General features: G+C 45.8%; 1 protein-coding gene across 1 annotated transcript; it reads left to right on the top strand.

The window, feature by feature from the left end:
• Positions 1–11,633: 11,633 nt before the first annotated feature.
• Zip48C (Zinc/iron regulated transporter-related protein 48C) lies at positions 11,634–56,362 on the top strand. Its single transcript, XM_037431377.2, has 9 exons — positions 11,634–11,823; positions 16,684–16,722; positions 18,236–18,394; positions 21,925–22,039; positions 22,650–22,796; positions 25,753–25,822; positions 34,705–34,803; positions 40,844–41,002; positions 51,474–56,362. Exons 1-9 carry the CDS (start codon positions 11,716–11,718, stop codon positions 51,550–51,552), a joined length of 975 nt encoding a protein of 324 aa, XP_037287274.1. The 5' UTR covers positions 11,634–11,715; the 3' UTR covers positions 51,553–56,362.
• Positions 56,363–144,179: the final 87,817 nt, after the last annotated feature.

A 144,179-nucleotide genomic window follows, 5' to 3' on the forward strand; every position in this document is an offset into this window, starting at 1 on the left:
AGAAAGAAAGGAATGAAGGAAGGAAGGAAGAATGAAAGGAAGGAAGGAAGAAAGGAAGAAAGTTATAGGAAGGAAGGAAGGAAGAAAGGAAGGAAGGAAGGAAAGAAGGAGGAAGGAATGAAGGAAAGAAGGAAGGAAGGAAGAAAAGGAGAAAGGAAGCATGCGGAAAGAAGCTGACCGTGTTGCAATTTTTTCATTGTGTGACACGTCATTATATGACGCTAAATATATGTACAAACATCGCACGCACAGGTATATGTTGAAGAGTTGCAGATATTTATATAACCAGTTATTTCCACTTGAGCAACGATGCCAACTGGAACATACGTATTAGCAACACCAGAAGCTGATATGAAGTGCTGATGCTCGCGAGGATGCTGGCCCTGAACACTGCCACATAAATGAACTTCAGCGAATGGCAACTAACCGCAATTAACGTTGACCCGACGTCATGGATGTATGAAAGGAGGACATGGGTAATGTTTATAAAATTGGGTAGGCAGTACTGCAACCACTATTGACGCTTGATGAAGATTAACGTCCATTTGAAAAGTAGTTTTGAGACCTGGCGTAGCTCTGTGGTAAAATGCTTCACTGCCACACAGTATGCTTGGCTTCGATTCCAGCAGTGATCCTGACATTTATTCTTTGCATTCGTCGGGTTGACGCTACCGATTTCGGCTATTTCTTAACGCTCGCACGGTAAACTTGCCCATGTGTGTTCTCGTCGTTCCTGAGTAGATACTAAGTGTCAATCACCTGTGGCACATACCCGCCAGACAGTGGCACATACATGCCCGCGGTATGCGCCACTGTCTGGCGGGACGTGTTTGACGACGTACGTGGCGGGATTGTGGCATTATTGAGATCTTGAGCAGCGCGTCATATTCGTCAAACCATCTTACCCTCCAGTGCTAATTTTGGTTCACGCCAAGTTAAGGGCGTGCCCACGAGAGCATCCAAACGTAAGTGGCTAGATAGATAGATAGATAGATAGATAGATAGATAGATAGATAGATAGATAGATAGATAGATAGATAGATAGATAGATAGATAGATAGATAGATAGATAGATAGATAGATAGATAGATAGATAGATAGATAGATAGATAGATAGATAGATAGATAGATAGATAGATAGATAGATAGATAGATAGATAGATACGCTCAAATTCACCGAAGTTCGCTAAGAAATGCTTCGCATTTAAAAGGAGAGACTGACAGTAATTTCACTGCAGCGTGTGGAACTCCACGGCATGTCAGAGGCGTTCACACAAACCCGTCTTTCTCAAGAAACATAGCAGGGCTTTCATTGCCTTGTGGGCTATCGAGGGATGTGGACGTTGCTGTAATAGCACCTGCACAGAAAGAGGCCGATCATCCAGTCGCCGCATTGCGTTGGCAAGTAATTGTCTGTCTGAGGCAAATCGAGGACAGTAGCACAGCAGGTGTTCGATATTTTCATCGGTGCCGCAAACATAGCATGCCGCACGGTCAATCATTCCGATTAGCGTGGTATAAGCTTTAGTGAAAGCAACTCCCAGCCAAAGGCGATAGAAAAGCGAAGCTTCACGTCGATGTAGGTTGGGTGGAGGCCGGAGTGGTAGTGAATGGTCAAGCTCGTGCAGTCTTGCACGTCGTATGCTTGGTGTGTTCCACTCAGTCAGTGTGAGACTGCGGGCCAGTTGACGAATTTGCCTCGCCGCGTCCGCTCTTGAAAGCGGAATTGGAACGCTGTTTGTTTCTTCATGTGACGTGCGAGCAGCACGATCTGCAGAATCATTTCCGCTTATACCACAATGCCCAGGTAACCACTGAAAGACGATGTCGTGGCCTTTTTGTATTAAGAGGTGGTGAAGTTTCACGGTTTGGTAGGTTAACTGGTCGTGACATCCCCGTCGGAGAACTGATAGCAGACACTGTAACGCTGGTTTTGAGTCAGAAAACGCGGCCCATTTACCTGGTCTTTCTTCGGAATTGATGAGTTCCAGTGCACTACGCAGAGCCTCAAGTTCTGCCGTCGGGGACGTTGTCGCATGTGAAGTCGTAAAAAGCCGAGTTACCCCTTGTGATGGTATATATAAGCACTGCTCCACCTGAACTAGACGGCGTAGTCGAGCTATCCGTATAAATGTGCACGTGGTTGCTGTAGTTTTGTTCCAGTAGGAATAGACTCAATTGTTTCAGGGCATGTGTCGGTAAGCCCGATTTTCTCCGCCTTCCTGGAATCATTAGGTAAACTCGCTGCCGGCTCAAGCTCCAATGAGAAAGTAGTGGCTTTGATGCAGGTGCGTGCACCTCAGTAAACGATGAATGATGCTTGCAGACAGTGGCACCATATGCCGTGCGGGGCCTTTCAGCAGCGAGGCTCGCCAGGTGGTAGGAAGTGGTCCTGGTATAATGCCTGAGGTGCATGCGCATTGTCTCGGTAATAATATGCGTCTTGATTGAGTGATCTTGAGCGATGGCAATGGTGTCAGCCGTTGAAGCACTGCGGGGTAATCAAAGGCATATCTTATAGGGTTGAATGCTCTGAATTGTGCGCAGGTTGGTTTCGCCGGTGTTAGATATTACAGGTAAGCTGTACCATCATAATCCGATAAACAGCACTCTGTACAGAGTTAGCATGGATGGTATCGGCACTCCCCAATACTTTCCTGCGAGGAATTTGAACATGTGACATGTTGCGATCAGCCGCTTCTTCACAGTGTGGAGTCCACTTCACGTGTGGAGTACACGACAGATTTCTGTCTATTATGACTCCCAAGAAACTGTGGGATCTGCTGAACGATATGTGTTCTTCATTAGACGATATGCTGTAAGCAGACATTGGTTTCCGCGTGAACGCTACTACTTCACATTTTCCGCAGGACACCTCGAGACCTTGTTTACGAAGGTAGCATGACGTCGTTGTAGCAGCCTTCTGAAGGCGTGCGCGAAGCTGAGGCCTTGTCACACCTGATGTCCAAATGCAGATGTCATCAGCGTAGATAGAAAGTTCTACAGTATTAGGTAGGACTCGAGTAGTCCAATGAGAGTTAGATCGAAAAGTGTGAGCTTAGCACTCCTCCCTGAGGAACTCCTCGGCTGCTGTAATAATCAGGTGTTGGGCCATTCGCTGTCATCACGTAGAATGATCTCAGCTGTAAGTAGCTGCACACCCATATATATATCTTGCCACCAAGACCTACTGTTTCCAAAGCACTAAGGATGGCTTCATGGGTGACATTGCCGTAAGCCCCCTTAACGTCTAGAAACGGGGTGGTGCTCAGTCTCTTACATGCTTTCTGGTGTTCAGCATATGTCATCAGATCAACAACGTTGTCGATTGACGAATAGCCGCGCCTGAATCCGGTCATGGATACTGGATAGATATCGTAGTGCTCTAAATACCACTTCATTCGTGTTAGAATCATTTGTTTCATTAATGTTTTCCCGACACAACTGGCAAGCGCGATAGGACGGTACGAGGCAATATCCAAAGATTTACCAGCCTTTCGAAGTGGAAAGAGGCGACTTGACTTCCATGCTTGGGGAATCGTACCCGTCTGCCAGGAGTCGTTGTATAGGTGTAAGAGTGCCTTCCGAGCTTCTTCTCCAAGATTACTAAGGGCACGATAGGTAATGCCGTCAGGTCCGGGTGCTGACAAACGTCCGCACAGTGCCAGTGCCGCCTCCAGCTCATCCATAGAAAAATGGCATTCCATACGGGGATCACGGGAGGGCGATGGGTTATCGAGTGTTTCCATTCTTGATTCTGTGAAATTGGAATCACCAGCAATTCTTCTACAGAAGAATTCTTAGACATCAATCTCTCTGCATTGTAGGTGAAGTGCCAGAGATGTAAACAGGCGTCGGTGACCAAAGGTATTGCTAAGACCCCGGACAGTTCGCCATGTCAGTGATAGGGGATTTCGCGGAGCCAACGACTCGTAGAAGGATGTCCAATGTCGCCTAGCCAGTTTATCAATGTGCCGCTGCATTTTCTTTTGAATGCGTCTAGCCAGCCTCAAATCATCCATGCATTTTGTCCGTCGGTACCTTCGTTCTGCACGACGGCGTATTGCGCAAAGTTTCTCAAGCTCAATGTCGAAATCGGTGCGCTTGTGACTAGTCAAAAGTGAATGCGTGGTATTCTGCAGAACATCCTTTATCGAGCCCTCTAGGTTATACGATGAACCGTTGGTACAGCAGTCTTACATTAACATTTTGAATTTCGGCCATTCGGTGTATTTGAGGGCTCTTGAGGACTTGGAGCTGGTGAAACCTTCTATCCGCAGGTAAGTTGGTATATGGTCGCTGCCCCACGTTTCCAGATCCGAAAACCGGTGCAATTTCCTGGTGAGCGAGAAACGAATGTAAGGTCCAGGCAGCTGCTATAGGCTGATCCGCGTAAATATGTAGGGCTTCCATAATTCCAAATGCAGAGTTCATACCCTGAGGCTAAGGACACCAATTTTAATCCCCTAGAGTTGACCCTGGAGTTTCCCCATTATAGGAAATTGTGGGCATTAAAGTCACCGCAGTGATCACCTATGGGCTTGGAGTCGATGTCAGAATACCACGTAAGCGCTCACGGTCAAGGCGACTTGACGGAGATAAGTAAGCTCCGATAATCGTGAAAGTAACCGTATCCTTCTTCACAGTAAGGCACACGTATTGATTCTCTTCATCAGGCGAGACTGTGTGGTGAACGTAAGTGAGGTCACGGCGCATGAATACAATAACCTTGCTGCAGTCTCCGTGAGTGGAGGACATAAAGCACTCATATCCTGACAGTTTGATTGAAGCAGACAGGTTGGGTTCACTAATCACAATAATGGGGAAACGGTTGGCAAATACAAACTGTCTAAAGTCAGACATGCGTGACTTAGGTCCTCTGGCGTTCCACTGAAAGGCAGATGCATTCTTGACTTCCACTCGAAACGACGGTGGTTCGCTGGCCGTGGTTTTGCCTCGAGCTTCAAGCACCGGACTCAGGGTGTCCAACACTTGCAGGGTGGCCTGCGCTGACGAAGTCTTCGTATTGCTCAATAGGACACGCATGGCAGTCATCATGCGTGTCCGGAGTGGCAAAACAAAAGAGAAAAATAGAGAGAGAGAGAGCAATTCCATTCCATCTATACGGCTTTCATTTTAGCAGGTTTCGGACTTCTTTATCATGTCATGTTGTGATCGCAACAATCTTTGTGGAATCCTGTTTGGATTGCTCGAATGTCCTAACAAATGGGGACTAGAAAAAACGTAAAATCGGTAAAGAAAGAAACCCATTTTGAAGGGGAGGGTACAGGCAGTAGAATAAATGAGACCACTTTCTTTCTCCGTTATCGCATTTCGCCCCTCCACCACCCCACATGTTTAGCGCTAAAGTCTATTTGCCACGCACCCGCGGGTTCTCTTGCATGAATAAAAATCAGGGCTGTTCAACGCGTGCTTTTCAAAACTTCATTCTCAAGTATGAGCTGCTATCAAAATTAACTGCCGCGCGAAGATAGATTTAATTCTTAATTCGCATGTGTGCGTACTCATTGCGTGTGTGTTCGCGCGTGCCTTGGGTTTTTTCTTATGGTTGCGCATTTTAAAGGTAGTGAGACTTTCGATTAACGGAGTTACGTGGCCTCACTACGGGGCTACGAACAGATCAAACTCCTTCGTGGACCTCCACTCCGAGAACAGCACTATCGCGTTAAATGCTGCAGTGTAGAGTAAAAACTTCATTAGGCATACGTCTAAATCGCTCTAGCACTAATGAGGAATTTCATAGTTTGAAACAGCTCGACCAATGTTTGTACACATGAACGTGAAGCTATACACACTGCGAACTGAGGCTGATGTTAAAAATAGATGCTGCATATGGCGGTCCCATGGGCTTCGAACCAGATTGAAACATAGGTCCCACTCATGTCGGCACGCGGCCAAGGCATACCTACATCTTCTGGGTTTGAGCACCGCATGCGTTATTTTATTGTTTGCAGCTAAACGCAAGAAACAAGTCACCCTATAGTGTCTGTATCGAACACGAACGAGGAATAATGGTTCCATAAAAGTGTACTCCGAACGAATAAAAGAAGTTAGCACAAACGTCAATCCTCACAGCGGTGCGTCGTATGTGCTGTGTTCAGGTGTTCCTGCCTGCGTATGAAATTGCGAAGAAGTTTTGATGCAGCAAAAACAGGTGACAACGAGCCTGATCTTCCGCATTCGTTTAGCCAGCTATAAAGACAACTGGCGGTCAACCATAGAGCGGAACATTCTCGAGCCCTTCCTCTATCGGGAAAAAGAGGGGCGTGAGCGTGCCAGACGCGCAAGTTTTCTTTCTTTCCTTCCTTGCTTTTTCATTTTTCTTTCTTTCTTTGCTTCATTCTTTGCTTCATTCTTTGTTTCTGTCTTTCGTTCTTTCTGTAGCTCTCTCCTTTTACCTCTTCCTTCATTTCGTTCTTTCTCTCTTTTTCTCGTTCTGTGGCATTGCGAAACGCTATGGTATTTCTTCCTTCGCCGATGTGGGTGATTGAATCTCCACACACGTGCTTAGAAGAACAACACGTGCTTCTGTTGCTCTATGAAACAACGACGGTCACGTGTGCTTATTTGTGTGACAATAAAATGTGTCAAAGCGAAATGACGAGTCACCTTGGCAAAATATAAGATTTATATATGAGCAACGGCCGATCGGTGAAAAGTCCATTAACGAGAGGAAATCTTTATGCAAAAATCCCTTGCCGGCGCCGGGCGTATTACCCATGTCGCCAGCCACAGAAATTTATGACTTACGAAAGCTTCACTTCGAAACGGGTACCAAGGCAACCAAGCTATACGGCAAATGCAGCGGAGGACAGCATGCAGCGATCGAGTCAGGTAGACCCATACAAGTTCCCACTGGATACGAGGCGTAAATCCGGAAAAATCACTAAGGGGGACACAAATCAGACCATGGCGGTAATTTTTTTCTAATGTGGCTTGTATTGTTTTACACACATAAGGTTTAAACCACGATTTGAAATAAAATTCATAGAACGAGCAGGGTGCCCGAGCTCGAGTATTGTTCTATTCAGCTTTACTTAAACCGGTCGAGTGGCTTGCATTGTAATGTAAATGCGAAGAAAAGAAAAGTGGACGGAAAGATAACGTACCACCGGCAGGGACCCAGCCTGAGACCTTCGATTCGCAGGTTTGGTGCCTTTCCATTCACTTTTCTTTCTTCGCAAATTTACATTATATACAGTTAAAACTACTACCATTGCTTGTACTTTCCTTGGCATCATTGTCTGTTAGTTCTCATTAATATTGTGTCTAACAAGAAAAACGAGCTTTTAAATTTCCACTTCTTTCCTTCATTCATAGCTTGCTTTAAGGGTGTCAGTAAGAGCGACGGAGAGGGCCCCGCCGCGGTGGTCTAGTGGCTAAGGTACTCGGCTGCTGACCCGCAGGGCGCGGGTTCGAATCCCGGCTGCGGCGGCTGCATTTCCGATGGAGGCGGAAATGTTGTAGGCACGTGTGCTCAGATTTGGGTGCACGTTAAAGAACCCCAGGTGGTCTAAATTTCCGGAGCCCTCCACTACGGCGTCTCTCATAATCATATAGTGGTTTTGGGACGTTAAACCCCACATATCAATCAATCAATCAATCAATCAATCAATCAATCAAGAGCGACGGAGAGCGGTGGCGGTCGCCAAAAAGTGAGAAGCGCGGCCAACGATGGCGGGCAGATAAGTTGAACGATGAAACCGCAAGTTTGCTGTCATAAGAAAATTAGTCACAGGATAAGGGGAACTTCATGAAAGGCATTCGTACTGCTTAGGTAAAATTATGTGTTTTTTTTTCGGTTGACGATGTATATATTTATATACTTGCGCTGCGTGAATACTCGGAAAACTTTGGAATCTTTTTATATAGAACAGAATAAAACAAATATCAACACAGAATATAGTTTGATCATGAGATCATCGTTACAGTAAATGACAAAAACCATCAATACCATGGTAATTTGTTGTAATTAAAACACAAGTAGTCGATTATGCCACATCTACGTATGCATATCACGTAATGCAATGCTTTTGTTCCAATTGCATGAAAATACCGTGTCATTCATGCTTTTATTGTTTAGTAACAGTGACAATTTGCTATCACACCATGTTCTGTTTTATTATGTTTTAATTGTGTTTGTGATGAAAGTATTCTTTTTCCGTGCTGTTCTCATTTCGATCTTTTGATCTTATAAGGCCGTCAGGGACCCATCAACCATTTTTTGACTCCCTAAAAGTGTATATACACGAATTATAAAAAATACTCCACTAAACTTTAAACAAAAATACTAAATTAAAATTCAGAATACGAAGGCACCGCTCGTTTCATGGCCAGTCCCCCATGGTGGGATGGCGATGCGCCAGGTTAAGAGGACCAATTAATTGATAAATCAATCAAGTTCGTGGCAGATATCAGGCACGAGGCGTGCAAATGCACAAGTCATAACAACGCCTCCTAGAAAAACTATGCCTGGAACGTGGCTCTCTCTTCAATTCAGATCTTGCTGCCAGCACAGAAAATCTTGGAGGCCATGCTTTCTACCGCGTGTTGCCACCGTCCGCCGCGTGGAACCGCCTGCCTCCGTACCACTCTGTCACGCGACATTACCGTACTGCTCTGTCACGTGACATCACAGCTGCTCGGAGGTAACTGTGCTTTGTTTGCAGGGGGCGACTGCCACAGGCGTTCGCCTCCGTACCGGAGGGGGAGGGTAAAATCCGAGGGTAGGGTGGCACGTTCGCGGCTCACGTTCCAGGCATAAGTTTTCTAGGAGGCGTTGGTCACCCAGAAAACACACGTGAAAGTATCGAATTCTCGGTTTACCCCCCAGAGCGGGTATGTGCCCATATATTTTTGAGGAGCCAAACCGAACCGAACAATGCATTGGTCAATCACCCAGAGCATGCACGTTCGTTGGTGATGAGGCAACAAACAAACACATATAGACTTTCAATATTGGCGCTCCCTATAGGCTGATGGTGAAGCAACAACGAGATTCTTTCAGCGAAGTACAACTTCCGTTGTCGGACTCCTCGCAAGAGTCTTATCAAGCCCACTCGAAGTCATTGTAGGGAGATGTATCTGCAAGGGGCAACAGATAAGCCGGCCATTATTTGCGCGGTCTCTCTGTTGAAGGAAGTCATTGTCGACGATTGAGTTTGAACATAGATAAAGAAACGCGCACACAAAATAATTTCATGTGTTCGTAGCCGGAGGAATAGAGTGCTATTATCGATTTAAAAGTCTGTAAGGTTTGAGTGGCACATGCGCTGGTGACGTCACGCAGAAATGCATCCCGGTGATCCCGGGTGAAACAGATACCACACACCACTTATCATGTATTACGGACACATCATGCCGACCTTTCATACATGCGAAAAAAAGTTTGCTCGCGCCAGAATGCGCAGCTTATGCATTCAATGATCACTGACCCTTGCAAGAGAAAACATAGTTCTTGAGAAAGGAGATGCAACCGAGATGACAAGCAAGTATTATTCTATGGAAGAAAGCGCACAGTGAACATGAAAAATATTGTATATCGTTGTTGGAAAATGACCACCATCATGAACAGACACTCCCTAAATCACCTTCCAAGCACTCGGCGCAGATAGTTGGCTGAACAAGCTCTAAAGTACGGCCCCTGTATGGTGTTCACTTCTCTTATTATTTTAGTGGACCAGTGAATAAATTCAAACGGACCCCAGGAAAAAGGTCGTTAAAGTGAAAGTTCACTTAGCTAAAACAGCTATGTTGTTCAAGCTTGTTATCATAAGCTGAAGGAAACGTCAGGTGTTAAAATGAAATGTCAACACAAATATATGTCATGCTGCTCATTGACATGAGAATGTATGCTTATTGAGAATCTAGTAAAGAATTGGTCTTTTGCGCCACCTGTTTGCTTAAGACAGCAACGGGCCACGGATTAAGTTACTGTGTCCAATCCAAGCGCTCACCGTACAACACTTAGCGGGGCAGAAAAGGAGAATTATGGCACTAAGAAAGCTCAGCCCGCCAGCCTTAAGTGTGTTCATAGTTACCGATTCGTTATCTTTGTGTTAGGCGCTTGCCTCCAATAGTGACTCGTATTTATCACGCACGTTTCCTTTTCTGGTCCCATTTCTTACAACTTTAATCCGATTGATCTGCGTTCCGGGACACAGAGGAATAAACATGAATGAAATGGCAGACGGCCTGGCGAAAGCCGCTCTCAATGGTCCGGTACTTTCAAATATTCCCACATCAGCACTCATAATACGTGACATATGTCGAAGGCGTGCCATATTTGAAGACTCTGGTAAAACATTAATCACTCACCTAAACGAACATCGACACCTTTTGTTTTCTTGGCGTATACGTAGTTCTGGTCAACACCCTAAGAAGTTATTTTTACGAAATTACCTTGTAGAGGTCCAAAACTAAGTTACTGCATGCATAGAGCTGGTCTGACTCCTTCCCCTCTTTGCTTATTCTGTAACAAAGATGAAACAATCGAGCATTATTTTTTATCGTGTAGTCGCTTCAAGTCACTGAGAAAAAACATTCTTAAAGCGGCTTTTAATCGAATCAGATTGGATTTCATTATTTCTATTATTCTCCCTTTGGGAGCCTCCTTATTAGGTCATTGTCACCGGGACATTCGTTCTGCTTAATCTTAATCGGATCAAGGTGGTTTTGATTGCAAATACCTCAATTAGTAAAATTTGATTTCATCTAACCGTTTTAAAGTTCATTAGATTTAAGAGTAATATGTGATCCACTGTATAAGTAATCGTTTTTTGGCCAATCTTTCAAAATGGGTGTGAGCAATGCCTTTAGGCCACCATCATCATCATCAGTGCTTCTGCGCGAAACATCCAGCTTTTCGCCCAGTGACATGCGCTTTCATTCGACACTCACGATAACAAGCACGTAATTGTAAGATGAACGGTGTAGCTGCTCCGGCTGGCCTCGAGAATATGTAGGCAGTCGCCGTCAACGTCAGTTGGGGGCCTGCATTTCGTCACGCGGTAATCAAGCGTCATTATCGAACGTAAAATTGTGGCCTCCGCGATTAGCTCCGGTGGCGCACGGCTGGCGAAGCTTAGTGCGCAAGCCACGGTGAAGCTGTGCCATGAGAAGAGCGGTTGTACTTGTTGGAGTTATCACCATGACTTAATATAATACCTGGACTTTTACGTCGCAAAAAGACGACATGCTTACAGGAGGTGTCGTAGCTGAGGGCTCCGGAAATTTTGACTCTCTGGTGATTCTTTTCATGCATTGACATCGCAAAATACAATGACCTCTACCATTACGCCTCAATTGAAGTGCGACCGCCATGGCTGGAATCGAACCCGCGACCTTCTAGTTGTCAGCCAAACACCATATCCACAGTTCCGCTGAGGTGGACGATCAAGCGTGAAGTACAATCTCGCGCCTTCCTTATAAACAATGTTCCCTTGCCCTCTTTAAGCTTTCTTCATGATTAACTACAGCACTACGAAACATGACAGATTTTACACGCGTTTGTAGCAATTTGAAATGGTTCGAAATCACCATTTCGCGATACATTCAGTTCCACGTGCCGCCGCACCACAAACCGGCGCTGTCAGTCGCTCCCTTATCACATGGCGGCGTCGCAGAATGCGGGCATGCATGTGCTCCCGTACGTGATCCAGGACGCTTCGCTTTGGTAACCTCGCGCGCCCAACTATGATTCAGGGACTGTCTCCGCTCAACCAGGCTATCCTGGGAACGCTATTCACCTGGGGACTGACCGCTTCCGGTGCCGCACTTGTATTCGTGTTGAATTCGACCAAGGTGAGAGTTTAAAAACGGGCGACAGTTTCACCGGAACGGCGGCGGGCCATCTCAAAAACAGCTGTTTCCTCCGTTCGTTGCCGCTGTCGTGTGCGCGTGTGCATTCACTAGTGCAGATCGCACCACCTGCACTTGATTGCATCTCGTGCATTCTTACAGCGGTTGTGTGCGAGAAAAAGCGCTCAACTGGTGTCTATATTGTGCACCACCATATCGTGTCTTACTATCAGCTGGTGTATGTCTGTGTATTGGAGATAGGCACTGCTGCCGATAGTTCAAGCTGGCGGCCTCATGACCTGTAATCTTTTAATCTACACGTTACAATTACAATAAAAAAATAACCGAATGAGGGAAACTTACGAGCACGTTTCGACCACTTTCGTATGATTGACGCGTTTTCACTGTGCACGTATGTTCCGACAGCGAGTGGAAGTAAAACTTTCGGCGTACACTTCTGTAGACGGGGCCAATCGCGATAGCCTCATTGCCGTGACACCGCGACGTCATACGATGCACGTTCAATCGCAATCCAGGCCGATCCGCGCAGAATTGGTCAATTGCGATTGGCTCATTTCCACGGCTTGCAAAAGATGAGCCAATCACGACTTCGAAGTTTGATCACGATTGCGAGTTCGTCGCGTGTATCTTCGTAATGATGGATTCTCTGTAGTTTACTCATTGGAAACGCGTGTCAAGTTCGAATTCCATCACAGATTGACGGAATCATCCTCGCAAACGACTTTTGGTGACTGGAATTGACTTTCCCAAACGTTTTTCTCGTAGCCAAAGCTGTGCAGTTTTTAGAATTGTTTACAGCCCATCTAGCGGTACAGCTTGGTCACTGCTCGTGTGATTGGATTCACTTGCATAAAGTTTGCTTGTTCATAAAAATTTCTCTTATCCCGTATTTTCAAAGTATATGGGCCCTTTGTCTAAAACATTTTTGCACAGTCTCTGCAGACACTTGCGTACTTGCCCATATCACACACTTTGAATTCTGGTTACGTCCCTCATCTCGTGGTTGCTGTTTGACTCCCGATGCCTTTTCTCATTCAATCCTAATTTCCTGTGTCACTTTAGTTATTCTGTAAATAACCACTACGCTCGATTACTGGTCCGTTAATGTTATTACGAGCTGTTGTAGCAATATGTTCCATTACCGTGCTTCTCTCAGGGATCTGACTGCACATTTGCACAAATTTGGGCCGGTTGGTCGTACTTCATAATGAAATGGCAGCGCAACGACACACCGACTGGTTTCGTGTGCCTGTTTTTTCTGTAGAGGTGTTGCTGTGCTGCTGTTCGTTACGCATATTTGCTAATCGTGCACTTTGCTGCATTTGATTCCATGTGCTGGAAATCTGGCATTATTAAAAAGCAGAAGGTTACCATCTCCTTTGCAAGCATGCATATTGCATTGCTGGTATTTTCGACTGTATGAGACAGTTTTATCACACTGGTAAGCTATTTTAGCGGCAGCAGCATCGAAGTATGTCTGTTTATGCACTGTGACCTTCTTACTTTGTGTTATCCATTGTAAGTACTTCAGGCTTCCTGCTCTTGCCTAGTAATTATCCGGTAGCATTCTGCATTAGCAGTATGTACCATGTGCTACCGGTCTGTTATTGCACTGTCCGTCAGTGCTATATTGTTAATTGAACCTTCATGGTGTGCTTGCGTTCCATTTACTGTACACGTCCTGCGGTGTCTTATCTTGTCAGGATCGCAGTATATGCTAGCAAGTGGTTTGTTAAGGACTGTAGTGGCTTTAGCAAGTGGCTATTATGAACTACAACAGCTGCTGTCAAAGATGCTACGATGGTCATAATCCAGTGCACTTTGCTCCATTGCCTGTTATATCCCATCAGTCATCTTGTGACTTTCATTTCCTGTCAGTCATCCATTCCACCTGTCAATCAAGGAAAGCACGTGTGTGTAGAACTAAAGAAAAGAAGGTATTTTTCATGGCTAGAAGTACACCTGTGAAATTATGAATGTGTGTGTTTGTTTTTATGATTTGCAAGCTTGGTCTTGCAGTCGTGTGAACTTGGTCTTTTCATTGTCTGAAGGTCTATGTGTTGCTGTCAGAGACATCAGGCATTGTTCGTTAGGAATGCTCTTGTGACTTTGACGTTCATTGTTGCGGGCTTCAAGTCATTGACAGCAGCAGCCTTTATACTTAACGAGGAAAGTGCATAATCCTGTTATACTGGTACAATAAAAACTATTTAGAATGTGTCACAAGTTCACAACTTGCAAAAGGATTCCGGGCGGTCCAGGAAGCTTGTGAAGCGATCGGGAACCTTTGGTCCTCGACCCCGTTGCAGGTGCAGCCCTCGGTGGGTTCTTAGGAACCTTTTTCCCAGAACACAAATAAAGTTCATCTGTCTGCCTGTCTGTCTGTCTATGTGTGTGTGTTAAACTGGTATGACCCTACACATAATGATATTGGAAGATAGAATGGAATGTCAAGAAAAAAAGACGGCTCAACAAATAAAAGAACAAGTGCATGGAACTTGATGGGCTCGGGCTGTCATGTGCTGTTGTCACTGGGCGTAATGCAGGCAAAAAATAAACATATAAAAATAGAAAGAAAAAAGAAAGCAGGTGAGAAATAAAAAAGAAACAAAGGGGGAAATAATAAGAAGAAATAAATAAATAAAAACAGTAAAACACAGAAAAGAGTGCAAAAGAGAAAACCAGAAGGAAAGAAAGGAAGACAGCAGAGCTCCGCACTTCTTTCGACTTTGGCATCACTAGGGCAAAGCTCCTTTCACTTTTATGTTCAGTGTTTCGAAACTCTGACTTGTGTTTGTAGATGAGTGAAATGTCGACAAGAAATCACTAAGTGGAACACGTTCCATAAGTACTACTGGGAAAGCACAATCTCACATCAGTGATATAATTCAGTTGAGAAGCATGGTTTGTGCCTCGCAACATTTCAAGAAACTGAAATTGCTCTGACAACATGGATTTTAACTAAATGAAATGAAAGAATACGTTCTGATTAGTAAAATTTTTTGAATTTTGGCTGCCCATGACTGCACATATTTAAAAAAATGTTATGATGTATGCTTGAGTGAGGCTGCGCTCCTGGTCAGAGAAGTGACGTCGGTGACACCAGGTTTGACATTTCGAGACAAGCTCTATCATTGACTTTATATGGAAGCCCTTGGCCATGCCAAATGTCATTTGTGTGCTAGGAGTACAGTGACAGACTTTACAACTTCCATGCCGTGTGCGTCTTTGAAAGAGCTGTGATTCATGTCAAAGGGCAGTGAAACGAAATAAAAGGCACGTTTGTAACTTTCACTGACTGGGGGCTCCTGTCTTTGCAATGAGATCATTGTTTTTTTTTACACCTATTTTAAGCATTAGTAGCAAGGCTGCCGTAACAGCTTGAATGTTGAATCGCTGCTGAAAAGCATTGATATCCGCCGTAAACTATGTCAGACTTGCTCATGTTTGTATGGCGATTATTTTCTTAATTCATCATATTACATCGGTGATGACGATAGCATTTTTTAACGGACATTAAGGCAGTAATTATGACAGATGCGCCAATCTTTCTTACTTAAAGTAGCCTTTCAGAAACAGCGATGGTCTCGACAAATGTTGTACCATTTGACGACATTCTTAGGGTGACTTTCCAACATCACTTGGGGCTGGTCCTGTACGTTTCTTCGTTCGTATAATCTATCTTGCACTGTTTTTATCTTTTATGACTTGATTGATTTGTGGAGAAGCGGTAGTTAGGTCGTGAAACTTTCTCTTCTTTGTCCAAGATTGAGTGATGACATTTCACAACATGTCGAATCTGGCTTGAGCGTCACAGCGCCGCCATCTATTCGGCTGTGGTGAAGAGAGAAGTGAGAGAGAATACTTCTCAATCTTTCAGTTGACAAAGCATGTACAACATCACGATTTTCTGTTTTGGCCTCTTTGTATTCCAAGGAATAATTTCTTGAATTTTTTTTCAGCGGCTGCAAAGTTTTATTGCAGGATCTTACTGTGTCATCTTCCTCCAAGTGGCTAATCTTAGTACAGTCTAAACTACGGATATTTGACTGGCTTTTGAAAGGTCATGAAAACATACTTCCTTCTTGCTTGTGACCTAATCACTGCTAGCATATTTATTTCATTGCATACATTGCTTTATTTCTGTGATGTATGCATAAATATTTATTGAGGCAGTGTTATTGCCGTCTTGTTAGTTTATTACTGTGCTTGAAATATTTATCTATTTTATTATTCTTTTTTGTGGTTTGGACCTAGTTGTTAATGCCTTGAAGTTTTATTATGTTATTTATTTTTCATCAGTTTTCAAGCAATAACTTATGCTGTTCATTGTTGTGCTGAAAAAGTTTTGTGTATGCCTTTGAACTCTGCTCCGTCACTGTAGAGCAGTGAATGGGTGAGAAGGCCAGACAGACAGTGTTCTGCTTTTAGTGTTACCATACAAAATCCCAAATGTCTGAAACATCGTAAAATAAGGTAAAAGTAAAAGAATCGGTTTTTTCATTTGAATTTCTCGCTGCATACTTTGGCATTCTCACTTTTTCTTTGCACCTTCATCAAGAAACCATGTTCTTTTTTTAACTTTTTATTTTCAAAATTTTTAGTTGTTATGCAACTTATAAGCAACTGTGTTAAGGTGGCATTGTTGTGAGGCATTCATACCTTGTCATAGCTGATTAGGAAGGCTTCTCTACCTTCAATTGTTGTCATGAGAAAGTATTTTTTTAACATAACAGTAGGCACACATCATGTCTGTTAGTGTTCATTGGAGGCACACTTATTTCTGCTCAAAGATTGACGTGAACATTTGACTCTTTTCTCTTTTGTTTTCTGTCCTTGCAGCGAAAAATTCTAGATGGAAGCCTTGGATTTGCTGCTGGCGTAAGTTTGAAGTTTTACATCAGGATTTCGTTGCCCAGTCGGCTATGGTGCCTGGTGAATTGAAGTTATTGATGTTTTTCGCTCATTAGTTTCTGTGACGACCTGATGACAATATGAGTACTTTCAAGGTTTTTGTTTAATTGAGCTCTTTTAATACTAACAGCTGTAATCAATTTTCTGAAATGACAACTAAAAGGGAAAATAGCAACTTGAGACAGTGTTAGTGGATTATTGTTTCACTGTATATATTTAGAAAAAATATGCTTCTACCATGAAAAGGTGTTTGATGAGCCAATAAAGGATTCAAAAACAAAGGATGGGTGAGGACATTACTACCAACTTCTCACACACAGGCGCGAAATTTTTTAACAGCAAAATTGCTCCGAGTCAAGGTTTTCATGTTTGGGATTGTGGTAGCACTGATAACGTACGTGTACTCGTATTGTGGAGAGAATCAGCCTCAGTAAGAAAGGGAAGGCTACATGTGCTGCGAGAGGTGAAGGTGGAAGATGCTTAGGTCGGGCTGTGAGAGGTGAGGCCACGTGATGTCAAAGGGGGAACCTTCGAGAAACGCATCGGGAAGGGTGACAGTGAGACACAGTTGAGTGTAAAATAGCGTGTTAATGTCTGTGCTGAGGAATTCGTGCTTTCAAGAAGGCGAACATTTCTCATTTTCCCGATGAAGAAGCTGCCCGACACAAGTTGCAGCGGGAGTCGGAGCAAGAATGGGCACGTCGTCGTCGAGCCAACCGCGATGTTTGCGCAAAAGACACCGAAGCTAAGCGCTAATGAACGAAAGACTTGAAAACTATAAAAGTATAATAAAGCCTAACGATGGAGGAGCATGAGCTTCACTGTTTCAACAGTGTTCGCGATGTTGAGCTGGCTGGATTTTTTTTTTGCTGTGGTTATATGTATATCTTGTGTATACATTTGTGACTTGCCCTGATTTGTCGATACTAGTGGTACTATCGATAGAGCTGCTTTGTTTTCAGAAGAAACAGGTAATGTACATGAGCTTCCACTTAAGGATAAAGTTTTTTCGCTATATTAATGTTAATTCTGGGGCAATTCCAAAATAAGAAATCGCTCCCCATGAAAGTAACGTATCCGGATGAGTATAGATGACTATCTCCGATAAAATTTACCAAGGCTTTGTTGTTTCGCAAGGAAGCCAGTAGCACAAGACACACTCAGCCGCATTTGGCTAACAGAATTTCCCATGTTAGACTTTTTAGGATGTGGGAGGAAAATGCTTGCTTTACTTTGCTGTATGCCAACACTTTATCTGGCCCCTGCTAAGATGGCGGCTGTGGCCGCCATCTTAGTAAGGGTTACATAAAATATAGAAGGGCCAGATTTCTATAAGTCGTTTAATTCTTCATAAAGATGTAATGGAACATTGTATTCTTCAGTGAGCACAGAATTAGGATGAGAATTAATGTCGATAAGATGTCCTGGAAAACAAACATTTGTTTTATTTCTATTTCTTTCATGCTTTTCACATGCACAGGTTATGCTGGCAGCTTCGTTCTGGTCCCTGCTTGCCCCAGCCATTGAAATCGCAGAGTCAACGGGTGGCTACGGCCGAATGGCGTTTGTGCCCGTCAGCATTGGCTTCTTCCTGGGGGCACTGTTCGTCTATGCTATGGACAAGCTCATCCCGTCCTATGTGAGTTGCCCTGGCCACAACCGCCGAGATTAGACGGGAGCGCGCCGTTGCTCTGGCCATCTCATTCGGCGCGTTTCCCCTGCGAAGAAGTGTAATTTTGTCACCTCCTGAAGGCGCCGCGAGATGGCGATCTTTCCCCGTGAGTCTAGTTGCCCTCGTCTGCCTGGCACAACGTACGATTTCAGTCATTTCAGTGAAAGCATCCACTGTGTTGGCACGTTGTTACCTATTTGAGACACGTTATAAGCACGTGGTCGACGTGCATCGTGTTGCTATAGCTACAAAGAAACCCAGGTTCGTTATCAATACGTTACTTCTTGCTCTTTCATGCTACTTTAGTGGTTATTCAAAAGAGGACTTGGGCAACTAGGCGGCTAGTGCGGAATATTTCATGTGGGTTGCGTGAAAGCTTGCAGAGCAGTGTTTTTCAAGTCACAAAATATTACAACGCGTAGGTATGCTTCTTTTTTATCACCTCCACCCAACTACGAAAGTACTGAAGCAGCTACACAACAGCGTAGCTCTCTTTGGCTCAAACATCATAAGTTCTAGTATGTGGTATCGCGCTGGAAAGCATAGCGTTGTCTCTCGCACTTCAAGCGAAATTCTCACACCGTATCTGTTATGGTATATAGGCTATTTTTTCCATTTTTTCTGTTTGTGTAACACAGAAGGACCGTTGTTTGTTTGCTTGTTTTTTTTTTCTGGTCAGCCAGAGGTTTGTGTAAATATATTTAGGTGCTCGTGAAAGAAGTTCACCTACTCTCCTCCTTCTTTCTCTCTTTCTTTTCGTTTCCTTTCTTTTTTGTTTCATGGCTGCATTTGCATAGAGGCGACAGCTAAATGGTTGTGTAGCTACTTTTTGGTGCACGTTGAAGAACCCCATGCGGTATTGTTTCGTGTGTCGTTGCAGTTTGATGGAGGTCACATGCTTTTTTTTTAATGGGAGGCAAAATTATCGAGAATCAAGGCTGTGGCTCTTCATAAATATTAAAGTTTCATGTCATGTATCCTCAAGAGATTTTGTCTGCCCCCTCTCCCCCATATCGGAACTGTGGCTTTGGTGCATCAAACCGCTTTCTTTCTTGTCCTGCACCTCAACTAAAGATGTTACTACGTTCACCTCGATTCCATACATGATATAAAAAACTTTACGCACTACAGGTCGTTTCCCACAGCTGTACCTAAACACCGTATTAAGGTTGCCTTATATCTTTCATAGTTTTATGTTGAAGCGGAAAAGTAAATGCCAGATACCAGTGATACACAAGAATACCGGCAGTACTATTTGATTTTCATATAAAAAAAAAACAAAATTTCAGATTGAAAACATGCTTAGGATAATAGCAAAATGAAAATATGCCACTGTGCAAACCTAATAACGAAAAGCTCATTCTTTTTTTTTTTATGAATGCACGACTGCACAGATAAATAAAATAGAAATTGTAGTGAATCTGGGACAGTTTTTAGAGAGAAAAATGCAGGAAGAATGGACACGAGCTCTGAATTGTATGTAGAAGAAAAAAAGCACTAAAGAGAGAAAGAAACAGCCACAGTAAAACGTGCGAGGCAAAATTATCAGCATTCGTGTCTATTTCATCCGTTGTTTTTCGCTACGAACTGTCCCCGAGAGAAAATTACCAGTGTGTAGGAAAATGTAACGTATGACGTCAGCGAACGCTCTTGTGGCGATAGCCCAATTGCACCAGTGAGCGACATTTTGCTTTCATACGGCACATATCGCAGAGTTGTTGTTTCGCAAGGAAGTTTTCTACTGTTGCCAACCTTTCACCTTCCACGCACACGCACGTCGGGAGAAGTGAGCCACGGGAGGTGCGCGCTGCATTGCGGTGATAAGAGTAATTATCCTGCTTTCTTTCGATTACGTGCTCTGCGTGCATTCGAATGGGATGGCTGGAGGAACGGCGCGCCACCTGCTCATCTCAAAGGCCATGCTCTAGCTCTCGTCTTAATTTTTGGCCAGCCGGCAACGGCAAGGCTGCCAATGTTGGGGTTTGAGGTACTTAGTTGCTGTCACTGCGCTTCCACCTACTCATGTTATCTCCTTGTGTGACAACAATAGAGATTCTTGGGAGCAGAATTCACCCTTGAATCGAAACTATAGATAGCTTGAACTGATAAATTGTTCTCTGAAGACTTTAATGTCTTTAATTTCACCACCTACGGTGGTGAAATAAAGGCTAAAAGCTAAAGTTTTAAATTTACTGGTAAAATCTCCACTGTTGACCTCACAGATTTCAAAGTGTATGGTATTTCGTACACTCCTAGGATTATACGAAACGTAAATATCACATAAAGTGGATGGGCTAGTGGTCACACTAGCCCATCCACTTATACCTCAATCGAAAGAGCATTGGATGCTTTATCCAAAGGTTGTAGGTTCAGTCCTTTAGTTGAGGCACATTGATTTTTCACCCACTTTTATTTCTTTCTGACTTTGTTGTAATTTTCACACCGCAGCTAAAAACTACAAATTAATTTTTGTACTCCTCCCTTAACCTTATTATTTATGATATTCAATTGTGCTTTGTAGATGTATTTATATTGTACCCTGCCCCTCCTGCATGGGCCACATGGCCTGCAGTATTTTTTAAAATAAAATAAAATAAAATAAAATTTGTTGGTTGTATATGATCATGTTTAACAAAAGAACAAGCCTCTCATTTCTTTTGTCTATTCATTACTCGAACTATTTCGCAGCCAGTGATGACTGTACTCAACATCAACACAAATTGGTTCCGTGTGGAACGAATGACAACTAGGTATATTTGCCGTTTATGATACCAGGTGGCCCCACTTGTGCATACTTTGGCAATCCAGTTCAATCTTCCTCCTCCTTTCATGTCTTGCCTTTCATTCCATTGTCGCCTGTTGCACCGCGCGTGCGGCATCTTTGTATGCAATTAAAAAAATGGAAGAAAGGTCATTACAAGGAAATAATCGTACTGTTTCATTCAGAAAGGGAGGTTCTTCAAAGTGAGCAGACGAAATTTTTCGGTCATGTTGGCGTTTACGTTTCCTTTTCTTTCAGTTACGGAAGAGTTAAGACTCTTTATACATGTGACACTGTGTTCGAAACGCTACCTAGACTTTAATAATAAGATTATAATATTGATAATCATGAAGGAAAGGAAGGAGTGTTTATTGTGGTAGAAAAATGGAGAGATCGGCCTGAATCTATATTTTTGGCCTGCTACTCAGCGGTATACCGGAATCGTATAGCACTGTTGCTTTCACCAGATTGTAGTCAGTGCCGGAAGCAGAGTCAAGTCAACTAATGATCGATAAAGCGTCTCTCATCAGGCATAAACTGAGTTATCAAGCTCAATAGCTCAGAGGCCACACCTGGGACACTGCGATGGGCTTAAAACGCTGCAGATATGCATCGAGTTTGTCTCGCATCTTGTTGAACGGTAGCAATGACTTCTGTTAGCTACAGCTATTCTTTAGAGCTGGTTCATGACGAATGGGTTCATGGTGTTCACGGTAAATGGCCTGACCTTCTGCAGGATGGCCACAAGGCAGATCTGGCCCTGGCCATGCAGCTGGAGAAGAAGTCCACGCTCAAGCGTCACATTCAGACGGGCGAGGAGTCGGCGATCGGCTATCGGAATGGCTATTCCGGTGAGTTAAAAATGAACGGGATCTTCTGCCCAGTTGTGGCTAGATGGTGCCCCTTGATGAATTGATTCGATTTTATTTAGTTTTTTTTACCCTTATTCGCACGAAGCTTTACAGAGGGAAGCTAATTACGCCGTTGAGCCAAAGTACACGCGCCATTGCAGTCTGTGCCGTCTAGTGGCGAGCAGTCTCTTGTCAAGAAAATTTCTCTGACAAAGTTTTTCGGAGTAATGCTTTTGACAGCTATTCAGTCAGAGAAATGCCCTTGACAGGGGGAGAGTTCCTTTGCACGGATGAAGATGTTGCCATGCACCAAGAAATGACCGATGAAGCCATCATCGGTAGTGTGTGCGAGATGGGCGATTCCAATAATCGAAGACGAGAATACCTGAAGAAAAGAACGACCCCGCAGGATATGTTCAATGCCCAAGTATAGAATGTTGTGTTTGTAGATTCAAATGCATGTTTAAAAACCCCAGGTGGTTGAAATTTTCGGGACCCTCCACTACGGCGTCTTCTCGCCATCACACCATTGTTTTAGGACTTAAAAACCTGACAAACATTATTATTAGCCAAGCACAAAATGAGCACCCGCATATCTTTTTCCACCCAGATCCCAACGTACAGCTGCGCAAGAAGCCGCACACAACCACGCAAGTCAGCATTCCAACCGTCAACGATGCTGAGACGGCTGAGAACTTGAAGCGGTGGAAACGCATCTTCTTGCTTGTCATTGCAGTCACCGTGCACAACATTCCTGGTAAGCCTTCATCAATGATGTCACGTAACCACGCTCATAGGCAACTATGGGTGCACAGTTAAAGCTTGTTAATTTGGATTTTGCGAGACTGGAATAATGTACAAATTAACAGAATTCCACATTTCTGAAAGTGTCAAGAAAACACTGGATAATGTACAATATGTCAATATGCTTTTATTTTTATGATGAAAGCATAAATTTTGTGTTTTTTTTTGCATATGAGCAGTTTGAAATCCGCAATTTTTGCCACTCACCAATTTTGTTCACTGTGTGGCTGCGTCTCGGGCCTTTTGTCTGAACTAAACTGTAATGTGCTCACTGGAAATTAACCAGAAACCTCGTTATTATCGTTGCCGTGTGGTTCACGCTGATGGCAATGTGCAATGCAGATTGCGCCGCCTTGTTTCTGTTCACTGCAAATGCCGTTCTGGCTTCATTGCGTCACACATTTGTAGTTAATCACACTTGACATGCTCAGGTAATCCTCCGAATCAAGTGGTTTGAGGCCACAAATGATCGTATTAATCAGAATTTGTGCCAATAAACTGCACATATGCTTGCTGGAACTAGAGAGTGTGTTCAAATGATGCGATGTTTTGGTTGGTGAATGAATGAGGTTTTATTGTATTTGTGCGATGTTGTATTTTAAGGATGATGAATCGTAATGAAAAATAACGAGCTATTGCTTTGTCGCTGCACCAAAGAGCATTTGCGCAAACTTCAGAGATTGTGGGTTTTCTATGCGATGATAGTCCCGGCTGCAACGGCTGCATTTCCGATGGAGGCGGAAATGTTGTAGGCCCGTGTGCTCAGATTTGGGTGCACGTTAAAGAACCCCAGGTGGTCTAAATTTCTGGAACCCTCCACTACGGCATAGTCAGTTTTGGGACGTTAAACCCCACATATCAATCAATTCTATGCGATATGTATAACTATGAGCTTAATAGAACCTGAAGGGTGATGGAATTTCCTGCCATTTAAACTGAACTCTAATGACAGTACAGAGTTTAAACTTATGAGTCGTAGCGCCTGTGCAGCTTCATGTAGTAAACAGTATGCGCGTACAAATGCTGAATAGTTGCTTTTGAAAATCTCAGATGGAACTTTGAAAGAAAGCCTCAACATCGAAGGAAATATTGCATGTTTAAAGCGTTATTTTCATTGGGCTAAATCTTTACAAGTACTCTTGCAAAATAAATCTGCATTCCGATATGCTGCTGCTAGTGTGGTTTCTTTCGTTGGTTTTTCTTCTTGACATTTGACGTTGGAGGGATGGCTATAATTGGGTAAAATGCTGTAATATGTGGTTGTTCGAGGTCATGACTGTGCGTCCACTTGAAAAAAATGGGAGCCTCAGCACCAGCTTCCTTGAAGTATTGTTGAACAGTAGTTCTGCAAAGCGGTTCAAATGGTCGAAGTTGCAAGTGGCAGTCATTTATGAAATTGAATCGTAGTAGTACTGTGAAATCCCGATCCAGTGAAGGGAATGAGCAAGTGTCGTGTAACATTATTGCGTTTGCATTTTCTTGATGAATATGTAAATCCATTATTTATATTCCATAAAAGCAGTGTAAAAGTAACAAGGCCTGTTGCTGAGATACTCGGTTTATACTTAAGGAAAAAAAACATACATGGCACGGAGAGTACATCAACATAGCGAGGAAACGAACTGACAGACATGGGTGCCAGTTCGTTTCTTCACTTCGTCCCCGTACTATGTGCACTGTGTCTGTTCTTTCGTTAAAAGTGGTAACTTTTGTTATTCGCATTGTTGTTCACATAGTGACTATGGCAGAAGACCCCTGGGTCTGAAGCTGAAACATCCTCTTAACCTCTCCATAGCTCACTGCCACCACTGTCACTGAGCGCTCCTTATGAGGAACTTTCTTGCCAAGAGAAATGGCCGGCAATTAACTGTTCATTCGTGTATCATAATGTAGCAAACGAGTGTTATGCCAGCATGCTGACCACAACTAAAGCTCTTCATTTTCAAGTGCTTCCAACACATTTGAGTTTTGTGATATTGCATGCACAGCACTTGAAGTTGAAATGAAGCTACTGAGTGCCGCATGCGCGTTGGATGGAGCAGTGGTTGCTAAAGACATGATTGTAGTTACGTGCATTTCTGAAGGCACGTGCGTTGCTATCTACAAGAGTTGCAATGGCTGAGCGCTGCATCTGCTGTTGAATGAACATGGCTCGCTAATGCAGTCACGAAAGGTGACCATGCTCTTTTGAAGGCCTGTGCCCTTTTCGATTGATCTCAAAAGCAGTTTTCGCTCTTGCGCATCGGGCATTTGCAATTCTTTGTGCTTGTCGCTCTCCGAGGATCATCTAAATTAATGAGGTTGCAGTCAAGTATGACTGAAGTAACAAGAATTTGATGCCATTATACAACACATATGCTTGCAGGGCCAGGAAAGTGTTCGATTTATGCAATTTTATTAATTAATGGAGGTTGAAGTAATGTGCTTTTGCCTTATTTGTGAAAATTTTCGGATTTGCTGCGGTCTACAGGCAACTGTGGTGCCCGACGCAACTTGACACCCAAAGTTTCATTACATCATAGGTGACTCCAGAGTTAACAGAAATTCATGCTACTAGCACAGTGAATTCCTGACAAGTGTGTCTCAAAAACCAAACTGAAGCTGCGCAGGAGTGCTCTGTCGTGACGTCATCAAATTTTTCTTTTGTTTTGTCAGAGCATTTGACGGCATGCCTACGCGCATTTCGCCCATCTTCTCAATCGCTTGCGTCAGGATAATCCCTCTTGTTAACAGATTTCAGTTTCTGTCGACAATTATGCGTGTGTCCAGCAACAGCACATAGCCACACTTCTTACGATGCGTTGCTAAAGAATTGCCTCATGGGTATTGTTGTAATGCTAACAATGCAGAAAACACGGTGCTCCCTCAAGTGTGCTGACCTTGCTAGTTCTCTTCTTTTTATTGCGCAGAGGGGCTCGCTGTGGGCGTGGGCTTCGGTGCGGCCGGGAGCTCGGAGCATTCCACGTTTGAAAGTGCCAGGTCAGTTGCCATGGTTCTGTGAAGCGTGGCTAAGTTGCTAATTGTTTGGACTTTGGTGTTGCTTTTTTGAGAAGTGATATGTAGCGGGCACAAATATTTCCACGCTCATTTTTCATTTTGCTTAGATGTGTTAGGTTGCACCAATAAAGACTGTTAGTAGCTCTCGGCGCCGCACGTGCTGCAGTGTTTTTCAAGCTTCAAGATTGTTTGAGGAGTACCAGCACGATTTTCAGACATTGTAAAAGGGACGTTTTTCATTTCCTTAGAAAGCAGTGTTAGCACTCCTGACACGCCGGAGTCAGACAATGCATAGAAAATATTTTTTAGCTTTGATAATAAAGTTTTCGTCACTGAGCATCAGCAAGCCAGCCCCATCGTAATAGGCTTTATTCTGATGAGTCGGCACAGTTTCAATAAGTTTGTGAACTCTGCGTCCTTCACACTTCCTAAATCGCATAAATTGCTGTCGGAATCACTCTATGATAATTCAACTCATCGTTGTTTACATGCACCACGAGTACGTGACAGCTCTGCTGCTGGCGTGTCACTGTTTGCTGTCCCTTTGTGATCTCACAGTGCAATGACTTATAATTAAGATGTTGCTCTCTCAATTATCAAAAACGAAAGTGTTTTTTTGAGGTAGTGGTGTTAAGGGTATGCAGTCGAGCCCACTTATAATGAACCTGAGTGTGACGCGGCATTCGTTCACTGTATCCCAAAGCTCGTAGCAAATGAAACACAGCTTTAAACAATGTTACGAGTGAAAACACAAATTTTTTCCCCAAAGAGTATGTGATGTGTTTCGAAGAGCAGGAGCGATAAAGGCAGTCTTGAATTTATTGAAAGCGGCAGCATAAAGAACTCGGCCATAATGAAATCATCCCAGTAGATGTCCCGCACATTCTCCCATGTCGGATTCGATGACGCACTGCCACAAATTGCCGCCAGAGTGATCCCTTTTGGAAGCTTCAGGCTTGGCATCGGGTCCTACGTCGATGAAGTCAGCCTCCCCAAAACAGCTTCGCACACATGTAGCCGTCACCGCTGCCGAAGAAGCCTTCACCCTCTCCACAGCAGAATACAGGGACACCCGAAGCGGCAGGTCAGCTGCTGGGTAGTCAACAGATATGAGCATGCGCTCTACAAAATGTCGCACCCATAATAGGTCCTAAACGCACAGATTACGGCCAACATAGATCGTCACACTTTTGACGTTTTGTTGAGCAGCAGGAAAAAGTGCGGGATACCTCTCCTCCGCCATCCTGACCACACACGCACACCAACGTGAGCAAGACGCGCATGCACGACATGGAAGTCAGCACGTTTGAACTTACTCTGGGCCCATTTCTAGTCCGAAAACGGTACTTCTGAATTCAGCCAGCATGGCTCGTGGCATTGCGGAGCAGCGGTGACGGGCGGAAGAGTTGTGATAAAAAGAGGAGGAAAGACTTGCGAGAGACATGCGAAGGAGTTGCAGTAGAGTGAAGAGAGGAAAGCGTACGGCGGAAAAGCGATGACGTTGAAAACCAAAACATGCGGGAAGAAACGGGTACTTTGCCTGCAGGGTCCACGAAACGCAGAACTCGCGCATAGGGAAACTTGGGAGAGTGGTCTGCACGCGAAAATATCAAAGAATCGCATTGTGGTGCCGGCCAAGTTGCGCGGCCCCGCGGACTTCCATAATTTGCGATTAGCTCAGTGTAAAAGCAGTTTTTACACTTCCGAACGCGTGTGAAGGGCATGCTGAGCCATGTGAGAAGTGAGCGAGAACTGATTCTAAATACGGAACGAATCGTGGTTTATCGATGTCGGTGTGGTAATGCAACTGGAACGATATGACACCGATGCAGACAACACACAGACGCAAACGATTGGGTACAGTCGATGGCCGACGATGTTGGCAAATGGTCTGTTCACTCCAGGCCGACAATGCCAACGATAGTGTAACAAAACCAGGGATCAAAAAATGAGGGGAGAATACTTGCTAACCTGTCCTGGAAAGATGGGTGGCAGTGTAAAAACACGGACCTCGTCTGGCGATGTTGCGTGCTCAGAGTAGCAGGGGACACAGGATGGAGGGGGTGCGTAACTATAAACGATCGAGGAAAGCGACAACTTGAGGACTGCGGAGGCAGGGTCGGCATTCACCTACAGTTAAAGCTCGTTACATTCGAGCCCACATATAACGGCCCCACTTAAAACGAGCTTTCGCTTAAAACGAACAATATCCTCATGACCATGAAAATATACATTGGTTCAATGGCACAAAATTGCAGTTACAACGAACGTCTCTGAGCGCCGCTGATTGGATACTGCGAACGGAGCCGGCGCTCTGCTGACTTCCCGAAAAACCTCTTTCAGCCACCGATCAGGCATCGGCGAAGGGCCCATACACTCTTATTGTTAAACACCGACCCTGCCTCTGCGTCCCTCTAGTTGCCGCTCTCCCCGACCGCTTTTTGTTGAAAAAGGACGCACCCTTCCGTCCTTTTTCCCCCACGCTACTCTGACTACCCCGCATCGCCAGACGAAGCCCATTTTTTCACATTGTAACCGATCTTTCGAAGACCGATTGGCCATCTACCTTGTTTCTCATCGCTGGTACTGTGGTTGGCGTCACCGGCCTGGAGTGACCAGACCATTTGCCAACATCGTCGGCCACCGACTGTATCTGATCGTCTGCGTCTAGTGTACATGCGTACGGTACCCCACCAACTCTGATAATTTGCGATTCGTTTCGTGTTTAGGACCTGTTCTCGCTCACTTCACACTCGGCTCAGCATGCCCTCCGCACGCGTGCAGAAGCGCGAAAATGGCTGTTAATTTGTGCGGAATGAATTACGAAATATCAAAGTTGCTGAGGCCACGGATACCCGCCAGCGCAACAAAACGATTTTTTAACCACGGCCGCCGATTCGTTGAACACCGCCGCACACATTGATCCAGGTGGCCGTGCTTTGACTTCTGCGGGCACAGGCACTCTTTCAAGTTTTTCTACGTGTGAATTGTGCGTTTCGCGGACCTTTCAAGCAAGCTACCAAACCTGCCTCCTTCCAGTGTGTTTTGATTTTCAAGGTCGCTCTCCTGCCGCATTATCCCCTCTCTTCACTCTATCGCAACTCCTTGCCCTTCTTCTTTCGCAAGTCTGCTCTCCTATCTTGATCACAAAGCCTTCGTCCATCTCCACCGCTGGCTCGAATTAGTTTCATTTTCTGACTAGAAACGGGCCCAGAGCTGTTCCATGCGTTCTGGTATGTGTGTCGTGTGTGCGCGTCTTGCTCGCTCTTGGTGTGCATGTTGTGGTCTGGATTGCAGACGGGAGGACTTGCACGTTTTTGTCCTGCTGCTCAACAAAATGTCGAAAGTGTGACCACTTGGTTTGAGCATAATCCGTGCGTTAGATGCCGCATTGCGGAACGCTTGCCTGTAGCTGTTGACCACCTGGCAGCCAACTTGCCGCTTCGGGAATTTTTGTATTCAGCTGTGGAGATGGTGAATATTTCGTGGGCGGCAGTGATGGCTACATGCGGGCGAAACTGTTTTTGCAAGGCTGGCTTCTTCCACGTCTGGCCCAATGTCGAGCTTGAAGCTTCTGAACAGGATCACTCCAGCAGCGATTTGTAGCAGTGCGTCGTCGACTCCGACATGAGAGAGCGGGTGGGACATCTGTTGCGATGAATTCATTACGGCTGATGATGATGCCGACACTAGAGAACTGTGCACGGATTAGGGCATTGTGAATGAAGTACATGGCGAGAGCGATTTGGAAGAATCTGATTGCGACAACGACAAAACTTTGGAGCCAGTGCTTCATGCAGCTTATGCCACGGGCCTCGGTGAAGGAGCACCCTGCCGTTTTGAATGAACTCGAGACCACCCTTATCGCTTCTGCTCTTCTAAACATGTGCATCACAAACTTTTTTGGGCAAAAATGTTTGTGTTTTCACTCCCAACTTTTTGAAAAGCTGTGTTTCATTTACTACGAACCTCGGGATACAGCGAACGGATGCCGCGTCAGGCTCAGGTTCGTTATAAGTGGGCTCAACTGTATAACAAAATTGGAGGGCTGCCGCAATGTGCTCGTTATAACCAATATTTTGTTATAGCCCCAGGGGGCATTTACTGCAAATAATATGCACTGTAGTTCCCCGAAACAAATAACGGGCGAAATAGCATCTCGCCTCACGGTGGTATGCAACAAAATAACCGTATTCCGCAAATAAAAAGGAAGTCTCACGCACTTCTTTTATTGCACTTCAAACAGACTTAGCTGCAAAGAAGTCTGTAATCGGACGCTGGTGTATCTTCCTAATGCAAATGATGGCTCTCTGCTGCAGTCGTAATGTTTAAGCCATCTTCTCCGCCCTCAGGAGCGCCGAAGTAGCAATGCAGTACATCCACCGCTTCTAATTCCTCCTATGTCTGGCATGTTGGTCTCCTTCACGGTGGCCTCCAGTTAATCGACAGAGTCATCGTCGCTGGTGTCATCCAGATCATTGACAGCGTGCAAAAGGTTGTCATCTAGGAGCTGTTCTGTTGCTACAACTTTCGAGTGTACACTCACATACTCGCAGAACGACTTTGTTGGGCACGACACCGGCTTCATGAAGTGCCGTCCATGACGCTGAGACACTTCGTCCGATGTGGCCAAACCGTCCGGCACAGCGGGCTCGTCTAATGAAGACTCATCGCTGGCGTCTGGTGTGACGGCAAATGAAGTGTGTCGAAAGTAATTTGCAATCGTGGTCACCGTCACAATCATTCATGCCGCTCGAAGCATTTTGAGAGCAGCGTACAAGTCAACATTGGTGTCCTGCTTCCACTTCATGTTGAGCCTGTCAATCACGCACTTGCGGTAACCTGCCTTCAGCGACATAATCAGGCCTTGGTCAAGCAGCTGCAATTTTGCTGTGCAGATGGCAGGGAGGAACAGCAGCTCGATGTTATGAAGCGCGGAAGCGGTGTGGTGGGTGGTGCAGTCATCTAAAACAAGGCACACCTTGCGGTTCGTCTTTGCCAGCTTTTCGTCCCATTCCAAAAGCCATTTTGCAATAATCTCCCTGGTTATTCAGGCTTTGCGATTGGCCGTGTACTTGACTGGGAGCTGCTTCTTGCCCTTCAAGCAGCGAGGGGATGTACTTTTGCTAATTACGAAAATTGGCAGCTTCTCAGAACCAGTCATGTTGGCACAAAGTAGGGCAATGATCCGCAGCTTACTTTGTTTGCTGCCATGCTCGGCTCACTTTTGAGGGCTAGTATGGCAGTATCTTGAAAAAGAGAGTGGTTTCGTCCGCATTAAAGATGTCCTCCCTACTCTATTTTTTTAGCAGCCGCGCAATGTTATCCTATTCCTACTTCGTAGCCTCTGCTTCGTCGACAGATTGTGATTTGCCGCAGACCACTTTCCTGACGATGTCGTGGGGCTCTTTGAAACGTTGGAGCCAACCCGAACTTGCAACAAAGTTGTTATAGCCCATAATGCAGGTGAAGTCCCTTGCTTTTGTTTGTAGCATGGCACCGCTCACCGGCAGATTCACAGACCGCGTGTGCAAAAACCACTTAAAAATGGCCCTTTCGACCGCATCAAAGGCAGCAGTCCTCATCCTCATTACGTTTCCTTTCACGCTTCGTGCAACAGCGTCGATGAGAGACTCCTGCTTTCTCAAGATCGTGGACAGTGGACCAGTTGACACGTCAAAGTCTCTTGCCACTTTGCTTTTCTTTGTTCCCGCTTTAATGGCTTTTATCACTGCCACGTTCTGATCTAGCGTTATGTGCTTTCGCTTCCCGCCTGGTGCATTCGTGTTGTTGGAATCACGAGCACAGCACGATAAAAATGGGGCAGAAGCATTAAAAAAAAAAAAACGCGGCTAACATCGGCGAGTGACAACACTTGCAGTGGTTGCAGGCAAGCGCACCGCAGCCATGCTTACTGAGGGGAAGTGGGGAAGCTGTGAGTGGACTCATGGGCGCAGAGAGAGAGAAAAAGAGAGGTTAGAGTTGAAAGAATGCTCTTCACTGCAGCCTGTTAGGGGGCACAACTCAGCACCGTGAAGAAGCGAAGAGGAAGAATATAAAGAAGACACAAAAGAAACTGAAAGGGCGAAGCGTTCGCGGAGTTGTGGAGTCCTTGGCTGTCGGTGGTAGCCAAGTGGTGCACGTGCAATGCCTGTGCAACACCCTCTCCTCCAGAAACAGCATGCGCTTGGCGCACCTCATCTTTGCGTGCGTTGCTGAAGGATATATGGTGGGAGTTTTGAACTGCTGTAGTTGTCGCGTTGCGCAACATCTCAAATTCGTGTTGTGCACTGATGTGGCGTCGGCTCCAAATTTTATTTCGTAACAACATTTGTTCGTTAAGTCATAACCGACAAATTTTACCTCGTTAAAATGAGGTTTTTAATACATTGGTTTCTATGGAGACTTTCAAGGGGATTAACGATTTGCTTGTTATATGCAATATTTTGTTATAACTCATCTCGTTATAACGAGGTTTAACTGTATAAGAACCTATGAGCACCTCAGCTATGGCTTATCAGTGGTTTTATGGGGGGATGCGGCCTTTGAAAATGGAAAATTGCAAAAAGTCGATTTTTGGGAAACCAGATATTCGGGCAGTACGTGTTATAAACTACCTTTTCTGTAAATATCAACGTTTAACTCATCGCAAAACTGTTTGAAATAAAGTTTACAACATGCCGCTGCAGCCCTCGAACGACAAGGGAGTGCTCGAAATAGCCCAACTTGGCACAGGACTTTCTCAACTGCTTGACGGAGCTCCCCCATTTTGGTGTTGTTTTGTTTGTAAATTCTCGCACTTTTTTTCCTGCCACCCGCGGCGATGGCAGCAGTGCAGGAGAGGAGCAAGCTGCTCATGATTGGGGGGCCCACGAGAGCTTTAAAGTTTCCCGCGGCAAAGACGCCCCGCCGGGATTGGGCGATGCGCGCGCTTCTCAAGGACGAGAGGGACCCTGCAACTGCGATTTACTGCTGCGCGCAATGACGTAGTACCCTTGCACATAATGCGGCTCTCCGTCACCTGCTGCTCCTCCGTCCCCGACGTTTTCTTAGTGTTCCGTTTGCTATCGTCTATCGTTTCAACCGTTCACATACTCTTTGCGTTTCAGCTGTTCTTACGAAACAATCTTCAAATGTCTTCACGACACGATTTTCAGTTGTCTTTACGAGACCGTTGCATTCACTCGCTATGCATCCAAGGAAAAGAAAAACGCAACAATTGTTCGGTGCAAAGAAGATATCTATGAAGGTTGTCCGCATGGCAAGGCTCTCCACTCACACGTGCGCCGACAGTGATCACGCCAACAGTACATGTGGAGCAGCTTCTTCATCTACGCAAGAGTGTGGTTGCACGATGTGCCTAGACACGGGAATCCTGCTCCACCGGTGCAAAAATTTGACGTTGCAAGTGCACCTGGTGTCTCGTGCTCATTGGCAGGGGCTTCCACATCCTCTCTTTTGTAGGCTTCAAAGAGTGCGATTGAATCGTCAACTGTGCAATGGTGAACACGTTTTTTGAGGTGTGAAGAGAAAGAAGCAGCGGATCAACAACGCGCTGCTGTTAAAAGAGAACTCGATGCTGTGCCAGCAACCGAGCAGAAATTTCAGGCAATGGAGCGCGATCAATGAGCGCGACCTGGCCATTCAACGAACAGCTGAGAAAGATTCACTGCGCTTGAAAAATGCTAAGAAGAGATCCTTGGAGAAGACGGAAAGGCGGTGAAGAAAGAGAGTGCCAAAGGACACCTCCAGCTATGCTGCAGGGTTGTTTCAGATTTGCATATGTGCCCAAAACTTTCAAATGTCATTTTCTCAAAATGACTTTTTTGGATAGTGAGGCCACTTGTTCCAGGCATATCTGAGGAAGCACTCATCCTACTTTCATAAGTCTTTTTTTATGATGTACGTGAATAAATTTCTGAGGGGGAAACAAACCCATTTGTTCAATATATTGGCCTGTTATTTATGATGCCTAATCAAAACTTGATTTATAATATCCCAATCATGAGCACTAAATTTGATGGTCTGCTAAAGCTTTTCAGTAAGGAAATTAAAAAAGGAGAGCTCTGTTGCCCCTTGAGATGTCAATCTGAGGATAATCATTTTTGATTTTACAGTTACAGCATCTTTCGAAAGTTCTTCAGGCCTGAAATAAGAGAAAAATGTGCACTATTCTGACATACTGCAGTAACTGGAGAACTAAAGAGCGTAACATCATGAAATTTTGTAGTAGTTCTAATGCTTTTGCTATTAGTTTATCCTAAAAATTTAATTGAGATTTCTCAATAAACAAAATGTTGGTATCTGATGGTAGCCTCAGTTCCCGTGATGTGGTCCTAACGCTGCAGCCCCTTGGCGATGCTCATTTTGTTTCGTTCACTGCAAAGTTCTGCCCGGCTTGAAGGTTGGACGATAAATCCACGACTAGGACAACTTCCTTTTTATAAGTGGCACTATAATGACACTGCATGTTTGGCGCCATTGAGCTACGCCACACATAGACCACTCAAAGTGCGACTCAAAATGACAAACGGCTCGCCTCAACACTCGCTACAAGGATAAAAATGGCGGCCTCATGTTTGTGCTTAAGCCAGGTATTGGCTTGGCTACTAACAGCTACAGTACAGTCTACTCGGTGTTAGTTGTGTGCAACCTTCTTGAATAAAAAATGGTGCGTTTTTTGAAATCATCAAATCTAAGCCGAGTCTAGAGTTTGATACAAAGAAATTTGAAAAAAGAAAAAAGAACTGTTGGCCAGATTTGAATAAGTATGGTACTTGTAGTTTTTTTATGCCTTGCTATCACCATCGGTGCCTTGTTGCTTGAATAAAACTCCAACACATTTTGCACGTTTTGCAAAACAGGAACCTGGCTCTTGGCATAGGCATTCAGAACTTCCCTGAGGGACTGGCGGTAAGCTTGCCACTCCGTGGCGCCGGCTTCTCCAAGTGGAAGTCATTTTGGTGAGTTCTCTTTCCTTCTTTTTTAACACTTGGGTATACTTAAACGTAGGGCATCATTAAAGAACCCCACATGGTCAGAGTGTGATGTTCCTCATGATGGTGGGTTTAATAATATCATTATACGATATGACTAGGCATTCATATGAATGCAGTATATTTGTTCTGCTATGTTCCACTGCTTCACCATGTTCTTTACAGCGAAAGCTGTGATGTGATTATAATAAGAGCTGGTTTTGGTGCTGTAGTTCTCCGCCGCCACCAGGGTCTGTAACCACAGCCTCCTAAAATATGAAAAACTGAATAAATAAAAAATACCGATAACAGATTTTAAACCAGAGTCATCTGCGTGGAAGGCCAGTATTCTGCCTCCGAGTTATGCCGGTGCTTGAAGCTCTGTTCAAAACTGACCCGTGGCAAGCTTCATGTACGATATGGGATGGAGTTAATATGTGTAATGAAGCATGTGAAAGAGCATAGTAACAGCCAGCCATTACTCAATGCAAATTACATAACGAGTGAGTGTTCGAATGCTGCAATACATTACAAAAGCCTTGAGCATGATTCTTCGTCGTCGTAGCCACTATGCACTTAATAGTAATTACACTCAAACCTTGTTATAAGGTAACAGGATATAACGAAATAATGGATGTAATGAAGTAAATGAACTTCCCCTTGAAAGCTCCATTGAGAACCATGAATTTTAAACCTCGTTGTAACGAAGTAATATTGACCGGTAAATGAATATAAAGAACTAAATTAGTCTATCAAATAGTCTATAAAAAAAAAAAAAAAACGACCGTAGTGTGTTGAGTATATTGTTTTCTGCGGAGTTTGACGCTCGTTCGGCACGGCTCTTTCAAAACTATCGCGCCATCCTTACAGCCACGTCACACGCAGCAGAGAGAGCCGTTCTCCTCACACAGCCAGCGGAGAGGACTGAGGAAGCTCTCAGCGGGTCACATGACCGAGAGGCGGCGCCGTGGTGCAAAGCGATTTCCCTCTCCGCGCCTTAAAGACGACGGCGACGACTGCGTCTCCGCTGCTACCCTCTGCACTAGGCACTGTTCTGTGCTCTCCACCGGGCTGAACAAATTAGGTGCCTTCTTCATCTTCTAACCACTACCACCACCACCCTCTGCACCGAGAAAGGAGGACTCTTCGCAACAGCTTCTTTTTTTTCTCTCTCTCTTTCTTCGTGCGGACTTGAAAGGAGAAGGGTCTCTACGTGCAGAGACGGAAAAGGGAGAAGCGTGGCACAGGTGCGATGCAGATCGGCATTTGAGAGAGAGCAAACAATCTGCCACAGTTTTTTCTTTCCTTTTCTTATTTTCCTTCTTCGCATGCAGCGTTGAGAGATGCCGTCGCGGGATTGGGCATGGTGCTTAGAGCATTTTCAGAGCGCGATATGTTTGAATTACCGTATTTACTCGATTCTACCGCGCCCTCGATTGTAACGTGCACCCGATTTCCACCGCGAAAAACAAAAAAAAACAAAAGACATCGATTGCAACGCGCACCCATTTTTCTCCCTGGCCCGCACGATCACACCACTCGAAAAAACGACTGCTTTCGTGAGCGTCTGCCATTTAAATATGAGGTACGGGCGAAGCTTGTGCTCATCTGACATGTAACAGAGCATTGCCGTCACTGTAGTTTTACCGTGGACCGATGTCAGCACATGAACTTGCTTCGCCCCCTTCTTCTCGACGGTTGTGGTGCCAGGCATGTCGAAGTAAAGAGGTGTCTGATCGGCATTCCCGATTTGCCCAAGCAGGTAGAAGTTTAGGACGAACCTCTGAAAACTGTGAAGCTTTTCATCGTATTCTTCCGCAAAACTTTTCGCATATGCATGTTCCCCTTCGGACGGAAAAGCCTTTCCTCTTCATAAAGTTAGTTAGCCAGCACCTGCTCGCTTTAAACTGGCTCCACATTAGACCTTTTTCTAAGACTAATTGCATAGCCCGCACTTGGAGCAGTTCTGTCGTGACGGGCCGCTGTGCCGCTCGCTGCTCAAGCACATACTCGCCGAGCAGCTCTTTAATTTGCAGAAACCGGCCCTGCTGTGGTCCACTGAAGCCTTTGCGTGAAGCTTTGCTGTCGGCAATCTTTTGCTTTTGTTTCCGCCGGTCCCGCACGAACGTTTCGGGAACTCCGAACAACCGCGATGCGGCCCGATTTCCGTCCGTTTCTGCACACGCGATGACTTTTCTTTTAAAAGCGGCATCGTGGTGCACTCGAGTTTTCGGAGTCAGCCCTTTCACGCTGTCGATGCTAATGCACTACTAGATGACGAACTCCTCAGCACACGTACGAAGTGCCGCACATGGGAAACACATAGGCAGAAATGGCCGACGCGCCATGCCGACGCACGTAGGGGGCGGCCATTTTGGATTTGCCGATGGCAATAGATTGACCGTAATTTTTTTTTCGAACTCGATTCTAACGCGCATGCGATTTATTAACTCGCTTAACCGGAAAAAAGGTGCGCGTTAGATTCGAGTAATTACGGTAATTGTCACAAATGTTTGTGCGTTTGAATCACCGGGCATTTTTGCCCATTAAAATACTCATAGCTTTGACGGAACCTCAGTGTGAGTCCGAATTAACTGGAAGTACGAATTAAGCATGTTCGAAATAATGAGGTTCGACTGTGTTTATTTTCCATCGCACGCGTGGTTGCGTAGCGGTACATCAGGCCGCGAGGTGGTTTCCTTCTTTGCATGCTTATATGTTTGTGCCCATCTAAGCATACATTGGCACAAACTGTTGTAATGGATATAACGAAATAATGGATATAACGAAATAATTGTGGCTCCTCTTCAACTTGGTTATAATGATGTTTGAGTGTAGTGTGTAGCAATTGCGTCCCGGGAGTAATGTAAACATGTTGCTATGTGACGGCAACATGCAAAAAAGAAAGTTCCGCACTCGTCGTAACGGCACCAGGTGGCGCTGACTCATGCTCCTCTGTTTAAGGGCACATATGTACCCTATAAAGTGGACAGAGGGATGACTGCCACCATAGCTCAGTGTTTGAGCATCGGACACATTATTTACAGGTCGCAGGTTCAGTCTCTCCTGGTGCCTAGTTATCTTTTCATCCACATTTTTTATCTCGCCTATACATTACAACTACTTCCAACAGCATCATAGCATCTCCTACACTTTTTTTGGTATCACCGTCTGTTATTCGTATTAATATGGTATTTAGTTCACTATTGGTCTTAAGGGAAGTCAATTCTCTGCTTTTCGGACACAACAGGACATGGCGATACACGGCTGCTAAACCAGTCTTGGAAAAATAATTTCTGCAGGGAAGCTTATGCAACAGTTTTGCAGTGTGATGTGGCGGAAATGTGTCAGTAACAATCTCTTTGTTTGGTTCGCGAAGATCAATGCTAATTCTTTTCTTGACATTTTTATTGTCACTACAGTAGAATCTCGATTATACAAATTTCGTATCATCCGGAATTTGTATGAACCAAACACGATTCAATGCTGTTGTTGAAGACGTACAAGAACTATGATGCTCTTTTGTCTATGATGCTCTCTTGAACTTTCCCGCCTTCATCGTCTCTCAATAAAGGGTCGCGGTTTCCTCACTCATGATACTGGCGCTGCGTGTTCACACTTGACATGAAAGGGAGCGAAAGTGGCCAAACTCATTGAAAATTTTCTCTCATTGCCACTTAAGCAGCCAGAAAACTGCACCATGAAGTGGACACAAAAAAAGCCAGTCCTGGAAAATTCACACTAAAAAATTCAAGTGAAAACGCCAGAGTAGCCGGAAAATCGTGTGCTCGTCCACGCCCTTCGAAAATGTTCACATTCGTTCTGCCCCTCATACATGCCATTGTATCCATCGTTGCTTGAAAATTCATTCCGTTTTGCTCGTACTCTGAGCAAAAAAGTTTGTACCGAAATCTGGTTATGCATGCAAAGCACAAAAAAAAAAAAAACTGTTTACACCTTTACAAATGTTGTTTTCGAAGATAGGCCAGCAGAAACGACACAAGTGGACGCAGTGGCTGCCACTGATTCAGCTGGCAGTGCAAAAGCGAGACAAGTTTGGGCATGCGGTCTCATCACTGCTGCACCTTCTTCTACTTCTGGTGGTCTCAGCGATCATAACTCAAACCAGGCTCTCGATGAACACGTCCTTGTCAAGGCTGTGAGCTTTGACGTGCTTCACGGGGAGTTCCCGATAGCGCCAAAGTGATCCACCGCCAACGCCTTTGCTGTCATGTTGAATTAGTGGCTGGTTGTTTACATCACGTGGTTCGAGAGCTGGAGCAGCCGTTATAGCCAATGCCGTGAAGCAAAAAGGCGATCTGCTATTGGGCAGTGGGAAAATCGCTATGGGACCGTTTGTTTTCTCGTCGGCCTTGCAGCAAGTTTTTGCAGCCACTAAAACGAGAAAAATTTCGGTGAGTTCGGCCGTATTCACTTCCTTCGAGGCCAAGAGTGAAGAAGCTTTCCTCCCACATACGAGCCGTGTTGCGCCATTGGCGTTCACCGGTCAATCGCACATTCGTATCATCCGCGGTGGCTGGAGAAGCCGTTCGTATAACACTGAAGCACGGCGAAAGTTACATAATGTAGTCCATCCAAAACAACCTTAATATTTGTATTATTGCAAAATTTGCATCAACCATAATCGTATAATCGAGACTCTACTCTACTATGTTTGGCAATACCCATTCGATGCATCAGCTTTTTGTATGAGGGATCGAATCCCAGCTGCAGCGACTGCATTTTTGAGGAAGGCGAAAAGGCTGTAGGCCCGTGTGCTCAGGTTCTGGCACCCGTTATCAATCAATCAACATTTTCTATGACACCATCAAGCCCAAGACACTGTAGCTCTTTGGGCCCTGTGTCTGGCACTGAAAAGGGCAAGTGGTGTAACTTACCAGCGATGCGTGTGATCCCTTCTCTTATTTGACCTTATGAATGAAATTCGCTGCCAGTGCTAACTTTCGATGGAACAAGTGCAAATATTAGTAATACAATTCAGGATCATAGCACTTCAACCTTGAATATGTGATGGCTGACAGAATCGAGGCAGCTGAGCCCGTGTCTACGAGAAAACGTGCGGGATACACCTTGCACGAAGATGTCCGTATTTATTCCCACTTCTTTCTGGTGGTCGGAAAGCAACTCACATGGGTTTCCGGGTCTACTGCAGGCATGTACTCTTCACACAGCAAGTGCCTGCTCGTCTCGCGTGCCCTTTCAACACACACGCTTAATATGTCCTCGTCTGCCGCATTTGCTGCGTGTTTTATCCCACGCCTACGTAAGCACTTGTAGGCGTGGGATAAATTCAGACGCCTTCAAAAGCTAAGACGTTCAGGGTGATTTCTGCAGGAAGTTTAACCCTTTCAGACGCTACGTTCACAATTTTGTGCGCCACTCGTTTTTGCTGTTTGTGCCAAGTAGAGGATGGGAAAGAGTAAGATATATCGTACTGTGGGTGAATTGAAGCTGCTGAATAATTGATTTTTCTTCATTTAACATAATTTTGCAGTGTACTGTTGCATATGATCATTTTTCTGAAAGCGCTACCACGTGTGACTAGTCGTGTGACGTGCCGCTTCCTGCGAGCCATATGAAAAGCAGAATTTTTCTTTGCTTAGTATGGACATAACGAAAAATCAATTGTCACTATATTCCTACCCTGAGATTTCATTCTGTTTGTGCCGAAGGTATGTGTCAATCCCTGAAAGGTAAAGATATTTTTAATTACAAGCTAATTAGTTTGAGCTACTATCACACACATACCATTATCTCATTATTCTTGTTTCAATAGAATATTGAGCGCCCTTAAGTAATGTTGCAGTTATCTGACACATTTACAGACAGTTCTTTATAGGTGGCGTGTGAAAGGGTCAAGGTGGCATTGTCACTTGCATTTTAGTGTTTCGCGTTTTGTCGCTTACCAAGCATCTCATCGTGGCAAGCGTGGTGATTTTGGCATTGCGAAAGAGCAACTTACTGATACGAATGAAATGTTTTTTTTTTTAACTTTGTTCTAACGCAGGTATGGTCAGCTTAGCGGAGTCGTGGAACCCGCGGCCGGCGTCTTGGGCTGCCTGGCGGTGACCATGGCCCAGCCACTGCTGCCTTATGCCCTTGCCTTTGCAGCTGGGGCGATGGTTTACGTTGTCGTCGATGACATCATACCCGAGGCACAGGCTTGGTAAGAGAGCCTAGCGTCTGTATCGGTAACCATTTGCAAATGACCATCTTCTGTAAACAAGCAAGACTTCGAAGATGAGATTGTTGGACAAGTTGGTATTCTATTACCAAGGAAACTGTGCAAAAAAGATGCACAAGAGAAAAGAACAGGGCAAATGCTTGTGCTGCTATTTCCTCTCATCATCCACATTTTTTCGCACAGTTTTCTTAGTGATGATATTAGAAAAACATAGTGATGATACCAGAAAAACATAGAATCGAAGTTGGCGGTCGCGTCTGCACAGTTGCTGCCATGTTGGCTTCTGAAAACTGGTGCTTACAGCCACGGCCGCTTTACTGACCCAATGTGTTCACTTGATTGATTGATTTGTGGGGTTTAACGTCCCAAAACCATGATATGATTATGAGAGACGCCGTCGTGATGGGCTCCGGAAATTTTGATCACCTGGGGTTCTTTAATGTGCACCCAAATCTGAGCACACGGGCCTACAACCTTTTCGCCTCCATCGGAAATGCAGCCGCCGCAGCCAGGATTCGAACCCGCGACCTGCTGGTCAGCAGCCGAGTACCTTAGCCACTAGACCACCGCCGCAGGGCCCAATGTGTTTACTTGGGCAGCTGGCTGGGAGAAGGCCAGTTTACGGTCCATGGTAGCATGCAGGCGCAGCTGCTTAGAATCGTCTATAACGGCCCCACTTTGAATGAACTTTTGCTTAAAATGAATGATACCGGTATGATGGTGAAAATATACATTTTATCAATGGCATGAAATCACACTTAAAACGAACGTCTCTGAGCGTTGCTGATCGGTTACAGCGGACGGAGTCGGTGCTCCGGCAACTTCCCGGGACACCACTTGAGACCACCGATAAGCCATCGGCGATGTGTGCATACATTCTTATTGTTAAACACCGAGCCTGTGTCGGCATCCCTCTAGTTGTCGCTGTTCCCGACCGTTTTTGTTACACACCCTCTCCGTCCTGTGTCTCCCCCCTCCCCCCCCCGCTTCTCTGAGCACCCCGCATCGCCCGACGATGCATGTGTTTTCACGCTGATCTTTCAAAGACTGGTTGGCCAACTAGTCTATTCTAAGTATTTCACACTGGTTGTGTCCCACTATCGTAGGCATCACAGGCCTGCTGGAGTGACCAGACCTTTTGCCAACACGATCGGTCATAGACTGTACCCGATCGTCTGTGTCTTGTAGGGATCAATGTAGTACCGGTCCAGTGCACGCACTTGCACTACCCACCAGCTTCGATAATTTTTCGTTAAGTTGCGATTCGTTCTGTGTTTAGAACCTTTTCTCGCTCACTTTGTACTCAGCTCCCCATCCCCTCCACACGCTTTCGGAAACTTAAAAATGGCTAGTACATGGAATGAATTGCGCATTATCAAAGTTGCAGGGCTGAGCAAGTCCGCTGGTGCCACAATGCGATTCTTTGACTCTTGCGCGCGCAGACCGCTGTCCCAAGTTTTTCTAGGCATGAGCTGTGCGTTTCATGGACCCTGCAAGCAAGCTACCCGACCTGCCTTCTGTCGGCGTTTTTTGGTTTTGAAGGTCGCTTTCACTCTATGGCGACTCCTTTGCATCTCTCTCGCATCTGCTCTCCTCTCCTTATTGCAACTTCTCCGCCCATCTCCACCACTTCGCAACGCCAGTCACACTGGCTCGAATTCATGTTTCGTTTTCTGACTAGAAATGGGCCTAGATCATTTCCTTGTGTACTGGCTTCTATGTCATGCATGCGTGTCTTGCTCGCTGTTGGTGTATATGGGTCGTCAAGATGACAGACACTAGGCCTTTGCATTTTTTCCTGCCCCTTAACACAACGTTTAAAGTGTGACTGCTTGGCTTGGGGATATTCCGCGCATTTAAGAGTTAATACAGGTGCCGCGTTGTGGAGCGCTTGCTCGTAGCTGTTAGCTGTTTGGCAGCCAACTTGCTTATTCGGGTGTCCTTGTATTCAGCTGTGGAGAGATGGTGAAACCTTTGTGGGCGGCGTCGATGGCTACATGTGTGCAAAAATATTCTCGCGAGGCCGACTTTGTCGACGTCGGACCTGATGCCGAGCCTGAAGCTTCTGAATAGGTTCACTCCACTGACGATTTTTCGCAGCGCGTCGCCAACTCCGAGATCGGATGGCCTGCTGGACATCTGTTGTGATTATTTGATTACCGCCGATAACGATGCTGACACTATGGAATCGTGCATGGATGAAGGCATTGTGAATAAGGTATTCTGAATAAAGCAATTTGAAGGAATCGGATGGCGAGGACGACGAAATTTCGGAGCCAATGCCCACAAGCGTGCTTGTAGCAATTGGCTACATTAATAGCCTCAGGAAGCTTGTATGCGCCACGGGCATTGGCAAAGAGCACCCTGCAGCTATTAATACACTTGAGACCATTCTTATCGCTCCTGTTCTTGAAACACGTGCATCACAGACTTTTTTGGGGAAAAAAGATTTGCGTTTTTACTCGCAGCTTTTTTTAAAGCTGTTTCATTTACTATGAACTTCGGGTTACAGCAATATAGTGTATTTAGTCGCGTAATGAACCCACCTTTTTTTTTTTTTTTTCAGAAAAGTTCACGGCAGTTTGGTGGGAGGTATCATTACGCGGGAAAAAAAAACTCGTGGGAGTTACAGCAGCGAAAACTTCGCGCGACGGCTTTGCTTGTTTGGGCCCGTGAAATGGGCGAAAAATTTTTTTTGTAGCCTGAATGTCTTCTTGTTTTTCTCGTAACAAAAGCGCACAGATCAACGCCGAAGTTTCCTTTGTCCAGCCGCTTGGTTCAAATGCTCTAGCGCTTGCTGTTTGTAACCAGCCGTGTAGCTAGCATAGCGGCCCAACGTGCCCTGCGCAGCAGGTGTCCAAACAAAGTTCACAACGACAAACCTGACAACAAAAAAGTGGCAGTTTCGCCGCAAGGGCAAAGCAATAAATACGATAGCAACAGCTAAGAATGTAACGCTGAGAACGGCTAGAATATCGAGACGTGCAGCACGCTATTCATGCACACATCACGCACGAAACAACACACACAGGATGAGAGCGAACTAACAACATTTACCGCTCGACACGTAGCGCACTGTTTAAAGAAAAACGATGCACTAATTGTAATCACAGGTACAGATATGAGCGCGAAATAACAAGTAAAAGTGCCCCAGTTGTTACGTCACTGTGTTTGAAAAGCGCACTTTTTTCACAAATGGTGCCTGTCCAGTGAGCGAAAGGATCTTTGTGCACCTGGTAACTAAACGGAATAGTTCCGGTAAAAGTGAAAGGCCCGCGATTCTTCCCACCGAAACATAAGCATGCGCGCACAAGCATCTATAGCCCCCCCCTTTCATTTTAAGTCAAATCTTGAGTCAAATGGTTTGGATAGGTTATAAATAGCATATTATAGAGAAAAATGAGTGTGTTTATCATGACCCAATTTATATTGCCATATTCCTTCCTCCAGTTTTGTTAACGTACCATATTTTCGCGCGTAGAACCCGCACCAAAAACCCAAAAATTCCAGTGGCAAAGTGGAGGTGCGGATAATACGCGAGCTTTTTCCTATAGTGCTGCTTCGCAGCAATGCGTGCTGTGCTGTGAAGCTCCTTAACAATGTAGCGAAGGCTACGGAGGCGGTTTCCGCAAATTCGTGTTGCTCCGCAAGTAGCACAGCAGCTTGCGGCCGATTTCGGTTTCGCTTGCTTGCATTGTTGAGGCGTTTAGAAAAACATTTGGGAAGAGACAATTCGATTGTTCAGTGTAAAATCTCACTGTCACACCACAAGTATATTTTTTGGACGTTCGCGGCCGCTCAGTGACCCTCCACATGTCCCTACGTCACGGACGCCATGTTTACTTTTGGAAAGGGCTTGCCGAAAAGGTGGGGCTGTCTAAGAAAGTTCCATAATAAATAAAGTAAGTTCCATAATAAATAAAGCAGTATGTATTTCAGCAAGGCAAATGAGATATTATAGTGTCTATAGAGATATTATCAGTAAATTGTTGTACTACTTCTTGACGCGGTAGCAGGCATGCATTTCGGTTCTGTTGTTTCCAGGGTGCTGTTACAGTGTACTAGAAGGGGTAGTGCTGTCAAGTTGTCGCCGAGTGTGAGCGCTCTTTACCTCGCTGATACCGCTAGTTCTCCACATCTCGACCCGTTTGCCAAGCCTAAGTCGATCTGTTCTGTCACCATGAATAGCGTACGGCGGCAGGCCTTCACGGCACAGCAAAAGCTTAAGATCATCGCCGTTGCCGAGGAATTCGGAAATAGCGAAGCGGGAAGACGGCACGATGTAGACGAGTCCTGCGTGCGACTGTGGAGAAAGAAGAAAGAGAGCCTACAAGCCGCGCACTGCGACCGTAGGTCATTTCGTGGCCCCGTGACCGGTGCCTACCCTGAGCTGGAGGCGGAGCTAGTAAAGTTCATCGAAGATGTGAGAAGCAGGGTTCACGCCGTATCGACCGAGATGGCCCAAGTGCTCCTCCACTGTATCTCGCTCCTCCACTGTATCTCGCGGCCGCTGGGTTGGTGAGGGCTCTATCTTAGGATCTTCTCCTAAACATTCTGGATCATTCGGCCCTCGCGCCCCGTCGATGTTTCCGATGACAAGGTCGTACAGGTGGTTCGTCATGCATAAAGCAGTAGCCTTCCCGCTGAAGTACGGGGTTTCAACCTCAATTTCTGCTTCGGGAAGCATCCGAACCGTACGGTCAATTAGGCAAACCGGTTTCGTTATGCCTGTTAACTCACTTTCCCGTACCAAATTTCTCCGCACGATAACCATGGAGCTACCGGTGTCTCTTAACACCGTAACCTTTTTGCCCGCAACTACTCCAGGCAGCGTTGGCATTCCCTTCGTAACACCGGTTGGCTGTTTTGCCATTACAGCACCCACATAGGGATTTTCTCCCCATTTTTCAACTCTACAAATCCGTCGGTGACGGCATTATCATCGGATTTCGGTGCTGCTAGCATACAGGACACCTTGTGAGTTTGACTCGCTCCGTTTCGACATGCGTCTGCTTTGTGCCCAGTCTGACCACACTTGAAACATTTTACGACCGTGGGATTCGTAAAGTTAGTTCGACAGTTGCTAGCACGATGACCCACTCGGTTACACAGAAAATATTGCGGAATGCTCTCCGGTGCACGCTTCTTTTCTTCGGGAGCCGATTTCTTCGAATCTTCGGGACAATCCTTCTTGACCTTGGCCAAATTAGTGCCACCTTGCGCTTCCTAGAATTGATCAGCTAATTCAAGCATGTCCTCAAGTGACTTAGCTTTCCTCTCTTTCAAGTACAGCGACAGGCTTGGGTGGCAACTAGTAAGAAATTGTTCTCTAATTAGGAGCTCTCTAAGTTCATCGTACTCCTGCGCTGTCCCTCAAAGTTCAATCCATCTGTCGAAATAATGGCAATGTCGGGCGGCATACTGCGTAGCCGTCTCACCATCAGCTGGCTTTCCTGTACGAAATCGGTCCCAGAATCCTTCCACAGTAAATCTAAATCGCTTCAGCAAAGCAGTTTTCACCTTTGCATAGTTGGCTGCATCGGTCGGCGTCAGCCTACCGTACACACTGAGCGCTTCACCACTCAAGCAAGTACTCAAAACAGTTGCCCATTGATGTTCCGGCCAATTCTGGCTCCTCGCAATCGTCTCAAATCTGTGAAGGTACGCGTCAAGGTCGTCCTTCCTTTCATCAAACGCCACGAGCAGCTTGCTTGGGTTCAAGCGGAAGCCGTGGTCCTCCCGTTCGCTGCTTTCAACTCTAGCTTGGACCGGAGTTTCACTTCGCTGTTGCAAACGGAGCCGCTCGAGTTCTATCTCGTGCTGTCGCTGCCGTTCTCTTTCCTCTCTTTCTTCTTTCGCCCTCTCAGCTACCAGTCTTTCTCCCTCCAGCTCAAACTTCAATTGCTGCTCTCTTTCTTCTCTCGCCCTTTCGGCTGCCAACTTTTCTCTCTCCAGCTCCAACTTCAATTGCTGCTCTCTTTCTTCTTTCAGCTGTCGCTCCTTTGCCTCTCTTTCTTCTTTCGCCCTTTCAGCTGCCAGCTTTTCTCTCTCCAACTTCAATTGTTGCTCTCTTTCTTCCTTCGCCCTTTTAGCGGCCAGCCTTTCTCTCTCCAACTCAGCCGCTTTTTCTTCCTTGGCCCTCTCAGCTGCCAACCTTTCTCGTTCCAACTCAGCTGCCTTTTCTTTTTTGGCTCTCTCAGCTGCCAACCTCTCTCTCTCCAACTCAGCTGCTTTTTCTTCCTTGGCCCTCTCAGCTGCCAACCTCTCTCGTTCTAACTCAGCGGCTTTTTCTTCCTTGGCTCTCTCAGCTGCCAACCTCTCTCTCTACACCGCCTCTTTCTCCTTCCAGCTTACCCATTTCCGTAGTTCGGCGCCAGAAAGACCCATCTTCTCACCAAGAGCAACTAACTTTTCGAGATCCATGGTGTCTCGCAAATAAAGTCTTGCCGCGTGTAAAAAGTATCTGCCTAAATCAGTCTATCGGAACACTCCCCTGCACTCGTTAATGAGAACACAGAGCAACACACAAAATCGTTCCGATAGCACTATCAACAACTCGAGGCTCTTTCTCACTACTTTGGACACATTGTGCACCAAAATGTCCTGTCGTGGACGCCAGATTAATTGTCACGGGTCCCGTTAATTAGGGACGGTGATCGCCGGGCTAATTCCAAGGGCCGAAGTATCGGCCCCCCGAACCGCACCACGAAAGCGTGGACAATTTAGAAGTGGTCCTTTTTGGCGCGCCAGCGGACGCCGGCTGTGGCCCAAAGAACAAGTCAGAGCCGAGAGTTGATAAACAAAACAGAATTCTATTCTCAGTAATGGCAGATCAAAAACAATACACAAGTATGCACACTCCTCAATAGTTGAATACAATATGTCTCCCACCAAACAACGTACTACACAGTACATTCAGCCACACTCGAAACAACGGACACTGAGAACGATAGGCAATGCAGTCGCACGCATTCAACAACCAAGACACTTAAAGACTAAAGAGATAGAAAACCTATCCAGTCCAAAGTGCTTGGAACAAAAGTCTGGATGATACTCTTCCGAGAATCACTCACTCAAAGTCCAGCGTTGTTGTCCTTCCACTGCCCCCGAAGTTTCTCTTCCAGGAAACCTCACGCCTTCATTAGGCCACTCTCCGAACTTCAAACTTCTTCGCCGGAAACACGTCAGCTTCACACACGCAGCTGTTGCCACGCGTCTTCGCTCGATAGCGGTAGACACACGCTCTTGCCTGTAGCTCGAGCCTTCACCCCTCAGGTGGAAATCCTCTTCTTCTCCTGCTTTGTCGCCCCGCCGCGGTGGTCTAGTGGCTAAGGTACTCGGCTGCTGACCCGCAGGTCGCGGGTTCAAATCCCGGCTGCGGCGGCTGCATTTCCGATGGAGGCGGAAATGTTGTAGGCCCGTGTACTCAGATTTGGGTGCACGTTAAAGAACCCCAGGTGGTCGAAATTTCCGGAGCCCTCCACTACGGCGTCTCTCATAATCATATGGTGGTTTTGGGACGTTAAACCCCACAAATCTAATCTAATCCTGCTTTGTCCCTACGGACAAAACCTTCGCCGGCTACACGGTGGAATCCCTACGCGCTCTGGCGCTAACTTCTTTCTTCTCCTGATCTCTCACCTCGGCTGCTCGATTAAATACCTTCCACGTGAGATTCCAGAAGGTTCTCGTCATTTCGTCGGCACGATACGCAGCGAAGGCTGGGGAGAGGGCAAGACGGTTGGGATGCCCTCCGCGGCGAATGACTCAACTCGGTATGACCACGCCCCTTTCCTTCTAGAAAAATCGAGTGCTTGCTCGGCCGCCGATGTGGGGTGAGGAGGTTCGTCGGCGAAGCCATAGCTGAGCGGCTTAGCCAAGCCAAACCTCACTGTGTTCGTTCACGTGTTGTTTTGTCAGCTCTGTGGTCGTGCCTGCGGTTGATCGTTTGCTGCTGCGTGCTATCTCCAGTGATCACGTTTCCCGACCTTTAGCATCCACCGAGTTCCTAGCTGTTTCGTGCTGCACTTTTCGTCGAGCGGTTTCGCCGTTTACAGCGATGGCACCGACTGCTCTTTCGTCTTTGGCCGCGCCTTCGAAGTGCACAAAGGCCCCTCGTAGCCTTACGATGGGAAAAGCTACTCTGTTGACCTCAGGTCTGCCGTCGGCATGCTAGCGGAATCGTGGAAGGTGGTTACGCAAGAGACTCTGTGGAACTGTTCTCCCCACGTGGGCTCCACACTCGACGCCGAGACTGCCGTCTTGCCCCAAGTGGACAGTGTGTGTGACGAACTGCAATCCGCGGGTGTTGCCTTTGACGGTTTGCGCGCTGCCGGCGTGTCGATTCCAGCCGGGATAACCTTTGGGGGCTTCGCTGACGCTGACAAAGACCTCGAGCTATGTGTGTGTGGAGTTGACCAATCACGAAATCATTCGTCAAGTTACGGAGGATTCCGAGGACTTGGACACCAGAACTGAGAGCCATCTCCTACACAGCCAACGAGCTCGGAGTTGACGCAAGCACTGATGACACTGTCATCAGTGTGCAGTGGCAACGACTGAAATTGAGGCAGGCATGATCGCAGGCAAGCGGAACACCGTGCAAAAAAAAAAAAAAAAGCGACTTCTTTGCACCCAAATGCTTACTTATGAAGTGGCGCCGGCCACGTCTAATCTTTTTTTTTTTTTTGTAAATGGCTCTTTTCAGAGCCACCTAAACGATCGATGCATTGGCTGAATTGCAATGAGAATCTTGTACTTCGGCCATTACCCTCTACGTCAGCCAAAAATACCTACAAAAAAGATTCGTCTTCACGTGCATTCGTTTTTTTGGACTGACCAATTGCTCGGACATTTTCGCGGTCCCTTGAGAGTCCGGGAAATCGGACGTCGACTGTAGATGGTTTTGTTAAAATTATGCCCACTTCGCGAACATTACAGATTATTCTGAAACCTACGCGGCCGCTAGCGAAAAGGCCAGAATATTTGACGGCACGTATATAAATGGCAACGTGCTTCACTGATTGTCAGTTGGTCGACAGCTGATGCTATCAGTGCCAGTGTCTTGCTGTAATCTGACTTTCCTTTCTCGTGGCCGCAAGTTTGCCCCAGTAAACAGTTTCATCTGACCATCCCATCTGCTCCCTTCGTTCACGTCATGACCCCGTGACAATATGTACGATATTGAAAGAACGAGATTTAGGCTTGTATTAAGGCCACTTTTTCTGTTCAGAGCAAGTGGAAGCAACTTTGAATACAAGCAGTATTTAACTCGAAGTAAGCTGCAAGTTACAAGCAGTGAAATACGTCACATATTAAAATTTGCCCTACATAGTGTGTATGAGTCAATGCAACACACTTTTCAAGAGAAAAAATAATAATTAAAGTGCAGGTAGTATATACCTATCTATTCTTGAATTCCAACTTTGTAGCAGTGCGAATTTCTTTTGTGCAGGTGATCTTGTGGCATAGCAGTTTCATGCTGCAGATAAGGCACCTTTTTAGGGGTTTAACATGCGATAAACAAGAAATATACATATATATTCATTAACTTCAAATACTTCATAATTCCAGAAATTACATGGTCATGTCGAAAGGAATCGAAATAGCATAATATGCAGCAACCACCCGAAGCACTCCAATATTTGACCTTCCCTACTTCCAATTATCATTCTTTAGCTGGCCATGGTTTGCTAAAATTCACTGCAGATCTAAGAAGATGTACATTAGCAAGTGCACAGGCTGTAGGGAGCACTCATAATAGCGCACCGTATTGCACTGTCTGTAGTCCAGTTGATCTTCAGTAGGAGGAATACGATCCGCGTTGACGAACTTAGATCATCTTCAGTCGGGGAGGGTTTAAGGAACACCAGATGTTTAAAATTTACAGAGCACTCCATTATGGCATGCTTCATAATCATATCATGGTTTTAGCGGGTGAAAGCCGAGATATTATTTTCGAGTTTAAGCCTGCTTGTCCCTTGTTATGATGTGACACACACACACTGATGCATGCTTCTTGCCAGAAAGTTTAGTATTGAAGCATCATGCATTTAAGAAGATTCAGAGTTTTCTCTCAACATCATGTTCAGAAGATGCGTGCTTGGTTTCTGAAATCGCACTTCTGTCCCTTCACAATGTTGTGTGCATGGCATGGTGCTTTCGTGTATCTGATACTTCAGGACACTTTTCCGTGGATTTATTCGTCAATGAAAGCTAAGAAAACGCACATTTCTGCACCTATATAGGTGGCATGATAAGTGTTCCTTCAGGGCGGTGTGCAAATCAACAGAGAAATCACTTCATCTGCAAAATGGTTGTCTTATGTTTTGTTATTCTTTATTGTGGAGTAAAGCGAGTGACCAAAATGTAAAAGTGTGAGTTCCCCTGGCTTTCGGAAAATATACTTTTTTCACATATCTGATGCCACGTTCCTAACCTTTTTCGCGTACAGCTCCAATGGCCAGCTGGCGTCCTGGACGACCGTGGTTGGTTTTATCGTTATGATGGCCCTGGACGTCGGCCTCAGCTGAAGCGTACCACGACCTCGAGTACATTTCGAGAAATATCTGTTCGTGCTTTTGGGACCAACGAACTAGAGCTCCGCTTGTAAAAAATAAGAACCAGCTGTTTGTGATTTGCCAGCTCGTACCACGCTGCAACCGACACTGCAACGGTTCGATCAACCAGCGAGCGAATTGCAAGCTGCACTTATCTCAAAGGACTTTTTGTTAAATGACATAGTGCGCCATGTTTGGCTTATCGAAATGGGGTAGTGTGTAATGGTGTGTGACAGCACGTGTTAATTTCGAGTGCTGTGACACGAATGTACTGTGGCCTGGACATGCGATGAGACAAATTCGTGTTAAAGTCTTTAGGTGCTTCGACTGCATTGCTTATCGTGTTGATACATGTGAGCGATTTTTTGCTGAATGCTTTGATCCTCGTCTGGTTGTGCAGTATATGTACAGACGGCATATTCGTGCTCGCTCTATATGTAAATATTTTATTGCTTTCACAAGCAATTGTGGGCACATGATGTGGTGATGTAATGATAGTATTAGATATTGGCATTCAGTATTGTAACAGCAGTGAATTGGTTTTACATTACGTCGATACGAAATGTTGATTCATTTTGTTTTAAGCCTCGGGTGATTGTGTGCACTAGCTCGAATAACCCATTTTTGAATCGCGCAGAAGTTGCGAGGCCTGTTTGTGATGTTTGAACTGCTCATTGTTGCTCATTGAACCAAGCTAGTCGGTTAGGCTCAAATGCTACTGCTGTGTCAGGTTTGTTATCTGTTTTTGCACAGTGTTTACCTTTAGTAACTGATTCATGATAGCAATGTAAGCAAGAACAAATTCTTCGACTTATTTCTTTTCATAGAGTTATAACGCAGAACACTTACGTAGAATTATTTGTACTTGATGCTCCTTAGTGTATTTCTTAATTTCTTTCTTGCTTCAAAGGTAATCGTTCAAATATTCGAGCTGAAAGGCTTCTTCGCTTTCGGACATTTATTAAACCTATTCATACGCAATTCAGAATTGCAGAAAATAATGTCAATCTAGGTATACATTTCAAGTAAGTTAGTTACTATTTGCACCGAATTGTAGGATAACAGGGATGTGTTTTCAAAGTGACCTTTCCCATGTTAACCTAATTTTATTCTGACGTATGACATTCTAAATTATCTATAATCTTGTGAGAAGCACTTGTTTAGGTGTGTATGCAATGTCTTATATTTTACTTCGTTAAAGAAATGAAATTACATGCTCAGTGTTTGAGTAGTAGCACACATTTTAATGGCCTGTTGTACTTGCTAAGGCACCTGTAGTATGCAAAAGATACTGCTGCTACAATCTTTTAGGCTTTGAAGCCAGTTGCAACAAAGCTTTCACTCTAGCTTTGCTGGTTATAAATTAGTGCTCGATGACTACTGGAGGGATCTTGCTAAAGTAACATGAATTTTATCAGTACAGTGGAACACTGCTGTCACGTTCCCCCCCTGCTGCATTTTCCCGGCTGTTACGTTGTATTTCATCGGTCCCAGCAAAAGTCCCATAGAATCCTATGTATTGGGAACCTCGCTGTACCCTCATAGTTGTGGGCCCATTCCCGTATGATGCGTCGCAACTGCGCACCCCGAACCCGTGAACCCACTCTGGGCACCGCCATTTTGATTTGACTTTTCAGTCTTGGTTTCGCTTGGCTACTGTGTGGAAGAAGCCACAGGTGAATTAAAGAGGCCGCCACTAGGTGGTCGTCAAGTCAGAAAGCTATTAGCTATAGCGCTATCACGATCATGATCGTTGTCGTCTGCGTGCTACCGGCTTCACTGCACGACTCCTACTGGCTCTGCACACAAAGGAAGGCCGGCTGGGCTTCGCATGGCGAGTGCACTGCTGTTACCATCGTGTTCTGATCAGCCCTGATGGCGTCGCGCAAGCGGAAAGTGCTTTCTCTTAAAGAGAAGCTCGACGTGCTTCACACAGTCGACGAGCAGCCAGCGCACAAAAAGGCCGACATTGCTAAAGATCTTGGTCTGTCGCCATCGACGCTTAACAGCATCATCATGAAGCATGCCAAAATTGAGGAGAACGTGGCACTCTTTGGCCGAAAGGCCAAGTAGGCTCATGGCGTCAAATACGGGACGCTCAACGAGACTCTTCTCACTTTATTCAGGCAAGCCTGCGCCGCTGGTATTAACTTCGACGGCAGCATTTTGCGCGAGAAGACAATAGAGGTAGCTGACAGACTGGGCATCTCCGACTTTGCTGCGTCGAATGGATGGATCGACCGTTTCCGGAAGAGGCACGGTATCGCTTACAAGACTGTAAGTGGAGAAGCGGCAAGTGTCAGTATCAAGACAGTGGACGATTGGAAATCAACACTGTCATCTGTTATTGAGGGTCATGAGTCTCGTAACATTTATAACGCTGATGAAACAGGCCCTTTTTTTTTTCGAGTGAAGCCATCCAAGTTGTTAAGCTTAAAGAGCTAAGCCTGCCACGGAGGCAAATGGAGCAAAGACCGACTGACAATACTACTGTGCTGCAACATGGATGGCTTGGATAAACTGAAGCCGTGGGTGATAGACAAGTAGAATCCACGGTGCTTGAAGAACATTTGCCTACTGTCATGCCACTACAGGAGCAACCGTCGTGCTTGAATAACCTGTGCTCTGTTTGAGGAGTTTCTGTGCTATTTTGATAACAAGATGGGTGTGCAGAACAGGAGTTTTATCCTTTTCCTGGACAACTGTGCTGCCCACCCGAGGGATCCTCCGTTTCTAAGGAACGTCAAGCTTGTGTTTTTCCCCAGAACACCACAAGCCACTTACAGCCGCTGGAGGCTGGTGACATCAAAAGCCTCAAGAATTTCTACAGAAAGAGCATCGTGAGGCACTGTCTTGCGCGTATTGATCACGACAGCAGCCTACGGCAATTTCCGTTCTAAACGCCATGCCCTACGTCGCTTCGGTGTGGACTGTAGTGCACGCGTCAACGGCGCAGCACTGCTACGCGAGGTGTGGCTTCCGTACGAACGGCAGACTGGACGAAGCTGACGTACCAGAAGCAGCCTCTTGTAAACAGGAACTCACCGAGGCTGTGAATGCACTGGGTGCCTCAGGAGTGACCTACGACGACGTCACCTCTATGGATGCTGCCCTCGTGATGTCAGAGTGCCAGAGCATCACAGAGACCATTGCGGACTCGGTCGCAAGTGAAGCCGGCGACTCCGGTGACGATGACGAGCCACAAGAGTCTGGGGAGTTGGCCGATCAAAGTTTTTTATAATCCGTCGCAGTCCTGGCCCTCCTCCGCAGGTACATCGCACCTCAAAACGACGCTGAGAGTAACTCAGCCTTTCGAAAAGTGTGTGGTACTCTCCATTGAATCTAAGAAGCAGCAGCCAAGCATGCTCGATTTTTTCAAAGCTTGTTGAAATAAGTTGTTTGAATTCAATGCGGACTTGTTTTTATTCAATTTCGAAGCTTTCCTCATTCTAGCATTTTCCTAGCGGTTTCGTTTTTTTTTTCCCGGTCCGCTGAAAAACGTATGAACCAGGTTCCACTGTACCTTTTTTTTTGCTGAGTAGGTTGTACCACTGCAGACCCCTACAGGAGACATGACAGATACATAACTTGAGCGTATGTGTTCTCTCTCTTGTAGTGTTTGTTCTCTCTGGTACTCCATTATTTCTAACCAACACGACTGATAAATGTTTTATTTTCTAATCTGTGCCCTTTGAATTGCACCGAGACAGACGATGTGCACTATGTGGTTAGCATACATGAAAAAGAAAAGGTACTATCACCTTCGATATTTATAACCGCGCTGAATTCTGCACACGAATCTCGGGAGGTCATGCCGGCAAGCCGCTCGTCTCTTCTGACAACCAGTGATTCGTGTCCCTTGTGTTGAATCTAAGCAGGGCACACACATACTTCGCAGTTAGTGGGCGTGAAAGATATACTAGCACACTGCCTTCGAGATCACTTTCCATCCCACAGTATGCACTCAGATCTTGGAGGTCATTTTGTGGAGCCACTCGTCCTTTCTGACAATTAGTAATAGCGTCTTTCTTTTTTTAAGTGTCAGTACAAAATAAATGACTGCCTTCAGCGGGCATTCAGGGACATGTTCACTGGTGTTCTGAACAAAATTTCATGCTAAGGCTCCTCCGTACACTTGTCATGCAAAACTAGGCTCCTTACACGAATGAAAATTTCGAACTGTATTAAAATGCCGTTCTTGTGTTTCTTTTTTTCTTTTTCTTGATTTTGGGTAGTGTGCGTTTAGTGCAGAGTGGCTAACTCATTGCTAAAATCTGGTTAGGCTCTGAGCCTTCCTTTCATCTGTTTCTCTCATGTTGCAGTTTTTGTAGAAAGCAAGGAAATTGTGTTTCTTTTTACTTCCATTTGTTTGCAGGAGCCCTGCTTGGAAGTTCGGGCAGTTCTATTTAAAAATTATTCTATGTTAATGTTGCACATGCTTTCTTTGTGCAGGTCAAGGTGCTTTTGCAAAACTTGCAAAAAGTGGCAATGCTTATTCGTTGTACTTGTGCTTGGGATACCAGCTGAGAAACATTTAACACTGATGAAATTTTTATTGCAGTTTCTTTTTAAAGTTTCTTGTTTTTTTGTGAAAGTCAAACTGATAGCTTTCACGGTGATGTTATGGAAAAAGGACCTCCTGTTTTGTATCGTAAGTGCTTACCACGGTCAGGTTAAGCTGCTTTTGTGAAGTCATAGGAAGGAGGTGAGCTTTGTCTGTTTGACTTTTTTATTGTGTATGGCACACATGAGGATCCGAAAAATAAATGAGGGGTAAATGCTATCATCAATTTCACTTTCTCTTGAAATTTCATAGCCTCATGCTAAATAAAATGTCTGCTTTACATAGCTGTTGCTGCGAAGTCGGCGATTTGTAGCACTTAAGACGGCACTGATGAGAGATGCTGTCACAGTTGCTGCACATTTTGTGAGATGCTGGCCACCTATCTCTAAAGCAAAAGTATCCGGCTTTGTTCACATCACCTTCTAATTAGTTTGTCACGCTTTGCTTTTCTGTGGACACCCGCCCTGTGGTCTAGTGGTCCCTATGCTCGACTGCTACCCTAAAGGTTGCAAGATCGAAACCCTATCGTGGCGGCTGCATTTTAGATGGAGGCGGTGTGCTAGTAGCCCGCGTATACTTCGATTGAAGTGCACGGTAAATAAGCCTAATAATCCTAATAATCCTGCTGCTGTTATTGGACGTAAAACCCTGCCACTTGTATTCTCGATGAACATCTCAATCGTGCTCGTTTGAAGCCCTGTTAAAGTGGGCACATGACGTTAGTCGTTGAAAATGCTACTAGGGCTAATAGTTCAATTACACTTTCTATGCACCCACGGCTCCGTAATTCACTATTTTGTGAAGTATAGCTATATAACCAGCACTCGTCTGCAGGCATTGCACGCACATGCACGTAGCTGCTCGTTTGTTTATGTGCCTTCTGATGATGGCCACGATGAACTATAGCTGAGCCATTTCTAATGTGTGGGCAGCTTTAAACCAAGGATTCTTTGTGTAGTTTGCATAGGGTAACACCTGTTGCAATTATACGCTTCAGGTATGATATTACGTCTTTTAACTCGACACCCCACCCTGCGTGACGCCTCTATAGGGCCTTTTTGGTAAGTAGTTTCAAACACCGGCATGGCTCGGTGGTAGAACACTGGACTTCCAGCTGGAATGTTCAAGTAAGACTCCGGTTTGAATCGATAGCATTGAAGAGATCATTTTGCGAAAATTGCACCTTTGGGTTTGTCGGTTGTTATATAAGGATTATCATCCTATCAGTGAATGAAGAATTGGGAAAGATGGAAATAAGTAATAGAAATCATCGGTTTTAGTGAGAATCGAATACAGGCCATTTGCATGGCAAGCAGATGTTTTATACCGAGCGAAACTGTTGCTTGAAAATGCTTTGGAAATAGACACTATAATAATGTCAGAAGGAGGTTCCTTAATGCATGTAATATTGTGTGGCAAAAGTGTAGAACCGTGCCAGGCCTCAAAAGATGTGGATTGCTTAACAAGTCGTTGCTTTAAATGTTCACTCATTAAAGCGATCATACATATTTAATCTGCAAAAACAGCTGCAAAAACACCAATAAAGTCAACTGCTGCGTAGGTTCGCGCGTTGCCTTACAGACGCGTAGTGGAGCCTTCGCTTCGGCATTTATACATTTGCCGGCGAATATTACAGCGTTATTGCTGGCGGCCATGTGAACTCTAGAATAATCTGTAATGCTCGCCTAGTGCTGGTAATTTTAACAAAATGATCTATTACAGTCCTGAAGCCTTTCGAACACTGTAGGCGTGGTTTGCTCTGAGAATTACTGACAGTGTAAAGAGGCGATAACAAAACTTGAAGAAGGAATGTGGCATTGCCCCCCTCTGAAAAAGTTCACCAGATCCCATGTTCTTCGGGAAACAACATCATGTGAAGCATGCGAATGGAAGGTGACTGTGTTGTAACTTCTTTATCAGTGAAACGTTACAAAGTGACGCTACACATATGTACAAATGTTGTAGTCGCAGACATATGTTGAACTATCACACGTGATTTATATAGCCAGTTGTTTACAGTTCCGTAATGGTGCCAGCAGCAACATGGATATTTGTAACAGCAGGCCAAGCCGCTATGTAGTGCTTGTGCTAGCGAGGATGGTAGCCCTGGACACTGCTGCATAAATCAGCTACAGCAGATGACTGTTAACTACTATTGGCGTTAACCCGCGTTGCAGCTGTATCAAAGGAGTACATACTTTCACGTGGTCGCCACGATGACTAAGGCATTAGTCATCGTGGTCATTAAGGCAGTCATTAGGCAGTAGTCTGTATGTTCCAAACGAAACTGTTTGTTTGGTTGAGCCTGTGGGCGGGACAACAGAACCCTTACTGATGTAACGGGTTGATAAAAAACAACTTGAGAAAGGAGTGTGACAATTTGTAATGTTTATAAATTTCCATAGCCAGCATTGCAAGAACATTTGGTGTTTCATGATTATTAGGGTATATTCTAAAGCCAGTTCCGAGACCTGGCGTGATTCTGTGGTAGACTACTTGATTGCCATGCAGAATGATGAAGTACGATTTTTGCTGAGACCCTGACATTTATTCTTTGCATTCGTCGGGTCAACGTTGCCGATATCGAGTGTTCTTAACGCTCACTAGTTAAAAATCAGCCAGGCCTGCGCTGAACTTGCAGTACTATCACAGAGACAGCTAGAAGAGAGGCCTTTTAGAGCCCCTTTAAACGCGAATGCGCTTCTTAGTCGGGCTATGTCAGGCGACCGTCGGGATCCCTACACTGCCCTCTCCCATAGCAACAGCTGCGGGCGCACAACTTGTCCTCGCCACTTGCAACCGGAGCATGTGGTATGTTTAGGAGAAGGTAGGTGGAGTGCTTCGCCGCTCCTTCGCTCGCCATTCGCTCTCCCTGCGCCCCACTTTCATGTCTGCTTGCGCCTCACTCTCGACTGTTTGCCGACTCTAGCTTTCCACCGGTGCTTCCTACCGGAACTTGCTGCAGACACGCATTTCAACTGCCGTGACAAGGAGTAAGCCCATAAGGCGCGGCGAAAGAAGCTTGCTCGATGCACAACTAGTTGACGAATCTGCCCGACAAGGCGGTCAAGGTTCTATTCCTGGGCTTTGTGGCTGTACTCCAACACACACCCGTAACATGCTTCTGCTCAGCATGTGGGTTTTCATTTATGCTGTCACGCACGCGCTACGGCCTGCGGTAATGATATCAGTAATCGTCCTCGAGGAACCGCCAGATATGCGCATCGGGACTAACGTGACGTCTATATTGCCGCATGCGCGTCGACAGTCGTACTATCTGTTCAACTGCGCTACCTCCTGAAAATTGGATGCTTGACGAAGTGTCGGGAGACCTGCTGCCATCGACTGCCATTGTAGAGCCAGCTATAAAATAACGACGACTATCACCCGCACCTTGCGGGCTTTACAGCTGTGTCACAACACACACACCAGTAAGCCACTTCTGCTCATCATGCAGGTACGTAAACCAAACTGCATTTAGACTATGAGAACTAGCAATTACATATTGGGGCAGCTTCCGAGCCCGAATTGTGACTGATATAGCCTGTATGTGTCTTGTCCCCTTAATTGTTACACAGGCAGTCTAAACCCCGGCTGCGCTAACCGTGGTTACGTTAACCGCGGTTAACCACTGATGTTACACGGCACACGAAACCGTGGTTATGCCGCTAACCGTGGTTTTAAGAAACCGATCGAGTTCTGCAACGTCAGTTAGGCAGATAACCCAGAAAATTGCGGCGCTCACCGCCGATGAGTGCATGCCGGTGAGCGCGCGTGAAAAAAGGGACGAGCTAGACGGCACGAACCTCGCGTAAAGCCTGATAAGGATGTGGGAAGATCATTTGAGTGTTATGCGGAGCACGTCACGCAGTGCAAAGGTGTACGCGGCAATTACAGCCGAGTTGAACGCCGAACTTCAGCCTGACGCAGAGCAATCCGCGCCAAAGCAAGTCCGGAAGAAGATAGACAATCTGAACAAGAAGAACCGGTAAGTACATGAATATACTAGGGGGCACATATGACATTTTTGCCTGGTTGCTGCTGAATATATTCGGAGCATATATACGCAAGGAAGTGGCTCTGTTGATTGTTCTACGCCAGATGGCGTGAGCCACCTTAACCGAGGATGCTTTCGCGCTGTGTAACATCGGCGAACCGTGGTTGGCGCTAACCGCGGTTCAACGTGGTCAACCGTGGTTGGTCATAACCGCGCTTGCATTGCCTGTGTAACATTAGTATTAGTGTTTCTAGTATAGGAGGCGGAAACGTTGTAGGCCCGTGTACGTGCTCAGATTTGGGTGCACGTTAAAGAACCCCAGGTGGTTGAAGTTTACGGCGCCCTCCACTACGGCGTCTCTTATAATCATATATGGTAGTTTTGGGACGTTAAACCCCGCATATCAATCAGCGTTTCTAGTATATACTGATCAGTCAGTATTATTGAAACGAACCCTCGTCCTGACACCGCTGAAGTTCTTGCTGAACTAAAAAGAAAAAAAAAAAAAAACTCCGCTGGCCAGCCCAAGCAGCCGACATGCAGGACCTTAAGAGCCAATGCATGGCTACGAGTGGTGCACTCGCCAGCTCAAGATAAGGGTTAGCAGATCTAGAGGGCCAGTTTCAGAAAGTACTACCCATGGAAACCGAGATATACCATAGAGCGGACGCCGAACAAACTGCAAGGCTTGTTAGCGATCTGAATGCATGAGTCAATAATGCAGGGAATCGCTCAAGGTGAAAAGATTTCATGTTTTGTTTTGTTTTGTGGCTTTCGTGACACAGCAGTGTCTGAGCAAAAAAAAAATTACTCATTCATGCTCAGGCCTCCTGAACGTGCCAGTTTAAGTTCAAGATACTGTCACGTGGTCGTGATGTTGACGAAGGCAGTAGTCGATGTGTCCAAGATGACTGTTCGTCTGGGTGAACCCGACGCTAGTAAATAGAAAGTCATATTACAGTGATACACACTGGCGCTGACAATGGTGAAAAGAGCGTCAGTCATCGATCAACTTACAAGAGGTGATGCGCGTCGTCATTTATACAGGTGCCGTCGAGAATTTCTGCGCTGTCGCCTGCGGGCATGGAAGCTCTAGAAGAATCTTTAATGCTTGTGTTGGGCGCGTAATCGCATCAGAAGGTTCTACGATTATCTCGATGGTTCTTAGGCAGTCGTCATGGTTGCGCAAGGCAGCACTTGCTCATGCAATGGGGCGATCATGAAACTTGACAAAGGAGCGTTTCAATATAGAACGAGCGCATCCTGTTGGCTAGCTAATCGTTCGCGCCCATTAACTGTAACGTTTAATCACTGTAAAGAAAAATATCGACGCTCTCAAGAGGCCTCAATCTTGACGGCACTGACCTCAGTATCGGTGAAGACTTTTCCCCAGCAGCTAGAAACGCAATCAGGCAACTTTTTAAAAGACGATAGTCTTTCTTGGGGACCTTCAAAACAAAAACTCCACCGTTATCGCGAACCGGGCACTTTTAAACAGCACCAGACGATATCACGAACGGCCGACTCCATCCGCAGCGCCCATCAATGTTGCTCAAGAATTAGCGTTCATATGTGTGCGACTGTGAATTAAAAAGCAATTATTGCAGATATCTGAGGCACCATAACAGCACGTATATATTCTGCTTGTTCGTCTTTTACTAGAAAAGGCATACATAAGTAGTTCTAAGGACCGTAGCGCTTATCACGCTGCGCCGACCATGCAATGCTTGCGCGAAGAAGTGTTTCCAGCGCTTTGCTAAGACGACACGGTGGTGGCACCTACCCGTCGCTTTGTGTTCTACACCTTATCACCTCTGAGAAGGGCGCGCACGCCCGTCTCAGGACCACGTGCTTTGTTTTCAAAAAAAAAAAAAACTGCCAGGTGGCCCTCATGTCTCACGTGTGTATATTCTCTTGTATGTATATTTCACGTGTGTATATTTTCACGTATGTATATTTTCTTGCGCAGGACATCAAATAAATGTTTTGTTCACTCTCTCTACACGCAAGACCATCGTCTTTCGATGACATTTGCAGATTACATGCAGATACGGGGCCAATGTTTTTTCTTTGCGAAACCTCAATGTGTGCCGTTTTCCTTGCGCTTTCAAACTCACTTCATCGGTTATAAACGCTGCGTGTTCGATGACGCGTCGCAAACAGTGAAAGAACTATATCAGGACTGACCACATCATCAATATCAAGCCACTCCCCTCGAACGAAACCTATATTTCCGCGTTTCCCTTTCATTACTTTGTGCTAACGTACGTGATTAGTATCCCAAACGAGAACACGTATCTTTTGCAGCTGTCCAACCATAAAGAAACATACATAAAGAGCGGGCACTCCCGTAGGGCCCTGCGGCTGAGCTACTGCGCTGCTTTCAGCGTGACGAGCACCTCACAGCGGTGGTCTAGTGACTAAGGTACTCGGCTGCTGACCCGCATGTCACGGGATCTAATCCCGGCTGCATTTCCGATGGAGGCGGAAACGTTGTAGGCCCGTGTGCACAGACTTGGGTGCACGTTAAAGAACCCCATGTGTTCGAAATTTCCCGAGACCTCCACTACGGCGTCTCTTATAATCATATGGTGGTTTCAGGACGTTAAACCACACAAATCAATCGTGAATAAATCAGCGCGACGAGCGGCTAGTCAGACCTGATGACGTCTTTATCATAAGTAAAATAACAAAACGGTTTTCTTTCCGATGCTGGGATTTGAACCCGTGCCCTCATGCTCCTAAAGCGAGTGTCTTTACCACTAGGCTACACACTTTTTTTATGCTTTATTGCCTGTTCATAGGTGTCTACATCAAACCACAAGTACAACAGAAACAAGCAGTGACAGTGTAACACAAACTAAAATTCTCCAAGTGCTGCCAAGGGTTCTACCCTCGATAACCCTTCAGGTACAACATCCCGAGTTTTCTGCAGTTCAACAAACTTGGTCATACATTCGTGCAGGCCGTGCATCCTGATCGCAATGAAATTCCGCCATACGGGCCCGCCATAAACAGTGAAGGCCACATCGCATAATTAAATCAAAAGGTATTCCCTCTTCGTCAACTATTGGCACACACCCATGCTCTCACGAAGGGAATACATGTAGAGCACACATAACCCACATGAATGTGTACCCTTTGTGCAAAACAAATGTAGAAAAGCAACACTTTGTAGCCAGACATTACCGATTTTTTGTGTTTAAGCATTAAACGTTGTAGAGCAGATATAGAAAATTGCACTAATCACTAATTTTTTTTTGCAGATATTTGATACCAAAACTTGGGTTTCTATTGCCCTCCTGAGGTCCGTTCGATTCGCCTGCACCACGTGAACCAGTTCACGAGGTGCTGCACCTTGCCATTCGTTCCAGCGGTGCAGCATTGATGACTGCTGAACCCTGCCATTCGTTTCGACAGGTGCAGAAGAGGTGCAGCACCGGTTCACGATTTTTCTCCACCTCCTTCGCTGACGGTGCCGGCTTGGTGCAGGCGCGCGTGCAGCTGAGCAGACGACGCAGCACTTAGACGTAGGTGGCTTAGGCGCCGTACCCGCCTCTACAAATTCGGTGTGTTTTACCAAGATGTTCGCGCCTCATAAACTGTCCGCATGTGCGTTTCGCCATAGGTCAGTGTTTGCTGAACGGTGTAAATTAACCGAAAAGAAATAATGCCAACACCTGGTCGGCACATCGTCATTTGTTTCGGGTGTCGTGCTGTGCCTACACCGCTGAACTCACGCTGCACAATTTCTAAACTTCGCGTGCACAGCCGTGAACCGGTTCCGACCGGTGCAGGTGAATAGAACGAACCTGTGTTGTTACAGAAAAGTAAAAGCGAGCTTGGGTACGCCATCTAGCGGTTGGTCAGACCCTTTCTTGCTGGGCCGCGAAAAGGCTCAAGTGGCCACTCTTTATATACTATGTCTTTTTGTGGTCCAACAGCAACGTTCTATTACTCACCGATAGCTGGCTTTGTAGCGACGTCTATACACGGAAGTGCTGACTGATCTGCGAAACGTCATTGTTTTTCGAAAAGATCGTGCCGGGACTAGAGTAAGAGGTGTTGTAATTGCAGTTATGCAACAGTTCTCGGGCTCTGCTATCAACGTCTCACCAGAATTAGAAATGCTGTTTATTCTATGCCGGGCCGCCCCGCAGCCTGTAAATTCAAGCGTTTGTAGCACGTCTCCACGTGAAAGCGCCTACTTCGCTCGTAGTCTAAACAGTGAACAAAACAGTGTTTGCCCTCACTACCCGAATGCAGGCCTTCTTGTTTTTAGAGACTTTAACCTACCGTACTTTGATTGACGCAGCGTAATACCTGTTTTAGAACGGCAAGATTAACCGAAGCGAGATTTTTTTTCTTGACGTTTCTCTCAGCTTTAGTCCAACACATCTCATATCAAGGTCCACCAGTGTTACCGAAGACATTGGAAATGCTTTAGATGTAGTTCTGCTGAGTTGTCCATAGTTTGTCATCCATCACTTTTGGCTTGCCGCGATGGTCAAGTGGCTAATGTACCCGGCTGCGAACCCAAAGGCTCCGGGACCGAATCTCGGCTGCGTCGGTTGCCTTTTCGATGGAGGTGAAATTGTTGTAGGCCAGCGTGTTCAGATTCGGGGCGCGCGTTAAAGAACCTCCGGTGGTCGAAACTTCCGGAGCCCTTCACTACGGCGTCTCTCTAATCATATGGTGGTTTTTGGACGTTAAACCTCATATCCATCATCCATCGCCTCTCTTACAGGAGCAAGCCATCACAAGGTCATCCATGCTCCTTTTCTATTTGCTCCAGCCCTGCGACAGAAGCGCGAGAAAACAATAGAAATATATGACAAAGGCAATTATGATGCTATATGTGAGCATTTGCATAATTTTTGCCTTCCTTGAAAGGTACGTGCCATAACCGCAGCGTTCATAAAATTGGCTGATATTCAAAGGGAAATCAACGAGATAGTGAACTGGTACATACCAAAGGCTTCCTTCCAAATTTATGAACAAGAATCATAGTTGAATAGTTCGCTAAAAAGGGTACAAAATAGAATGATGGTTTTTTCTTCTTTTTTTCTTTTTTGCGACTGATACCAGCCATGTTTACATGAATTCGACCACGTCGAAACGCATTGCAATTCTATTTTGATTATTCGTGTCAAAGCATTAACACTCGCAGTATTAAGGCTTCTGCCTATTAAAGCTTTCACCTTAGAATAATGATCGACTTCAGATTATGTGCCTTATTACGAGCACTTTCAGTTACAGCTGTTATTATTATGAAAAGGCAACACGCGAGCTTCGTGGCAAATAGCCTCGTATCCCACATATGGCACTGCGGAGTGACAAAACAAGAAACTAAAAACAGAGTGTAGTTTCAGTTTTGTATAATAGCATCCGTTCTAGCAGTTTTCTGTCTTTTTTTATAACTTTGGGCTATTGTAGTAACAATAATGCTTATAAAAATATTACTCGTTTGGTTAAACGTCCCAACAAAAGATGAATTTATCCATCCGTGCCGCCGTCTGTCCGTCCGTCCATGCTCTCGCCTATTCGTCTGTGCACTCGTCCGTTCGTCCATCCATCTGTGTGTCGGTGCGTCTGTCTACCCGCCAGTCTGTCTGTCTGTCTGTCTGTCTGTCTGTCTGTCTGTCTGTCTGTCTGTCTGTCTGTCTGTCTGTCTGTCTGTCTGTCTGTCTGTCTGTCTGTCTGTCTGTCTGTCTGTCTGTCTGTCTGTCTGTCCGCCCGTCTGCATCTGCTGAGCGAGTCATGGAACTAGGTGGTCACGAACCACGACGAGCTAGGAGCGACAAACCCACGGCTTATGGAGCTTAGCTGCTGTAAAGAAGCGCAAAACAACCATAAACACATTTGTAACGGGAGGGCAGGCAGTAGATGGTACCACCTCCTTTCTCTAAGTTCACATTTTGCCTCTTCCCTGCGGCACACGTGTGGTGCTATAGTCGATTGGCCGCGCACTCCCAAGTTCCTTTTCATACAAAGGACGGCTGTACATCACTTGCTTTACATAATATTTTGATTCACAGGCATGAACTGGCTTATGGCTTCGTAATTTACGGCCACGGAAAGATAGGTTCAACTTGCCTGTGCATGTACTTCTGTTCATGTGTGTTCGCGCGTGTGTGTGTCTTTGAAGGCTGCGCGTTTTATAAATAGTAAGACTTAACTTTCGACCAGTGGAGATAATAGGCCAATCAATGGGGTTATGCATAGATGATACTCTTTCGTGAACCCGGATTTCGAGAACAGCGCTATCGCATTAAATACTGCAGTGTGGAGTAAAAACTCCATCAGAGATATATCTCAATCATTCTAGCACTAATGATGAGCTTCTGCGTCCGAAATAGCTCCAATAAACTTTTTACACCTGAACGAAACTTTCAGAGCGGCTCGAACTGAATTCGATGCTAAGAATAGGTCGTGCATAGGCGGTCTCATGGGCTCTGAACCAGACTGCAATATACGCCCCGCTCACGTCAACACACAGCCAGTAGAGTTATTTATAGGCGTGCGTTAATCTTCTATGTCACAGCACTGCGCGCGTACTTTTACGACTTGTAGTTAAACGCAAAAAAAAAAAAACAAGTCGGCTGTAGAACACGAATGAACCGTTATGAGTACTATAAAAGTTTTCTCCGAACGAAGAAAAGAAGTTAGCATAAACGTGAATATTCTCAGTGGTACATCATGTGTGCCGTGTTCTGCGTGTGTACGAAAGAGAACGACAAAACTTAGATACTGCAAAAAGATACGTCAGGCCGAAAGCGCCGCACCGTCACTTCGAAAGCTGGAAGAGTGTCCTTTCAGAGCCCTTTGAAAACACTCATTGGGTAACTACTGCAAGCACACTTGCTTGATACTCAATAGGGAATTAATTGATTGATCGATTTGTGGCGTTTAACGTCCCAAAAACCACCATATGATTATGAGAGACGCCGTAGTGGAGGCCTCCGGAAATTTCGACCACCTGGGGTTCTTTAGCATGCACCCAAATCTGAGCACACGGGCCTACAACATTTCCGTCTCCATCGGAAATGCAGCCGGGATTCGATCCCGCGACCTGCGGGTCAGCAGCCGAGCACCTTAGCCACTAGAGTAGGGCATTAATAATAAATTTTTGGGGCTAGTAGGCCGGTATTCTCTATGCTATTTTTCTTCAATCTTCTGAGAATCGCGGTATCCGCTAAACACTTGCAAGGAATTTTGTGCCAGTTGTTCATGCAGTGGCTGACGACGATGAGGAACTGTGGCTGAGGTGGGTATGGGCTACAGTTAATAGGGGAACAAGAGCAAGCTGATGTAATGAGTTGTAATCAGGAGGTTGATGTAATCAGGAGCCCTAGCCCCATGAAGAAAACTGCGGGACTAACAGAAGAAAGTTTTGTTGCTTCGACGCGATGTACAAGAAAATTATTTGATAAAAAACCAGCGTCATGAACGCTTTCTAGCTTTAGTCGTAATATCTGGGCACAAGCTGTAAATCGACTGCGAAGGTTATTGCGGGTATCAAAACATTACAAATGTGTGATTTCCGCACCCGCAAACATTAGGCAAATGCGCAAGGGTATTTTAGCAAGTTACACCAATACACCATATTAATCGAGTACGCTATTACTATGCTACCCCTCCTTTCTTGCCATAGTGCTTTTGTAGCTTTTGATTCAAGTGAGGACATCCCAACACTACAATGCTTCTTTGAGACAGACTAAGTGGTTGTCGCGCCTTATTTTGGCCTCTCAGTGTACGCATTATTTGCGCATTGTTAACTTTCAGAATTATCTGTTAATTCTAGGCTGTGCGCAACGCTGTGATGTTAGGATGACGTGCTCGGAAGTGCCTAAACTACAGATTGGTAATGCTTGCTGACCTGTTCAACAAACGTTGGGCGCCTTCAAAAATGTTGTCTAAATTTTTCGAACTCCAGAAGGAGTTATGTTCTTTGTACGCCGTCGATCCAGTAAGTATAGCACTTTGATTTACTTTCTTTCTTTTTTTTGGGGGGGCGGGGGGGGGGTGGTGTTTCCAGTTAGTTCCGCATCAGGAACACAAGGCATACTGAGCTCTAGCCCCACATACTTTCACTCACCTTCACATATGAAATGAAATAATCACTGTGACAACAGCGCACGCGTTCGACTATGAGTCTTATAACGCGAGAAAATGTGAATTCGCGAAGAACGATTCCGGCCCACCAACTGAAAAGTGGTGCCTAAAAGCTCAGTGCCCCCTATATATGCGTCGTGATTTGAAAACGAAGGAGCAGGATGGGTATTTCATCAAAACCACAGACTCTGGTTTTAACGTTCAGTGCAGTGACGTCCCTTTGATGTCATTTGGGTCGCTGTTCGCCGTGACATCCCGTATATGTTCCTCTAATTATAGCATGATAACGTCATATGATGACGTGTCATGGCGTAATGCTTGGGCAAAAGTATAACGATCCTGCAAGTAAACACAACTTGAGTTGCATAATCCTTCGGTAGAAAACTGTAGAAACATGGTATTAGATAGAGACCGTCAAAGTAACTCTCTTATCCTGCAGCTCGTTATGCCTTTCAAATATTCTGGCGGCTATTGCGTTACTTAAGCAGTGGGTGGTCGTTTGAAACAGTCCTAGAGGAGGTATAACGAACTACCGAATTACCGTTTGTCTCTTCCTTATTCCTGTCATTTTCCTTGGTGAGACACCAAGGTCTCCAGGTGCCGTAGGACCATCTCCATGCAGTGTATGCGGAACAACGCTGGTGTCGCCGTAACTTTCGCAGTTTGAAGCAGAGTCGCAGGCGTTGGGAACATAAAAAGATGACTCTGGGAATGTAACCGCAATGTTTTAAAGGCTATGACGTGTTCAGCGGAACTGCGCTTGGCAACAATGTTTATTTGATCTCCTAGCTTGTACCTCTCCGGTATATTCGTTTCATTTACTAAGGCGAAAGCCTTCTATGCATTATGTGTCTATGAATTTTAAAGATTTCGGAGCACGTTGATACTGCGCTAGAATTCATGAATGGCATAAAGAAGACTTGAGTAATGAATGGTGAACTGGACATACTTGTGATTCGCCATGTATACTTGAACCGTGAGACTGAAACTAAACAGGTGGACACAGGAACACAGGACGAGAACATGTGATGAACATTTGACACAGGACAAGAACATGTGACGTAATGAGGACGTCGCGTTATGACGCCATCGTTAGGTCACACGTCGCCGAAAATTCTGATTATGATGTCATGGCATTGCGTTACATACTTACGTAACCAGACGAAAGTCCGGCTTGGTTGCAGGTAGGCGGTTGGTTCCTGCAGCTCCGTTGTTCTAAACGAACACAACGGGCTGGAAAGGCGTCTTTCACCGGTTTTCGCCTTAGGCGAGTATGAAATAAAGCGTATATAGCTTTGTCTCTCCCGGTAATGAGAGGACCTTGAAACGCCGATATCGAAGCACTTAAGTCATTTTTTTAGTCTTCTAAAAAGCTTTATCTGTAGCTGCCGTAACACAAACTTTCTTCTTTGAGTCGCATACCCAGACCATCGCCTCCGGGTATTTTCAGCTGATAAGTGTACATAGATCGAAGAAGTGCGTTTCACCCTGGAACGCGCCCACTTTAATTCAACACGGAGCCATAGCTGAAAATGAAGCGCCCAGCAGTAGACGTATAGATTGCTTTGCCTCTCATCGATGCGGAAAAGTATGCATACTTTCTCTGATATCTGATTAAACACTCCCCCGCACCTTCCGCCGCAAGCGGGCGATTGATTCTCGGTTTAACGGGGTTCGCTTGGCGTCTCTATTGCGGGAACATCCCACGCAACGAAGGGACGGCCCGTACACCCATGTACGAATCAGTGCACGAAGAGTACACATGAACGCGCTAAAGTAGGCAGTTGCTGCCGTTAATAAATCACCACAATCGTCAATACGTTGTCTCCAGCGACACTCCGTGTTTGAAAGGCTTCTTAAAGCATATTATATGTTTACTGTACGCGCTGGTATACATACTGTAGAGTGCTCTAGCATACCGACCGTAATTATATCTGTCTTCAAGTGCAACGGTCTTCTGCTTGGCTAATGAAGGCCCGCATGCAACAAGGCTTAACGTCCTCACAGGAAAAGAACGCTTCATTTCCTACAACCCTGATTGTAACCGGGAAAGTTGTTGCGTTTTTTCTTTGCTATTCGGTCTCGGCGTAGTGTTCTTCGCGCTAAGGAAGCTTCATTCGTTAGGCAATCCTACCTGTGTGTGACAGTAGGTTGTCTCTATAGTGGTTTCGCAAGCGTAGATCCTACAGTATACGAGGGTAATTGCAAAGATAAAAAAAAAAGTGTTGCGCTTATTTACGGACGCTCGCTCTCCGACCTAAACTCTGCATGCAGGGCTTAGAAAGGCGTGATCCTATAACTACATGCGGGCAGCAACAGCCGCTACAATCGAAGGGATATCGAAATTGCGCCAGTTCTTCGGCGTGGCATTACGCAATGCGTCAGGTACTCAGCTAAATACATAGGCTTAGCGAGGCTAGTCGTTAAAACCGACGTTTTCTTTTGGATAAGAAGCTTCATCTAGCGGCCTTGTTTGATGCTGCCTGTTGAACAGCCCATCAAACACAGAAACGGCTGCTGTGAGAATCCCATTAAATCAATTGCAGTTAGACGTGTAAAAATTGAAAGTAGACAGACAGACAGACAGACAGACAGACAGACGGACGGACGGACGGACGGACGCACAGGCAGACGAACGGACGGACGCACAGGCAGACGAACGGACGGACGCACAGACGGACGGACGGACGGACGCACAGACGGACGGACGGACGCACAGACAGACAGACAGACAGACAGACAGACAAACGGACGGACGGACGTATAGAAACGATCAAAGTGCCTTTGGTTCCTTTGCATGTAATAACCGTAAAGTTTGCGCCCTTTGCCGCTGCCTCAATGCGGTCAAACCGAGGCCTCAGATGACGAAATCGCGCCCTGTACATCGAAGCTTGTCATAATAGCATTGCACTATAGAGGCTTGTTTGTTTCACGATTTTTGCCCCATAAACAAATTGTGAGTACCTTTTAGACGCGGAAGCATCTTATACTCGCGCCTTGTAGTGCGCCGTCCGCGCCGTCCGCACCGCTTCTCGAACATTCGACAGCTGACGCGCGCGCATGCGCCGTCGCGCCGTCGCCCACTCTTCCACCATCTGTGCATCCCTTCCTCCTCTACACACCACGCGTGCTTCACTCCTCCACCATCTGTGCACCCTTCCTCCTCTACACACCGCGTTCGACATCTACAATTCTCCTGATTCTCCAGTGGACGCGCATGTGGCGTCGCGCTTCGAGAACATTCAACAGCTGACAGTGCATGCGCCGTCGTGCTGTATATATACTCAAGGTCGGCGCTCGCTCGCTCAGTTGCCGCTCATCGGTTGGTTTATACGGCGCGTCGACGTCCAAGGTCGCGGTGAAATGAATCCCAACAAATCCACAAACACAATGATCGACGTCCCTTCGACCAGCGCCGCCCTTTCGCATACGTGTGTACGTGTTCACTCATTTAACACCCCCTCCTACGACCACGTTAACCAATTTAGCCATCGACCCAAGTAAGTCGCAATTTAACACCCCATTTCACAACCACGTTAACCAATTTAGCCATCGACCCAAGTAAGTCGCACTTTAACACCCCGTTAACCAATTATATGCTCCGCATCCTCCTCAGTGTTCCCCCGAGGGAAGCTGCGGGCAATTTTTTTTGTCTTACACTTAATCTGCTCCTGTGCAAAGGGCCAGATATGTAGCCTGAGAGCGTGAACTTCTCGTCAAATCTTTTTGTATAACAACTAATTTGAAGTTGCAATGAGTTTCGCAAATAAATTCTTGGACTACATTGTTGCTTACTCCCATAAAGATTGATGCGATGACATGAGGTATACAAAACTAGGCTTGCTCATGCTGTGCTTCTGTGCGCCCTCTGTTAGGTTCGCTTCATCTATTCTTTTACCCCCTGGAATTTCTACTGCTCGCATGCCTATGTACGTTTCAATTTGATAAACTCAATATTCTGGTTCTTGATCCATTCGATAGTTTCACACAATAAGGGCAAAATAACGGCGTTAATTTTTCAGTGTAAGTGCAAATCTAACAACGTATTAGGAAATTTTGAAACTGCAACTTGAACACGTTATTTAACGTAACTGTAACTGTAACACTGTTGCATTTTACCAGTAACAGTTACAGTTACTCGTGCGTGAGCTGATTCGACTTGTGTCCCTGAATTTGTACGTTAATTTTATCGCTCTCCCTAACCATTTGACGTTCTGAGACACGCCTCTTAGCACCACCGCAGTGGTGTATGTGGAGCTAAGGTACTCGGCTGCTGATCCGCAGGTCACAGGATTGAATCCCGGCTGCGGCAGCTGCATTTCTGATCGAGGCGGAAATGTTGTAGGCCAATGTGCTCAGATTTTGGGTGCACGTTAAAGAACCCCAGGTGGTCGAAATTTCCGGAGCCCTCTTTTATGGCGTCTCATATAAACATATGTTGGTTTTGGGGCGTTAATTCCCACATATAAATAAATAAATAAATAAATAAATAAATAAATAAAAAATCAATCAATCAATCAATCAATCAATCAATCAATGAATCAGACATGCCTTTTATATCTTGTTCTCGTTCTCGTCGCTCTAAGGGACCATCGGCTATCTGTGCATGCCATGACGTGATCTGCCCACGTCAATTTCTTAACTGCGGGGCAGTTACAAGGACCTGCGCAGGTTGTCCCATATCTCGCATTGGCGTCACCAAGATGGTGCCACATTGTTCCTTGAAAAAAAAAACCTTATTTCTAGTGCATAGAATTGAATTTTTGGGAGACACAGAGAAAGTAATTCCTCACAATCACAAGGTGGGCTCCCCATTACACGAGCCCAATGGCGACCGTCGCAACTCGGCTTCTGTCGACCACTGCCCTCCGGCTCGCTAGTTTGGAGCGACCGATTCAGGACTGCCTCCTAGTCCTCTCAAGTGGTGATGATGGTAGTGGTTAGAAGAGGAGAAAGGAACCTAATTTCTGCATTATGGTCGGGAGCACGGTGCAGTGCCTGCGGGGAAGGGAAATGGGAGAAAAGAGGAAAGGAGAAAAAGATTAGGTAAGCAGTGGCACAGTAGTCTTCAGCACGAACAGCAGCCCGGAAGCAAGGGTAGGGGTGGCAAGGGGTCCGTTCTCAGCGGTAAGCCACGATTCCCGTCTCGTCCAGGAACTCCACCAGGCTCCGGAGCGCTGGTAGATGGGGACAAGATGGGAAGAGCAAATGCTCCGGGGTGGTGGCAGGAAGGTCATGTCTCCGGTAGGCTGCGGTGACTCTCAGGTGGGTTTCGTTTACAATGCGCATAAGCCTGCAATGTGGCCCTTTTAGAAGGCCAGCGTATATTTGCCTGTGAACGCCAGCGTCGCCCAAGAAATAATTCGTTTGTCCGGGCCAACGAAGAGAGAGCGAGACGCCAATATCGGTAGTCAGAGGGAAATCTACGGAAGAGAGAAAGAGAGACGAAACACCACTGCCCGGTTGGGTGAAACGCGGTTGGAGCCTCAAACAGTGCGAAAATAGTGGAAAGGTAACGATATATTTGAAACAGACGTAATGGAAATAATTGAAACATTCCCTCTCCCCTCAGAGTGGGGTAACAAACCCGATGCTACACTTGTGGTTGACCTTCCTGCTTTTCTGTGAATTCTCTTCCTTCTAACTCAGCTCAAATTGTGCGATGATGGCGCGATTGTAAACTTCTACTCCGCAAGATAAAGGCGAGAGTGTTTGATGCCTCATCTAACGCGAAAAGTAATTATCGGCGTAGAAGGCACCGGCGCAAAGCCATGAGAACACACACAAAAAAGTTAGCAACACCGCGAAGCCAATGATGATGAATGACAAAGCTAAGTACCACTTAGGTCTCTGTAAAGCATACGTTGATGTCGTTAACAAGTATAAAGGACAGACAGATGCATGGACGGTTGGATGCGTGGACAGACATATATACAGATGGATGAATGAATGAAAAGATGCACAGAACGAGTACGGTATATTTTTAAACCTGTGTATGCGCTCTGTAGACGGTATTCCGCACAGATTTTTGGCAGTTGTACTTCGACTAGGGCCTCGAGGACAACGGTCGGGCATTATGTGACTTAAGGTGTTTTGCCCCCAAAAACATCATGCGATGACATGATATTGACGTTAATGATTGGGTGAAATTTGTGGTGTATACAGGTATGCTATCACGATGAGGTCACTATCACTTCCCTTGATGTCTCGTTCCATAATGTTTTGTCGCGTGATAACATCGCTTTGCTAAAGGTGGGTCAATTTAGGAAACCCTGTGGAACAACGTAAGCTGGAGAAAGCTTCCAACGCCTCCGATCGCGGAAGCAGTGCAAAACTGCCGTATACGTGCAAGGAACCCTTTTGCAAAAAAACACACACACAAAAAGCGGCATCCCTATCGTGGTGCCAGTAAGTTTTTCGAAACTGTTACCCGCTGGAGACACTGGTACACGCTGGCATTTACTGGTATTTCGCCGGGCGCACTGGGAAATAGCTGTGTCTCACTGGTAGGGGCACTGGCTTATCCGCTTTGATGCTGGTGCACACTGGGAAGTGCTGGGAGCGCTGGAATTTTCACTAGCAAGCGCTGGTGAATACTCCAGCATGCACTATTTCAGCCAGCACGGCGTGGACATTTATGTAATGTGTGCCATGGTATATTTCGGTGTCATTGAGTATAAAATGCTTGATCCGATGGCATGGATAGATGCTACCCTAACAGATCCTGAGCATACTTAATCTTTGCGGTGCACGTATGCACCACAGCAATTAATGCACGTTTTCCCCGTGCTCCCACGTATACCATATTCGCATCAGTCGTGTATTGCTGCAATGATTCCATGTTGCAGGGTTTACAAGCCTAAAGCTGTACGCCATTCTTAACAGAAGAAATAATTTATGCCGCCAAGTTGACGAAACGCAAATGAGCTTTGTTGATCTCTTTGCAAGGTTTCCCAGCAGTGGCAAAAGAAACAGTGGTCGTTCGATTCCGCCACACCGCATATGGATGTATGACCATGCTTATACTTCTATTTACTTCAGGTAACAGTTAGAAATGTTCCGAAGCTCAAATGCGGAAACTTCAATCATGCCATTTCAGTGCCCCGAGAGCAGTCTTACCAGTGCCCAGCACAGCGAGCAATAGGCCTATCGTGTCAGCCGCGTCGGTGTACATATTACCAGCGCTTCTTGCTTTGTGTACGCACAATTAAAAAGCGTGAAAAAAATTGGCAGCATGTCCACGGCGTGAATGATGGAGAGTGGGGCGAAGCATTCGTCTGTCCATTCGTTCTTGCTTCCGTCCATACATGCGTCCGTGTGTGACCGTCCATGCGTCCATCCGCCAGTCCGTTCGTGCGCCTGTTCGTGCCTCCGTCCCTGCGTCCGTTCATGCGTCCATCCATGCATCTGTCTGTGTGTACGTTCGTCCATCTATTCAACACTCCTAGTACCACCATCTCGCATCTTTTCATCATATATTCCCCATATAGAAGCACCGCCATCCAGCGGACATTCCAAGGACTAAACGAGAGGCGGCACACGCACACTTTCTTACGGCTTGCGCTTCAGGCCTGCTTCCCACCTTTAACCACCTCGAGTTCATGGTATACTAGTTCACTGTATTCATGGCACTGCGGCCTAAAGCTCGCTAAACCTTTCTGAAAGCAAGGAGGTTACGCCTGCGAGTATAACGTAGCAACCTTTTCCTGTCAGATAGTGCTCAATGTACATGCCAATGACTGCTAATGGGAAATGAGAGACAGGATAATTCGGCTTTTACTTTCAACGGCTTGCGCTTCGTATCTACTTCCCACCTTTAACCACCTCGAGTTCATGGTATGTAGTAGTTCATTGTATTCGTGGCACTGCGGCTCAACGCTCGCTAAACCTTTCTAAATCTAAGGAGGTTACACCCAGCAAGTATAACGCGCACGCCGGGAACTTTTTATTGTTCAAAAAAGCAGAGGAGAAATCTCTCACCGTCACCACCTTGCAGGTCAAATTGTAACACTTGTTACACACTACGACTATAACTACGACGGACGAATGGGTGCCGCTTTAAAGAGCTTCGCCCCTAAAAAATGGGTAACAATTAGGAGTACTTAGTACTCTACTATGGGAGAGCATAAGCCGTCCCTTGGGTGAGGTTAGAGAGAGTGGTGAACGATTTAGAGTACGAAGTAGTCTACAATGGGAGAGCATAGAGCCGTCCCGTGAGTGAACCCGCACATGCTCAAATTAAATTAGCGGTGTCAGATCTGGCGTTGTTGCGTTACTGAACACCTCTTCATTGTTCACAAACACCTTATGTTTTCCTGTTATTATGGTGACATTTTACTCTTTCACTTGTTTCAAAGTACGAAACGCTACAAAATATTGCAATTGAAGAACAGATCTTCATGTATTCTGTAGGTCTATTAATGTAGTATGTTAATCACACACGACTAGGACTCGAGAAAGCTTGAAACCTGAATTCGAAATCATGCCCTCGTACAGAAAAGACGCTTCTTTTATAGAGCTATCTCAGAGAGAAAAAATGGCAGCATATCCACGGAGTGAATGATGGAGAGTGGGGCGAAGCATCCTTCCGTCCATTCGTTCTTGCTTCCGTCCGTCCATGCGTCCGTCTGTGTGACCATCCGTGCGTCCGTTCGTCCGTCCGTGCGTGCGTCTGTTCGTGCGTCCGTTCCTGCGTTCATCCATGCATGCGCCCCTGCGTCCGTCCATGCGTCCATCCATGCGTCCATTCGTCGGTGCGGCCATCCGTGCGTCCGTCCATGCATCTGTCCGTGTTTCCGTTCGTCCATCTATTCAACACTCCGAGTACCACCATCTCGCATCTTTTCATCATATATTCCCCATATAAAAGCACCGCCATCCAGTGGACATTCCAAGGACTAAACGAGAGGTTGCACATGCACACTTTCTTACGGCTTGCGCTTCGTGTCTACTTCCCACCTTTAACCACCTCGACTTCATGGTATATACTAGTTCACTGTATTTATGGCACTGCGGCCCAACGCTCGCTAAACCTTTCTAAACCCAAGGAGGTTGCGCCCGGCGAGTATAACGTAGCAACCCTTTTTTGTCATATAGTGCTCGATGTACATGCCAATGGCTGCTAATGCGGAATGAGAGACAGGAGAATTCGGCTTTTACTTTCTTACGGCTTGCGTTTCGTACCTACTTCCCACCTTTAACCACCTTGAGTTCATGGTATATACTAGTTCACTGTATTTATGGCACTGCGGCCCAACGCTCGCTAAACCTTTCTGAACCCAAGGAGGTTGCGCCCGGCGAGTATAACGTAGCAACCATTTCTTGTCATATAGTTCTCAATGTACATGCCAATGGCTGCTAATGCGGAATGAGAGACAGGAGAATTCGGCTTTTACTTTCTTACGGCTTGCGTTTCGTACCTACTTCCCACCTTTAACCACCTTGAGTTCATGGTATATACTAGTTCACTGTATTTATGGCACTGCGGCCCAACGCTCGCTAAACCTTTCTAAACCCAAGGAGGTTGCGCCCGGCGAGTATAACGTAGCAACCCTTTCTTGTCATATAGTGCTCAATGTACATGCCAATGGCTGCTAATGCGGAATGAGAGACAGGAGAATTCGGCTTTTACTTTCTTACGGCTTGCGTTTCGTACCTACTTCCCACCTTTAACCACCTTGAGTTCATGGTATATACTAGTTCACTGTATTTATGGCACTGCGGCCCAACGCTCGCTAAACCTTTCTAAACCCAAGGAGGTTGCGCCCGGCGAGTATAACGTAGCAACCCTTTCTTGTCATATAGTGCTCAATGTACATGCGAATGGCTGCTAATGCGGAATGAGAGACAGGAGAATTCGGCTTTTACTTTCTTACGGCTTGCGTTTCGTACCTACTTCCCACCTTTAACCACCTTGAGTTCATGGTATATACTAGTTCACTGTATTTATGGCACTGCGGCCCAACGCTCGCTAAACCTTTCTAAACCCAAGGAGGTTGCGCCCGGCGAGTATAACGTAGCAACCCTTTCTTGTCATATAGTGCTCAATGTACATGCCAATGGCTGCTAATGCGGAATGAGAGATAGGAGAATTCGGCTTTTACTTTCTTACGGCTTGCGCTTCGTACCTACTTCTTACCTTTAACCACCTTGAGTTCATGGCATATACTACTTCACTGTATTTATGGCACTGCGGCTCAATGCTCGCTAAACCTTTTTAAAAACCAAGGAGGTTACGCCCAGCGAGTACAACGTAGCAACCCTTTCTTGTCAGATAGTGCTCAATGTACATGCCAATGGCTGCTAACGGGGAATGAGAGATGGAAGAATTCGGCTTTTAGTTAACGCGCATGCTACGAATTTTTCATTGTTCAACAATGCACAGGAGAAATTCCCCACCAGCACCACCTTCCAGGTCAAAATGTAAGACTGGTTACACACTACGACTATGACTATGAGGGACAAACGGGTGCCGCTATAAGGAGCTTCGCCCCTAAAACTGCAAAGTATAACTTAGACATTCGTGAACGTAGATTAACTACTTTGCCTTGTGTCGATGTGTGCACAACGGGCGCCGACTATCGATGCGTGGCGCTTTCAGCTACGCAGGCTGTGACCGAAAGCTGCCGGCCACACATAGCCGGCACTGCTCTGACCGATGCGTAAAAACACGCAATTTTTAGTTGGTAAGTTGGTACCCCTTCGTGAACTAATTCCTTGGCATACGTTTTCAGCGGATTTCATTAGTATTGCTTAGGACGGTTTTTTATTTGTTGGTATTGATAAAACTGCAAATCTGTACACTGGCACGCCCGCTGTATACTGCCAGTGGAGGCCAGTAAAACAGCTGTCGCTCGATATCGCGACTCCGGAAATGCATGTATGGCAATGATTGACCTTCTATTTACTTCAGGTACAGTTTATATAACAGTTAGAAATCTTGCGTTGCTCGAATGCCGAAACTTCAAGCATCGGAACTTAGCTGCGTCGAGTGGATGGCCTTATCCATAGAGTGCCCGATCCCAGCGAGCATTATAGCTATCGTGCCGGTCGCGTCAGTGTACAAGACAACTGTTCGACATACAGCCTACGGAAAAGAAGTTAAAGATTACCTCTCGTTTAGCTCCTAATCTTCTCTTTATATTGTGCATTTGCTGTCTTTTGATTTTTTCCTATTTTGTTCTATACTGTTTTGTAACAATGATCATCATGAGGGCTTGTATAAACATTTTCATGTCTCGCATCATTAGTGTGTACCGAAGGTAACTGTTCTACCTATTGTGTTTTGATCGCCTGTGCGCCTGTTCTTTTTTGTTTTGTTTTTTTGCCTTTTCTTGTTACCTGTATTTGCGCATGTACCGCGGCTTTCCAACCCTGAGCAATGTATGGGTAGGTGGGCCTTTGTCAGGCAGTTGCATCTGCCTTTAGCCCCTTCATCCCAGACCATGACTGTCTGAATAAACTTCTTATCTATTTATCTACATGTTACCGGCACTTTTTGCCTTACGTATGCACAAGTCTATTGTGTAAGAATGACTGAAATGTATAGTTTAGACATCCATGCCAAAATCAACCATTTCTCCTTGTTTGCGGTGCCCGCACACGGAGCGACGACGAACGACGTGTCGTGCTTTCAGCAATGCAGGCTTTCACCGAAAGCTTCCTTCCGAGCGCGCAATTTTGAGCTGGTAATTTTGTACGCCTTAGGGAACTAACACACTGGCATACTTTTTTCAGTGGGTTGCATTAGTATTTTCGTGGGCTGGGTTACTTGGTTGCACGTATCGATATAACTGGAAATCTGTGCGTCGCTTGCACGAGAAAAATACTCAATATTCAACCGTGTGGGCGCATATGTACCGAACAAGTCATTAGGAATCATCTGTACATGTTGACCAGTAGGAAGTGCGAGAAGCGACTATCAAAGAAAAAAAATATATTGGCAGCAACAGCTGACTGTCTGTGGCTGCTCCTTTGGTCAATTTCAGATTGTTCGGAGTTGAGATTAGTCTCTTCGCAAAACTTTGCACTCTTGCCAATATACGCAGGTCATTCGGTGCCCGGAAGCCATTCGCCAGTGTCGAATCAAGGCGCAATTGTTATTTAGAAAGGAATAGCGCGTCATTCTTGATTTTGCGACCTGTAAACATGAAATGGAACGGTGTGTTTTTAGGACAAATGGTAATTTTACAACCAAACCGACATGTTCTGTCTTGGCGTAGTGGGTAGAGTACTCAGTCTGGAATTCGAAGATGACGAGTTCAAATCCTGCCGCGAATGGGCGCAATATCGCTTCTTTTACGTCTATATTGATTTATTTGTGACGACTGTGTTGTTTATGCCAGCATTGATCAGCATTCTGATCAAGCCAGACTTAACGATGCATTGCACTACATCTGCGCCTGGTGTGAGAAATGGGACTTGAAGCTTAACGCATCAAAATGGCATCCAGTACAATTACGAACAAGCAAAATCAATTATTATTCCATTATACCATTAACAACGTGTGTGTTAAATAGACTACGCAAGTCAAGTAACTGGGTGTCACGCTCACAGGTAATTTCAGTTGAGAACCTCATATAGACAGCATCCGTAGCAAGGCGCTAAAGAAGTTATATATTTTTTAAACGCAAACTACGTCATAATTCACCCGCTGTAAAACTAACAGCTTACAAAGCGCTTATCAGGCCTAAGTTATAGTAGTGAGACCTGGTTTGGGCTCCGTATCAGAAATATTTAATTAAGAAAATAGAGAGGGTGCGAAGCCTGGCTTTGAGGTTCATTTATTCAAGCTATTCTCGTTTCTCGAGCATTGCTGCACTTCGCGAGAAGGCAAAGCTTAAGACACTCGCTCGTCGTAGAACAGTTTCTCGTCTGAAATTCATTTATCAGCCATACCATGACCACTTCAAAATACCACTCGAACGTTACATAACCTGCCCGCCTACGCGATTTGATCGTATTCATCACAACAAGACATTTAGGCAACCAATCAGTGACCGGAACGTACATCAGTATTCAATATTCCCTCATTCTCTTTTATTATGGAACAAGTTACCGGGAGAAGTGGTTAATGCTGACACAACACAATCGTTTGCCCATCTCGTCAATAATCTATCTCTTGATTTTTAAAATGCTGCTATATCCCATTTTTGTTCTTCATTGGTGCTGAAAATTGTTGTATTTCGGTGTTGCTATATATTCATTAGATTTCTCATTCATGTTGGAAATTTTCGTGACTTTTGTACCTTTTAGTGATTATTTTATAATTCTCACTGACAGTTATGTACCCATTTCTGCTTGGGAACGGATAAGGCCTGCAGTATTTGTAAATAAATAAATAAATAAATAAATAAATAAATAAATAAATAAATAAATAAATAAATAAATAAATAAATAAAAGTTATAGCGAATGGTCACTCCCGTTTTAACCCTCCGAAGCCATTTTGCGCAGAGTGTAGCCAGTGCCTCCCAGTAACATGCCGCTCCAGCGTCCCAGTATCCAGCCCAATACTGGGCCAATAATCAGGGCCCAGTATCAGAATGGATACTGGGCCCTGAATCAGGGCCCAGTATCCCAGAATCAGGGCCCAGTATCGGAATGGAACGGCCTTTGGGGAAATAATAAATGCAAGCAGCTCAAAGGAAAAGGAACAGAAGCGTAGAAGCTTTGCCTTTAGGTGTTTTTCTTTAGCTCAGACGGACTGTGCATTTTCTAATCTCTGAAAATGAGTCTTTGCCCGACACAACGAGTTTCCTGAGCCGAACCAGAGTCAGGTGTGTGGTGGCTTTGTGGTGGAATACTTGTCCGCCACGCGGATTATTCGGATTACGTTCCATCTTTAAGCGTAATTTTTATCTCATTTTTACTAAGGTGACATGGGTCTTTCTACCACTCACCGCTTTTTTCGTCCTCTCTGGCATTTCATGCTTTCGTCATAATTATTAAAAGCAACATGCAACTTTGCCTTCAACAGCGTACAAAGAATGTCTTTTTGGTCATTGTCCCGCAGGACCTCTGAGTTCGGGGTGGCACTTTGTAACACCACAATTAGAAGCCGTGCAAGATGACCGTGGTGCACTCTGTACGACAACTTGTTGCTAGGCTGTAGTTCAGCTTACATCACAAGCGTGCATAGCAAGCCAGCATGGGGTCGTTGCGAAGCCTTGCTTTTTAGCCATCTCTTTTCCTTACCTACAGAACGCCAAAGGCGAAAATTGCTATTTTTAGCCGACCCGGAAGAAGGCGGCAACTGCTCGCTTATTCTTTTCTCGGCATTGTTGAGCTCCTTCAATTTCCGGGAAAGCTTGGCACCTGACACGAGCATGCTCGTACGCCACGTCAAAACGTTGCGATCATTCTATGTATATGCTAAAATGCAGCAGCGTCTGTCGAAGCATTGTTCAACAGGACGTTTTCGATTACACACCCTCTCCCTGAAAGAGGGGCTGGTTGCGAAACGCGAACGTCGTGCCCGGTCTCGGTTATACATGCGAGTGAAGCTGCTACGAGGGAGAGTGAATGGCTTTTCAGTGAACAACCTTCGTGTCCTCGGGGATTTCCCGGGATGCAGAAGTTGTTTCCAGAATTATGTGCGAACGTTAAACGAAGAAGTAGGGCCGCTCTGCACTATATCGCGGTGCGAAGACTGAGGTAGCAGCGTGGCTAGTGTTGTTTCTATGCTGCCTACCCTCACTTGCCTATTCTTTTTATTTTCTTTTCTTTCTTTCTTATTCTCTCCAGGTAATAGATAGCCCGACGAGATCCTCCTAGGACATACTCGGCCTGGACTTGAAAGAGGCATTTCATAACGCAATGCACTCGACCGTATTGGCCTAAATGCAGGGACCACGTCTCGGCGAATGAACGTACAACTGTATACGTACGAAATCTCGCGAATAGAAAAGCCAAGGTTACTTTGGGACAGTTTGGTTCCGAGAAAAGAAATTGAGTAGTGCCGGTACACCACAGGGATCAGTGACATCACCCATGCTTTTCAACATAGTTCTTGTGTAGTTGCCAGCCAAGCTAGGGCTCAAACACAGTCATTACGCCGACGAAATTACGTTGTGGGTTACGGAGGGCTGTGGCGGGCACATAGAACAGACTTTGTTGCAACGTGCGGTCTGTACTGTTGAGCGATACTTAAAAACAGAGGCCTGAGCTGCTCTGCAGAAAAAATCAGAACATTTAGTTTACAAACCCACGCGAAGGAGCTGAAAGGAGAACGTGGAAGTAAATGATAATCCCGGTAGAGACATACGACTAACGACATCTGATGGGCAACCCGTGCTGAGGGTAGATATTATACGCGTTCTCGTCTTGCGTATCATGGCAAATGGCAAAACTGGGGAGACCATCGGAAGACTAGAAGGCGTGGTTGCTCAGACCACCAGACTACTGAAACACATATAGGAAACCGACACAGTGGGAGGAAAGAGGGCAAAATGATAAGTCATGTTGAGGCCTTAGTGATGAGCCGGATAACGTACGTAGCATCCTACCTCAAATGGCACGTAGCGGAAAAAACAAATGTGAAGAGTTCAATCAGGAAGGCGTAGATAGGGCTACTGATGAATAGGAGCATGGGAAATCACTCGATCTGGGTCTCGACAGCACGCTGAATGAATTGATAGATGCACATACCATGACACAGTACGAGCGCCTGTCCAAAAGCACAACGGCAGACACATAGTACAGAGTTAAAGAATCAGGTATCACTCTAAGCATGGTTTCAAGCTCGACGTACCAAGCAACGTAAGGGACAGGCTGCTCATCCTTTCCTTGCTGAAGAACATGCAACCCGAATAGCACAGAAGTAGACGGGAAAAGAGAGCACAGGTCATACAGAGGAAGTATGGCAAATGTAGATGGGCAGTGTTCGTGGAAGCGGGCAGGTATGCGCGCAGGCGTGGCTTCGCGGTCGCTGTAAAATCGTCAGAACGTTTGCAAGACTGGTGTCAAGGTATGCATGGGGCACGTGGAGACTGCAGGGGAGGTGGCTATTGCGCTTGCAGTGACCACCATCACGCCTTAAAAGGTTATCGGTGATTCCCAGACGGCAGTCCGCAACTTCGCCAGCGGCCGCGTCTCTATTGAGGCGTTGTGACTTTTCCTTGCGGGAAAAATTGAAACTAGGGATGTTTACGTGTTATGGGCACCCGCCCGCTCTTCCTCGCTCCCCGGCAACAAGGCGGCGCACATGGTGGCTCGAGGGCTTACGGACCGCGCCACCAGCGCCACCACTGCCACCTCGGCCATGACGTCGGGTGAGGAGATGATTGCCTCACCAGTTTTAAGGATAATAATCACCATTGCAGATTGGTCAGGGGTAAATATACGCCACCACATCAAAACTGAACATAAAACAGGCGGTCACGTGGCGGCAGCTGCAGACCAGAACGTTTCCGAACCCGGTGATCTTGAATCTTTGTTACCCAGAGCTTTATGCGTCGCGCTGCAAGTTTTGCGAGGTTAGGACAACCCTGGAACACATATTATTGGTGTGCGTCAGAGGTGGGGCTCCAGACGCGGACGCAACCTTGAAACGAACGCGCTTGGATAGTAGACTGCTAAGCCATGCCCTCGAAGACCCTCTGTGGACCGTCCAGGGGGACGAGGCCACCGCCGGAGCTCAAGGATTCGTGGCCAACACTTAGGTGGATATATCTACCCAGATTTCTGAATAACTTGCCAAACGTATTTTTTTCTTTTTTGAATAAAGTTGCGTCTTTCTCTTTCTTTCTTCCTCTCTTTCTTTCTTTCTCTTCAATTTACTTTTCTCTGTCTCATTCCTTGCTTCTTTTTTCTAAATCGTTCCATCTCTTTCTGTCGCTCTTTATATCGTTACCTAGTCCTGACGTTTACGAATGAAGCAGTTGGCGTGTTCAAAACGGTATTCTTTATTTGGGCGAACGCATGCCCGCGAAATGTAAGGTTATACTCATAGTTGGTCGAAGTAAACAGCGGTAAAAAGGAAGACAGAGTAGAGGAAGGACACAAGATGAGCGCTGACTTTAAACAGAGAAATTTAATGAAAAAATACCGAACATACGCATTTTTTGGCGCATGCTCCTGCCAGGCAAGTGAACTGATAACACTGCTGCGTAGACACGGGACATCTTATCTAAACAACGGTAGCGGTAGTAATCTAAAAATATCTCGGTACCACGGAGAGCAATTGACAGTTCACTGACGCAGTTTTGCCCCGTCTTTTGAATTCTATAGGCTTCGCATATATCCCTTGGTAGCTGGTCGTGGTGGCGTAAAACAACCCTTGTTCTCGAAAAATTTGCAGACCACCCGCAGTCTCGGCAGTGAATGCCCAAGTGTGTCAAGCACACAGTACCCCGAAGGGAATTTCGGTGCTATAGTTTACACCGATGCTTTGTAAACTCGAGAGTTCGATGCTTTGTAAACTCGAGAGTTTGCACAGGTGCTCGACTTTACACTGCTGTGTGTGTGTTTTTATAACCGTCCCTGGGACATTGTCGAAGGCTGTGCAAGATTCCCTGCTCCGAATGGTGGCACCAAGTGAGACATCTCAAAGACTGCCTCCGTGCAGCAAGGACACGACGTCTAGCAGAGATTACCAAGCGCGGTCAAGAGTGAGCGAGCAGGTAAATCTGTATGTAATAACACGCACCGCACACTTCACACAAAAGCAAAGCCGAATTTTGAAGGGAAAATTTGAATGCAAGTAAACTGATTCCGAAGAGTACAAAGAAGTTCTACGTGTGTGGCTGAAAGAGGTTGCTATGTAAAGAGACACGTCGTGGAAGCTGAAGGAAGAAGGAAGGCCAAGCTGTGTGTCGGATTGTGCCGATGTTTCACCAATGACCAGCAACAGTAAAAAAAAATGGCAGCATATCCACGGAGTGAATGATGGAAATTGGGGCGAAGCATTCGTCCGTCCATTCGTTCTTGCTTCCGTCTGTTCCTGCGTACGTCTGTGTAACCGTCCATGCGTCCATCCACCCGTCCGTGCGTGCGTCTGTTCGTGCGTCCGTTCCTGCGTTCGTCCATGCATCCGCGCCTGCGTCCGTTCATGCGTCCATCCATCTGTCTGTGTGTCCGTTCGTCCATCTATTCAGCACTCCAAGTACCACCATCTCGCATCTTTTCATCATATATTCTCCATATAGAAGCACCGCCATCCAGCGGACATTTCAAGGACTAAACGGTAGGTGGCACATGCACACTTTCTTACGGCTTGCGCTTCGGGTTTACTTCCCACCTTTAACCACCTCGAGTTCACGGTATATACTAGTTCACTGTATTCATGGCTATGCGGCCCAACGCTCGGTAAACCTTTCTAAAACCAAGGAGGTTACACCCAGCGAGTATAACGTAGCAACCCTTTCTTGTCAGATCGTGCTCAATGTACATGCCAATAGCTGCTAATGGGGATCGCAGCGTGCGCGTTATCCAAAGACCGAATGCTCCTGTCTCTCATTCCCCCTTAGCTGCCATTAACATGTGCATTGAGCACTATCTTTTATTGTTCAACAATGCACAGAAGAAATCTCTCACCGGAACCACCTTGGAGGTCGAAATAGTAAGGACTGCTATTTCGGGTATGTGCCACTGCTGGTTACGTACTACGAGGGACGCACATGCCACGCCATAAGGGGCTTCGCCCCTAAAGAAGAACAGGCGTCTTGTGGCAATCGTCAAATTTCTGGCATCTAAGAAATTTCGGTGCTTGGTGTAGGACAAGGAAGGTTTCTTCGTTCTGATTCCTGAGCTCACATTTAAGGAAAAAGCAGCATCTGCCGTAGCGAAACATTTCGTTCCGGTTAAGGAAAAGCCAGCCCAGATTAAGCAGCGGGTCATCGGACTACTGACTCACCTCAACCTCGAAGCCGTTGCTGGTGATGTCAAAGAGACAAAAGGCATGCTTATGAGCATATTTTACGCAGCCAAAGCAGAGAAGTCCGACGTATACCGTTTAGAGCTATAGTGTCTGAGCGTGGCACCTGACTTCAAGCCGTTTCTCGTTACTTGCAAAGACAACTAGAGAGTCTTTTCATAAATGTTTCATTTCTTGTACCAATTTCAATGACTCTGGTTAACTATATTGGGGTTCGTATTGGGGAACAGCTGCAATATTGGGAACTATATTGGGGAACAGCTGCAATGCATTTAGTAATGACGCGAAAGACTTGTTCTACTCGCTGCCACAAGAGCAGTTACTCGAAAGTGTGAGTGGTATAAAGAGAATGACAATTATGAGCAATGATTTAAAAGCCACAGCCGGATTCCTGTGGGAAATTTTCTTGCGCTTCTGGCGTTTTACCAACCTTCATAGGATGGGAAGGCGATGTTTGTACAGAAATTAGGGGTGTGCATCGGGTCGAAAGTGGCTCCGGTTCTCAGCAATATCCTATTGGCCTACTGGCTATTGAAATTCCGGTTCTCAGCAATATGCTATTGGCCTACTGGCTATATCCTACTGGCTATTGAAGGTAACTTGAACGGGCTAGCGAGAGACGTTTACAGGTACGTAGACGACTATATCATTTTCGTAGATAGGAGCAACTCCTCGAACAACGCGATTAACATTCTGAAAATCTTCAGAGAGAATTTTCGAGTTTTAGATTTTACATGTGAAATGCCGTCGCAAGGTGTGGTGCAGTTCTTAGACCTCAGCTTATCCTTTCTTGATAAGCAAGTATGCTGGCAATGCCGCCACCACAGTTCCAAGTTTCCTTCGCTTCTGCTCATTCTGAAATGATAAAAAAAACAGGTATTGCCCTTTCCAACTTGAAGTCTGCAATAACCAAGTCATGTGATGATAAGATGCCCGCGAGCGTACAATCGCAAATCCTGAGGCATAAAGAAGCTAATTATCCGGAAGGTGTTGTTTTGTTGGCTTGCCATAAGATTACGCGAAATTTGAACAGTGACCTGAAAGGTAACAGGACATCAGCCGAATAAAAAAAAAAAAGAAATTCGTCGTCTTACCTTACGGTCACCAACGGTCGCATAGGTTTAAAAAGGTGGGTTAACGTCTTGGTATAGAAGTGGTTTTCGCTGCCAAGCAGGTCGGCAATATTTGCGCTGCGCTGCGGAAACGTGACAAAAGACGGCTTGTTGTTGCTTAATGCGTGCTTTAATAAGTACAAAAATATGTTTGCACAATTCGCCATTGCACTTGTGTACACCATATCTTTCGCGTGCGGAAGCGTTTATTTTGGTCAGACGGGGTGGTGTTTAAACTCGAGGCTGAAGGAGCACCGAAATTCACTCCAGGATATGGTGCCCTTCACACACTTGGCCATGCATTGCCGAGACTGCAGGCGCATCGAAGATTTTTGGAGATTCTCTTCCGCAACCAGCTAAGAGAAATATTTCAAATCCCCAGAATTCAAAAAGCAGGGAAAAACTGCTTTAGTGAACCGTCAATCGATCTCCATGATAACGAAATAATATTTTTGGATTATTCCGCTAACTTTGTTAAGATGCCATGTTTCTGCACAGGGGTGTTTTCAGTTTTTTGCCTTGTAAAATGAATGCGCGAAAGAAAAAAAGAGAAAACATTTATATGATTTGTGTTTGTTGAATTTCTCCGTTGAAAGTCAGTGCTCGTCCTGTGCTCTTAAATTTACTTTTAGTTTTTTTCGCGCTTTTTACCTCGACCAGCTATGAATCTTCACCGACTTGTCCAGTTTTCAATACTACTCAGATGTTTGAACGTACCGTCAGAGTACGTTCAAATCCTGCCGTTGCATGGCCATCTAAAAAAAAAATGAGCATAACCAATGCGTATGAAATTTTTCAGAGTAAGCATGTAGATAGATATGTGGGGATTAACGTCCCAAAACAACCATATGATTATGAGAGACGCCGAAGTGAGGCCTCCGGAAATTTCGACCATCTGGGGCTCTTTCTTTGAGGTGTACGCAAATCTGAGCACACGGGCCTGCAGTATTTTTGCCTCAATCGAAAACGCAGCCGCCGCAGCAGGGATTCCCTCCCGCGACCTGCGCGGTCAGCAGCCGAGTACCTTAGCCACTATATACACCACTGCGACGGAATCAGACTAAACAAATAAACGTAGTTAACTAGTGAACAATAGTAGGGTATACATTAATGTAATGTTACCTTATAACATGTATCACTCTGGGTTTCTTCAAGAAACGTCATGTAGCAGGTACCTTGCAGGTACACTGCTATTTCTTTGTTAGGTAGGCCAGGAGGCTGTGGCAGGAAAAGAATTATTTCTGATTAAAGTGACGCTTTCTTTGTCACACTTAAGCGAAAGCACACTCATATTTATGTGATGCTTCTCAAGTGCGACAAGTGGTAAGCTATTAACGCGTAGGTTTATTTCACTAATGTATGGACTAGCTATGAAGACACATGCGAAACGACAATGATGTATTTCTATTCTTTCATCCTAGGGGCCTGATCTGTGCTTTCTGGCGATTAAGTTCCAAAATTCACTTTTCAGTCAGCGACTCGTTCCTATGTGAAGTGACACCGCAAGTAACCTACGTTTTTCGGAGATAGACTATGACACGTTTAAAAGTTTAATATTGCAATGTGCTTCCGCCGTGTGACGCCTACGCAATGTCACTGGAGAAAAAAAAACTACTTGTGTTGAAATGAACCAACTAGTCAAGCTAGCAACCATACTAAAAACAAACAAACAAACAAACAAACAAACAAACAAACAAACAAACAAACAAACAAACAAACAAACAAACAAACAAACAGACAGACAGACAGACAGACAGACAGACAGACAGACAGACAGACAGACAGACAGACAGACAGACTGACGGACGGACGGACGGACGGACGGACGGACGGACGGACGGACGGACGGACGGACGGACAGCAGACGGACAGACAGAAGTGGTTTTTGCTTTTCGGTGCGTAATTCTTGGGCTTCAAACGGGAGTTCATCCGATTAAAGCGTCAACAATCGCTTCGTTCTTTTAAAGCCAGCTGAATGCACTTCGGGAAATCATTTCAACGAGTCAAAATAAACGGAACGAAACAGAGTGTGTCGGCCCGCAGTGGGTTGCCATATTTACAGCGAAACAAAACAGCCTGAGACCCTTCCAAATGCACCGCAAGCTGTTACCTGCCGTCGCCACTGTTGGCCGTTGTATATTTTGAAACGAGGATAATGATGTCGACAGGCTGCTGGTAACTATGAGACAGCTGGAGCAGAAAGTATTACGGAAGAATAATGACGCAGCACATGGTTAGGCAAACATACTTGGTGTAAGAGCAAATTGTTTTATTTGGGTGTAGAGTTACGCAAATATTTATAGCCAGTTGCAGCCTAAGAATAAATATATGCTCCACTAACATCGCTCCCCGCCCCAGCTAGACAGAATTCGCATATAAAACATATTACTGAAGTCCAGTCAGTTATTTACGTGACGTCAGGTATATTCATTGGATTTCACGCATTTTGCTTGCCTGTACAGGCTTGTGTTGATTTCACTAGTTTTCGGTAAAAAAAATTCTCTTCTTGGCAAATCTATTAAAAAAGGCAGATCTCACGTACTGTGGGAATAGATGATATGTGAAGCACGAATGAGTAAGGTTGATATGTCACTTTAAAATGAGCAAAACGTAACGAGGTGGGTGTAAATTATGCCGTACGTGACTTCCATGCTATGATTATCATGTTTCGGCGTGTCATTTACCCTTGTCGTCTATTCACGTCACGTAATACAAAGTTTGGTATATGTGACGCTAGCGAAACGACAGCGAGTGCACCATGAGCGTGGCTTGTATTCATGACTAATCATAACATGAAAATATTCACATGCATGTCACAATTTCCACGTCGGGGCCTGTCACTTATGTTCGCTATGCAGTCATGTCATACCGTACCAGTTTTGCAAAATGCCACGTGAACGAAACCACCAAAAGAGCAGAAAAACCATGAAATGTAAATAATGACATTCATGACACACATATCACAATTTTAATGTTATGACTAGTCAAATATGCTCGTCATGCAGTCATGTTAGACCATACCATGGAGGTTTGGTATCGATACCATTATCGAGATGGCCAGGAGAGCTAAAAAGCTTAGGCGGCTGGATGGACGGATGAATGAATGGACGGGCGGATGGACGGACGGATGGATGGACGTATGGTACAGGCGGACGGATGGATGAAGGGATGAAGGGATGGATGGATGGATGGATGGACGGATGGATGGAAGGGTGGACGGATGGATGGATGGATACGCTCAAAATCGCCGAAGTCCGCTAAGAAATGCTTCGCATTTAAAAATTTGGCTTCAGCGCTCTGAGAAACATAACGTTTTAACTAGGAACGAGGAACTGTTAGTTTATAAGATGCGTAGTATTTTCATTATTAGCGAAAATGTGCTTATGGTTAGAACGGAAACCACCCATCCGTGCTTTGTCACACACATGAATAACAGGTGTGCTTCAGTACCTCGGGTGGAGCGTGCATTTATTCCCAGGTTGTAACCGAGCACAGTGTTAACTCAGTTTAGCATTGAAACTTGGCCCCGATGAGGGCGCGCCTACAAGAAAGGGCATAGCGCGAATGGCGGCGCCAATGTGATGCATAATGCAGAGGCAGGTAGACATGCTTCCAGGGGGAGAGTAGAAAAAGGGGTTAACGATTTAGAGTACTAGATATTCTACTATGGGAGAGAATAAAGCCGTCCCGTGGGCCTCACACTTGGGGCGCAGTGATCGAAAATCAAAGACAGGTCCCAGTATACTCGTAACATATTGCGATGCTCAAAGCCGAACGTAACAGAACTCGCTGAGATATGTTACAGTGAAAAGCCCGAGTACTGGTCTTGGTTTCAATAATAGTTTTGTCAGTACGCCTGAAAATGTGTTGGGGTGAAATTTGAGACGATTATGTAAAGCCAAAGCACCTTAATGTACTTTCATAGCGTTTAGATGAACGTCTCTCATTTTAATATAACAAAACCAAACGTACCTGAAGAGGCGACCAAAGCACCGATGTAAAGCACACCGAGACACGTTGATGCGAAAGAAGCACACACTAAGGGCAACGGTCACTTTTTTAGCTACGAAATTCCGCGATGTGGTGACGGTGTGTGCTGTCCGACGTCACACCCACCTCTGTAATGCCTAGTTCACACTGAAACAAAAATTGCCCGCAGCTTCCCTCGGGGGAACACTGAGGAGGATGCGGAGCATATAATTGGTTAACGGGGTGTTAAAGTGCGACTTACTTGGGTCGATGGCTAAATTGGTTAACGTGGTTGTGAAATGGGGTGTTAAATTGCGACCTACTTGGGTCGATGGCTAAATTGGTTAACGTGGTTGTAGGAGGGGGTGTTAAATGAGTGAACACGTACACACGTATGCGAAAGGGCGGCGCTGGTCGAAGGGACGTCGATCATTGTGTTTGTGGATTCGTTGGAATTCATTTCACCGCGACCTTGGACGTCGACGCGCCGTACAAACCAACCGACGAGCGGCAACTGAGCGAGCGAGCGCCGACCTTGAGTATATATACAGCTCGACGGCGCATGCACTGTCAGCTGTTGAATGTTCTCGAAGCGCGACGCCACATGCGCGTCCACTGGAGAATCAGGAGAATTGTAGATGTCGAACGCGGTGTGTAGAGGAGGAAGGGTGCACAGATGGTGGAGGAGTGAAGCGCGCGCGGTGTGTAGAGGAGGAAGGGATGCACAGATGGTGGAAGAGTGGGCGACGGCGCGACGGCGCATGCGCGCGCGTCAGCTGTCGAATGTTCGAGAAGCGGTGCGGACGGCGCGGACGGCGCACTACAAGGCGCGAGTATAAGATGCTTCCGCATCTAATATCCGCTTTCTACAGCGACCGAAATTCCCCTGCCGCCGAAACGCAGCGTCGTTTGCACTGGACGCGCCCCGCGCCGCCGAATATGCCATCTACTACGGGGCGAACGCGGGATGGATGCGCTGTCACCCGGTTGTTGTCGCGGCTCGCAAACGCTACTACGCTATCCGGTGGTGTATACTTCGACGATTCTCGTACGCAAGAAGCAAGAAAGCACAGTACTGCTTACTTTGCTGGCAAGTGGCTGTCTTGTAGTGCACGAAGAGCAGAAAAACCACCGACGCCAGTGGCGTTGGTGGGTTCGTTTTGCTCTGCAAGACCGCAACGAGCTCGGTTACGCCAACAGCAAGCTCGGTCACCTCTTTCACGAAATACGGAGGCGAAGTAGGCACAGAGTAGGTTAAACTCCCGTTGGTTTCAACATTCAGTTACGTGCACTGCGGCATAACAAGTGAGAAGGGCTTGGCCGCCATTTTTCAAAATTCCTTGACTAGCGCTCCTATTGGTCCGCGGTGACCGATTCGGCGGCAGACGCCGCGAAAATCGGTCCGAGCGCGATCGGCGCGGAGAGGGCCCTTTCGGCGGATCTCGCCGCCGCCGAACCGGATTCGGAGCACTTTCTGCGGCAGGAATGCTCAGTGTGAACGCGGCCTAAAAGCTGGCACGACTGTCAACGTGTCGTGCTTGGTACTATCAGTGGCAGCGTTTCAATGTTTCTAGCACCGGCGCGTGCCGAAAACGAAAGTGTAGAGTGCCATCTGCCGTGTAATGCTGAATAAGTGGTCTCCGCTTCGGCTGTGCGCTAGAGAACACTTGAGACACTTTCAATGTACATTTGCTCTATATGAAGACGTCTTATGTGGTACAAGTTCACAGTGTCACAGTACGAGCCGTACTAAGTGGAGCGTGGTGCCAGCCTTCGCGCATGTCGTCAGGGTGACAAGTTACGTGAAGATTGGCTTTTAAAGCTTCTCAGATCTATTACAAAAGTAGTGCGCGTTGTTTAGGAGAATTATCTATTTCTCGAATCTGTCAAAATAGTTAAAAATTCTTCACCACACTCTTCCCCTGCAGTAGTACACTTGTGGAGACCAGTCTGCCTCGTCCGGAAAGCGTCCTGAAAGTCCATGACTGGAGTGTCTCACGCGATAACACGCTTTTTAGGTGAGAAGGAGCTCATGGCCGAGTTCAATCGGGTCTGTGCGACAACCCTTATTGCGCATGCGTGACAGCTGACGTAAGAACCACCAGAACGCGCTCGCGTGCTAGGGCGGTGGGGGCTGTGTAAGGGGGTTTCGATAACATCCCTCTCACACGTGGCAACTTAAGTGCACTTTGAGCGAGTGTACTCGCGCTCACGAAGTATCATTTTGGCGGTTCGCTGCTACACGAGAAAGGAAAGTATACTTTGGGAATGATGGCAGTGGCGATCGACAGATTTGTAGCACGACGTATATTTGTTATTTTTGCGTCTGTGTCCCATCTTCAAACCACGTTGTCTGCGTGGAAGTAGCACCTGTGGCACATGCCATCTTGAATGACTAGAGAACGACGCACCTACACATGTGCAAGTGTACCTGGAAGTGAACAACGCGACGGACGCAGCCATTGCTGTGCATGTGCTGCCGCATACCCCTAGCGGACGTGGGCGCGATCAGCCCGACGATGTAAGTAGCGAGGTTATTGTTGTATTTTATGCCTTGTTTTATACATGACAATATCCATCATAACAAAAACAATAGTTTATATATATATTATGAGCCCCGCTTTAGCCAACATTGTCTTTCTGTACAAGCCACTGGTACCGAGGCTACACACTTCATTGCAGCCGTCTCAGTGAAGTGAGGTTGGGGAACGCACTTGCCGGCAAGTGTACTTTGCAGCGAGTGACACTAAACTTGCTAGCGTGACAGCACGCAAATGACACTTGCGGCGAAGTGTACTCGCTCGAAGTGCACTCAAGTTGCCACGTGTGACAGGGGTATGGCCTTTCCCCCTATACTTACTCAGTAATCACGGGATGACGTCGGGAAACGAGATTTCACCCACGCACGATGAACGAACGCGTCGTATCTGACAACTCGTGGCTCGCACATCCCACAAAAAAGAGCATATCCTTCCAATGCCTCTGTCATGGACATATGCAGCTAGGCAACCTCGAGATCGTCACCTTTCACGTAGTCTATGTCTGCTGGAGTGGAACACCCCATGGATAAGACATACAGGACACCACAAAATAAACCCTCGACTAGAACTTCAACCTTCTTCCGGAGTTCGTCGACGTGAAGCATCGCCTCTTTGTCGGCTTTGGTTGGGGGTTGCCTTCACAAAAGCATACACAACACCCCTGGACCAGACAACATACCCAATGCATTTCTCCGGCGATATGCCGAAATATTGACCAAGTACATTGTTGTGATCTTCCGAGCCTCAATAAGTTCAGCAACTTTACCCATTGATTGGAAATTGGCACGTGTTCTGCCCTTTGTGAAAAAGGGAGACCCAGAGTGCATACCAAACTACCGTCCAATTTCTATGACTTCCGCATGTTGCAAAATGCTAGAACATATAATTGCCACTCGTATAAACAGCTTCTTAGATGATAACCACATTTTATCTCCCTTTCAGCATGGATTTAGAAAACGGTTTTTCACAGTCACCCAGTTGGTCTCAGTTATTCATCACATTGCTTCTATTTTAGACAAAGCTGGTCAGGTCGATGTACTGTTTTTAGATTTCAGTAAAGCATTCGACCGTGTTCCCCATAACAAGCTCATTGAGAAATTGCAGACTATAGGGCTTCCAAACTACCTAGTATCCTGGGTGTCTGCTTACCTGAACGGCCGGAAACAGTATGTCGACGTCTGTGGACAGACATCACCTCATCTCCCAGTAGATTCCGGCGTACCGCAGGGTAGTGTTCTAGGTCCGCTACTGTTTATAATTTATTGCAATGATATTGTTAATGCTATTACTGATCCGGTTAAAATAAGACTTTTTGCAGACGACTGCATTATTTTCACAGATGTACACTCGCCAGATGACCAGGTTGCTCTCGACAATGCCCTTAACAATGTTCTTTCGTGGTGTAACAAATGGGGCATGGTGCTCAATTTCGATAAATCTGTTTGCCTTCGAATTACTAACAAGAAAAATCCCCTTCAGTTTTCTTATTCCTCCAAAAGCCAACCCTTAAAAGAAGTCAGTCAATACAAATACCTAGGTATAACGATAACGAATAAGTTGTCCTGGAATGCACACATTGCCGATGTTTCGTCATCGGCTTTCCGTAAACTGTGTCTTTTAAGGCACAAACTCAGAGACGCCCCGTCGCAAGTGAAACTATTAGCTTATAACACTTTAGTACGTCCAAAGCTTGAATACGCTTGTATTGTATGGGATCCGCATACTAAGTCTAACATATATTCCCTCGAAAAGATTCAAAGACGAGCAGTGCGTTTTATTTACTCAAAGTATGGTCGTGGTACATCAGTTACTGAACTAATGCGAGATAACGAATTCCAGACGCTACAATCGCGGCGCCAGCTTCTCCGTCTAAAGTTCTTGGACTCACTAATTAACAATAAACTTGGGCTAGACCCATCACATTACGTTACCCCAGTTTCGACCAGGCAAACTCGTCATTCTCATGTACGATCTTTAACTCCGTATTTTGCGCGGACAGATTTATTTAAGTTTTCTTTTTTTCCGAGAACTGTAACAGAATGGAATAACTTGCCTTCTGATTTCCTTCAAACCTTCGATCTTGATGAACCCAATGTTTAATTCTGTGAATCTTGACCCCCCCCCCTCCCAATATTGCTTGATTTTTTTTTATGTTTCTCTTCTACTCGCTCTTCTCCTACACAGATGTATTTTAGTCAAGCTGTGTTACTCATGTACTGATCGCGTGCTTCTTTTGTTTTGATGTTGCTCTTCTACTCGCTCTCCTCTTACACAGATGTATTTTAGTGAAGCTGTGTCACTCATGTATTGATATTGTGTTTGTGTTTGTGCCCCTCCTGCTTGGGCCTTTTTGGCCTGCAGTATTTCACAAATAAATAAATAAATAAATAGGAGTGGCCGACAGTCCGGAATGCGACGTCTACGGCACCGAAGAAGACATCGACTATCTGATATGCTGTTGCCCTCGATTTGCCCCTGAGAGACAAAGACAGTCTGTCGCGTTGCGGGAGTTGAATGATCGGCCACTCTCTGTGCACACGCTGATGGAGCACCGTCCTCGTCTTTCGTCGGCTCAAAAGGCAGTCAAAGCCCTCTTGCCTTTTTTGAGGACTACGGACCTTCGTGAACGCCTTTAACTTTATAGTAGTGCTGCCGCTACACACGCGTAGGCTCATTTACTGACATTTATTTTAGAGACGATAGTCTTTCTTGGGGACATTCGACGCAAAAATATTGGTCTGTCTGTCTGTATGTCTGTCTGTACATTTGTTTGTTTGTTCGCCTTTAACGATACGCTAACCGGTACCAAATTACGCTAACCGGTACGCTAACCGGTACCAAAGCGGCCGACCCCACCCGCAGCGCCCACAAATACTGCTCAAGATTCAGTGTTCATACTTGTGCGATTGCCAATTAAAAAGCAATTATTGAACTTATCTGAGGCACCATAACAACACGTCAATTAAGCATGTGCGTCTTTTACTAGAGAGGCATACATAAGTGATTCTAAGGACCGTAGTGTTTATCACGTTGCGCTCACCATGCAACGCTTGCACGAAAAGGCAAGTGTTTCCAACGCTTTGCTAAGACGGCATGGTGGTGGCACCTACCCGTCGCCTTGCGTTCTACATCTTATCACCTCCGAGACAGGCGCGCACGCCGGGCGCTTCATTTTTCAGGATAACTGCCAGGTAGCGCTCATGTCTCACGTGTGACGTGACTTGATGCGCTCGTTCGCCTCCGCTGCATGTTCGAGGTAGTCGAATACAGCGCCTCCAGAATGCTATTCACCGATTTTTTTTTGCGCAGAACATCAAATAAACGTTTTTTCACTCTTTCCAGACGCAAGACTATCGTCTTTTGACGACATTTGCAGTGTAACGTGCAAATACGGGGCCAATTTTGTTGTCTTTTTTTCTTCTCTTTCATCTCTCTTTCATCTTTATATACCCTCTTTTCATTCCCCCAACGTGCGGTAGCAAACCGGGCAAGTGCCTGGTTAGCCTTCCTGCCTTCTCTCTTGATGCCCTGCTTCGCATACTACTCGTGGTTATGTTAAGTGGAAGATAGTGTAATTTTTTGCATTTTTCATGCTCTCTCAGTGCTTTTCTTACAGGTTGCTTTTCAGTCGGGGAACCCGCCGTGTTGGTTATAGCTAACACATTCGAATGCTCACCCGCAGGTGACGGGATCGAATCCCCGCTGCGGCGGCTGCATTTTCAATGGAGGCGAAAATGCTGTAGACCAGTGTGCCCAGATTTGGGTGCCCGTTAAAGAACACCAGGTGGTCAAAATTTCCGGGGCCCTCCACTTCGGCGTCTCTCATAGTCGTATGGTAGTTTCTGGACGTTAAACCCCACATATACATCATATTGTATTTAAGGCTCTTGCACTTAAATTTGGGTGCACGTGAAAAACCCTAGGTGGTCAAAATTTCTGGAGCTCTCCTCTATACGGTGGTCTCGGGGCGTTAAACACCGATAATTATTTTTTATATTATTATCGTAGTTTAGGTGACCTCAGAGAATCGTGTCATGGAAAAAGATTAAGAAGAGCATATGAACTGTGCCCAATCACGCTATCGCGTTTTGCTCTTGATGACGAAGCTTTATCGTCCGAGAGTTACATCGTAGTTGTGTTTGCTGATGCGCCCGTTTAACTAGCACTCCTATGTTACGAATTAGTTTCGCCTATACCAGAGACGCGACTACATCAATGGCATGCTCATATTCTGGAGCCAATATTGTCGCTCTCAAAAACAAGTAGATCTAAGAAAACTCACCTCTTCATTTAATGATCAGCTACCGTTCTTTCTCCGTTGGGCTTTCGATACCGGCTTGCCAATAAGCCATTTCGTGCTTCTCGCTGTACTCCATTAGGTATGCCATTTCCGAGTAGTCCAGATATTGCTTTCTTCCCAGTATATACGTTGCCTAAGCACGCTTTCGCTAGATGGGCTCCAACTATAGGGCTCGGAACTTCGTTTTCGTTTTCGGCGACCAGTGACGAACACTGGTCGGTCTTTCGGCTCGGACTACATTGTGACTATTTTATTCCGCACCGTTCTAACCATGCCTTGCTAGCTTGGTTAAAGGTCAGTCGAGAAGACGGGCCAGTGGAGGACAAACAGAGCTGCCCGACGAGGACTGCAATATTTCTTGATATGCCCTGAAGCCTCAAAGCATGCAGCATCAGGACATTATAAGCTTCCTTTTCTTTACGGGCATCACAGGTTTCTCTATTCTGTGGTCGAGCTGGCAGCGTTTGCCCAACCTCTTCACAGCCGGAAATGTCCCCTGTTATTGCTCCGAGCGCGGCTACTAAGTGCCGTTTCAGTATACATATACGTAACGATAATTCTAGGAGGTTAGGAATCGCATCAACTTCAGCACTCTCACAGATAGCTTTGAGACGCAATGATCTCTCTGTAGCGTGTGCGCAGTGATTGAATTCAGTGTCGCGATTGCTGATTTCTTGACTCGTCAACATATGCACCAAAAATCGAAAAACCAACAAAGACAATCGTTACGTCCTCATTGGCTCCTGCCTTGTGTAGGCCCCGAGAAGTCAGTTGATGTACTGTGTCTTAAAACAATTTTAGAAATTCAAGCTCTTCTTCGGTGTTTCCTTCAGGGCAGTTCTAAGCTTGACACGAGCAGACGCAAGAATACGTTTTTACACTTTGCCCTGAATTTCAGTGCCCTTCTTGTGCGACAAAGTATCTCAAGGTAGTCTCGGCGGAGAGCATCCGAACGGGCCCATTATGCCCGAAGGCGTGTTGACAAGCTGCCACAACACTCGTGACATCAGCTAGTCAAACAGATTTTACAGCGAAAGTTATGAGATCGCAACTCGGGTCAGGCGCAGTTGTCCGCCGCCGCCGCCGCTAACGTCCGTAACCACATCACGCGAAATTAGGAAAAAAAAAAAACAACCTAGCAGCAATGACACAGTGGGGCTCGAGTGCCAGCCCAGAATTCTACCACTGAGCTACGCCGGTGCTTGTGACTTGGCAAACTTGCCTTAGGCAGGCTTGATGTCGGGAAAGCAATCGCGTTAATACGACTTATAACGCGTTTTAAAACGGCGAACGAACAACAAGTCGTCGCACAATTCGAATAGCGTAAAGAGTGGGCCGTCCAATGCTCCAACCAATTACTTCAGCTTGTTCTTGTTCCTCTATTAAATGTGGCCCTTACCCACCTCAGCCATAATTCCTCACTGTCGTCAGCCCCCGCATGAACAATTGGCACAAAATTTCCTGCAAGGGTTTAGCGGATACCACGGTTCTCAGAAGAAGGAAGAAAAGTAGCATAGCGAATACCGACCTACTACCCCCCAAAATTATTATTGAAGCCCTAGTAAGGTATCAAGCAAGTGTGCTTGCAGTATAGTGACCCGACGGGTGTTTTGAAAAGACTCTGAAAGGACGCTCTTGTAGCTTTCGCTGTGACTGTGCTGCACCGTCCGCGCAGGCCTGGCGTCTTTTACTGCTCGATCACGTTGATGTCATTAACACCACAACTTATTGATGTGTAAGACTTAAGTGTCTCGTAAGAGAGGAACACGAAAAACTCCACGCATCTGCCTGAAGTGAATGATCATGAGTGGGTAAAGCTAGGACCTAAAGTGCGTTGAAGTCACCGACTAGTATAAAGTACGGAGAGATGGAGGGACGCGCGGAAGGACAGACGCCGGGCGGATGCACGGTCATCATCATCATCAGCCTGACTACGTCCATTGCAGGACAAAGGCCTCTCCAATGTTCCGCCAGTCAACCCGATCCTGTGCTTGCTGCTGCCAATTTATACACGCAAACTTCTTGCGGGTATAAATGCACGGTAGGATAAACCAAAAAAAACAAAACAAAAAACGTTGGGATGGACGGACGTAGAGATGGGCGCACGGGCGGAGCGACGAACTGGTGAACGGGGTCAAGGACGCACGGATGGATGGCCGGAGAAACGGACGGCGTAGGTGGTTTCTTTCACCGCTGTACAGCAGGTGTTCTGGCACGAGTGTGGATTTCGGTACAACGCCGGGCAAGGCTGGTCCCCTAAGTAGCATCGCCCCTAAAACACTGGTGGCGTCGGCGGCATCGGCGACAGCACTGATGGGTCGCTTATAGTTCGTAGGCTTTGTGATGCTTAGGTAGGAACGTCATTTTCAGAATAAGCCGTAGAGTCGGTGTCAAGTGAAACCCGAACAAGTGCAAGCATGTGAAATGGTATAATGCGCGTCGTATACTCGCCACTCACTTAAAGGAACACAACACTGCACTTTCGCAGCACTGAGCATGTGTGGGGTGCTTACTAGATGGCATGCACTATACGATCGCTAAAGTCACCGTTTATCGGGCCTTCTTTGACAGTGATAGCATGATGATAGTACATACTGTGGTGGTTACCGCATGAAACATGCGTAGATGCAACAAATGCGAATGCATGGCTCACCGATCCCTATACTGGTAAACCACCTACAGCTAGCAATAATAACAATAGTAACAATATTTATACCCTCATTTGTACCGAATTTGTGACGTCGTGACGTTGCTTAGACCTCATGTCATATGTTTTACAGCGAAAAGCGGGTTGATTAAGAAGTAAGTATGGCAGAACTTTATGGGATGAATGATTCGCAGGGAGTGGGGGGGGGGGGGAGATAAATACGACAAATTGAGAAGTAATAAAGAAAAAAAGGTGATTTTCACCTTCGAGTTTTTTTCAGGCAAGTACATCAGGGGCCTTTTCAGTTTTGGTGTGAGTCACCCGCCACTCATAGAACTGCGAACTTAAAATAAATTATGTAGTGTTGTTTTTTTTCCTTTCGGGCGGGGGGGGGGGGGAGAGTGTGGTCTTTGTACCGCCAAATGCGATGTTTCTCGGAACATGGACAGCTAAATCACATACAAGTACAGCAGCCAAATATAGTTGCTTTGTAGCTGTGTGTAAGCATCACAGGTATGAGGAGCAAACCGTGTAGTCCTTCCAATCATCTAATCAACCTGACTGGGTGGTCGATTACAAGGGTAACGATTAGTAACACATCTGTTCCACACACACAGCAGCTCTTCAGCCTTATTCCTTCTTGTTTTTGGATCTCTTTGGTTGAAGGCCATTCTTGTCCTTTGCCTTTGTTTCTATGTACCATCTTCCTGTGCCGCCAGTCCTACAACTCCCAGCAGTACTTACTATGAAAAAGTTCTGGAGCTGCGATCATTCAATCAAGATAAAAATGATGGGGTAAGATATACTTGCCTCATATTCGGGCTTGCGTCTTCGAAAGCACTCGGCTGCTGACCCGCAAGTTGCGGGATCGAATCACGGCTGCGGCGGCTGCATTTCCAATGGAGGCGAAAATGTAGACCCGTGTGCTCAGATTTGGGTGCAAGTTAAAGAACCCAGGTGGTCGAAATCTCCGGAGCCCTCCACAAGGGTGTATTTCATAACCATATGGTGGTTTTGGGACGTTAAACCCCACATATCAATCAATCAATCTTCGAATGCACTTGTGCTCTTGTTTATTGTTGCTGTTTTGGTTTTTTTTATAAAAGAATGGATCGTTCTGAACTTTGTGACCTGATTTGAAATGATCGCGGAGGGTCATGATGGTTAAATGAAACTGCTGAAGCTTGGCTGAACTCTCTCTTGAGACAAAGGGAATGGAGGTAGCACGTTGGCAAATTGAGTCGAGAGAACAAACTTTAGACAAATTTGTGTACTAGCCAACATTGCCATGTGGCCCCCATACGTTGTAGCTCCCATAAACACTTGCGCTTGATTCCCTTGTAGTGAATATTGAAAAAAATTATGTATGTTACCTATTACTCGACATAAATGCTTTTAACTTTAGTAGAACCGAAAGGTTCTATTACAGTTAAACAGCACTATGGATGAATACTTTTGTCTGCTTTCACACAATCACCACAGCCCCAATCTGTGGTGGCTATAACTTCGCAATAACTACGTGCGCATATCTGCTCCCGAAATCGGGCACATTTCAGTACTCGCAATTGGTGAACGTGATGAAGAAGAAAACGCCGGCTCTGAAGGGGGTGGGGGGGGAGTGGCAAACACCACTTAAGAAATCTGGACAGACGTAACTCATAGCTGCAAACTTTAATGCACCGTCCAGACTGACCGAGCCATAAACACCGGGAGCACGTGTTTCTGAATGGCCGATGAACAATCAGTACAGAGTGCTTGGGCGGTGATTTTATACCAGTGAAGCAGTTTAAGCTAGCCGTACTTTCTGCAGGCTATCAAAAAAGGAAAAAGAAGACAGATATGTGCCTGTGAGGCCTATCGACCTATCATCACCATAAACAAGTATGGTCCACAGGATATGGGCCGATCCCCCTATTCTTCACTGGTACACTCGGAATGAATACAGCAACATTTAGCCCAACAAATGGCTGAGAAAGAACGGCGGGAAGCCGAAGATCTATTATATGCGCGAAAGATTGGTTTCAGCGCTAGCTTCCCTCTCTGGAAATGGGACAGCAGTGTCGTTGTAAGGAAAGGACACAAAAGTGCTGTGTTTAGGTACGATTTGTGGCTAAAAGGACTTAAAAGCGCCGAGGGACGCCAAACCGAAACTGAAGAAGACGAGCGGAGGGCAGGTGGCACGAAGGCGATGACAAGAAAGGAAAAAGAAGAGGAGAAGAAGAAGGAACGTGCGAAAGCGAGCTCGACTACACTTTCTTGGCCAATCCCCCTAAGTGGGTATGAGCCAACCTCCCAGGGAAACAAAACAAAACAAAACAAAAAACGAGCTCGAGCGTGGAGGCCACGAAGGCAGACGAAGCAGTGCGCCGCTCGAGAGGACGAGTTCCTGGGAGCGTTCCTGAGCCGGACGTGGGACCCGTACGTGTCGGCCAGGTCGAGCTCCGGCGTGTTCGCTCGGGGTCGAGTCCGCCGGCCGGTACAAGGTGCAAGGACGGGGCCTGCTGAACGGCTCCTGCCTGGGTGCAGTGGCCGGGAGCAGGTTCGTGGGCGAGGCCTACCGGGCGTGGTCCTCGTGAGCCGGGGCCTGACCCTGAACCTCAGGAGTTGCGACCCTGACTGCTGGCCGCGACGTCTGACTAAACGGCGCTGCACACGTAGCGCATCCGTGTGCCGTAAGCCGTTCCAGCCGCTCCAGCCGTGCCACCTTTGCCCTCGCGCACGTCGACGATCGCATCATGTCGGGACGACGGGGACCCAAACTGTGAGGCAGCGTTTTTCTCTTGCGAACTGAACTCTACGCGCTGGACTCGGAGTAAGCGTAGCCGCGAGCTCTCCGCATGCTAGAGGTCTGACTCTCGTACATGTTGCGTGACGCGTGGCGTGTAGGGTTGGACATATAGTTTTATTTTCACCTGCCACTTCGTTCTCTAGTGTATAATATAACGCTTCTTTTGTTCGCATCCATTGTTGATGTTAATCCTTTTTCGTCCGCTATCAACAAACACAGTGACGAACGTCCTTAACCATCACAATTTCTGGCGTCCGCGACACAGGACTAAGCTCTCGCCTCACATCTGAGAGCCTCACGTTGTTTGTGTGTGGCGGACGAGGATGGACGACAAGAGAAAGCTAGTTGAGCTAGGGAAGGAGATGGGGCTGAGTGGTGAGGCTTTGCTGGCATGGGTGAGCGCTGAGGAAAAAGAAATGAGGGACCAGAGAGCGAAAGATCGAGAGGAGGCACGGCTAGCAGCACAGGTGGAGCATGAGCGTGAAATAGCTCGCATGGAGGCTGAAAGGCTCCTGCTCGAGGAGCGACGTCGTGTCGCAGAAGCGCAGCGGCCGAGCACGAGTTCTGCGGATGATAGCATGGGTGGTGGTCAGAGTTTTCGCAGCCCACACAAAATGATTCCGCCCTACAATGAGAGTAGGGACGAACTGGATGCGTACATCCAGAGATTTGAGAGGGTTGCCATGAGCCAAGGCTGGCCAACCGACAAGTGGGCCCTGTCACTGAGCTTGTGTCTAACGGGAGAAGCCTTGACCGTGGTAGGACGGATGTCTGCAGAAGACTCTACGGACTACGCAAAGCTCAAGCAGACGCTCCTCCAGCGGTTCCGTTATACAGAGGAGGGATACCGCACGAAGTTTAGGGATGCCCGGCCCTAGAATACTGAGACAGGTCGACAGTTCGCGGGACGTCTATGTGGATACTTCGACCATTGGCAGGAGCTGGCGAAGACTCCCAAAACATATGATGCACTGCGAGACAAGATGGTGTCCGAGCAATTCCTCAGGCGGTGCGACGAGAAGTTGGCTGTCTTCTTGAAGGAGCGAGGATGTCATAACCTGGACACGTTGGCAACGACGGCTGATCAATATTTGGAAGCTCAGGGAATTGTGAATCTCGCTAGAGGAAAAGACGAAAAAGGGAAAGCGATGGCTACAGCTAAAGTTGACACTGTCAGCGAAAGCAAAGGAAAACCGCTTTGTTTTCTGTGCAACAAGCCGGGTCATCGAGCTTCCGATTGCTGGACAAAGTCTCGAGCGCCCAAGTCGACGTCGTGCTGGATCTGTAAGAAGTCAGGGCACAGATCCGATAGTTGTCCCTCAAACTCGGGAAAACGTAGAGAGGCATCATGTTCCGTCTTGGGATACCAGAAAGCGCAGCATGAGAAATCAATGGAAGATGCGCCTGACAATCAGGATGAGAAACATTGTCATGACATGTGTGATGGGACCCAAAGCAACGCAACTTGCGACAACGGGTCAAAACAGATGCCAACTGTAAAGGGCTATCTCGAAGGGAAGCTGGTTACCGTATTGCGGGATACCGGTTGCAATACAGTAGTAGTGAAACCATCACTAGTTCCTGACTGCAACTTGACTGGCAACACCCGTACCATTCGCTTATTGGACCGATCTGCAAAAGTCTTACCAGAAGCAGAGGTGTACATAGATTCTCCGTTTTTCAGAGGTCAGGTGCTTGCTGTTTGTATGGAGAATCCATTGTATGAAGTCGTGCTTGGCAACATTGCGGGTGTACTGTCAGCTGCCCAACCAGTCCCGAAGCAGCCAGCAGGACGTCCAAAACTAGCACAGATTCACCGTGATCCAGTATGCACTGAAGAAGAACCTGAAGATGCAACCCCATCAGATAGAAGACGACAAGATGACATGTCGGTGGCTGCAGGAAAAGAAAGGAAAAAGCCCAGTGAACTGATTGTTCCTCGGATCCAACCCCTGGATATCAGCCGGGAAGCGCTAAAGAATTTACAGCACGCAGATCCCACGCTGGAAACCTGCTTCGCCGCATTGGGAAAGATCATATTGTCACGGGGTCGTGACGTGGCCGAAGACAGGAGACTTCTTCTTGGAATTTAACTGTTTATTTGGGCGAACCTGTGCCCGGTAAACAGAAAGTCCAATTACAGCAGCAGTCTCGCACAGATAGCAGTCTCAGACTGATAGCGGCGAACGGAGCGTCGGCCTTCGATCAACAACTGACAAGCGGTGAAGCGCGTCGGCATTTATACTCCCGCCGTCGAATGTTCTAGCACTATCGCTGGCGGCGGCGTACGTTCCAGAACAATCTGTACCATTCGCACAGTGGGCGTGATCTTATCGAAATGATCTACTACAGTCCGGAACCCTCTCGAAAACTGCAGGCGCGGTTTGCGCTGAGAATCGTGTGGTGTTTTGGGACGATAACAAAAACTTGGGAAATGGAACGTGGCAATATCTAAGAAGCCAGCAGTCACTGAGTTTGTGCTGGTACGCGACATTCTTTTCCGGCGCTACCGCACGGCAGAAAGACGAGACTTGGAGCAACTTGTAGTACCCAAGGATCTTCGGAACACCGTAATGAAGATGGCTCATAAAGGCCTTCTGTCTGGTCACCAAGGGCAAAGAAGGACAACAGACCGTGTCCTTACAGAGTTTTATTGGCCGGGTGTACGGGCTGATGTGATGCGGTTCGTGAAGTCGTGCGACGTATGTCAGAGGACCGTGCCTAAACACCTCGTCGGACGAGTTCCATTGGGAAATATGCCTATCATAGACACACCTTTTCAGCGGGTCGCCATCGATATTATTGGCCCGCTGTCACCAACGTCATCCAAGGGCAACAAGTATGTCTTAACGATGGTAGACTTCGCTACGCGTTACGCGGATGCGGTGGCACTACCGAGCATCGAGACAGAGCGCATAGCGGAAGCACTAGTAGAGATGTTCTCCCGCGTTGGAGTGCCCCGTGAGGTAGTGAGTGACCGTGGAAAGTCGTTCACCTCGAGTCTCATGCAAGAACTCGGTCGGCTACTTTCATTTCGTCAGCTACCCACAATGCCTTATCACCCCATGGCCAACGGACTTGTGGAGAGATTTAATGGCACTCTCAAACAAATGGTTCGCCGCATGTGTCAAGAACGGCCGCAACATTGGGACAGATACTTGGCTCCCCTGCTCTTTGCATACCGTGAAGTTCCCCAGACGAGCCTTGGACTCGCGCCGTTCGATCTCCTCTACGGCAGATTTGTACGTGGCTCAATGTCGATCCTTAAGGAACTGTGGACAGGGGCCAACATCGCTCCTGAAACGAAAACAACATACGAGTATGTTATAGATCTCCGGGAGCGACTGCAAGACACCTGCAAGGTAGCGTACGAAGAACTCCTGAAGGCGAAAATGACACAGAAGAAGTATTACGATAGGAAAGCAAGAGTTCGACACCTATCACCCGGCGACAAAGTATTGCTGTTGCTACCATCAGATAAGAATAAATTGATCTTGACATGGAAGGGACCCTTCACAGTGCTTGAAAAACGCAGTGACCATGACTACGAGATAGATCTCGGAACTCGGAGAAGTCTTTTTCACATTAACCTTCTCAAGAAATACCACGAAAGGGAGCCCGAAAGTGAAGCACAACAAGCTGCCGTTTCTGTGCAGTCAGACGCTGCTGACGAGCGAGAAATTCCCTTTGTTGCCCTGCACCAAAGGGAAACATATAAAAATGTGTTAGTGGCGCCTAACTTGAACAGCCCGCAGACAGACCAAATTAATGAACTCCTGAGAGAGTTCCATGATATATTTTCTGACGTGCCAGGGAAGACGGACCTCGTCGAGTGCAAGTTACGCCTTACCACTGAAACACCGGTAAAGGTACGCCCATACCCCATACCATTCGCCATCCAAGAAACTGTAGAAAAAGAACTACAGGACATGCTATCCCAAGGTATCATTGAGCCCTCGGAGTCCCCGTATCAAGCTCCCATCGTCGTGGTCAAGAAGAAAGACGGGAACACCCGACTTTGCATTGATTTCAGACAGCTGAATCGAGTCGTCGTTACCGACAACGAACCGATACCTCGAGTGGACATGATATTTGCCAAACTAGGTCAGAGCCGCTATTTTTCGAAGTTCGACTTCACCAAAGGGTACTGGCAGGTGCCGATGCACGAAGCATCGAAGGTCCTCACCGCTTTTCAGTCCTCTTCTGGCCTTTACCAATTCAGATTCATGCCGTTCGGCATCAAAACAGCGCCTGCTGTGTTCACCCGACTAATGAGACGAGTGGTAGATGGAATACCGAACATCTATCACTATTTTGACGATGTGCTCATAGCCACACAAACTTGGGACGAGCACATAACAACTCTCACCAAGTTTCTGCAACGTGTCAGGGCAGCTCATCTCACAATAAAGCCATCGAAAAGTGAGGTGGCTTTTGCCGAAGTGAAATTCTTGGGACATTCTCGGGAACAATCTTCTCCGACCCCAGATTGAGACATTGGAGAAGATTCAGGCCGCAAAGAGACCGAAGACGAAGAAAGAAGTTCGCTCCTTTCTAGGTTTAACCGGTTATTATCGGGATTTCGTGCCCAATTACTCCGCTGTAGTATCACCTCTAACAGAACTCACTAGGAAGCGAGGTCCAAATAAGGTCATCTGGGAAGAATGCCATGAACAAGCGTTTGTAACACTACAGCGTATACTATCATCTGGTCCGGTACTGCGATCACCGGACTTACAAGAGCCATTCATATTGCGCACGGATGCATCTTCATCCAGCATTGGGGCCGTTTTAATGCAGCGTCACGACGGCATGTTGCATCCAGTTGCCTACGAAAGCCGTAAACTGCTCGAACGGGAGTCACGGTACTCAACAATCGAAAGAGAGGCGCTGGCTCTTGTGTGGGCTATCCAAAAGTTTCATGTGTACCTCTTCGGAAACCGATTCGTGCTGCAAAATGACCACCAGCCTCTTGCTTACATAAATTCCGCAAAACACATCAACAGCCGAGTACTCCGCTGGAGCCTATTGCTTACTGAGTATGACTTTGTGGTTGAGTACATTAAGGGCTCCGACAACGTAGGTGCCGACTACCCCAGCCGCATTTGACTTCTCCACTGGTTAGCGTTTAGTGGTGGCACAATTTCTTTTCATGTCAATTCACCTTTTCTCTAACGGAATGAACTTCTGTAAATAATGTTTTTTTGGCAATGTTTTCGCTTTTGGGTACTCCACCTCGCGCGCTTGTGAAAAGTTGTTTTCCCCCTAAACAACTTTCTTGAGCAGGGGGATATTTGTAAGGAAAGGACACAAAAGTGCTGTGTTTAGGTACGATTTGTGGCTAAAAGGACTTAAAAGCGCCGAGGGACGCCAAACCGAAACTGAAGAAGACGAGCGGAGGGCAGGTGGCACGAAGGCGATGACAAGAAAGGAAAAAAGAAGAGGAGATGAAGAAGGAACGTGCGAAAGCGAGCTCGAGCGTGGAGGCCACGAAGGCAGACGAAGCAGTGCGCCGCTCGAGAGGACGAGTTCCTGGGAGCGATCCTGAGCCGGACGTGGGACCCGTACGTGTCGGCCAGGTCGAGCTCCGGCGTGTTCGCTCGGGGTCGAGTCCGCCGGCCGGTACAAGGTGCAAAGACGGGGCCTGCTGAACGGCTCCTGCCTGGGTGCAGTGGCCGGGAGCAGGTTCGTGGGCGAGGCCTACCGGGCGTGGTCCTCGTGAGCCGGGGCCTGACCCTGAACCTCAGGAGTTGCGACCCTGACTGCTGGCCGCGACGTCTGACTAAACGGCGCTGCACACGGTAGCGCATCCGTGTGCCGTAAGCCGTTCCAGCCGCTCCAGCCGTGCCACCTTTGCCCTCGCGCACGTCGACGATCGCATCATGTCGGGACGACGGGGACCCAAACTGTGAGGCAGCGTTTTTCTCTTGCGAACTGAGAACTCTACGCGCTGGACTCGGAGTAAGCGTAGCCGCGAGCTCTCCGCATGCTAGAGGTCTGACTCTCGTACATGTTGCGTGACGCGTGGCGTGTAGGGTTGGACATATAGTTTTATTTTCACCTGCCACTTCGTTCTCTAGTGTATAATATAACGCTTCTTTTGTTCGCATCCATTGTTGATGTTAATCCTTTTTCGTCCGCTATCAACAAACACAGTGACGAACGTCCTTAACCATCACAGTCGTGTCTCTGACTCTCTCTGGTTTAACTCTAACCCCTCTGCGCTGAAAATTAGCTTAGAAGCCTCTATAGCATCCCCAAGCTGAATTCTAGCAACGATCTTTCACTTTCGCTTTATTTCCTTAAAGACCCCGAGTGGGGGCATTACATAAGGGGTGGGTGTACAGTAAGGATAGATGATACTTGACCATTCAGGATGAGAGGTGCACTTTTACAGCATCAATGAAAGTCTCTGGGTTGGTGGTGGTAACGAAGGCGTGGGGAAGGCCGTTCCAGTCAACAATGGTGCGTGGGAAAAAAGAAGACGAGTAGGTGAGAGTACGGGTTTGAGGACGAGCAACACTTAAGCAATGGCATGTACGAAGGAATATGCGAGCAGGCGGTGAGATGTAAGGTGGCTGATTGAGTGAACTGTAATACATTTTGTGAAATAGAGATAGGCTGGCAGTGCGACAGCGGCAAGAAAGGGCGGGCAGGCCAGTTGCCGCCTTTAATGAGGATACACTAACGTTATACGAATATGATGAGTGAATGAACCTGATGGCGCGATTATGCACCATTTCTAATGCGTCTATGAGATAAGATTGATGAGGATTCCAGATTGCGGACGCGTACTCAAGTTTTGGTCGAATTAAAGATTTGTATGCGATGAGTTCAACGTGAGGGGAAGAGCTGCGTAAATGACGTCTGAGAAAGCCTAGGGTTTTGTTACTGGATGAGATGACGTTGGACACATGCGGAAACCAATGGAGATCTTTGGAGATAGTTACACCAAGATATATGAAGGTACTAACAAATTCAATAGGAGTGCTAGCAGTTTTGACGGATAGAGAAGAGGGCTTCGCGAGCGGGTGACGGACATTAATTCACATTTACCGGGATTCAGGACCATCAGCCAGCGATTGCACCAATTCAGGATTTTAGATAAACTGCTCTGCAGCACATCCTGGTCGGAGGTATTTCTTATTGACTGATAAATTACGCAGTCATCTGCAAACATACGATTAGAGCAAGTAACTTCTAATGGCAGATCATTGATATATATCAGGAACAATAGGGGACTCAGCACGGAACCCTGGGGTACGCCGGAGGATAGAGGGACGGGGTTAGAGGCTATGTTATTGATACACACACACCGAGACCGATTAGTAAGAAATTCTTTAACCCATCGTATGACATCTGAATGCAAACCTAAGTGGGAAAGTTTAAACAGCAAGCGTTGATGTGGTACCTTGTCGAAGGCATTAGCGTAGTCAAGGAATATTGCGTCTACCTGTATATAAGAGTTCATATTGGAGTGCAGATCGTGAATAAAAAGAGCGAGCTGTGTTTCACAAGACAGACTTTTGCGAAAACCATGCTGTGATGAATGGATAAAGTTGTTGGAATCGAGGAAGTTCATGATGTTAGTGTAGATATGTTCCATTATTTTACATGGTATGCTGGTTATGGAGATGGGTCGGTAGTTTAATGATGAAACGCTGTTACCTGACTTGTAGACGGGAACGACCTGTCCCACTTTCCAATCGTTCGGTAGAGTGCCTGATAATAGAGACTGCGAGAACGAGGTTAAGGCTGTGGCAGAAATAGGTTTATTGTTTTTTAGAAGTTCAGAAGTGACGTCATCAACACCTGCGGATGAAGAAACCTTTAGTTTTTCAATCAGTGATGCGATGCCTTCGGCCGAGAAATTTATAGCCGGCATTATTGACATGATAGGGGTAGGAGACTCAGGTAGGGGGCGTCTGGTTCGGCTGTGAAAACGGATGAAAAAGCGGCATTGAATGTATTAGCGCACTCAGAATCTGAAAGGATATCACCCTGATCCGTGTAGATACGGATAGAGTGGTTGGGCTGAGGGTTAATGATCTGCCAGAATTTACGGGGTTTATCGGTTACCATGCGGGGAAGGTCCGAGTGAAAAAAGGAATGTTTTCGTTGACAAAATTCAGCGAGATATGCGCGTTCAGCTTAATAGTATCTGTCCCACGAGTCGGCATTAGGTTTAAACTTCACGTTATGAAAGAGCCGCTTCTTTTTGTTCTTAAGTGTTTCAAGGTTTTTGGTATATCACGGCTTATGACGATTAGAAGGAATAGTGGTGACTGGAATATATTTGTCCGCTAAAACATTCATCTTGGCCTGAAAATCGGACCATTTCTGTTGCACGGAGCGAGTGTGAAATGTCGACACGTAGGACCGATAAAATTCATGCAGCTCATTGTTTATGGCCGAGTAGTTACCTTTATTGTAGAGACGAATTTTTTTTTTTGCTGGGGAATGGTGAAAAAGTGGTTTGAGGGAAAATGTGGCATGAATTACTTTATGGTCACTTATTTCTTTAGGGTAACTAATTGATGACATGAATTCGGGATGCGATGTCAGAATAAGGTCAAGCTTGTTGGCACAATCGACCGTGACATGAGTTGGTTCTTTTATCAGTTGGGTCAGATTATGGTTAAGGCAGAAGTCCAGAAATTCAGCAGCCTCCGAGTTACCTGTAGCTAATTGCATAGAAGACCAATCGATACTAGGGTAGTAAAGACACCGAAAAGCAAGAAGCGTGCATTAGGGTGCTGCTTGGATAAATCGCTCAAAATATTATTAAGTTTGCTGGGAAAATCAGAATGATGAGTTGGGGCCTGTAGCACACGCCAAGAATAATAGATGAAGGTTCGGTACGGCAGATCAGCCACAAAATTTCGAGGTCACTTGATATATTGACAGGGCAACAGGACAGTTCAGTATGAACGGCAATTAATACCCCACCCCCTCTGCCACCGTGCCTGTCTTTCGAAAAATATCAAAGTTCGGAAAGTTGTTCGAAATTTCAGCATCACCGATTTCACTAGAAAGCCATGTTTCGGTTAGTACAACTACATTACTATCGCATGATGACACCAGATTTGACACTACTTCACGTTCTGGAAGGAAGCTATCAGCAACTACGAAAAACTTGCCTACAAGGCAGGTTTTTTTTTGCTGGTATGCCTACTAGGCATACAAGAAACTTGGAAGCAATAAAATTACTTCTCAAAATGTTTCACTTTCTTTAATTTGGGCCTCGCGCGGCCTGATGCAAGTTTCTTGAATTGTTTGTTCGCATTGCTGAAAGATAATGCACATTTTCCTGGGGTGCCATTTTGTTTCGTGAAACATCTGTCTCTTAAAGGTCACTGGCCCGATTGCGTAAGTAGTCTTGCGCGGTTGGCGTATAAAAAAAAAAAACGAACGTGACTATAACTCGAAGTAATAGCTCACGTCATATTGAAGGTGGTATTGCCCATCCATCAATTTTGGGAAGCATGCTTTATATTACTGCGTTGCGCAACGTAGTGCCCACCACGTCTTTATTGAAAATGACATTATCACGAGAGTATGATCACAATGTCAAGGCTTAGAAGAATAATGGTCCCTTTATGTTCTGCCTTCCCAAGGGATCAGTCGAGATACTAGAGACTAACATGCGATGTAGGGAACGTGTGGTTACATAATCATAGTAATTTTTGCACAACAGCTTTAGAGCCAGAAAGTTGGATTCATGATAGTCCCTCTAATAAATGCATGGCAGACTGAGTGCCTGTAGTGCTTCTTTACATTTACTATATTGCCGGCCTTTACTGAAAAAAAAGCCCGGTGATTGTAATCATCATGATCGTCATCACCATCATCAGCCTGACTGGGCCACTGCAGGACAAATCCCTCTCTCATGTTCCGCCAATCAAGCCGGCCTTGTGCTTCTTCTGCCACGTTGTACCAACTTTTCAATCTCATCAGCCCACACGACTTTCTGCCTTCCCCTCGCGTAATCCGGTCAGTTACCCTTCTTGACCAGCGGTTATCCTGTGTAGGCGCTACGTGCCCGGCCCGGATTATGATGCCTTCAGTCATTTTCCCCCACAGAAGAATAAAAAAAAGCCGAATAGGCTTACTTCAACGTTTCTTTCAGTGCTAACCCATGAGCGGATAAGCTACTTTCATCTCATCAAGTTTTACTAGCAACAAGACTCGACCTACCAATTGATGATCATAGCGTTTTTTGCATGCAAGGCGATTAATTTTATTCAGTAAGACTCGCTTCTTTTACATCCCGCTACTATAATGAGCTATGGTTAAACGCTTTTATCGATCGGTTCAATTCAAGCATACCGCACTGCTTCCGAATTTGACATCGTGGTGGTCTGCTTTACTCGTATTGTTGAATAAATATCGCAGCTAGTCACTTCTGTCTCACATGATGGTAGACGAGTAACACAATCAGGAACATGGCAGAATACATATTATCCATTTTCTCTATACTATCTAAACCACCCCCTTCCCTTAGCTAACGTTGAATAGCAGGTCAGGAATTTGATTGAGGCTGACAACTCTGTTTTCTGTCATAATAAACTTTCCTGTTTCTCCTCTCAAACTGGTGACTTCGTAGTCCTTTTTTTAAGAGCCCGAACACAGAAAGAAGTAGGCACTACGAATGTACTACTATTGCTAAAAAAAGGAATATAATGGATGGAGATCGGGTTGAATACACAGCGTGTCGTAACCAAGTGCGAGATCAAAACATTTCCAAACATTTCAAGGACCCTTGCAAGGGCTAGACGTTATTGATTTCACAGCAACACCGTGTCTCTCAGTGTAAATTCTTATGTTGACGATGCCTGAAGAGGAACAAAATTATTGAATAGTTGTTGAACTAGAGAGTAGAATGACACCATGTAGCCATCGCTTTTTTTTTAATTTAAAGGAACCCTGACACCCAATTTAGAAACTCGAGATGGTTGTGTCGTTTGATAGTACTGCAAGCGGGGCCATCCCTGAGCGATTATTAGTGGCGAGCGTATACCATAGAATATTTTTTAGTTTTGTTTTAAAGTTGGGGTGAGTGTTCTTCTGAGTAGTCCGATGAAAAATCATGCCATCGACATTTTCGGTGGTTTCGCGTACACTGGAACTCCTTTATGACGTTGCAGGGTTAACATTTGCGGGGCGCGCACAATACCCCGACCGGCATCCAGCGAGGGCTATTGTCCGTCACCCCTTTCGCTCTGTGGTCGCGCTGCTCTCAAGATGGTTCTGGCTGCTTACGCCATGAATGCTTTTTTTTTTGAGAAGGACACGCTCAAAGCAGCTACACTCTGTCATTTTTCACCGCACGCGGGTCTCAGGCGCTGCTCCGCTGCGGGGCGCTAGTTTCTTACGGTATTTAGGCGGGCGTTTTGAATTGACGCAAAATCGTTCTGTAATAACGACGTTGGCAATAATTATAGCATACCTTAGAACATTTATGATATATTTTTAGCATTACCAGACGCAAAGCTACAAAACAATGCGAAAAACTCGCAATAAAAACTTTCGCGGTCAGGGGTATTTTAAGTATTTCACAAAGAATGCATTATGACACCAAAATGCGCAAATAGATAAATTAGTGCGTTGTTTATTACTTATCGTAAAGTAGATTAACACTACCCTAATGAAGCTCTACTCATGAGAGGTATCAAAGTAATTTCTTAACTTTAGAGTACGGGATAGTAGTGTTTATGTATTGCTCCGGCGAGCCGAGTGAATTCGTGCGAATGTGCGCGTGGCAACAAAATTAGGCATTTTTTCCTTTACGCATCTTCACAGATGTTGGCCCCCACAAAAATCTAGCAGGTTAAACTAAGGTCAGAATCGATAAAGGAATCTTCAGTACAATGCCTCGGTGGTTTAACTGAAACGTCAAGGGTAAATTTCTTAGGAGATGAAAGGATAATACAATTACCTTGTCTTCGATGTACAATCTTATAGTTGATTGGTTGATTGATATGTGTCGTTTAACGTCCCGAAACCACCATATGATTATGAGAGACGCCGTAGTGGAGGGCTTCGAAAATTTTGAGCATGGCGTAATGAAACCGCATAAGGGCAAGCCTTTCTTAGAAATGTCTAGAGCCCAAAATGTACCCCTCTTGTGTCGTCTATACGTTAAGCACTCCCCTGTCGTTAAATACCCCGTTGTTTTTTTTTTTTAAGTTTGAATTTGTCCATCAAGTCGTGAACGACTCCACAGAAATGTCGCTCTGGGTGAGTATTCTTCGAATAGTAGAGGAACATACATGGCTTGAGGTGTGTGTTGTTTCGTAACTAGAAACGAGCAAAACAGAACAACAAAAGAAGAAAAAATATAGTGGCGCACTGTCGTTACATCTAGGTGCATCAAAGAAGTCATAATCTAAACGCGCCTACGACAAAATGTACCTTCTTAAGTAGGAGAATGTCACTTCGTTAGTCCTGGGACGCTTTAATGATGAGCTTGTGTTCAACTGAACCTCACTGACTTTAATTGCTGTGAGTAGTGAGACTCCACGAAAATCTATAACGATAACTTTTTCTCCTAACACTTTATGGGGCGAAGAAGCTGGATTACCGCTTGCAGCCCCTTCGCAAAAAAAAAGTGACAGTCCTCGTGTGTAGTTCGAGTAAACTCCTAAGATCTAATCCCCACCGCTTATTGGCGCTCTGACATGGTGAAGAATAATCTCTAACCAGCCGAGAGATGATTGCGCAACAACTTGGCCTCCTGTCCTCTTTTCTTCATTGCTGATTCCTTACTGGACGTCATTTGTGAAGTCTTCCTATATGCGTGATCCCACACATGCGCGAAAGCGAGGGTATACATTTCGGCAGAGGCAGCCTGTTCGTAACGAAAACACAGCTTTTCTCTCGTCATTTATTGAGCCTTCCTTTTTTAGAAAGCACTTAGCGATTCTGGGTCAATTTTCGTAGACTTTCTTCCTCCATTACGATGGGCATATCCTTACTCCTGAAGGCGTCTTTTGAAATCTACACGCTAAAAAAAATATCGAGTAAAAAAGTGTGTTTTGGTCCCACAACAATGATCGTCATCTATATTGCGTTTCTTCCTTGCTCTATCACCGTGCGCCAGGTGCATTCCGGTCACAAATGGCATGCGCGTTATCATAGCATAGCATTCTCGATAGGAAAGTGACCAGCGCCAAGTTTTCAAGAAAGGAAGCGCACGCAAGGCTGATGACGATTATTGTTGTAGGACAAAAAGACACCCTTTTTACTTAATCTTTTTTTTCAGAATGTAGAACTTTATTACAACTTGAACGAAGAGATAGGTGCATTTTGTTCAAGATGAACGGCAACAGTTTGAAAAGGAAATAGCGAATGCGAATTCCAGCCTTTCTGGTTCATATTGAGTTACTCTACCTTATCTTTCATTTTTGAGGGGGGGGGGGGGGGCTTTCAAAAGAGTCGGGCACGATGGTTATATATGTGATTAAAAAAAGTGATGCTAGATCTTAGCGTTTTAATCCACTGGCGCCAATTCAGGGACGTTAGCAGGAATAAAATTGTCTGATTTGCTACCCTACAGCGCAATGAGAAAAATGGGAGAAGGATGACGTAAAGAAGGCGTAAACAAAACAAAATGTGCGGAAAAATACACCTGAATGCAAAAAATGTTAATTAAAAAACGAAAGAATAATATACATAGTTACTCGTACAGACTACTGACACATAAAATCTTCAGTTGTGCCGTCACAAACTTGTCCAGCGGCAAACACTCAAGTTGGCATTTTAGAACTGTCAGCTTCGAAAGTATTGCTGGCGGCCAACAGGGTCGTACTTGGCTAGATGCGTGCCCTTTAAAGGGGATTGTGATCAAATTACCTGATCTATAGTTTCTTCATTGCCGCAGTGATAAAGAGAGCAAATGCTCTACATGCCAAAGTGCAAGAAGTAAACTAAAGAGCTCTTTGGCGCGTTTACTTGAGAAGACTCCAAGGAAAAAGCCATTTAGCTCATCTTTTTTTCCATCGTCAATGTATTCGACTAAAAAAAAATTACACCATCTCTCATTAAAGGGACCCATGCGGGGATGATGCGAACCAGCGCTTGTTTTCATTTGTGTTTCCATTTGTGGTTTTCGTTTGTATGTTTCATTTGTGTGCGGAGTTGTGTATACACAATTTGCGTACCGCTTATGTTACACCCCCCCCCCCCCCCCAGTTCTCATCTGCCTGTATTACTGTGCGTGTGCCACAAAGTGAACAACCAGCCCTGCTGGAAAAGCGCAATAGAACAATAAAGCGCAGCAATATACATACGCGCACAGCTGTGGCGAAGAAGTAAATGGGAGAGGAGAAACGAAGCGGCAACAGCGCTCTGCCACCTCCTCTTACCTCCTCACGCTCTCGCGTGGAGAGGGGAGTTGGCGCATGTTCAGTGTGGGTGGTCACGCCTCACACCGGACTGAACTTCGCCATAAGGTCCTACGCATCTGAAAAAAAAAAAAAGAGCAAGAACATGGTTCGCCTCTCTTAGACATCCCGGGCGAAGGCACGAGAAACCGTTTGACTTTTTAACGCATCAGCATCAAGGAGCTCATTTAGCAGAAATTCTTTTGTCGGCGTTGGTTGTGACTGTTAGCGTGACCGAAAAATTCAAAAAGATCTAAATAAAAAAAAACAATAGAACATGCTGGGTCTGAGTGAGGATCGAACTGTGGTCGTGTGCGTGGCAACCAAGTGTTCTACCACAGCGCCACCCGTATTATTGCAAAAATACAAGGAAAAAAATATTGCCCTGTATCTGCATGTTACACTGCAAATGTCGTCAAAAGACGATAGTCTTGCGTCTGAAGAGAGTGAACAAAACGTTTATTTGATGTTCTGCGCAAGAAAATCGGTGAATGGTATTCTGGAGGCGCTGCGTTAGAGTGCCTCGAGCATGCAGCGGAGGCGAACGAGCGCATCAAGACACGTCGCACGTGAGACATGAGCGCTATCTGGCTGTTATCCTGGAAAACTAAGCGCGCGGCTTGTTCGCCCATCTCTGAGGTGATAAGGTGTAGAACGCAAGGCGACGGGTAGGTGTCACCACCGTGTCTCTTAGCAAAGCGTTAGAAACACTTGCCTTTTTGTGCAAGCGTTGCTTGTTTAGCACAGCGTCATAAACGCTACGGTCCTTAGAATTACTTATGTATGCCTTTTCTAGTAAAAGATACACATACAGAATATTGTCGTGTTGTCATGGTGCCTCAGATATGCGCAATACTTGCCTTTTATTTATGAACGCTGAAGATTGAGCAATATTGGTGGGCGCTGTGGATGGGGTCGGCCGTATGGAATATCTTTTGGTGCTTTTTAGGGTACCGTTAAGGGCGAAGAAACAGAAAAATGTACAGACATACAGACCAAAATATTTTCGTCAAAGGTCCTCTTTATAATATCCTTTGATCGGAAACGCAGTGAATGTAGCTTGCGTGCTTTACGAACACACGCCTCCTCTATACATGTAATATACATGTAATACATGTAATAAAGTAGTAATATACATGTAATATACATGTAGTAATATACATGTAATATAGTACTATACATGTAATATAGTAGTAATAATGCGTGGTACAAGCACACATTGTGGTCGGGTGTCAGAACATGCAATTATCATTAACTCGCGGTTTAAAGTGGGTTCCCCACTACAAAACGTGCACACGTCACTGAGCCGTTTCACTTAAGGCGACGTAATGCGTGCATAGCAAGTTCCAAAAGACTTCACACGTAGCATCGTGTGTCACAAGCCATTTTTAACTCAGTCCGCACTAGGGACAGGATATCGCTATCGCGTTACATTCTTAAAGGCGAAGCTTAAGAATTCATCACTTCTTAGTGTGGCTTACTTTAAGGGCCCGATTTATCGTATGCCGTGTCAGCGCCTCCTCTATTTAGAGGAGGCACTGGCCGTGTTCGTATGTTGCCGTAATTTGACGTAACGCAGACGAAATTATGCATGGAATAGCTTTCTGTAGCACATTGAGCGGGCGTATTGTTCTTCGAGCGCCTCGATGATGATAAGGTCGGAGTACTTCAGAGTTCCGGGTGTCGTATGCTCACGTTGCTTGGAGTAGCACAGGCAAAACCAAGCATAGAAGTATAAAAATTATGGAAATGTCTCCAAAGGGAACCCTGATGGGATGCGAAGCAGCAGCGGTGCGCACGGCGTTGACCCGGTTGAGACGGGCGTCGACGTGGATGTTGGAAGAACGATTTGAAAGGAAACTCGATGTAGCGTTTACTCGAGTAATCGTTTGCTTGAAACGTAAAGGCGCAGGAGGTGGGTGGGGTTTCGTGGAAGGTTTATCGTAGATAAACGAGCCAGGTGTTACCACTCGGCGTGCGGTCGAGCGTTGCGGGCAGTGGATAAAGTGAATCGAGAAAGAGAAGTGTGTTGTGAGCGGACGGAGGAGCCAGCAGCTACGGGTGCTGCGGCGAGCTTGCTGTGGGTGAGGGAGAGTCACGTCAGCGCGCACCACACAGAGAAGTGCGTGAGGATAGCATGACGTCAACGCGCAGCTGCGGCATGACTTACTTGGCGCCGCTCCAACATCTGCAGTGCATTCGTACGGACGCACGTACGTATGGCGTCACAAACGTGAGTCAAAAAGCTGTCAAGAAAGAAAGAGAAAATTGGGAAGAATAGAAAAAGCATGAAATAAACAAAATCACAGCATATCTATGAATGAGTGGTGTGAAGAATGTGTCCATCCATCCGTCCGTTTGTTATTTCTTCCGTCCGTCTGTCCATCCGTCTGTCCATCCGTCTATCCATCCGTCTGTCCACCCGTCTGTTGGCCCGTCTGTCCGTCCGTTCACACCTGCTGAGTGAGTCATCGAACTAGGTAGTCACGAACCATGACGAGCTAAGAGAAACAGACCCACGGCTTTAGGAGCTTCGCCCCTAATCAATACGTAACGACATATAAAGAAAGAAAGCGTAAACCGAAGAGAATCTATGTAGGCTGTCCAGCTGCGCATTTCTTTAAGGCTTGTTACCAGTAGTGTGAACCTGCCTTAGTCGAATTTTCTTCCTACAATGTTCTGTTATTTTGTTTCTCGCATTTACTTTGCTGCTGGCAGCACTCGTTTCACCGAGAGCTCGATAGCTTGTGCATCTTCTGCTCCATGAAAATACACTCTTTTTTCTCCTGCTGTGGAGTTATCTCTGTAACAACATCAATGTTTTACTTACTTCATTTCGTTTATCTACCCTGCAATAGAGATTTCTGATGTGTTCCAAAGCAGAAAAATGATGGTCCAGTTGGTGCGTGGGAGCCCACCTCCACAGTGGGCATAAGCCAGAGCAGAGGATACTGCTACAACAACAGCAACGCTCGCGCCTGCCAGGCTGTTAGTCCTTGATGTGCCATGACGATTTCTGCAGTTTAGTAAAGGATTGCTGCGCCGGAATGCCCCGTTTTAAATGTGATAATAACTTATTTAGTTGCTTGACTATTTATTTATCGAATACTAATTCAGCTTTTCATGAGAAACAACAGGCAATGATGACAACAAAAGTATAGAGAATATTAATATTAGTAGTGTTAATGCAAATGTAAAGAATGAAAAAGTGTTCGGAAAGATAACTTACTGCGAGAACACAATATCTCATAGAAATTTTGTCTAGCATAGAAAAACGAGCCCTTAAATTTACACTTCTTTCCTTCGTTGTGCTTGTGTACTTCGACGACGAAAGTGATTGCATTTAAGAGCATGGCGCAACATAATATATCAAAGCACATTCATTACGCACGTGGTTTTATTAATCGAACCATCCGTGTGTATTGCCATTTCTTAGTTACTAGCTCACACAACTAGCAGACTGAAGTAACACCGTTGCGTTCGAAGCTCTTCAAAATGATAGCCGCGTGCCGCATGCCAATACTTCAACGTGACCTAGCTGGTCTTGTAGGAACTTTAACCCTCCCTAGCCGTAGGATTTGTCGAGAGAAGATGGTAGGCTTAGAAGCAGGCTATCGTTTTGCTTATTTATACATTGATTCGCTCACCCGTGCCTGTTGGGCTGTGCGGGTCGTCAGCGGAAGCGCCTCGAACGGGGTTCAACGACCTGGAGCTGTGGTACCGGGATGGAGATCAAACGGAAGACAAAGGGTCAGTAAGCTAGCGGATTTACATTAAGAGCCCATCCCCTTTAGTGGGCAGGCGCCAGATCAGAGGAACAAGCGGTCAGGCAAGTGGGTGGACGAAAATAACGTGGAGGGAGAAGGATGAACTATAACAAAGAGGAAACTGAAGCGAACGAGAGAAGTGCGGAGCAGACATAGAGGGTAACGCTTCGAGCTCGGAGTCTCAGCGGCTGCCTCTATTATTGCGTGTACGCAGCAGGAATCCAGAAACGACCCGCCCTTTTTCTGTAAGCTTGTGACGAGACGTGGCCATTCCCGAACGTCGCAGCGTTGCGCAAAGCCGAGTGAAAGTTCGTTACGACAGCTCCGCATATTGTCACTTCCTGGTTACGTTAAAAACATGCGCGTGTGCTTCATCACAGAATCACATTATTAGGGTAGCGAACCGGATTCTCCATGTGGTTGACCTCCGGGTCTCTCCTTTATCTTGCTTTCCCGTTTTAACGAATAAATAAATAAAATAAATAAATAAATGGACAAGAAAAGATGAAGCGAAAGAAAGCACGTCATAAGTTTCCCCCTTTCTAAATCAAAATGTACACGTACAATCGAAAATTGTCATAGCACACTGTCATAATAATACATGGAATAGTGACGTGGTAACTTTCGATGTCCCCTGTACGCACGCATATTATCCAGAACCTTTGAGGATGCTCGAGTGACGCATGAAGAGTTGAACAGAATAGCGTAATTAAGCCTCATCTTAGGGGCGCAGGCAGATTTTTTCATTTAGTTTTTAGGGGAGGGAGGGGAACGAAGGCGCACCTCCTTGACTGGAAGTGGGGACCAGACAAGCAGGTGAGGTGGACTGCCATTTCATCCCCTTTATACAATGAAGAAAATATGAGGGGGGGAGCACAGGTTTGGTGTGCCTTTCACATTACCCGTTCAGTCGGTATAGCCCCGTTTCGCTTCTCGGTGAACGATTGAACGAAGGCTACGGAAAAGATACATCCCTGCTCGTCACTATGGCCCTTCCAGCATATCCTTGAATGCCTACTGTAATAACAGTTGTGAAGTGTCCACTAAGTCATAATTATTTCTTTTGCGTGTGCGCAGAGAGAGAGAGAGAAATAATTAAAAGGAAGAGACAGGGAGGTTAACCTAGACGAACTGGTTTGCTACCCGGTACGGGTGTGGGGAAAAGGGTCGGAAAGAGGATAGCTATAGAGAGATATAAAATAAATTAGTGCAAAGTTCTCAAGCATGCATCAGGTGATACATGCATCTACATAGGTGCTGACTTTCTTGATGCTGTTGCTGCTTTGGCTGATTAATTACATATGGGAACTTCGTACTGGAAAAAGCTCTTCACGAAATTCACTTGTCATGCCTGGTACACTGCTAACCTTCTGCCACATTGTTACATTTATTGAAGTGATTATTGCCATAGGGGTAACGTTTTAAGGGCGAAGCTTCTTAAGCCACGGGTCGTGCGTCCTCGATGTATGAAGTAGGTAGCCACTGGTCGTTTGGTTCTTGGAATATCCTCTAGAAGGCGGTACTTGTATATGGTGAATATATTGCCGCAGAGACGAAAAGATGCGAGATGGTGGTACCTAGAGTGTTCACTAGATGGATGGATGGACGGATGGATGGACGGATGCATGGACAGACGGACGCTTCGTCCCACTCATCTTTGGAGACCAAATTATAGGCAAACGCTTATTTTGTTTGTTCTTTGTGTTCCTATCGTGGCTAAAAAAGGCTTTATGGCGTTTTTACAGTGCCTCTAAATGCCTATTTTGGGTGTTCGTTCCTAAATGCCTACAAGTGCCTATAAATGCCTATATTCCCAATGAGCGCGTATATGAGCGCTTTTCAAGCCCAAGTTTTGTTTTCGATCGTAGCGTGAAACTGTTATTCATGTAAAAAAGGCAGCTATATTATTTCCAAACGTTATAAGGTTCAACGAAGACAAAGCTGACGTGCTGCGAGTGATTAGAGGAGGAGCATGAGGAGTGCAGAAGACGCCATTTCTGCAGGCCTTAGTGAAAGAGTGTCTCAGTGTCTGCAGGGGAAGGAGGAGAGAGAATTAAGGATGGGGCAAGAAAGTAAAGGTGACGTCTATGGCCGAGGACGTGGCGACCACCTTCTACAAATAGCTGTCCAATGCACTGAAGGAACTAAAGAACCCCTGAAAACCTGGGTGTTGCGGTGGGAAAGGAAAAGCAGGTTTTTCTGGGCAGCCGCGGGTAGCTGGAGAACGAATGAAAAACCATGGAGGACCACTCATGGAGTGCTCTTGTTGATTCAGTGGTGGCGGAGGTCACCAAATTGTTATACTTTATGCAGAGAAGCCCGAGACAGGCGCGGGCATGTTCACAATCAACAGTGTATTTAGCATACATTCACCGTATGCTTGAATATGTTTGTTCCGTATGAGATCCCTTGTCATATGTCTTTAAGTGACAAACTAGAAAAATTACAGCAGTGCTTCAAGGTTTGTCCTAAGCAATTATTCAACAATGACAGCTGTAATAATATCAAAATTTAACTAGGATAGGAACTACTATCATCGTGTTGAAGTGAACAAGCGACGCTGTTGTACCGCATAAGAACCGGCTCCGCATACACCCCGGCTTGGTTATTCAAGACTGGGAGATACGCTTCCCCGTTCTGTGCCTTCTGTGGTGACATCGGGGATATTGAACATTTCATTTGGCTTTGCCCACAGTTTGATGTGCATAGGGCCGCGATGATCCGCACCTTGCGAAAAGGCTGTCATAGGCACCGGGCAGTTGATGACGTCATCTTTCCTGAAGGACCGGCGGCAACTAGGAGGAATGTGCAACGAATTTTGTTGGTCTTCCTGCGAGACACTGGGCTGTCTGACACGTGGTGACAATTTTCAAATTCAGGAGATGCTCAGGCGGAACAATTGCTGGCCATACACGCCAGGCTAACCCCACTTGCTGCAACACCCCCACCACCACCACCACCACCACCACCTAAACTGCAGTTAAAGGTCCTATGTCAAGCATTTAATGCTGAACTCAAATTCCAAAATGAATGTACCTAAACAGTCCTCTTCACACAATGGTCATCATCATCATCAGCCTGACTACGTCCACTGCAGGACAAAGGCCTCTCCCATATTCCCCCAGTTAACCTGGTCCCGTGCTTGCTGCTGCCAATTTATACCCGCAAACTTATTAATATCATCTGCCCACCTAAGCTTCTGTCTCCCCCTAACCCGCTTGCCTTCTCTGGGAACCCAGTTAGTTACCCTTAATCACCAGCGGTTATCCTGTCTATGTGCTACATGCGCAGCCCATGTTCATTTCCTCTTCTTGATTTCAACCATGATATCCTTAACCCCTGTTTGTTCCCTAATCCACTCTACTCTCTTCTTGTCTCTTAAGGTTACACCTACCATTTTTTTGCATTGCTCCCTGCGTCGTCCTCAATTTAAGCTGAACCCTCTTTGTAAGTCTCCAGGTTTCTGCTCCGTAGCTAAGTACCGGCAGGATACAGCTGTTATATACCTTCCTCTTGAGGGATAGTGACAATCTACCTGTCATAATTTGAGAGTGCTCGCCAAATGTGCTCTACCCCATTCTTATTCTTCTAGTTACTTCGATCTCGTGGTTTGGCTCCGCGGTTATTACCTGCCCTAAGTGGACAGTCTTATACAACTTTAAGTGCACTATTACCTATTTTGAAGCGTTGCTCTCTTCAGAGGTTGTTGTACATTACTTTTGTTTTCTGCAGATTAATTTTAAGACCCACCTTTCTGCTCTCCTTGTCTAACTCCGTAATCATGAGTTGCAATTTGTCCCCTGAGTTACTCAGCAATGCAATGTCATCGGCGAAGCGCAGGTTACTAAGGTACTCTCCATTAACTCTTATTCCTAAATGTTCCAATTCTAGGCTTCTGAAAACTTCCTGTAAGCACGCGGTAAATAGCATTGGGGAGTGTGTCCCCCTGCCTTACACCCTTCTTGAATGGTATTCTGTTCCTTTCTTTATAAAGCACTATGGTAGCAGTTGATCCCCTGTAGATTTCTTTCAGGATGTTTATATATACTTCATCGACGCCCTGATTCCGCAGTGTCTGCATGACGGCTGATATTTCTACTGAATCAAACGCCTTCTCGTAATCCATGAAGGCTATGTATAGTGGTTGGGTATATTCTGAGCATTTCTCTATTACCTGATTGATAGTATGAATGTGGTCGATTGTTGAGTAGCCTCTTCGAAATCTTGCTTGTTCCTTTGGTTGATTGAATTCTAATGTTTTCTTTACTCTGCTAGCAATTACCTTTGTAAATAGCTTGTATACTACAGAGAGCAAGCTTATGGACCTGTAATTCTTCTAGTCCTTGTCATCTCCTTTCTTATGTATCAAGATAATGTTAGCATTCTTCCAAGGCTTTGGTACTCTTCCCGTCAGGAGACACCTCGTAAACAGGGTGGCTAGTTTTTCTTACACAATCTGTCCTCCATCTTTCAGTAGATCCGATGTTACCTGATCCTCCCCAGCAGCTTTGCCTCTTTGCATGCTCTCCAAAGCTTTTCTGACTTCTTCTATCACCTTGGTTACTGCTACTTGTTATAGTATTAGGGTCGTGATTTTCCCGGCTACTGCACAGATCCCTGTAAAACGCCTCCGGTATTTTAACTATCCTGTACATATCGGTAGTTATTTTGCCTTCTTTGTCCCTTTGTGCATACATCCGATTTTTGCCTATCCCAAGTTTTCTCTTCACTGCTTTGGCGCTTGCTTCGTTTTTCAGAGCGTGTTCCATTCTCTCCATGTTATACCTTCTTACATCACATACCTTACGCCTATTATTCAACTTCGAAGGGTCTGCCAGTTCTATTTTGTCTGTTGTACTTGAGACTTTCATGATTTGACGCTTCTTAATGAGATTCTTTGTTTCCTGGTAAAGCTTGGTAATTAAGATTTTAGAATGTCGTATCATATATATCTTTCCTAATCGTTTTTCGTTAGTTTCATGACAGAATGAAATAGTTCCTAAAGAGAGCAAAGTGTGTTGTGTCAATGAAGGCGTGTTTTTTCTGATATTGCTACCCATCAGCTGCAGTGCTTTCAGGTAAAAAATGTGATGTGCAGGCGGATTTTGTTTTGTTTGTACTTTACTTTATAAGCGTCTCTCTCTAGGTGACATAATGAGTACTACTTAGACACTAGAAGTTCTTGCGTGCCCAATCAAAAGCGTTATCCATGGTGACTTCACAAATTGGTTCGGTACGAGCTACCACAGCATGATGCGAAGAGTTCCTTGCCTTTAGCCTAGTGCAGTCATCGTGAGCCTTATTCCTTCCCCATTTTCTTCGGTATCAGGGCTGGCAAATCACATGAGGCATAGGCGCCGTGCACATCATACGTAAGCAAAGTCACGCACGCATGCCGTGCCCCAACATGGGCACCATCGATGTTGTGTGGTTTTCTCGTTCTCTGTCGTGTATTACTCGATTCTGAGGGATGGATCACTCGGTGCGCGTACTTTTGTAGAGGCTGGCAAGGATCATGTATTGTGACGGCGATACACCACGTCGCTCCGCTGAAACTGCGGTCAGAGACGACGCACCAAACACAAGCTATAGCGTTGTCAGGGTTGGCAAAGGCACGATGCAGGAACGACGAGAAGAGGAACGCGAGCGAAATGGGGTAGTAGTAGTAGTAGTAGTAGTAGCAGTAGCAGTAGTAGCAGCAGCAGCAGTAGCAGTTGTTGTTGTTGTGTTGTTGAGTTGTTGTTTTGTTTTGTTGTGTTGTTGTTGCTGTGTTGTTGTTGTTGTTTTGTTGTGTTGTTGTTTTGCTTTGTTGTTGTTGTTTTGTTTTATGTGTGGTTTGACGTAAAAAACCACGGTATGAGTATGAGGAACGCCGTAGTGGGGGTCTCCACAAATTTTGACCAACTGGTGTTCTTTAAAGAGCAATGACATTCCACAGTACAAGGTCATCCACTTTCTCGCTTTTATCTAGATGTGACCGCCGCGGCCACAATCGAACGCGTAGCATTAGGGTCAGCAGCGGAGCACCTTATAGCGAATGGTCCACTGAGGCAGACAATAAACGAGGGCCTAATAGTGAATAGCATCTCGAGGCTATTCAAAGGAAAAATAAAAACAATAACGAGCTGAGATTCCGTTTGCATGTTTTATTATTTTTCTCAGCATTCATTCGTTATAGTGATTTCGAAAGGGCAGTGCAAAGACACAGGGAAAAGAAAGACATAGAGACAAAGAGCGCTGTTTTTCTTTTCCTTTTGTACTTGCGCTTCCTTTTCAAAATGATATGAAGCAGTTAGCCCAAATCAAAGTACTCCTCATTCATGCTACACAACAGAACACACAAGTTGCACAGGCCAAGTAGAATAATGTCACGTGCAACACTCTCAATGAGGTACTGTTTAAAATGCAGGATGTGATCAGGACACGCAACATTTTTCGTCTCTTTTTATCGATGCAGCTAGCATTTAACGAAGTTCTGGTGAAGAGTGTATAGTATGCGAAGTCAGCCCACCAATGTCAACGTAAAGAAGCGACGTAAAAATAGGACCATTCTTTGCTCTACGCCACTCCCTAGATCTTGGGGCACACGCCCGCGAGAAGGGCAAGTGGCATTCATTAGAAATTGAGCGTTTTTTCGCGACATGCAATCTTGAATATCTTAAACAGGAATCATCGGCAGTGCCCAGTGAACCATTCCGCTTGTCAGCTCGAAATGCCCAAAACCCAGTAGGGGCCCTTTAAGGCGTTCACCGATAGGGAAAAAATTGGCCATACGTGATTAGACCTAGCATCCCTCTCTTCTGGTGTATCAGTGGTCTGGTTATTTGCTCCCGCGCTGCCCTTCCCAGCCACAATGAAACGAAAGAGACCCATGAGAGTGTCAATTGAATGATGGACACTTGACACAAAATGCTAGACAATAAAATGAAAGACCACATACTGCGGATCGTGCGAGATATGCATGCCTATGTTTATTTATTGGTACCTTTATTCTATCCTAAATATTATCTTTTTTGCTTCTTGCCATAGATACAAGTTACCGATGTCGTTGTTTTGGGATATTTGAATTTTTGTAGAAATTTATTGTGCCTATAATTATGATTTTGAGGGCCTAAAATTGTGTTTTACCTGCCTGTTTTTGGCGCCTAAAACACGCTTTTTTAGTGCCTAAAAATCCGGCCTCTACTTATCATCATTCACTCCGTGGATAGGCTGTGAGTTTTTTCGTATCAACTCCAGCACTGGCGAGGCTGTCCCGGAGAATGCGATTGCCGCACAGAAAGCTTGGGTTCAATAACACCTGGAACCAATGAACCGCGTTTTTTTATTTGAATCTGTCACTAACTTTGCTCATGGACAACGCTGCTGACCCATTAACTGCAACTTCTGCTGCACGGATGCGTCAATGCTACAACGTCAAGGTTGGTTATGTCGGTCATCACTGGCCACCTACTTCTGAACCACACTGGACCTGAAATTTTTCGTTCTGCATTTTTGCGATGATTGTTGTGCACGGCTACGTGCACATTTATTCTGGTGCCGACAAGGTGTGTTCGCCTGAGCAGGCCAACACACCACTCAGCAGAGCCCTGACAAAATAGACAAGTGGGCTGACTTGCTCGCTGGATTTCGTGCCGACCGGTCGTGCCCCCGCAATCTCACACGACAGTGCAGTTTTGGCCGACCGGCTCGCCCTCTGCCATCTCCTGACGCCGTAAAGTTCTCGCTGAACGGTGCCCCGTCCTCGGACTCCTTCGACCGTGTCCATCTTTGTCTATCTTCTCTTTACTTCTGTATCCGTCCCTGCCCCTATCTCTATCCCTATCCCTTTATTCCTCCCTATTTCTTTTAATCCCTCCTTACCCCCATTCCTCGTGTACCACTGTTGAGGTGTCGCACTATGATGCAGGCAGTTACGGGGCTCACTTTTGTCTTCTTTTCTCTCTTTTATAAATCACTTACACACAAGTGCTCTTTCTTCTCGCCGACTAGAGCAGGCAAACACTGCTGATATATATACGCGAACCCTTTTCACTTGTCAATGCACACACGCTAACGAAGAAATTGCGAGTGCCTGTATTCCCAGCATCGCTCTTCTTCTATCGATGAATACTGTCGATGAAGTCTTCAGAAGTGCTACTGGAGAAAACAAGAAGAAAGCTTTCACAACTTGGTGCCTAATTTTAGAGCCGCAGCACACTTTTGACTTGTTATTTGTCTTGGAAATCTATAGGCGAACCCGGTGCCTATTGACGGAATCTTCAGGACATGATTTGTTTTTATTTTTCCTCTTGCTATTTTTATTAGTCCGCTATCCAATGGCTAAATAGAACGGCTTTTTTACTCGGATATCATTGGCACCAAAAATACTTTAAATCGGCTATCCTTAGCCCCTCGCTGTACTTCATGTCCATGGCTTGCCCTCGATTGCGAGTGATGAAACTTGCCTTGCCTTTCAAAATCTTTTTGCCCTAGTGCTCTGGAACATAAATATATCTACATGAAATGCTGGATTGTGCCAACCAAGGGCAAGTGATTAAAAAAAGAAGTGCCTATGAAAAAAAAATTTATTGTGTTTTGAAAGGCTTCTGCGTGCCGAAAAGAGGATGTTAAGGGCAACAGCTCTGTTTTGCCTTCTTCGGTCGGAAATATCGCCGATCTGTTTCTTTTCCTAGTATATACATCGGTATGAATTGGCCCAGTTGTGCGTGAGTGAAAATAAATTGAGAGGAAATAAATTAACACTTCATAACATGTAATAGGGATTTTATTAGTATTCTCAGCATAGCTCAAGCTTGGACCCATCATGACACTGTTTATAAAGGACTGTCCTGAACTTAAGACCACATCGGGAATTTGATTCTGAAGCACTTTGCAGTTGAAAACTAGGGATGAATAGTCAACTCACGGCTTCTTGGACTTTCCCAAAAGTTTAAAAAAGTGTTTTTTTTCCCTCTATAGCCCTAAGATTAAACGCAGCCACTGCACTGGGCAATTTAACCCGCGCCCTCCTCCTCAAGAGCGTAAATAAACACACGTCAAGTTATTACGGCAATGACTAGAAATTTTGAGTTACCTCAAAACATAGCAAGTGTATGCTGCTTAGCAGATGTTTTAAATGTGGAGCATCTCTTGCCCGCGGGTATGTCACGCGTCGACCGGCGTCCGCACCCACACTACGCATGCGCGACTCTGCCCCTTCCCTCTTTCCAAGAGCGTCGCGTTACTCTCTCCACTTCTCTCATACGACCTCTTTTTCTCGCTCTCTCATTGCGCACGGGCGTCCCACACTCTCTCATCTCCTAGGCTACCCCATCCTGCCTCGCAACACCAATGCAGAGAGCGTCTGCTAATCTACGCTCGCTCCCCCAACTCCTCTAGGCATTTCTTCCCACGGCGTCTCGGAAAGCCGATGCAGACAGCGTCTGCTAGCAAGCTTTTTGATTGAAAAAAAAAAACCGACTGCTTGTGCTGCACAATCGTGCTCAGTGGCAACCGCGTATATATTGGCACTGAATCTTTATCTCCAAGGTAGTGCTGGTGGGAGATCCATCCTGTGCGTTGTTCAACAATAAAAATTTGCAGCGTGCACTTAAACACGAAATTAGAAGGTCTCTCTGAACTAGACATGAGGTGATGTAGACCATTCAATTGAGCTTCCAACACAACGTTTATGTGATGCTTGGTAACTAACCAAGTTAACAGCGTTCAGCGCGAAGGTTACACAGTAAACCGGTAAACACAAACACCGTTGAAACTCCCCACGATATTCCGCATCATTCCATGGTTCCCTTCGGAAAGATGGTGTATTTTTTTAGTGTGTTTCGCAGACGGAATACATTGGGCGTAGAAGTTTGGAAGACTCACAAAAAACGTCAAAAGTATATCTATAGCGAGCACATTCACTCTTAGCGATGGATCTGCACGGGACCTCACAGTTACCGATGAAGGCTTTTAGCGCAGTGTTATATATCGCCACGCTCAAGTATTTTTATCGCGCCATTGCACGTGTATGTGCAGCCTTGCGTAACCACGCCGATTGACCAAACACAACCTTCCAATGTGATTACGCCCACCAAGGGAATATTACAGATCTTCTGGAACTTACTTGCTCATATGACCACCATTGATAGCGCTGGAATATTCGACGGCTCACGTATAAATGCTGAAGCGTGTGATCGCTTATCAGTTGATCGATGCAAATGCTCAGTGCGCCGCTCAGTGCCAGTGTGTGTCGCTATAAAATGATTTTTCGTTGACCGGGCACAAGTTTGGCCAAAATAAATAGTGTGATTTTCGAACTACAGTCTGCTCCATTCGTTGACGTAGCAACCCAGTGGCAATATACATGCATACATAAACAGGGTGTTCCAAATGTCATGCAGCATGAATAAAAAAACAGGAACTTTGTTACTGAAAACACACCTAGCACAAATTGGTTGAAGTACACCGCAGTACTTGGATAAATAATTGGGTTTATTTATTGAGATATATTTATATTTATAATTACATAAATACTAACCTAATCATTGAAATGTCAATAGGAAATTATTAGGCACGTTCAAATGAAAGCAAACTCTACTATTTTGGACACTGTACTAAGTGCGTGCCCACTTTTTTTTTGCTAAGAAAGAAAGCTCACCAAATCTGAAAAATGATATATGACTAGACTGCAGCACGCATCGCAAAGTAGCGGCCTGAAACTGAATCATTGTGAGGTAGCAAGTCATGACTACACTGCCAACTTTTTCACGTGGGAGTGTAGTCGTGTGTTGTTTTATGTATTTCTGGTAGTTTCTTTATGGAGCCTGAAAAAAATGAGCCCACAATTAGAAGGTCGCTGAAAATAGCGCAATTGAATACTGTTTGAATCCAATTTCAAATGCCTCATTGACATTTTAAAGATAAGGAAAGTATTCGTCAACTTCAAACCCTAATTAGGGCTTATTAACCATACGCAATTTGAGAAAGTTAGCAGTTGCTACTGCAGTATCCTGGCAAAATACGCAGTATGCGTGCTTCGCGTAGTGACGCTTCTCTTTTTAATTAAGGGTCAAAGTGTGTTATGGTCGAGCTCCATCCGGTGTGCGGTGTGACCACCCTTAAAGCGCATGCGCGCTGCTCCCCCGCTCTCATCTTCGACGCTCCTCAACCCTCTCCCCTCGCAACGCCGACGCAGGCAGCGTCTGAGTTTATGCTTGCTCCCCCTTTCTCTCCTCTAGCCACCCTTCCAGCGGCGTTTGCACACCTATTGCGCAGGCGCGTCCCCCTCCCTCACCTCGTAGCGCTGACGCAGGCAGCGTCCACTTAAGCATTTCTTGACTGAAAAAAGTCGGCAGATTCCAAGTACTTGGGAATCCACGTTATACGATGCATGCGGTGAGAAGGTGACCGTGTTGCAATTTTTTTATTGAGCGACACGCTACGAAGTCACGCTAAATATATGTACAAATGTTGCACGTACAGACATATGTTGAAGAGTTTATATAACTGTTTATATAACCAGTTGTTTACACTTGAGCAATGACGCCAACTGGAACATGCGTATTAGCAGCACCAGAAGCTGATATGAAGCGCTGATGCTCGCGAGGATGCTGGCCCTGGACGCTGCTACATAAATCAACTTCAGCGCATGGCAACTAACCACAATCGACGTTCACCCGACGTGACAGCTGTATCAAAGGAGTACATATGTATTGTTTATAAAATTGGGTAGGCAGCACTGCAATCACTATTGACGTTTCACGTATAGATTAGCGTCTATTTGAAAACTACTTCCGAGCCCTGGCATATCTCTGTGGTAAAATGCTTCATTGCAACGCTGAATGATTGGGTTCGATTCCAGTTAGGACCCTAACATTTATCCTTTGCATTCTTCGGGTCAACGCTACCAATGTCGGGCATTTCTTAACGCTCGCGCGTTAAATTTGCCCATATGTGTTCTCGTCGTTCCTGGGTTGATACTAAGTGTCAATCACCTGTGGCACATACCCGCATACCAGCGGCACGTACCCGCCCGTGGGTATGTGCCACTGCCTGCCCGGGAGTGTTTGACGAAGTACGCGACGGGATTAAGACATTATTCATGTCTTCATTGCAGCGCGTCATATTCGTCAAACCATGTTACCTTTCCGTTCTAATTTTGGTTCACGCAGAGTTAAGTGGTTGGCCACGAGAGCACCCAAACTTAAGCGGCTAGCTAGATAGATAGATGAGCTCAAAGTCACTGAAGTTCGCCAAGAAATATTTCCTTTTAATGAACGACTGGTCGCGCTGCACAGCCATTCACTTGCCAACGGGTATATACAGGCACTGAATCTTGACGTCCAAGGTAGTGCGGGTGGAAGATTTCTCCTGAGCGTTGTTGAACAATGAAAATTCTCAGCGTGTGCGTTAACTAAAAGTGACCTTTGGGTCTCTGTGTCCAATCGGGGTCTTCTGTCTCTCATGGCCCATTAGCAGAGATTGGCATGTTTAAGTAGGAAACGCCTGTCCATCACTGCGCGCTTTGCGCCTCCCCAGGTTTCTCCCCTGCGCGGCGCCGCTATGAGCGCCAGCGTTATAACGCCGCCGCCAGCGTAAGCGCTAGGGCCCGCTGCTTTGCATTAAAACATGGTTCCCTTTTGCGGAAGATGGTGTAAGTTTAAGATAATAGTATTTCTTGGGGTACTTCGACGCAAAAATTTTGGTCTGTCTGTCTGTCTGTCTGTCTGTCTGTCTGTCTGTCTGTCTGTCTGTCTGTACATTTGTTTGTTAGTCCGCCATAACTATACCTCAAGCGGCCTTTAACAGTGCCCAAAACGGCCAACCCCATCCACAGCACCCACCAATATTGCTCAAGTTTCAGTGTTATTACTTTTGCGATTGTCTATTAAAAAGCAATTATTGAGCATATGTGAGGCACCATAACAACACGTCAATTATCTGCATGTGTGGCTTTATACAGCAAGCGTACATAAGTAATTCTGAGGAACGTATACATATGGTGAAGCATCTCTCTAATTTGCAGCACTAGTTGTTCATGAGGTCCCTGGCGTAAGGCGAACACCAAACACTATAGTGCTGCCTTGGAGTCCGTGAACACGCTCTATTCTTGGCTTCTTGGTGTTTAACGACTTTAACTTAGCTACTTAGAGCAGCAAGTTCCCTTATATTCCCTTTGGTATATATGAGGACATCACAATAGCGTACAACACTATGCAATGTCGTTGGGTTACGCTTTGCCAGGCCCTAAGCTTAATTGCTGTTTAAACCTCCTGGCTTTTTGTTATTGAATATATCTGTTCAAAGGAACACTAAAAAAATTGTTTGGTTAGATAGATTTTTACCGGCCTTATGGTGAGTCACCGCTTTCTGGACGATAGAAAAAACCTTTAAATAAAATAAACCCACCAAAACGCTCCTGGTTACAACGCTGCACAGATTGAATTTTCCGCCAAACATTGAAGGTTTGACGTCACCACGTCTACTTCCAATTTGTATGGCTCGAAGGGAGCCCGATAGCTCCACGGAAGTTATATATGCAACAACAGGTCTGTCCTGTAGCGCGTTCATTTTTCGTCATAATCAATGCAACTGACTTCTGATCTGTAAGCTGTTGAGTAATCAATATGAACGATATGACGTCTTTTATTAAGGCACCTACACAGCAGGACACAGTGCACCCCTTCAATTTCTAAATTTATTTGTTGTCTCACTTATAAGATGCTTTGTTCTTGCCGCTGATGGGGCGCAGGTTATTTCAAAGCCTAAAGGCACACTGTAACTGGACGAAATACTTTTTTTCGATCATCATCATCATCCTGACTACACCGATGGTAGGACAAAGGCCTCTCCGATGTTCCACCAGTAAACTCGGTCATGTACTTGCTGCTGGCACGTTATACCCACAAACCTCCAAATCTCATCTGCCCAAGTAACTTTCTGTCTCCTCCTCACCCGCTTGCTTTCTCTGGAAATCCAGTGAGCTACCCTTAATGACCAGCGAATATCCCGCCTACGCGCTACGTGCCCGGCCCATGTCCATGTCTTTACCTTAATTTCAGCTATGATATCCTTGGCCCCGGTTTGTTTTCTGATCCCCTCTGCTCTCTTGTTGTCTCTTAAGATTACACCTATCATTTTTCTTTCCTTGTCTCGCTGCGTCGTCCTCAATTTAAGGTGAACCCTCTTTGTAAGCCTCCAAGTTTCTGTTCCGTAGGTAATTACCGGCAAGTTGCAGCTGTTATATACCTTCCTCTTGAGGGATAATAACAATCTACCAGTCGTGATTTGAGAGTGCTTGCCAAATGTTATCCAGCCCGTTCTTATTCTTCTAGTTACTTCAATCTCACGGTTCGGCTCCGTGGTTATTACCTGTCCTAGGTGAACATAATCTTTTACAACTTCTAGTGCACTATTACCTATCTCGAAACGCTGTTCTCTTCCGAGGTTGTTGTACAATACTTCTGCCTGCTGCAGAATAAGACCTACCCTTCTGCCCTCCTTGTCTAAATCAGTAATTACGAATTGCAATTCGTCCCCTGAGTTACTCAGCATTGTAATATCAAAGGCAAAGTGCACGTTACAAAGGTACTCTCGGTCTACTGTTGTCCCTAACTCTTCCCATTCTTTAGGCCTCTGAAAGCTTCCTGTACGCACGCATACACCATATTTTTATTTAGTCTCCATTTCAGGAACGATTGCGCCATGTTCTTGATTTAGCGACTATATAGGGAAGGACGTAGGAATAGGTGACACGGTGAGGGAACCGCTAGTTTCGAATCAAGTTCGAAATCAAGAGAGCAATGAAATCAAGAACGCAACGAACCGCTAGTTTCGAATCAAGTCCGAAATAAAGAACGCAATAATAAAGAATAGAAACAAAATGCCTTGAGACTTCATGATATTTGAGCAGACCTTCGAATAGAGAACTTTCTTCAGACAGTAAGACCGGAAAGAAGAGCCCAGCGTCGTAATCAGTCTCAACTGTCTATTACCACGCCTGCTTCATCAAGATCCGCGAGCAGCCGGCTCGTTCGTGGTGAAAAGATCAAGATTGTTTCCCGAAAGTTCCCGAGAAATGCAAAAACAAAGAAAAAAAAACAGATCCACTTCGAGTAGCCGTAGCTATGGCAACGGTTCTCACCCGATCTTGCCTTCGTGTATGTGGGTCACGAGACACGAGCGTGGCGACAAAACAGTTGGTTTGCCGTCAGTGCTGTTCTCGTCGCCCGATCTCTTTCGCTCTCTTAGTAGACAAACTGCACTAACATGGTTACTGCTGCAATAGCATAGCCTGTTTTAGTTATCATTCGCGGCCGGAAATGCAGTTGAGAGAACGCACAGTCGTCTTGCTTCGCAAAACATCCGTCAGCGGCAAAACGTTTCCAACAACTAGTTGCTTCTTTCCATAGCGATCAATTCTATGGGCTTAGTAATAAGACCCCTAGATGAGTCCGGCAGGATAGCGAGTATAAGGCAAAAAGATCGTGAAAATTCATCGTGACACTTCGGTATACTTCGATACCGAATTCATCGTGTCACTTCGATAGACCGGAATTCCACCATTTGAGGCGGAAGTGTTGTCGGCCCGTGTGCTCACATATGGGCGCACGTTAAAGAACCCCAAGGGGGTCGAAATTTCCGGAGCCCTCCACTACGGCGTCTCTCATAATCATACGGTGGTTTTGGGACGTTAACCATCTCATATCAATCATATAATAGCTTGGGCAAGTCGGTGATTTATTCTAGGCATATTTGTACGCCACAAAATTGACGAGGATCAATTAGTAGACACAACACATTGAGGTCGACCAGCTCCGCGCCTTACTTGCTGAGAAACAGCAGGTGAAGGCTGATTCATATCATGTCAGCATGTCGTCTTGACGAAATGAATTAGGACTACCGACACTTGCTACTCGTCGCCGTGTATCATCCCTATCTCTCTTCATAAGTTCTATCATTGTTCGCTTAATCAACCACCGTACACTATTCCCGCTGGCCGAACGTCACATCGAACTCGGCACATGAACCAAATGTTTCACCCCCGTACTCATACTGCAACTTTTTCAAATTCTTTCTGTTTCCGCACAGCCACAGATTGGAACAGCCTGCCCCACGAAATTGCCGCCCTAACCAGCGGACCCACATTCATACAAAAATATCCGATCATTTTGCAGAATAAAACCTACTGGTTGTCATTTTCATCATTCCAACTGCTTGTATACATTGCAGAATCATGTACCCATATTACTCACACCGTGTTTAATAATGCTTATACACATGTTATTTCCAACTATTGTATAATGAACATATGTAAACCCACCCCTTATGTAATGCCCATGTTGTGATTTTAAGGTAATAAAATGAAATGAAGTGAGCTGTCCCTTTCCCGCCTGCTCTGCATTGTATCAGGCCGCACGATAACCGCCTCACTACAGAGAGCAGTCGCATCTCTTTAAAGCAGCGTTTAGTAGAGTGAATCCAGAACGAAATTGAATGAAGTTGTGTTCTTGTGTTACATCACATAACATTCCAATTTTATCCTGCGCTTAGCTGAAGGTAATTATTTATTGCCGATGACTTGGTATGCAAACACCACACAACAAAGAAGTCAAAATATTATAAAAAACTCTAACTGCAGAGGAGCTCAGCGGTGGAAGACGCCAAAACTTATCTGCAAATGCCTAGGCAGTAGACCAACTTACCAATATTCGATGAAGGCGCAGTTTCGTACGAGCACATGAATCAATAAACGCATGGAATATTCGAGGCATGACATATCGTTAATAGTGGTAGCTGATGCTTTAGTCAACCATGGACAGTCCGACCCCATTACGATATTTCTGAACTATTTTGCTGCAGTCTTACGCAATTTCCTCCGGCTTCCCGTGAGGTTGATATCTGAACCGAAGACAGATGTGACATGTGCTGCAATTGCTAAATCCTTTCTGAGAAATCGAGACTTACGAAGGTTGCTTTGTAGTAAAAAGGCTTCAACCAAAACCATGGCCTTTTGTACATGTTTTTGGTAATTATTAGGTCACAATGTTTTGCTAATAAATATAGTTTTGTGTGCTTGCAGGCATTGGTTGCAGCAGCTGGTTATCTCATCTATACTACAAGCAATGCTTAAGCGCTCTGTTGTTCGAGAAATTATCCTTAATTGTGAAAAAGGAACCAGAATTTGCGGGCGAGTACGATTTACTGGTGCACCTTTTGAAAGGCCCGAAACGTGTCTCGGAGTGTGACCTACAGCGTTATTTCCAGCAGGGGGCAGTTGCAGCGCCGACAGGAAGGCCAGCGCGAACTAATTCAACTGTAACACTACGCGGAAGCAAATCGTGTTACTCTCGGTGCTCTCGAACTGGTCTGGCCGGCTGTCGAGACAATCGCACAGAACTGAACATTTACGGAGATCTCATCAACTAACAGCGGTTACGGGGTGGTAGCGTGCAAATCTTACTCCTTCTTGGCGTTGCCACTCATATATAGTTGCACCAAAATTTTTGAATTCCGCGGCACTTGATTCTCAAACGCGTAGGCACACGGCGTGAACCAATGGGTGTTCGTCCCTGACTGACGTCATCAGCCAGACGAATGGCGAGTGCACCTTCGCAAAACTGCGTGGAGTGCTTGAGGGGCACTATTTCTTCAGCCACCAAGCCGATCAGCGGCTGTCATTCGGTTCTCTCAGTTTGATCTCTCCAGGCTTCTGAATCTTTGTAGGACTATTGCAAGTGACGAAAAAGAAAAGGCCACTATAAAATCACACCGACTAACCTTTTTAGGGATGCAAGATATATGGAGTTTTGTAAGAGTGCACCGTGAGCCCTTGCGGTGCGGTCGCTGCCACTGCGCATGCGTCGTAACGCGAGTCGCCGTTCGCGTTTGCGGCCCGCGCACAGAAAATCCAAAATAGCGACCGCGTGCGCGGCCCGCATGCAGCCCGCAAACGCTTGCTTCGAGGATATACGGTGTCGCTGCGGTTGTGCGTTGCGGTTTGCAGGAGGGCAAACGCTATTCCGAAACTCATATGGCGCCCGCTGTGCCGGCGACGCCCGCAGCGCCCGCAAACGTTATTCTGAAACTCCCTAATATCGCGACAGGGGTCCGAACTCCCTAATATTATGAAGAAAATTAGCGACAACCAAAAACTTATAATAATAATAATAATAATAATAATAATAATAATAATAATAATAATAATAATAATAATAATAAACACCTGTACTTTTACGGGCCAGAGTACCATATGATAACAAGGCACGTCGGTGTGTATATTCTTCACCTGGCATACCTTAACGGGCAACAAAATTTATAGCAAGATACAACTTTAGTCCGCGGAATTTCCACTTCAAAAGTGGGTGCATACAAGCCTGCACCAATAGATGCACAGTCCGGTGTGACGTCATGATCCAGACGCTAGGTGACCACGGTAGAAAAACAGAAAAACATCGCCGAGTGTATAAAAGTGGTGCTACTTAGTAACACATGGGACCGCCTGCCACTCATTCGCTAAAAACGTCATCATTATAAGACAGAACTCTTTTCTTGCGTAACCGTGTCGTTAAACAAACAAACAAGAGTACTTCTCATTAGCTGTTCATGTTACAGATCTTACTTGCACAGTTGGGGTAGTCAGCATTGTAAAACCTAACAGTGCCATATATGAAATTTATCTTTAAAAGAAAAGTAAGCTTTCTGCTACATTGTTACGTGCTTGAGACGGGGACTAAAAAAGTCATGGATGGTAAAGGTTTTACACTTTATTGGACGTACTTGTGTCCGGAGAAGGGATAATGCCTGAAGTGCGACAACATCGGTGCACACAGCCGTCGGTGATCTAAAAAATGACCCACATCGCTGATGGGGATCGCGACGAAATGTGAATGTATTTCTTGCGCCAAAAAAAAAAAAAGGTGCCGTTGCCGTCAGACAATCGCCTTCACCGACTCCTGCCATCGCCTAGAGAGGCGCCCTGCCAGCGAATGGTCGAGAGTGAGGAGATAAGGGACGAGAGAGTGGGGCACCAGCGTTCTCGGCTCGGTGTTGGCGTTTCACAGCGGCGTCTCGTGCACACATTTTCGGATGCTCTCAAGAGGCGCCCAGCCAGCGAACGGGAAAGAGTGAGGTGCCAGCGGACGCGAGAGTGGGTCGCAAGGAAGAGAGCGCGAATGACGAGACAAGGAGCGGCGAAGCAATGCATCTACCCTCTCCTACACTTTCTCGCACCACATGCTCCGGTTGCTAGGGGTGAGGATAAGTGCGTGTGCCCGAAGCTGTTGCTACAGGGGACGGAGCGTAAGCGGAGAGATAACACCTGCCGGCGCGTGGACACCGCCATGGACAACGCCGGATGCCTGACATATGCCAATTAAGGACATCAGAGCTCCCACAGTAATCTCTGATGAACGGTTTAGTTTTTGAATAAACTTTAATAGCATTGCCCCCCTCTATTGTCATAAAGTGCGAAATATTCGGGAATGTTTCTATATTTACGGGCAAGGCCAGCGCAATGTTGTGGGGGTCCACATGTACTAACAGACTGCTTAGACAAAATTAAAAAAAAAAGAACGTGCGTGGTAATATTATATCAGAGGTATTGTTTCACAACTCTAAGATCATACGGCACTGCTGCTGTAGAAAAACTATACTAAAACTGATAAAGATTAGTTGTGCGTTCTTTTTATTTTCCTAAATTTGTAAGGAAAAACGAAAAAGAGTTTGGGGCTTCTAAACTCGCCGAGATTTCACAGCTTCGCGTGATGCACTGTTCAACGCTTCGAATATCACCGGCAGGAGCCTCGCATTCAATATTTTAATCTTCCGAATCGATTACCGACGCCTGACGCCGAAGAACTTGACGCTGCGAACGAAATCGGATTTCCAGCTTTCCAAACACATCTTTTCCCGTTTTCTATCCCCGAGAGCTCTCGCCCCAGCATTCTCTCTCTTTTCCCTGAAATTTCTTCACTCTTACCGAAACCTCGCATAATTGCATCACATTCAGTTTGTAGCGAGGGCCCATCCTGGTGGCCCTTTACGAAACAGTTTGCTCTGGATTTCAGCAATTCTCGAGTTTAACCAGAATCGGGCGCTAAGGCAAACAATAATGGTGGGAACTATGGCGAAAACGGGGTGCCGCTACACCTAAAGCTGTTTAATTCGATCGCCTGAACGGTGAGCGGGTGACGCGAGTACCTTGTTAGAGGAGTGTCAAAACAGTGTCCTTCTTCACCGCCCTCTCCGAATTAAAAAAAAGGATAGATCCCGCGTACAATGGGAATCGATGTCACCCGAACAAAGGTTAAATGCATCGATATTTATGTTAAACAGTCTCATATGCTTCATATATGTTTGACACAACCACCTGTTTACGGGTGCGCAACCGTGCCAATAGGAACACGGTATTACCTCCAGCAGAAGCGGCGAGCTGAAACCTAGTGCTAGTGCATGTTAGTGAGGTTACGCAAATCAACTTCAATGGAGGGCGCTTAACTACAATTCACGCTAACCCGACAAAACGCCTACTCATTGGAATACACATGTGATCATTATCATCCTGACTTGGCCCACTGTAGGGCAAAGGCCTTTCCCATGTATAAACATTTAACCCAGTCCAGTCGTTTTTGCTGCCATGTTATGCATGCCGCTTCTTAATATCTACTCATCTAATGTTCTCACGCACTCGCCTTTTATCATAGTACAGTTAGTTCACCTAATGACTCAGCTTTACCCTTCCTGAGCGCAGCCTCATTTCGTACTAAACAATCAAATGCAGTTCGGGAGCATGATCAAGTGTGCTCAATGATCCTTGATCTCGTTTGGATAATAAACAAACTAGGGTTGCACGATTTGACACAATATGGATAAATACCACAACAGGTCACTAGGAAAAAAGGAACTTCAACTCTGTCGCAAAGTTCACATGCGTCTGAATTCTACAACCTGAGTCTAAAAAAAAAACCCGCCAGGCCTCCGCGGAATGGGCGGCACAGTCACAAAAAACCTACAAAAGCGGCCTTTCGGAGCATTTTCGATACACTCTTTGGGTAACGGCTACAAGCGCGCTTGCTGGGTACCCACTACGCCGTAAATAATGATAATTTTCGTGTAGTAGGCCCGCATTCACTATAATATCTTTCGTCATTCTTCGAAGAAGCGTGGTATCCGCTACACACTTGCCAGGAATTTTGGGCACTTTATTCTGCAGTGGCTGACGACGATAAAGAAATATGCCTGAAGTCGGTATGCGCCACTGTCAATAGACGATCAAGAACAAGTTTTCTAAGGGGTTGGAGCATCGGAACATCCACTCGCTAAGCAATTTGCATTGTGTTACGCCTGGTCATTTCTCTGATGTTCCGAAACGCTTTGTTCTTGACATCAAGCCTGCCGAAGGCCAGTTTAGAAACGAGTTCCAAGCCGAGGCGTTGCTCAATGGTAGAATACCGGGTTGGCACACAGCGCATTCGGATTTGAATCCCATTGTGTACCTAATGGTTCTTATTTACTGAGTTTTTTGTTATTTTTCACGATACTTGTTGCGATACGATACTGGG

This window comes from Rhipicephalus microplus, chromosome 7, assembly GCF_043290135.1.
Source record: "Rhipicephalus microplus isolate Deutch F79 chromosome 7, USDA_Rmic, whole genome shotgun sequence".
Taxonomy (NCBI): Eukaryota; Metazoa; Arthropoda; class Arachnida; order Ixodida; family Ixodidae; genus Rhipicephalus; species Rhipicephalus microplus.

Excerpts from the sequence above, each read along its gene's own strand:
- Zip48C (XM_037431377.2), top strand. The coding sequence starts at position 11,716 with ATGATTCAGGGACTGTCTCCGCTCAACCAGGCTATCCTGGGAACGCTA. Across the intron at positions 18,395-21,924 it reads ACAAGCTCATCCCGTCCTAT|GATGGCCACAAGGCAGATCT; the intron begins GTGAGTTGCCCT and ends GACCTTCTGCAG. Across the intron at positions 22,797-25,752 it reads CACCGTGCACAACATTCCTG|AGGGGCTCGCTGTGGGCGTG; the intron begins GTAAGCCTTCAT and ends TTTATTGCGCAG.